This window comes from Limanda limanda, chromosome 17, assembly GCF_963576545.1.
Source record: "Limanda limanda chromosome 17, fLimLim1.1, whole genome shotgun sequence".
In the NCBI taxonomy this organism is placed as follows: domain Eukaryota; kingdom Metazoa; phylum Chordata; class Actinopteri; order Pleuronectiformes; family Pleuronectidae; genus Limanda; species Limanda limanda.
In genome coordinates this window covers 9,007,002-9,132,240 of record NC_083652.1, presented here as the reverse complement: position 1 = coordinate 9,132,240, position 125,239 = coordinate 9,007,002, and the positions used below count along the sequence as shown (strand labels likewise).

Here is a 125,239-nt window from a genome sequence, read left to right as displayed (position 1 = left end):
AACTAACTTTAAAAATGTTATACTGTGTATTTTGTGGTATTTAACTGTAAAAATACAGCAAAAGCACACAACCAGTGCACAGATTAAAACAGATTATTACTATGTGTATAATGACAGTTATTAATAGTAAATAAAAACATTAAAGGAATTAAAATAGAATTTAATGGTAAATCGCCAGCTAACCATCGCCGGTAGTGATGGGGAGGGGAAGTTGGGTGGAAAAGAATGGAGAGAAGAAAGTAGGGGTGGGGGGGAAACAATAAAAAGACAGTTGAGTTGAGTCAGACTTTGTCAGATTGGTTTTTATAACGAAAATGATAGTAGTGATACTTGCAGATGTGATATTGTTTTTAATGTGGCACCAGGTAATAGCTATAATAATACCAATTGTCAAATTATTCAGAGACCCATCTCATCATCTTCATCTAGAGAATTCGCCAAAAATTGAATGTATAGTACTGTGGATTACATTTCTAAATAATGAATCCTCCTGGATTGTGGTGCTCACTCTTACATCAACAACATGTATTCTGACATGATGCAGTGTTTTGTGTCGTCCTGCACCCCCCCACCCCCCCACCCCCACCCCCCCCTGAGACGACTCCAGTCCAGTGCAACCTCGGTGCTTTAATCTATCACACCAGGTGAGCATGTACTCAGAGCTCGGTTTGCTGTGTATACGAACGCGATTTAATTTTCATTTGAAGTCGACCACTTGGGTGTTTTTCTTCAGCTCCTCAGGCCTCTGCGTCAGCTCGTCCATTGTGGAAACGGGAGATAAGCACAGCACCGAGTCCAGCGCCTCCCGTGGTGCCAGTCAAGGGGGAGCAGTCGGATCCACAGCACTTATAGAAGCCAGTGATACAACACAAGGACGTGATGACCTTGCTGAGCGGTGACACCAGTGTGTATCCTCTGTACTGCTCCATTATCTTATCTGATCGCTCTCCATGGAGAAGGTGACACCCTTATCTCCTGCTGCAGAGGTCAGCCCCCCCCCAACTCATTCACTCAAGAGTCACCCCCTATAGACATAGCTTCTGTGTGGTGTGTGTGTGTGTGTGTGTGTGTGTGTGTGTGTGTGTGTGTGTGTGTGTGTGTGTGTGTGTGTGTGTGTGTGTGTGTGTGTGTGTGTGTGTGTGTGTGTGTGTGTGTGTGTGTGTGTGTGTGTGTACAATGATTCTAATGATTTGAAAGCAAGTGGGCGACTATAGCTGATTTGTAAGATTTAAAACTTTTTTTTATCATTATTATTCAAAGGTAAAGCAAGTGGCCAGTTTTGTTCTTTACCTACATGTTAATTGTCAAGACTAATAATATAACATACTGTAGTTCCTGCAAGGGAAAAAAATTACTATAATATTTGATAAATATTCTGTTATCATTAATAGAGCACAAGCATTTTCAGTATATACCAAATATTTACCAATTTTTCATACATAAGTCTTTTTGTGTACTCTCTTTTTATTAAAAACAGTAGTTAATTTATTTATAGTCTTGTATTAAAAATACCCAGTAATTAAAAACCTAAAAAATTTAATTCAAATTTATAATAAATTAAAAAAATGTATTATACATAGTTTAAATAATATGTTGTGTGTTTATTTATGATAAGAATTCATTGGAAATGCAGAAACTGGGTAGTGTGTGTATTTATATTCCTTATAAAATGTGAAAGGTTATCACATTTTTATACATTTTTTTGTAATCACCACAGGTATTTATCTTTTGTATTAAGGCAGAATTGTCAAGCAAAAACTTGTTTACAGCTACTTATTACGAATTCCATTATGTTCATCATAAGGACAATGCTTGGTAACTTTGCCTATTGTAAAATAAAGAGAAATAATTATGGCTGCACTGATGCTGCAAAGAGACTTCAAGGCAAAAAAAAAAAAGTGAGGAGACAGAGGGTTGTAATCAGGAAAACACGTCCACTCTCTTTAATTGTCTTCCTGTTGACTGGTGGGAGACAACGTGTCAACATGTGCCGCTGGATAATGTCAAAGATGTCAAACTCATTCATCATAACCCCTGAATCCACACACACACACGCACACACGCACACACGCACACACGCACAGTGGTTCAGCAACAAACCATAAGCATTAGCTATAGGGTCCCGGTTTTGCATGGTTCAGGGTGCCTTAAGCACGACTTATCCCAGATGGAATCACCCAGTGCAAATGATCTGTCTCAGATGCTCATGGGCAACCAAAATAACATTTGACATAACTGACGGCCTGAGGGCAGCTGATATTTCCATCCCACGGGAGGAAAGAAGGCCTGATAGCACCGAGCATGAAGGTGACGCTGCCATTAACACTGTGCTCACAGCTGTGTGGAATTGTTTTTGATGTTCTGCCGCTTCATGATGGGAACTGTGAAAAGAGGGTCAGAGCAGCAGCTTCTAGGGTCGAAGTCTATTTTCTCTTCACGATGAAAAAAAAGAAGAAGAGAAAAAACAAGGGGGGAATCAAATGTTATCTGTTTTATGGGCCCTCTGGGGGAGCTGAACGCTCCGCTGCGTTCATGAGACACACTGTCATGCAACAGTAAAATAGTATTACTGGTTGCAGCACAAGGACATTGCCTTGTTGCCCTGTGACTGTGACAAGTGGAGAGTTTTCTTATGTGGTCAGTATGGTTTAACCGAACTAAGATTCATAAATCACACAGGGAAGTGACAAATCGACCGTGCACTCGTGTTTCACATTTTGTATTGTGAATCCCCTTTTTCAGTTTTTTTTTCTGTAGGTCAATACAGACACGGGCCTATTACACAGACCGGCTCCGACATGGGAAAGTATTGACGACTAACGGGAGTCTCTTTGTCACCGTTTCATAATGGGGAAATAACATTAACACCACAGTGTACTGCCTTAGTCAAAAATGTAACATCAGTGCATTGGGTCACTTCTAGTCATTAAAAAGAACATGATTGAAATTAGATTGTACATGATGGCGCCCTCTGGGAAAACCAAGGTGAGCAAATAATATCATTTCATAAACGTTCCACTTGAGGTTTTCTCATTATCTTGCATTAACCTCTCCAGTAGGCACGCCGGTGTGACACCATCATATCAGTTCCTCCGCTGTAACATCTCTCATCTCATCTGACTGGTTGATTTCACCGACTCCTGCACGACAATTTCTTCATGTCTCTTTTCAACAGAAATAAAATGCAGAGCTTATTAATTTTTTCAGGAACTTGAATTTCCACCAATTTTCTGGATTTGCAGAAATCATTAATGGCACACTCTGTAGAGTAGCATTACCCAGATTACCATGGATACCTGACGGTTGCATGTGTGTGTGTGTATTTGGTGTCATTTTAGGGGTTGAGAGTGAGTAGGAATTAGTAGTCATCACAAACCACATCCCAGCCTTACCATTAATTGCAGAATCAGTGGCACAGTGGGTGATCAATTCTCCTGAACATGTTTGTCACGAATATTTCAGTTTGCATTTTGATTGCGTAAAACATCCTTGCATACACTGATGGAGGTTCATTGCATGACACTTGACAATTTGGTCTGCTTCCACATGATTGTTCTATTTGTTTAAAACTAGTGCGAATCAATTACAATTTAGTAGTTAACGTTTTTTAAAGTGGGTTAGGGAATAGTTTTGAGCCTAAATGGAACATTAGAACACATCCCTCCACCAAGGCCTGGCATTCAATCAGGCTGCAGCAAATCACACACACTCATAGACATCAGTTCCCTAAACGTGGCTACCATCAACTTCTATGAATTAATAGGAAAACAGTGAAAATGTTGAAAAATTAAATTGTTAACAAAGTCAAAAGATTGATTCCTTGATTCTTCCCCTTATCCTGATCTTTACCTACATTTAATGGGTTTCTCCTTGAACCATGCAGCCTCCTTCCACCAATTTTGTTTAGAAATCTGTTCAGTTGTTTTTGAGTAAGCTTGATTACAAAGTATTCAGCTAATAAACAGACTGGGGTGAAAACATAACCTCCTATTCAGAGGTAGGAGAAAAGAACTAAAGCAACTGGCATGTGCTCAGATTACATGTTTAAATGGTATTGAATATAATAGATTATTTTGGTAAAGGCTTTTGTCCAAAGTCCTTTGCACCAAGTGAATTTAAACTCCAATGGAACAAGTGGTGAATGACATCAACCGTTGTTACTCTCTTTGACCACTGGAGGGGAGTGAAAGCTCATGATTTGAAATATGGACAGTTTGAAACTCAACTACAATATCATTCTTCTGATAATGAATATATACAACTCATTATTTGCGTTATTACTACAAATATTAGCAGTAAAGATCTATGTACTTGTTAGTCTGGTTGATGTACAGCTTCGTATAGCAACAGTTTTTCAAATACTACTAATACTCTGGCTATACCAAAACTGAATCAAGTTTTATATGAAACTGAATCATCAAATGAATACACTTCTTTACCAGCGATTAGTTATGGTCTAATGCAGTGAACCCAACGGTACTGAATTTGATGCACATTTGTTTTTAAATGAAACTGTCAGATTTCTATTTTATAAGTTTCACTGGAAGATCAGAGACATCTACTGGCCATGAAACAAACTACAAGTGACATAAAACACACATAAAACAGTTTTAATTGGGCCCAGGAAAAAAATATTTTAATTTGTTTGAATGGAAACAAATATCACGGTGACCACTCAACTTGAATGTTCCATGTTCACAAAAAACAACACATTTGGTTGACAGTATCTGGTACATGAATATTAAAGACAGCAGCAGCAGATTTGCCCTTTTCAATAAAACAAATAATAAAAGCTGCACATATTTGACCTCGTGTTGTATCCTGAATGAACAGGTCAGTAAATGTGTTCTAATGGGTTTTATTCTACCTCTCAGTACAAACACACCAGCTTTAACTTCAGCACTGACTGTAACTGATAATGAGTCACAGTGTTACAGATGACATTTTACGATACATACTATACTATATATTTGTGGCACCTGTTTTAAATTTGTGGTCAAGAAGGAAAAGTTGCCCCTGAGCCTGCAGAAACTGCCCTTCATCTGAACATCTTTTAACTTATATTCAAACTTCTAACGCTTGTACACAAGGCCATATGTGGTAAGGAATGTCAATCATTACATCATCCAACACTGAATCTCTGCATACATATACAGTATACTGTGTATATGGTAACAAATCTCCAGAGCAAAAGAAACAGCACACTGTTCATTATAAATAATGCCCCAATAAATCTTTTCACTTGTTAAAACACCCGAGATACATCATTTGTGTGAAGGAATAATAAAGTAACATTTCAAAGTGATGCGGGTTAAGATTCAGTCTGTGTGTACACATACATAAAATAATAGTCAGTGTACATTTCCTAATTTATCTCTACAGTGAGCACAAAGGATCTGGACTGTTTAGAGTGACAAGTCAGATCAAATGCTGATTAAAAGTACTTCAAGAAGCACATTATTTTAACAGCTATAGTGGTAACAAGACTGTGGATGAACAGCCTGATCATACTCCAGCACGATAAAATAGAAGTGAAAAATAAAACAACATTATATTCATTGATATTTTGTTGCTGATATGGCACAATAAAATAAAGAGATCACCATTTTCACTCATACATGATTAAATTAGAATTTCACCCAAAAATCTAAAAATGGATCCTATAGTAATACCTACAGAGCTCACTGTACATAACTATCCATACATTCATTATGCCTTTCCTCTGGTAACTTCTCCACATTCTCAAACTTCTACAACCTCAGTCCTTCATGACATCAAAGGTGATCCTCGAGTAAAACATGGCTCTGTTAAAAAAAAACTTTTCTCCCTTTCACAAAACTCAGCTGCCAGGCTTTAAACAGGAACCAATAGACGTGATCCCACCTCTCTTCTTTACGCCTCTTTGCACAGTATGTTTTAGAATTTATCCTAAGATTTTAGTGAACTAAACTGAAGGTGACAGAACCTTTGCAGTCATGGCCCCGGGGCTCTGGAATGATCTGTCTGAGGAAATCTGGTCCGTTAACTCAGGTGTTTCTTTTAAGTCCATACTTTTATCACTGAACTTTCCTGCTTCTATTTGAATTAAACATTTCTTTAAACTGTTGTTTAAATTGTTGCCCTGAGAAGGAGTTTATAATCAGAATTTTGAAAGTGCTCTATAAATAAAGATCATTGATATTCCCCCCTCTGAAACAGGAAAACAGTGTTTGGTCATTTAACTATCTGTAGAACCACTTCCCCTGTTCTTGTTGCGGCTGAGAGGGAAGGTGGACTTGCTCTGAGGCTGGGTCATTTTGCTGGCCAGGTAGACGAAGGGCTCGATAAGCGTGCGTCTGTCCACCACCGACACCTCCCACAGCCGGACCTTCTCATTCTTTGCCCAGTTCTGAGCCATGCTGGAGTCGACTCTTCTTTCCTCCTGCTTGTCCAGCTTGTTACCCAGCACAACAATGGTCACCTGTGGATCAGTATAATCAGGTTAATTTGTAATGTGTGGCACTGCCAACATCAAAGCACCTCACTCCATCTGCTGTATTTCTAGTTGTAGCTATGGTTTACAAATATTTCACGTTCATCATTTATAGATATCATTCCACAGCATATCAATTAATTTCTAACATAAAATGTAGCATTTAAATGCAAGAAATCCTCAACATTTGTAGAGTAACAACTTTATTAAATCTAAGTGTCCCTCTTGAACCACACACTATTTACACCCAAACTCAAAAGCAGGATAACAGCAGTGGCTGACGAGCTGATTACTGGTGTTGGATAAACACAATTTGGTGAAGTAAATTGTAAATACAAGGACAAATAACCTACCAAATTGGTTTAGGGTCTCTGAATTGGTCTCTTCTAAATTCATACAGCATTTTTAGGAAGCCGGTACCCACACAAAGCTTAAAGAGCATAAATATTTGTTCGGTCCTCACCTCTTTCTTGTCTCTGTGGCGGTCTATGTCCTTTTTGAGAGCCTCCATTCGCTTGAAGGACTCTTTACTGTCGATGCTGTACACAAGCACAAATCCATCTGCAAAACTGTAGTAATGTCGAGGGAACTCCATCCCCTCCCGGAGTCCGCGGGTGTCATAGAAGCGCACCTGCTCCCGTGTACCACGGTCCGTCTCTACGGAGCCGATGTAGATGTCCTCCAGAGTCTCCATGGGCTCCGAACCTGAAAATGAATAAATGAAGGAGGTGGTCATGTGGTGTGATGTTCTGTGCAAGGCCCAAGAAATACAGCATTTAGACTGGCTGTCGTATTTTTTTTGTGTTTGTGAAGCTCAATGATGATTCAGTTGAATAAAAACCAAACTGCATGATAACAAATTTCCAAGTGTTTGCAGCTCTCTGATTTCCACCTTCATTAGCAGGTTGATAGGTACAGTTTGCATGCTCGATTGCTTCTGCAAAATAATTACTGGGATCGCAATTATCTAACAGCTAATGGGACATTCCATTCTATCAGGAAGAGTTCATGGCAATCACTCTGTAGATCTAAATATGGAATGCTACTAATTACAACCCTTGACAATTTTCTAATAGCAAGACACACAACAAGGTTATGCTCGCCCAGCAGACTGCATGCCATGTAGAAACTACTGGTCTCTTTGCAGAAGAGCAGACAACATATAACACAGTAATGTTAAAATAGTGTACCTGCAACATGGTTGGCATACAGCAGTTGCTCCAGAACAGCCGTTTTTCCCACTGCACCCTGTCCACAAACCACCACCTTGCAGCTTTTACCCATAACTCTTTCTCAGGTCAGGAAATCTGAAGAGATGGAAAACTCTGATTAAGACTTTGCATTGTATTAACGAAGCAACGATGCTATTGTGCATTATGCTAGACACATTCAATGATCACAGAGGCGATAAATAGCTTGCTAGCTGACATATAAAGTAAGTATGATAATGTTGTGTGAAACGTTAGGTAACGAGGACTGCTAAAGTGACAGTTTAAAGTGTATGACATTAAAGATAGCTTAGCATTAGCTTACGGGGAGACGCACGGCACGACACAACACACACACGGTCCTGGTGTGAACCTCTCTAACTCGACAACCCAGTTTCCCACTGACTCGTTTTATCGAACACAAACATTGTTATTCGAGAGCTGTGGGGACACTCGCAGCAGCTTATGATGCAAATTCTTCTCTACGAGCTAAGCTAGCTGGCTCTTACCTCGCGCACGACTTCCTGTTTACACTTTACGTAAGCGACTGCAGTAATGTGGCCCCGCCCCCTCTCCGTCCACGGGCAAAATGGCGACGGAGACCTGTGATGCTGCGAACATGGAGCCCGACATTGACCTGCTCAGCGACGAGGAACTAGAGAGGTGCGAGCCGTCGGGACCGGGTTGTCCGCGGCGGGGACACGTCTGCTACAAGCGGGCGGTCGAGTTCCGCGGTGACACGTCCCCGTCATGTCCGTTTCCCCCGTCGCTAACCACCGCGCCGCCGCCGAGCTAAATGTGGCCCTGGGTACTGGTAACACTGGGAGCTGCTGCGCTGGGTTTCTGGGCTGTAACATAACTAAAACTCGGTCATTTGTAAAAGTTGATGTGTGTGTGTGTTCTGCTGTCACGGTACTGTGTTATTCGATGAATGTCAATGGCCGGCTGACGAGTTAATGACAGCGTTCAGTTCCCTCTCTGTGTGGTCGTGATTCCAAAATAAGTAACGGTCCCTCTGCGCGGTGTCACCTGTTCCTGGCTGAATACCCGGGTTTGATCGGTGCTGACACTCGTGTCCTGCTGCTGCTGCTTGGGCTCTTTCTATGTTTAGCCAACTCGGGCCAGAGGAGTGATTCACAATATCCGGTGCATGCTCCCGTTTCACAGCTGATCGTGAAAGTGAGAGTCGTGCTCGGTGGGCTTCGCAATGTAAAGAATTAAGTGTGAAGCAAATTCCCGAAGTGTTTGTGGTTTGTTTTCAATGTCCCCCCTTTCTGTGCTCTGCCCACTTTGACACAGGGAGGCCGAGGGCTTCAAGGAGCAAGGCAACGCCTTCTACATCAAAAAGGATTATGCTGAAGCCTACAGTTATTACACCAAGGCAATAGGTAATATTCCCTTTAATAATACTGAGTAATCATCCTTTTGTTTGGATATAATGTTGTTCTCTTTTACTGGAGAGGCAGCAACAGTTTGAATTCTGTCTGATGCTCAGTGTGCAATAACTTGTTCTGGATTCATACTTTATTTTTCTTTCATATCTTTTGACCTTGATTATTGCTTTTTTTTTTTAAAAAACATATATTTATTGGTTTTATACATTTAAATCAATTTACATTCATACAAGAACCTTCCCAAACCTGAACAAATGGCAGTATAAAATAACAGTAAATAATACAAATATCACATAACTGGCTAAGTTATGATTAAAACATAAATTCAAGAAGGACAAAAAATTACAATGAAACTACAAATTTAGTTTAAACAATTCAATAAAAAAATATATATAAATATATATATATATATATAATATATATATTAATCTCTAGTAAAATAAAATACAGTCACAAACATGGAGCAGAGTACAGCACACATTCCTCACAACAGATTAGTCACTTCACATTTCCAATGCCTGTTCAATGTCACCATTCTGAACAAAGTCCCAAAACATCTCCCAGATACTGTAAAATTTAGAATCTCTTGTTGCTTTTTAATTATATTGCTTGAAAACTGTTTTACACTCAGCTGTATGATTTCAAATTGATTTATTTTCATTTAGTCTCTGATTTGTTTTGAATGTCCCTGTGCAGCACCTTGAATCTTCCTCTGTGTATGAAATGTGCTTTACGAGTAAAACTGCCTTCCCTTGTGTTTTATCCAGACATGTGTCCAAAGAATGCAAGTTACTACGGAAACCGGGCTGCCACATTAATGATGTTGTGCCGGTATAGAGAGGCTTTAGAGGACTCCCAGCAAGCAGTGCGACTAGATAACTCCTTCATGAAGGTACTTGGTGGAGAAGAAGATGCCAAATTCTGCTAAATGGGAAATCTACTCTTGATTTGTCTTAATATATATTCAGCTAGCGATAGCTTTACAACAGCACCTACATGGGAACTTGTAACTTGAGCCTTGGACATGTTTTACACAAATTAGAATGTAGTTGTTTACAACGTTGCAGAGCTTCGGAATGCTCTTGTTCAATTCGATAATCGTGTGTCAGTCATGGTCTTCTGTGATGTGATTCATAGGCATGCATCATAGTCCGTTTATTACTCCGCCTTAAGATTGATCACTAGTGATGCTAATGGGACTCATCATTGCTCTCAATATGGAGCTGTGATTCTCACTGGTATTTTCTTTATTTATAAACTTACTTTACTTAATGTCCCACAAGTTCGGTCTGAACTTGGAAACTTTGCCTTTTCTGCTAGTGCACCAGACTCGTGGAACAAATACAGCACATCCTTATATTAAGTGCATTCATACCCTTTGGACATTTTAGAAATTTTATCCTAAACCTTCCAACGTCCAGTTTCAGCAGTTTTATATAACTTTAATTTTATTTAACATTTTGGGCCTAGTTATTTTAACTTTAATGTCTCACATAACTGTAATTTCTTTGGCATTTACGGTTGTAGAGGATTTTACTTAACATTTTTGATCATCTTGATTCCTCTAATTGTTCTAATGCAACGTTTTAAAATGGCTGTTATTCAGATTAATTTTAGATTTGTTTATTAGTGTCTTTGCCCCTTTGTTTATGTTGCCCTTTTCTCCTCTCTTTCTGTCCCTGTGATTTAACTTGATATCAATGCAAATGAGTTCAACTGTCAAGTATAAATTAAGGTTTCATAACTAATAGGAATTTTGCCTATAATAGCAATATGTGGCTCTTCACTACATAAGCTATAGCACATCAATTTAATAACAGTATCAAACTTAATTTCTATCTGTGTGTAACATTTGTGTCACTTAAAAAAGAATTAAGTTAAAGAGAGCAATGGTTTAGTTTCAGTAATTCATGTCCAGCTAGTTTTGAGATGGGTGGGAATTGATGAACGTTGTTTAGTTTGTGAACTTGAGTCCTTTGCCCACAGGGCCATCTGCGAGAGGGCAAGTGCCACCTGTCTCTTGGCAATGCTATGGCTGCCAGCCGCTGTTTCCAGAAGGTTCTGGAGCTGGAGCCTGATAACAGTCAGTGCCAGCAGGAGGTGAGTCTGCCTTTTTGTCAGAGAGCATGATTTGACAACTTTGGATATGCACATCCACTAACAGATAAGCTTTCGCCAAGCCAGTGTTAATACAGTGCAAAACTGAGCAGTTTAATAGGACATCAGCCAGTTAACATCAATGCAAGTTTAAGGTTATTCATACAACTACTACTACTTACAATGACCTGAAGATTATCTAGTGATTAGCAATAGCTGCAGAGCATTGAAGTCAACTGAGGTATTTTTCATTGTCACTGAATAGCACAAATTCCTTTGGCAGGTGAAGATTGCAGAATCCATCCTTGAATATGAGAGAATGGCAGAGATTGGATTTGACAAGCGGGACTTCAGGATGGTGAGCTGCTCAGCGCTTACAGAGTTATTTAATTTTCTCATTTGAATGTCCAGAGTCACTTTTCCATCAAGCAACACAGACTGCAAATATGCCTGGATTGTTTTCAGGTTGTCTTTTGCATGGACCGTGCCTTGGAGTCTGCCTCAGCCTGTCACAGGTTCAAGATACTGAAGGCAGAGTGCTTAGCCCTGCTCGGCCGCTACCCAGAGGCTCAGTCTGTAGCCAGGTAAGAGTTCCTCTTTGACACTTGGCAATTCACTTATTTATTCATTATTAATGGAATTTGTCACCGAGTGAAAGTAACATAAGACTGACCATGCCATACGTACTGCCTTAATTTGCTTTGAAAATATTCTCTAAAGCTGAACTCCGGAAAATATCAGAAAATTGTGTCTGGACATTTTTCGGAGTTTGTCGTTCACATACGAAGAATGCAGCAGGAGATTGTCCGGGTCAGACGTGTTCCAAACGTCAGGAACTTTTCCAGAACATTGAGAAGAAGGGGTAGAGCATGCAGGAGGCAGGCCATGACGTATAAATTCCACTGTGGTTAGTGTTTTTGTTTACAGCATTTCGACACAGGTGTTGGTCCTTACCGCCAAAAGCTCTCGAATCTCATCTTTTCAAATTTACATCTTGGTCTGCGTCTTCTATGTGTTTTACACCTCTTTCTCATCCTGAGATATTTGTATTCTTCCAGTTTCGCGCCCGTCTTGTTTTAGAAACGTCATCAATGCCCTCGCTGGGCATTTTCTGTACTTCTGTCCTTCTGTAATCTTACATGGGCTCCCTCTGACATTCTCTAGATGCTTTTTCTAGGGACCTAACTGGAAAAGTTTCAGAAAATAAGACAGAAATTGAATCAGAAATTATCATTCTCCTTAAGATAATATCTGAACTGCAGTGCATGTCTGATAGCATCACCCGATTCTCTGGGGAACTGTGGGGAAGCCACTCTAACAGAAAAAAGCTAGTGCTGCCCGTGCCCTCTTCAATTAAGGGCGTGTATATTACCACATTCACGTTTCAGTTTCTACACTGCATCCTTTAACACGGCCTTGTCACTGCTTGGATGAAGGCATTCCACAGTAAATCATGTTTTGAGTAGAACTATATTAAATATTATAACATAAAAGGCTATATTCTTGGTGAGAAGTCTCTTAAATATGTTTTTAAACATTCATATTGACACACAAGGTTTTCATGAAAAAGTTGAGAGCACCTTGGGCCCAATTAATAGTTACCTTAACTTTCTGGATACCCATTCTGGCTCTTTCTTGCCATATGCTTTATTTTCACTGAATGATGGATTTGTATTTGCTGTAACGCTGTAGTTTACAATCTGGCTTTTTCTTTTTTGTCTTCTGTGATTATTGACTTTTATGCTTTTGTTTGTATTTTGTAAGGGTGATGTTTTGTTTTGGTCTGTGTGAGGAAAGTTAAAATATAATAAAAAAAAAACAACCATTAATATTGATTATTTGTTTACGTTTAGTGACATTCTGCGAATGGACTCCACTAACGCGGATGCCCTATACGTGCGTGGTCTCTGTCTCTACTATGAAGACTGCATTGAGAAGGCTGTCCAGTTCTTCGTACAGGCTCTGCGTATGGCTCCTGACCACGATAAGGCCCGGCTCGCATGCAGAGTGAGTAATTCAGTACATGAGAGTTCTATTAACCAGTTAAACCACTTTTTATAAACATAGCCCAAAAAAGTCTTATAACAAAACAGCTTAAGAAGATATGACAGTGTGGTTTTTCTTTGATCCATTTTAAGTCTGATTGGCTTCTACTTTCTTACGTGTTGTTTACCCAGGATGCCAAAGCACTAAAAGCCAAGAAGGAGGAAGGGAACAAGGCGTTCAAGGAAGGGAGCTTTGAGGCGGCCTATGAGCTGTACTCTGCCGCACTAACGATAGACCCCAACAACATCAAGACTAATGCCAAGTTGTACTGTAATAGGGCAACTGTTGGATCTAAGGTGAGGAACACGCACAGGAGAAAAGATACCGCTGGTTGGATCAGTGTGAACACATGAACAGCTTTGACAAAACAAAACAAGTAGCCAATAAGGACAGAGTGAGATGTGTTTATTTGGTAAAGGATGGGTCACTCCTGAACAAGCTTAACCTCCATGGATAAATACTAGGTTTGTCACAGACTTGCAGTGATGTAATTACATGTAATAGAGCAACACACACACACACACGTCTTTCAGTCAGTCAAATTCAAAGTTTAGCAGAGACACAGGGGTGAGGGTTTTTGTTTTGAACCTTTAACTCTGCTTTGCATGAATTTTCTTTTTCTTTTTCTTTGAAAGCTGAAGAAACTAGATCAGGCCATCGAAGATTGCACAAAGGCCATTAAACTGGATGAGACCTACATCAAGGCCTATTTACGGAGAGCACAGTGGTATGTCAAAGAACTCTGTAGTTAATAGAGATCATGAGTTATATTTGATTTGTTTTATCGATTCAATAACTGACTTTGTTGCAGCTACATGGACACAGAACAGTATGAAGAAGCTGTGCGAGACTATGAGAAAGTTTACCAGACAGAGAAAACAAAAGGTAAGAATCAAGACTTATGCATTCAGCACAGATACTGTATTTTCTCTTCTTTTTCTTAACTCATGGAGCTTAAACCTTCTTCACTGGCTTTCTGTGCTTCCTTCTGCCTTTAAATAAACCCTTACCCTCCTACTTTAGTTTATTGACCTCTTCTTTCTTCCTTTCTTTATTCCACAGAACACAAGCACCTCCTGAAACATGCGCAGCTGGAGTTGAAGAAAAGCAAGCGAAAAGATTACTACAAAGTGCTCGCGGTGGATAAGAACGCCACAGAAGAAGAGATCAAGAAAGCTTACCGCAAACGGGCCCTATTACATCACCCAGGTGCGTTATCCCCTTAACCACTGTGATTCTTATACAGGAAAAAAAACACCTAGTGTGTCCTTCATGTTTTTTTTACCTTTTCATTTGACTTAGACCGCCATAGCAGCGCAAGTGCTGAGGTGCAGAAAGAAGAAGAAAAGAAGTTCAAGGAGGTGGGCGAGGCTTTCAGCGTGCTTTCAGACCCAAAGAAGAAATCTCGCTACGACAGCGGTCAGGATCTGGAGGACGACGGCATGAACATGGGAGGTCAGAACCCGGGAAAGCCTTGGGGCGGGAGGTCTCAAGGGTGAACACATTAAATTACAAGTCATGCTTGAGCCAGTAATCCACCTTCTTATTTTAAAGCAAATCTTTTATTTATAATTAGAAAATCGAACGTGGAAAGGTTCTGTTTCGATGAGGATTCTTACGTGTATTCTTTCTCTCTCAGATTTTGATGCTAACAACATTTTCAAGGCTTTTTTTGGAGGTCCAGGCGGTTTTAGTTTTGAAGGTATTTATCTTACTATTTGTTTAGAAAACCCTGTGACAAGTATACCTTTTTACGAGTACAGTGAATGTTTTTCAGTTATTGAAATATATGTTTCTCTTTTCAGCGTCTGGACCAGGAAATTTCTTCTTCCAGTTTGGTTAATTGGAGAATTCGTTCACACGAACAAAGACTACAACATGACTTTTCGACAATGTCAACCCCCAGACCCACCATCCGTATTTAATGACTGACTGATTGCAAGGCAGATTCTTTTCTACGTCACTGACTGAAAGAATGCAGCCCAATGACCACACGCAGCGAATGATTTAATGCCTGTATAGCAAGGGGCCATGATGGCTCAGACTGTGTGGATAGTGTTACTGGTTTTGGATTTGGTTTTCTTCCTTGCAGAATGAAACAAACTTGAAATCAGTAATGGCTAAGAACACCGGTGCAAATTAATTCACAATGTTTTGGATTGTGCAGTTATTGTATCAGTGCTTTTAGGTATCCATGCAGGATGTGACATCCTGGGGAAACTCCTGAGATTCAACAGAGCATTGAACACGCTATTATCCAGCTCATCTGAACTAAATGCTGAGGGGCTTTGCTCTGCATGAAATTTATTTGCCGGGCAAGCAGCACCTTCCCACTTTTGAAGAATGTCAGTCAGACAGTCGGCTGCCACGAGTCCACACTGAAAACTGCCTTGTTTTCATAAGCCAAAAGCATCACTTGAGCATTTTTTAATAATACAAAGCAGCTGGATCCTAGACCCACACGCAGAGTACAGCCGAAGCACACTTAAGAAAGATGGCAGTGGAGACAGCCGCGCCGGCTTTGTTGCCGGCAAAGTCCCTCCCTCTAGTTGTCAAAGGTTTTGTGTTTGATGTTGACATTCACAGATTGCTGCATTGTACATTTTACTGGAATGTAAAGTGTTGATTTGTGATGATATTTGATTCTTTTTTTTCCTTTTTTAAATTTTGCTATGTATATTTATTGTAAATTTGCTGTCTGATTGAACCGTTGGTGAAAGATGAGGCCATTATTTCTGTTACGTAAAAGTTTGCACCTATCGCGAGCATCACTTCGACGCAAATTCAGGAAGATGGTCTGCATGAAATGCACAGAAAAACATTACGCTCTTTGTGTTCCTTGACAGCAATCCAAGCTGTTCATCCGTTTTTATAATACTATATATTAATATTACTCAAAGCAGCACCTTAAGCATAGGAATAGAATAATGGCGTGATTTGCAGAAAGTCGGGCACGGTATGATGATGAAAGCTAGGGATGTTCAGTTGCTTCCTGATAAGTGTGTTGTTCTTTTAGTGCACTTACTAAAGAAAAAGAAAAGCCTCATCTTTGCTCTCATTGTTTTTGCCCTTATGGTGAAACCATCCTCTCTTTACCCTTAAAACGTTACAGCCATTTCAATAAAGTTGGCCTCTGGATTTACCCAAAACAACTGTGTCCTTTTGTGTAGGTTGAGTAGTATCAGTACATATCATTACCTCCAAGGTTTTGTTTTCATCTGCCATTATCTATGAGTGGATTAGCAGGAATACGTGACACCTACTGGACACATTACCATTAAACATGGTGGGTGGATGCAGTATGGGTCAGGGAAGAACCTGTTACATGTTGGTACTGATCCAAGGTATTTTTTCACTATCTTAAACATTGAAAATTAAACCTTTTCATTGATTTCACACAATAAAGAATGAATCTTGATGGAAAAAAAGCATGCATTTTTAATCGTCTGACATTTTCAAGTGTGTCAATTGTTGGTGCAGAATTTAGAAGTAGTTACGTAGAGAGTGATGCATTAATTGGTCAGCAGAGGACGCTGTCTCTCCTGCTTCTGGTTTGTTGGTGGTTGCTAGGATACCGAAGAAGTTGGAAGTCTTTACATACCTCCTAAAGTTAAACTGTGTGTTAGTGCTGCTCTGAAACTTTAAAGGTTGAAGTGACTGAAAATGTCAGAGACCGATGGAGACGCCAAAGCCCCAAAATCCAGGGGTGTGTTTTGTGATTTAATGGATTTAGGGAATGTGCTGTGCCGCAGAGGAGACTGGGAAAAGGCTGCAGAGAGCTTCACAACGGTGAGTCACTCTTTACCTCATGAAAACCACCATGTTGTGGTGATAACTGCACAGCTCTTTTCCATGAATCTTTTTAACTCTTGTATTTTATAGAATCATTTTAGTTTTTAGACCGAAAAAGACAAAGAAAATACCAGTACAGGTCAAATGCTCTATGTCATTCACAAACCTCCATCTAAGTTACACATACACCGTGGATCTGGTTATGTTTAAACAGCAATGCTCCGTTTGTAACCATCGCTACACAAAATGTAGGGAATTATCCGCAAGGAAGGTAACTTACATTTTAATAGACACCTTTAGCAGTGTCTACCTTATCACTCTGTGAAATACTATAAATTTGTAATGCAAGAGTCTTTCCATCTCATGATTGTTTTGGATGAAGTCACATAGGTGGGTAAGTCTGTATGGAATCCCATTTCCACCACTGAAGAAAATCCCATAAGTCATCAAAATTGGTACTGATTATCAGAAAATAATAACATACCGGATCTAAATAATTTCCTCTTTTTAATCTCAAAAGTTTTTCAGGAGGTATCTGTCATTTCCTGTTATTCTTTGTGGTTGATCACCCAGATAAAGTGACTTGCTTTTCAAATGGATCTGCTTTCCAATAATATGCTGCATTGAAAAGATGTGTCTTTGTTCAGGCGCTGACTCTAAAGCCTGATGAGAGGAACGGCCTTGTTTGTCGGTCCAGATGTTACCTGCACATGGGGCAGTTTGAAAACGCTCTCAGAGATTCAGAAGCTTCACTCAACGACGACAAGACATTTTGCGAGGTAAACAGCAGATCTAGGAAAAAAAACTTAATGTATGAGAGGAGCCTTGGTATTTACTTTGGCATATCTTTATTTTATCCTATATTATAGGGACTGTACCAGAAGGCAGAGGCTTTGTACCACATGGGAGAACTTGAATTTGCGCTGGTGTTTTACCACCGAGGACAAAAGTTGCGTCCTCAGATGCAGGAGTTCAGACTGGGTATCCAAAAAGCACAGGACGACATAGTTACCTGTATTAACAGTAAGTAAGAGTTGAGTTTTAAAGGCAGCCTTTAAATATCCTCTTCACAACTCATGCTTGAAATTTAAAACTTTCTGTCTTCTCTGCCGTCTCACAGACAACACCTGTGTTAATCTGAAAATGAATGAAGACGCATCATTTCTTCAAAAAGATGAGGTGTGTTTTACAGTTGCTTCCACCTTCAGTAACCCACTGTTTAAGAAGCATGCACGCATACAGCCACCAAGTAATTATACTGTGTCTCACCCAGGATCACTTCTCTAACTCTTGGATTTAGACAGACTAAACATTTCAGTGTGTGGAATTTAATGACATATAGTGGTGAAGTTGTAAGTTGCAGCGGAACACCCCTCGCATCAGCCTCACCTTCCAAACGTGAGAGAATCTGTGCTAGCCTTCAGATGTCATAAAAACTCAAAATGTGTTTAGTTTGTGCACTGTAAAAAAAAAAACGGCCTGCCTCTGTAGAGAGGACTCGCTCCAGATGTAAATTTAAAGTATTTAAAATGATAAAGGTCTCATTCTAGAATAAATAAAACAACAATTTGTACAATTCAGATGAGACACACTAGTGAATATATCACTAGGATTATTCTATATTCAGTTTCTGCCAATAGATTCCTTTCACATAAATCTTAAACACTGGACCTTTAAGAGTTTTCTATATGTAATGTTCAACACAACCTCCCTTCTGAAGCACAATATTATGTTTCTGAATGACTAACCTGTACAGAAGGCACAGCCAAGCACTTCTATTCAGCCCTTGACCGAGGAGAATAAATACCAGACCCAGAAAACTCCTGTGAGTGAGAAGGTGACCAGGCAGCTGTTCGGAGAGTTTTACAGTGACAAGAAATATCTTGAAAACCTGCTGAAAGATGACGGTGCGTGATTCATATTGCCTAATAATATGATAATTTTTGGTCTCTACATCTTAAATTTGAAACTATCAGATGAAATAAAGACTACATCGGCTGTCACTGTGTGTTCAAATCAGGCTTGGTAAAGAGCAAGACGAAGGGTGGGGAGAACCTGCAGGACATCATTCGGACCCACCTGAAATATCTTGACACTTGCACCGACCACTTTAACCAGAAGAAACCTGGGAAACGGGAAAAGCAGAGTAAACCAAAAGGTAGCAAGCAGCGTCCTCGAGCTCCCCGTGAACCTGCTCTGTTTCTGCTGAAGAGCCTGGATGACATTGATGCAGGTAAATCGTGCTTCTGGCTGGTCTTTTTCCTCGGCATAAAAATGTTAAATGTATGTTTGTTGTCTCAGAGTTGACCTCTGGAAATGCGGAGGGTAGTCTCAAGAAGGCAAAAGAAGTCATGGAGGAGGTGCAGAGATGGTCTGAGAAAGTGGTACCCGACAAGAAAGAGGTTTTGGGCAGCCTGCACAGTTGCATTGGGAACGCCTTGATCGAGCTCGGAGATATGGACAACGCCTTAGAACATCATCAAAAAGACTTGGAGTTGGCTGTGAAGTGGTAAGAATCAGAAGAAACACAAGACACAAGAGGAGCGAAGGTAAAGAACAGAAAACGCTCAGCTTTATTCTCTTCCACAGCAACCACCCGGAGTCAATGTCCCGGGCACTGGACAACATTGGCAGAGTCTATGCCCAAATTGGAGACTTCAAAAAAGCCATTGAGTTGTAAGTAAATGATAAAAAAAGACATGCAAAAATATACGTAGTCACACCTTTATCGCTATTAAAAGTATTGCTTTGCATTGAGGAAAGGTGAAAAATATATTTGTTTGTCAGTGATATTTATATTCACCAAATTTTCTTCTATGTGTGTTCATTATTCAGCTGGGAAAAGAAGATCCCCCTGCTCCGCCGTGGTGTAGAGAAGACCTGGTTATTCCACGAGGTTGGTCGGTGTTACCTGGAGCTTGGTCTCCACAAAGAAGCCAGAGACTACGGTGTCCGTTCTCTTGCTGCAGCCGATGAGATCGCTGATGACAAATGGCATATTAATGCCAATGTGTTGGTGGCGCAATCAGAAAGTAATTCTTAATCTGGATTGAATACTTCCTGTGATAAACAGTCATATTTTTTGCGTTTGGAAGCTTTTGTCACTGAACAACCTACTGTTCTGATCTTTAATGGTTATTTCTCAACAGTGAAACTTGGAAATATTGAATCCTGTGTCGCTAGCTTCGAGAGAGCCTTGACCCATGCCAAACTGCAACAAGACGACTTCCTCACGAATGCTATTCAGAAGGTTCCCGCTCTGCTGTTGTCTGCTTCCCTTTCCAAATCATCTGAGTCACATTTTAAGTAACATTTTGTTAGATAACATTTGTCATTCTACTTTCTAGGCTCTTGATGAAGCAAAAACACAACTACCACGATGAGGATGTATCCAGGTTCCAGTTGACAAAAAAAAAATCAGAAGAGGACGGTCGGAGATGTTTCATTGTACTGTAGTCTATCTATCTATCAACATGTACAGTATATATCTGCTTATACAAAAATACACCCTCATCACATATGCAAAAAAACTAATAGAATTAATAAAGACAATGTAAACAACGACGCTTCAGTCTTCAAACGTGTCTTCAGTCTGACCATATAAGGGCGTGATGTCCCATATGAATTAGGGTTACATTAGGGACATTTCTAGGCATTTTGCTTTAATGTAAAGTGTTGGGTCAGATGCTTATACATGATAATGCTTAATATTTCTTTCATTGTTGGATAGGCAGTCAAAAAGATATTGTAGCCTACATGATTACTGTTTCATACTCATGGACTACCCTGTTCTTTTGAAAACTGTCCTGGCTGATAACTAATGATGTGGTACAGGTTATTATACCATTAATGTATAGGGAGGTTTATAGTGACAGACTAGTCTCTCTGCTTCCTCTTCTCTCCAAAGCACTTGAGCATCTTATCTTTAAAAACCTTCTTGATCTCTCCCCACTGGGGTTCCTCGAGATTCCGTCCTGGGTCCCCCGCTTTTCTCTCTGAACACCAACTTTCAGCTCCATTATATGCTCACATGGCTTTTTCCTACTAAAGCTATGAAGATTGCACTGACGGATGAATATAGGAAAAGAGTTGATTAAAGATAGCCTGTTCGAGTGCTTTGGAAAGAGAGGGAAGAAGAAAGACACGTCTGTAGTTGTTTAGATCTACTGGATCTGCTTCTGCCTACACTGATCAAAGCTATCAGATAAAATCCTATGGATAAAACACAAAGATCAAAGACACAGGCCTTAATAATGTAAGAGCAGGTCAAAGAATAAACGCAATAAAGACTAAAAGGACATATATCCGTGCAGTACCTCCAGGAGCCCTGCGCCAACACATATCGGCTTTTAGAACTAAACAAGATGTCTGCTGATGCAGGATGCGAAGGCCAAAGGTTTGGTGATCTATTGGCTACAGGGAATCAACTGTACCGTAAAAGAGAGGTTGAAAAGGCTGCAGAGACCTTCACAGCGGTAAGTAACTGGTAATCTATCGTCAGCCACGACACTCTGTCCTAACGGAAACCCATCAATTTATTTTGATAACTACAGGAAGGTCTTTCAATGCTACTTTTGAACGCTTACATTTGATTTAATATTTTTGGTTTCAGACAGAAAATACCAGTTCAGAACTGCAGCAAAAACAGTTGCTAAGCACTATGTCATACATAAACATCAATCTAACTGACAAATACACTGGGAATCTGGTGATATATTTATCAATTTGTACCCACCTCTACATTTGTCCATCCTGCAATATACTAGTCATTCTGTCCATCTCATGAATTTCAAGCCAATCAGTATAGGTGGGTTGGTTTGTATGGAAGTCAATTCCCATCACTTTGTTAAAAAATTCTGTAAATCATTCAAAGGGGGAATTGTCCAAGAACAATGACATACAAACTCATGTTAAAATCTCCAAGTAAGGACGTACCATCTCCAAATAATGAATTAATAACTCAAAACATGTGGCATACTTTCTCAAATATCACTCTAATATCTTAAAATAATGATTGAATGTCTGTGAATGAGAAATGACTTCCATCACACTATTATGATTTAATATCTAGTAATTTCAAGATTTTTAGTCAAATTTGGGGGATTAAGCATTCTTTTTACTTTCACTGGTGGAAATAGGCCTCCATAGAAGTGATATTTTTTGCTGCTACAGGTTGTTCACAAGCTATCTGTCATTTCCTGTTATTCTTTGTGGTTGATCACCTAGATAAATTGACTGGCATTTCAAATAGATCTGCTTTCCAAGAATATTCTGCATGAAATTGTCAGTACAACTTTGAAATGTGCATTAAACTTTGTTTTTGGTCTTTGTTCAGGCGCTGTGTCTGAAGGCTAATGAGAAGAACGGCCTTGTTTGTCGGTCCAAGTGTTACCTGCTCATGGGAAAATTTGAAAAAGCTCTAAGTGATGCAGAAGCTTCTCTCAAATGCGACAAGACATTTTCTGAGGTAAACAGCAGGTCTAGAAAAAAAAACCTTCATGTATGAGAGGAGCCCTGTTATTTACTTTATCATATTTTTTTAGGGACTGTACCAGAAGGCAGAGGCTTTGTACCATATGGGAGAACTTGAATTTGCCCTGGTGTTTTACCACCGAGGACAAAAGCTGCGTCCTCAGTTGCAGGAGTTCAGAATGGGTATCCAAAAAGCACAGAACGACATAGTTACCTGTATTAAAAGTAAGTAATTTAACACACTTTGTATGGGTTAAGTTGTCATGTCAGCATATGAATATCCTCTTCACAACTCATGCTTGAAATCTAAGTCATTCATTCTTGCCGTCTCACACACCAGAAAACTGAAAATTAATGAAGATGTATAAATTCTTCCAAAAGATCAGGAGATGAGTCTTATAGATTATTTTTCCTCCGGTAACCCACTTTTTAAGAAGCATGCACTCATACAGCCACCAAGTAATTCTACTCTGTCTCACCCAGGATCACTTCTCTAACTCCTGGGTTTGCACAGACTTTTTTATATGTAATGTTCAAGCTGACTTCCCTTCTGAAGCACAATATTATGTTTTTGAATGACTAACTTGTACACGAAAAGACTTGGAGTTGGCTATACAGTGGAGATAAATATACATACGCAAAAATATATACATGCAACCTATAGTCACACCTGTCTTTCACAAGCATTGCTTTGCATTGAGGAATGGTGACAATTGCACATTTGTTTATCGATAGCATTTTTATATCCCTAATTTTCTTCTCTCTGTGTTTATATTCAGCTGGGAAAGGAAGAGGCCCCTGCTCCGCAGTGGTGTAGAGAAGACCTGGTTATTTCACGAGATTGAGTTGCACTCCACAAAGAATCCAGAGACTACGGCGTCCGTCCTCATTTAACTTTCCAGGTTCTTGATGAAGCAAAACAACAACTATCCCAATGAAGATGTATCCAGTTACGACTGAGTGGACGAAAACAGTCAGAAGAGGACGAGTGTTTTCGCGTACATATCACTGCGTGCTCCTAATTATTGTCTGCTATATATGAGTGCACCTTTTGTTTGCTTCTAATTTCATTGTACTCTAATCATCTATCTATCTATCTATCCATCTATCTATCTATCTATCTATCTATCTATCTATCTATCTATCTATCTATCTATCTATCTATCTATCTATCTATCTATCTATCTATCTATCTATCTATCTATCTATCTATCTATCTATCTATCTATCTATCTATCTATCTATCTATCTATCTATCTATCTATCTATCTATCTATCTATCTATCTATCTATCTATCTATCTATCTATCTATCTATCTATCTATCTATCTATCTATCTATCTATCTATCTATCTATCTATCTATCTATCTATCTATCTATCTATCTATCTATCTATCTATCTATCTATCTATCTATCTATCTATCTATCTATCTATCTATCTATCTATCTATCTATCTATCTATCTATCTATCTATCTATCTATCTATCTATCTATCTATCTATCTATCTATCTATCTATCTATCTATCTATCTATCTATCTATCTATCTATCTATCTATCTATCTATCTATCTATCTATCTATCTATCTATCTATCTATCTATCTATCTATCTATCTGGCTATAGTATATAAAAAACTACATCCTCAGTGTATATGCAACCAAACAAATACAATAATTAAAGTATTTAAAAGAAATGTTTCGAATAGTTGTTTCTGCCTTTTAATCAGAAGACACCCTCTTTTAAGGTGGCCCCGAACAGGTTGATCAGACCTGGGTGCATGTCCCTATCATCTTGGGGGTCCATTTGAAATATTTTTTCCTGATTCAGAGTCAATGGCTGCAGCGTTCTGTAGTGTGTGATGTCTCTCTTATGTTCTGGCGCAGGGTTTGCCCATGGATGAATCTTTGTTCAACCACTGCTGTAGGTTTTTGGGTGAGGTAAGGACAGGAAGCTTATCCTGCTTGCTTCCTGTCAAACTCCTTAAGTTTGCGGACGACACCCATAGATATATATAAAGACTAGATGTCTCGTTCGACGGAGCCGGACGTCACAACATGGCGGCCATCTTGCCAGAGGTTGCTGGCCGCCATGTGGTGACGTCCGGCTCCGTTGGCCGGCAACGCAGACGAGACATCTAGTCTTTATATATAAATCTATGACGACACCACCCTCATTGGGCTCATCTCTGGTGGGGATGAGTCCGCCTACAGGTGGGAGATTGACCATCTTGTGACCTGGTGTGATCAGAACAACCTGGAGCTCAATGCTTGGAAAACAGTGGAGATGGTTGTTGTCTTTAGAAGGAACCCAGCCCCACCCACCCCCATCACCCTGAGAGACTCCCCAGTCGTCACTGCGGAGTCCTTCCGCTTCCTGGGCACCATCATCTCCCAGGACCTCAAGTGGGAGCTGAACATCAACTCCCTCACCAAAAAGGCTCAACAGAGGATGTACTTCCTGCGGCAGCTGAAGAAGTTCAACCTGCCAAAGACAATGATGGTGCACTTCTACACCTGCATCATTGAGTCCATCCTCAATTCCTCCATCTCCATCTGGTTCGCTGCTGCCACTGCCAACGACAAAGGCAGGCTGCAGCGTATCATCCGTTCTGCTGAAAAGGTGATCTTCTTCTCGGCTGAAGTTGGCCTTATCAACAAGGCCCGGAACCCCCCCCTAACTTGGACTTTTATTCCGCCCCAACACCTCAAGGATGTGTTAAATTAACACATATTATATTATATTATATTATATTATGCTGCATTACATTGCATATTGCAATTTGACACTGTTCACTGTATAGCATGTAGCATTTTGCATTTCACTTTTTACTTCACTGTTTATATCTTTTATCTTTTATATATTTTTATTTAGATATGCTTATGTCTAAATAAATTTTACTTTGTACAAATATTAGAAAAAGTGAGTAAATAAGAAGTAAATAGTGAGTAAATATATATTGTTTTTTATTGTTTTTCTTATGTGTGGTGTATTTATTGTGTTTCTATGTTCATTGTATGCACCAATAACCAGAGCAAATTCCAGGTAGGTGTAAACCTACTTGGCAATAAATAACTTCTGATGCTGATTCTGATTCCTTCCAGCTAATTTTCCTTTTCTTCATGTCCTCCCATTTCATCCGCTGCCCTGTCTTGCTTAAGTGAAAGCCTTAGCAGATCTTTCTGCCTCTTCCTGACGCCGGACTTCTAGAACTACCCATTTTCACCGCTCTGTAGGAGTTGCCTTGGTCCACAGGGGTCTACTAAAATAATAAATTCATATAAATACAAATTTTGTAAAATCAAATATTTATATTGCATTACATAGTAATAGACACTGTAGCTGTAAGGTAAATTATGACATTTATATAATATTTAAAGGAAAAACATTACAACACATCCTTAGTATGAGTGAACACACTCTAAGGTTGCTAACAGTAGAGCTTGGGGCTGTAAACAATCCAAGGTGACTATCTGGTCAGACAGTGTTTTTACTACAACACTTAAGTAGCCAAAGGTCAAGGTCACATGGCCTTGCGTTGTTTTGAACTCAATATATCAGGAATGCCAAAAAGGAACTTCATCACTTAGACTCAAGGATGACCTGAATAGAACTCGGTGGCCAAAGGTCAATGTGACCTCACAAAACCCATTTTGGCCTTGTGGATGAATGCAATGTGTCCGAAGCACGTTGAGGAAATTATTTCACATTTGGAAGAAACATTCACTTGAGCTTGGATTTCATCTTGGTAGCCAAATGTCAAAAAAAAGATTTAATGTCAGTTAAGTCAAAAGAATAAATTAATATATAGAGAATCTATGAAGAAAATTTATTCAAACATAACACAATATCAAAAAAATGATCAAACAAATTAAGCACATTATTTAAAATGATACAATTGTATTGTATTTTATGACAATAGACACTGTAAGGTGAATAATGACATGATCCTTAATATGAGTGAACGCAAACATTTTGTTTGTGTTTTTTTTATTTTTAATCTCCATATCATTTCCTGTTTCAAAAATATGTCCAAATAAAGTTTTAAAATTTCAAAAAAAATAAATTTTTAACTTGGAGAAACTTTGCGGCGGTATAACACAGCCAAAACCAGTCTTTAATAAAAATATTTAAAAAATAATATTTCTCCAGTTCTTTCCTTCCGCTGCTCAGGGGCGTGTCCTTGACCACGCCCAGTTGCGCGTTCCCGGGAATATCCTTTTTTTTTCTCTTTTTTCTTGTGAAGAGCGGAGCGCGTGCGTGTGAGAGCCCAGGACTTTGCCTTGTCATCGCACCGGAGAGAGACGCGTGGTCAGCGGCGGCACGGATACACACAGCCCCGGTAAGATGGCACCGTCAACCCCCCCCCCCTCCATTGTTGCTTCTGTCTCGTTCGTTACTGTCTGAGCGAGTCGCTCCACGCGGCGGAGACATGGCGGCTGCTCACGTTTGATCCACGGTGTCATTGTGCAGCCTTGTTTTTGTGGGGCGAGTCCCCCCCCTCGAACTCGCCACGTTTCAGCAGACTCTTTATTCTTTATTCAGTACCCGCGCTGTACAGTGAGTCGAAACGTCAACAGGAAACAGGATGAAGTTTGATCGGACGTGCTCGTGTCGCCTGTGAAACTCTGCAGGTTTTGTTTTGTGTTTATTTGAGTTGCTTCCCCTTTCTGGGGCTCGGGACAGGATGAGGTCGCTCACATCTGCTAACACCCCCCCCGTTTGTTCACGACTAGAAATGAAATCTGGTAAAAAAAAAAAAAAAATGAGATCATGCCCCATGGAGGAGGAGAAGGATGAAGAGGAGGAGGAAGAGGAGGTCGCTGTAGTCTGATCTAACCCCACTTTTCTGCACTGCCCCATTTTTTCCTAACTGCCCTTTGTCTGTGTTTGCAGGGAGGATGAGACTCTGTTAATTTCTTTCTTCCATGCGAGCTTTCAATACATCTTTGCATGTGTCTCTCTCTTATTGGATACATATTTCTTCAAAACCAACATTAAAATTAATATTTAATTTGATTGCACCAGCATTTCGTCCCCACCCACCATATGTGCATCATGACACGACAACACCACTGAACAAAACATTGCAGTGCTGTCGGACTATTAAGTTATCATGCATATCCTATACAAAGAAAGATTACCCCCCCCCCCCCCCCACACTATACCACTCGTATTGTAAATGTGTGTAAATCGTGGATGTTGAGTGTATGAGACATTATGGTAAATGGACTGCATTTAAAAAGCGCCGTCATTGGCAGTTTGTGGTTCAGTGTCTAACCGAGCACACTTTGAAATGCTGACTGTGCAAAGCTGGGAATCCAACCACCGGCCTTCTGATCCGTGGACAACCCACACTTCCGCCAGAGCCTCTAAAAGGGCCTGGGTCCAAAAACAAAATGCAGTCACAAGTGGGAGTGTTTTGCTGTTGTAGTTTTATTTTTATTTTTTTTAATGAGAAATCTGACACTTGTTTTATTGATTTCACTTCCTTAGTTTTCTGGCATACATTTAAATATTGTGCCGGCTGAGAAAATATCGTCAAGTTTCTGATCACTTATCATCAGTAATGGGACAATCTGCCAAACCCACAATGTAACTGTATCCATCTAAATCCATTTCAGAGATATATCCGAAATGGATTTTGATGGATCCTTAATAAAAGATATGTGATGCTTTGCCACAGAAGTCATACAACCTTCAGGCCTTAATTTGTTGAGCAATGCCGAAACTCAGTAGAAAGCATCATGTGCTATTTAAAGTGCAGTCGCTGGGAAGATTTTATGCTTCTGTCATCACTGGGTTGGTTAAACTGTTTCTCTTTCATTTAAGGTACATGGTGGTGTAGAAAAGGAAACTGAGCTAGACATGGATACTGAAGGGAGCTGTGAGGTTTTGGATGCATCTCCACAGCAAGAGGAGGTTGTAATGGAAAAAGAGGCTGTGTCAAAACTAGAGGCACCAGAAGAAGCCACAGAGCCTGAGAAGCCGCCAGCTGCTGCGGAAGAGACCGAGCAGCTGGCAGTGAATGGTCACGGTACAGAAGTCGTAAAACAAACAGAGGAGCCGATTGTGACAGAACCTGTGAAGCTGTCCGAGCAGGAAGCAAATGGTGACAGCTCACCCAAAGACGCATCGGACTCGGAGTCAGAACCAGACGAGTCATCTGGAAAGATCTCTGACCCGGTTGCAGCTTTCGACGCAGAACCAGAAAACCTAGAGCCTGAACAGGAGCCTGTGCCAGAGAGTGACCCAGAGCTGGTGGTGCCTGTGCAAGCAACTCTGGCAGAGAGTGTCCCTGTGCCAGAGCCAGCGGAATTGACCGAATACGAACCAGAAGCTGAGCTAGAAGAGCAAACATTACCTGAACCAGTCGCACAGCAAGAGCCAGTAGATGCACCACCAGCTGCCGAAGAACAGAACCTGCCGGAGCAAGTTGAGACCAAAGCAGAACTGAAGGCAATGGATGCAGAGGCACAAATGGCCAAAGAGGGGAAAGCAGAAAACAATGCTGTGGCTGAGCCTCTACATGATGTGCAAGAAGACAAGCCAGCGGTCACAGAAAAGGCAGTGGAGATAGTTTCAGTGACAGAAGTTGCCTCAGAAAAGCCAACGTTGAAGGAGGAAGATTCAGCTGTAGTTGCTGAGGACAAGAAGGAAACTGAACCTGAAAAATCTGCAGAGGACAAGAAGGAAACTGAACCTGAAAAATCTGCAGAGGACAAGAAGGAAGCTGAACCTGAAAAATCTGCAGAGGACAAGAAGGAAGCTGAACCTGAAAAATCTGCAGAGGACAAGAAGGAAGCTGAACCTGACAAATCTGCAGAGGACAAGAAGGAAGCTGAACCTGAAAAATCAGAGTCTGCACCTCTGAAGGAAGTTCCAGTAGTAGTAGCAGCAGCAGCAGCAGTTGTTGAGTCTGAGCAGAATATTGCCGAGCTTGTAAAGGAAGAAGATCCTGTCCCTGCATCTGGCTCCCTGACCTTTGCCCTGCTGGAACAAGAGCAGACCAAAGACGCCCTCCGCACCTCTCGCACCTTAATCGTCCTCCGGGGACTGCCAGGGAGTGGGAAGAGCTTCTTGGCACGTGCCATAGCTGATGCCTACAAAGGCCACTGCTCCGTCATCTGTGCCGACGACCACGGTGTAAAGCCAGAGAATCCAGAATCGTACGCAGGGGGATACAAGGCTCTGGACGAGGCCGTGGTGAGCTGCTGCAGTGCAGGAACAAGCTCCTCTGTGCTCATAGTGGTGGACGACACCAACCACAGCCAGGACCGGCTGGCCCGCATGGTGGAGATTGCCGAGGAACATCATCTTGTGGCCATCTTCTTGGAACCGCAAACGGCATGGAGCTGCGATCTAGCCCAGTTGACGACTAAGAGCAGCCGAGGACTGGAGGAGGCCCAGCTGGATGCCATGAAGGGTCCACTTGAGAAAATGCGTATCCCTCTTTTCTTTGGCTTCTTTCTTCTCTCGTCCATCCAGGACAAAATTCGATGCACATCCATGGACTTCCTTAAGACACTGGACACCTTGGAGCCCTTCAAGACGCACATGACAGACTGTGAGTGTTTTTTAAATATCCACTTATTACAAAGTCAAATGCATCATTGAAAAAACTGTATCCAAGCCGATAAATCTCTCATCTTTGCATAACCAAGTTGACGCTGAACGCCTGTTTGTGTTTATAGTCACTGGTAAACCTGATAAAGAGGTGGATCTGGAGCAGTACTTTAAAGCCACGGGAACCCTCCACTGCACGACCAAGTACTGCGACTATGGGAAAGCTGAGGGCGCCAAAGAGTATGCAAAGAAGCCAGTAAGACCTTTGTTTGTTTATGAAAACTCAAAGCCACATATTCAAATTATTAGTTGGCAATTTTCATCCTGCACTGTTATTTAAACATTTCTCAGTAACAATTTAGCAGTTTAATTCATGTTTATGATTGAATTTAGTTAATCTTGTGATAATTCCCTTTTCTCCTGCTCCCTAGGCTGTTAAAGATTTGTATGGTTCCACATTCGAGCTGGCACTGAGCGCTCTCTTTGTCACTCCTCGCACCGTCGGTGCTAGAGTGTCCCTCACCGAGGAGCAGCTCCTGCTGTGGCCGGAGGATGCAGAGTCCTCTGTCCCGGCAGCTGCCTCCCTGCCCCTGGGAAGCCGCGCCCATATCACTCTGGGGTGCGCCGAGGGTGTTGAGCCGGTTCAAACGGGCCTGGATCTGCTAGACATCCTGGCCCTACAGCAGGAGGGCCAGAAGGCGGAGCTGGTCGTGGAGATGGAGCTCGGCTCGCTGACCTACTACGGTGAGGGAAGGTGGCTGCTCCTCCTCAGGGAGCCCATCTGCGCCCTGGCCTGCTTCTCCAGCTACTACAAGCGCAAGGAGCTGGAGTCACCCAAAAAAGAAGCAGAGAAGAAAAAGAAGCAGAAGTGCACCATACTGTAAATGGCAAAACACGAGCGTGTGTGGCTGGGATGACTGGTGTGCAAGCTTTGTGTGTTTGTGCAGGGTATAGGGATTCAGTAATAGCCACCCTAAAATCCACGAGCTGTGTGCCTTTACTGTTGATTTGCACCACAACCCGAGATGCCTTCAGTTTGGTTAGGCTTGTTGTTGTCTGTGATCAGTGTCTTGTTTCACACATCCGTGTCAGAGCTGCAGGACCTGGCGATTTTTGCTGAGATGTCATTAGCTGCAGTTTTAGCTAGTATAGCGTCCTCACTCAGATCCACAGTAACCTGAAACTTTAGATTTCCTCTTCTCTACATGTTGGTGTTTCTCAGTATTCAGATGTTAAAGTTAATTAGGTACTTTGCATGCATCCTGGTAACCATAGCATCATATTTACACATTTCCGAAAAGAAGTAGCTCTGCCTCTCCAACAGGAGTGTCTGGTGTTTCCTTTGGCTTAGTTGAAAGTTTTTCAAATAAGCAGTTTATAATTTAATGCAAGTGTGCATGTGTGCGCCGCCTAGGAAGTAATTGTTCTGCATTAGATTGAATGTAACTTATAGAGGATCTTCCATGTAAAATCTTTGCACTGTCTATAGTTTGAAAGGGAGTATGATGATGGGTTTGGCATCTGTCTCAGCAGCTTGTTCTTAGCACTTATCTAATGCTGTGAAATCAAATCCATGGTTTGCAATCTTTTCTACTGCGCAAGACTGTACCATTGATCCCTGTTTATCCCCTTTGAACTCTATCATGTATTGCATTTCAACGTGTGTCCCCCTGTGAAGGTAATTTTTGAAGGGCACCGCCTACTCTGTAGCTCTTATGAATCACTATTTTTGCACTTGTTTTGTAAACTTAATAAAAAAAGAACTTGCTTTGCTCCGACCAGTTTCACTGTGTGGTCAGTTCTGTTGCTTCAGGTTTATGACATGCAGCATGCAGGCTGATATCGGGACAGTTTATCTGCACATGGCAGTTTTCTCGTGGCATGTAGATGTGGCAATTGACCACCAGAGGGCGCTCACCATTTGCACTGTTTGCTGTTGGGCTTTGTGGTAAAGTATGGTACACACAACACCAGTTACTGTATATTTACATTGAACCGCAGACTGGATTGCATCATTTGACTGTTTCCCTTTAGCTATGCACAAGAGTCTGGTACAGGATAACTTGACAACCACCCAGAGGGCTGCCTGTGAGCCAGTGTTCAGCTGAAATCTCTTGTCAAACCTTTTACATTAACAAATTTTAACTTACTCTTAACCCGGAATCTGTATTTCTTACTTTATCATGCTTATAAATGTTGTAAGGTTAGTATCTTATTAAATACCTGTTGTTAAATCACTGTCGATACATTTGCATCGAACATTATGAAATATACACTACCCATAATAACATTATTCCTTAAAGCAGAGGAGGAGGGGTCCCAGCAATCTTCAAATCTGACTTATCAATCAACCCTTGACCAAAGGAAGTTATAGCTCATATGAAATCCTCAGTATCATAAGCAGGAAATCAGGAAAGCTAGCTCTTATCTTGTCCACCTGCCACTTACTTAGAATTTATATCTTAATTAGTTCTTAGTAATCATAAAGTATTATAGTAGGGGATTTTAACTGTAGACGTTGCTAATGACAGGTGTTTTTTTCAACATTCAAACAAACTGCTGTTTCAATGACACACTTGATTTTGTTCTGACACATGCCATAGAAATGGAAAATGTTATGTTTCCCCAAAACCTCTTTTCTGTCTGACTAATTTAATTTACAATAATCAACTATGCTGATTTTTGCACAGGAATTATATTATAGTCAGTGGTAAGCAGATAATAAACTAAAAGTGATGGAAATTTTACTTTGATATTTACTCTACAGCCGCGTGTCAGAACAATACAGGAAAGTCATCAGAACTTCTCTCCCACTAGATTTGATGATTATTTTGTACAACAACCTCATAGCGTACCACTGCTGACACTGACGCCACTCTGAAAGACAAGGTAATAAATTAGAGGAGATGAGCTCCTTGGTATAATTCACAATAACGTGCAACAGACATACGAGAAGTTGTAAATGGAGACAACCAGTCTGTAAAACCTTAAGTGTGATGGTTACACAACTGTTCCTGGTCTCTCTCTCTCTTCTCCTGTCTTGTTCACCCACCTCGCCTCATCCCTCATTTTTTTCCACCCGCCCAAACCGGTCGTGGCACATTGACTGGTTCTGCTGAAGGTTTTAAGACACCAACCATCCTATTCTGACAACAGGCTATCAGTCATCTGCATTTCTGTTTCTATTCATGAGTAATTGTTTTTCTTGGGCGCTACAGCTCCTGTCATTACCCGATATTCTATCTGATAGATCACAGAAAATAATAATATTTTGAGACAGGCCCCATAAAAAGTAAGCGTCTCATTAGGCAGACACAACAATCTGCCACAAGTAATCCTCAAAGCTCAAAGTTCTGCTGCCACAAGTAATCCTCAAAGCTCAAAGTTCTGCTTCTTACACTTTTACACTATTCTTTTGGGAATTTGTATTTCCAACAATAGAATAATAACACTTAAGTCAAGTGCTTTCATTGTGCACTGCACTCTCAGGGCCAGAAGTAGACCAATATCAGGTGAGGGAACCATGGACCCTACATGTCACACTGTCCACCACACCGCACTGGTGAGTGTGCAAGATCAACTCATTCTACCATTGGCTGCTGAGGAGATAAAGAACTACGTCAGCCAATCAGGAAAGGCGGGTAGATGCCCTGTTGTCTCCCTTAGTGGTGCGTGTGAGGGAGCTGCTGAAGAAACCTGTGGTGCCTTCAGGTGCTCCAGGAAACGTTTTTTTTTTTCGATTTGGACCACTTCTCTGACATGGAATTGTTGGGAAATTAGAGTGATTTTAAATCGGGGTGGGGAGAATAATACAATTCTGACATATTCTGTTTCAGTATTCACATTATGTAATTATGTAAAATAGTAACACCACAAAAAATGCAAAAATCGAATTCAATCTTAAGATTTCCTACCTAGACAGCATATGCATGTAGGCCACAACAAGACATTGCCAAAATGAGAGTGAGCTTGAAGTGGTCCACTTGTAAAATAGCAAATGTGGCCAAAATAACCCAAAAGGAATGTGAGCCCTTTATTTTTGCCAAAGAGGTGGTGCTCTTGAAAGTGGCCTAAAGTGGCCCATGTGGTAATTGGTAAATATGGTCCAACTTTGGGCCCTTTGGCTGACTTGCAGTATTGCTATGGCTTACTCTTGGCCCAGATATTGAGCAAACAGGAGCAGACCGCCCAAGTGCCATCATTCTATGTGTGGGCATGTGGGCCTGATGACAGTGCGAGCCCAATCTGGGACAAAACTATTGTGCAATGTGGTCTATGGTGCGACTACATAAAACAAATATCCACAGATTTATAGACTTCTAAAATCGTGTAAATCTGATGTCAAAACCCCAAACCAAAAGACAAACAAATGGTTTTCCAGCGCACAAGAGCTATTAATTCCCAGCAGTCCGTAAAGGCAGCAATACAGCATGGTGTGAAATGAGCCAATCGGAGGCCAGGAAACATCAGCCAACCTATCGTCTGATGGGCGATGGAGACAAAACTCCCAGGAAGCTGCAGCCTCCGGCAGCACCGGTCTCCTCCACAGTCAGGCGGCCACAGACACGCAGCTGCACCGCCGAGAGAACTCCCTCAACCGGCCTCAAAACACACACATCCACCGCTGTCAGAAGAGAGAATCCAAAGCAAGGTAAACAAATCACTGCTTCTGAATGAAGTGTCTGTTTTGTATTTGACTTCCTGTAACTCTTGTCTTTTCTCTTGACTCTAAAACGATCAGGAGATACCAAACAAGTTGAGCAGCTCAGACCACGTTGAACCTGAACTCTTGTTACATCATAGTTACCAGGAGGTGTGAATGCTAGTTGTCATTGAGTGGTTATTGTCTCACAATGAGACAGGAGGAGCACTGCTGTCTGACCAGTTTGTAAACGAATGAATGAAAAAGTACAGACTGAGTCCTTCTCTGCAGACTGCAGCAGGTATTGTTGTTTAAATAAATAAATCTGAGTCTTTTTTTTATATAGTTAGATGAAGAAAGTGTTCAAATGTAATTTTTTTGTTTTTCCAGAAAGGGACCGATCATTTTTCCTTTGACGATATCTGGACTTTGCGTGATGGCAGAGTATCGATCTGTGCATTTAGAAGAAAATTACAACTGAAATATGGTATTCAAAGGGCTGGGAATCATAGGGTACCTCGCAATACATGGCTCGAGACTGCACGATGCAACGGTTGTGGGATAATCGACATATTGTAAGACCCTCATATAACGATACATCACGATATCTAACCGAAGAAGAACACTTAATGCTCCTAAAGCGGTAAAGTAGAGACTCTGTGCATTTACTGACAGCAATTTGGTGTTGGTTTGGTTTCACAGACACAAACATAATTCCAATGTAAATTAACCAGAAAACTGGTAAAAGTCCAAACTATACATATGTTTATAAAATCAAAGTAAACATGGTAAACAAGTTATTTGGTGCAAGCATATTCATAATCGCATCTCATGAGTCAGGACAACGATACATTGCCGTATCTATATTTGGTCCTACTCCCAGTTTTTTAACACCTATGTGCTACTTACCCTGTATGGAAGTAATAATGACTTTCATTGTCAGATTAAACCCTTTGAAAAATATATGTGTAAAAATACTGAATGCCATATAACGTCCTGTATTATCCAATTATTACTGAAAAGGAACAAAAACAAAACACTTCAGAAATACACAACAACTACTTTCTTTTAAATAGCTTTTAGAGTGCAGCCACTGTTGGGAAATAAAATTATTTTGTTACTTCAAGCTACTAAAGACTAAATCAATCGAGGATTAAATAACAATTCATAAAAAAAACTGTCTGTTTATAATTGTGTCATGCTTCTTAAGTGCTTTATGAAATTGCCTATACTGTAATTGCCCACACTGGTGAGACACCTGGAAACTGAAGTCTTGCATGTATGCTACATGTCGCCGTTTTACTTATGGGATATTAGTAAGTCAAATATTGCCATATTGCTGACATTTAGTGAGCCCTGGCTGAAGCTGCTATAGGATATCACTTATTCCTCGCCGCTCTGAAACCGGTACTTACCAGTGACAGTACACCACAGCTGCTTTTTTAGAGCGTCAAGAAGAAAACTGCATTTTTACTTGCATAAAAATAATATACTAGATTTGCGTATCTATGTACCGACCCAGACCTATTTTTTTCTGCTGTGTCTGAGGTATTTTTCCGATGATGTACTGGAACATCCATAATCTCGCCGTCATCTCCTGTTGTATGTGTTTTCTTGAATGTGACTGTGCATCATCTGAACCGGTGTGATTATCGCTGTTTGTGGATATTTAACACCTGACAGCTAAGATTGTGCAGAGCAAGTGGTTGATACATGGGCCGAGGATGGGCTCTGGATGAACCACGTAGGCCTGGTCTGGAACTAGCGCTGTGATGACTCAGGGACAACGATGATCAATAGTGAGAAAGGTCCATGACACTCCCATTAATCCATTTAAGCAATTGGCTGCCAGGGGTGCAGCGTAGAGAGGAGGGAGGGGAGTGCAGTTAGAGGCGACACCAGGGCTCTCAGCCTAATGAAAGGAACAGTCAGAGCAGGTGCTTCATCCCTGCAAGGTTACACACTGCTCCGTGGTTGTCAGGTTTTGAGAGGCGGTAATTAGGGAAGGCCTTGGTGTATAAAAGCCTTAATGGGCCATGTTTCTCTACTGGTCTCCATTTGATTAGAGATGGTAACATAGAGACGACATGTTGGAGAAGTATTAACCAACATACTCTTTGGGCATCCTGTCCTACAGTCTCTCCAATTATTCTATGTGCTTGGTCGAGTGTGTGCAATAGTGAGTGACGCATTAAATCGTTCATATTTGTGAGTATTGAGAAATGCCCAGATTCACTTTGATTGCTTTTTTATTCCAAAAACATAAAGATATTCACTGAACTAACACGCTAGGCAACAAATCCTCCCAAATGAAAACAGGAGATTAGGTCATGTTTGGCATTTTTGCTTGGAAAAATTATTGTAACCATTAATTGACCATCAACAGGCTTGATTTAGTCAATCAACTGAACATTAAGGTTTTAAAAAAGACATTTAATGATTCTTTTTTTAATTAGCACGTAAAAAAAAAGGGGTTGAGTTAAAATGTTTACCAATCATGGCAAAGGATAGCAACATGAGCATGTATAAATGATGAGACAGTTGGAAATAGAATTTGTAGAAAACAAAAAAGGCAACCACAGATAAAGTAAAAAAATAATTGCCATGAACAGAATCATTAGACAGACTCAAGATGAAGTTAAGGAAATATTAAAAAGGTCTCACTTTAAATAAGATTGAAAATGGCGAGACATCATGTGACCCCACACACCAGTGACAGGTCCGTGTGTCCTGTGTTGATCCGTGTGTGTTGAGCATGACATCACCAGGTAAACCAAAGAATAAAGGTCATAGCCCCGCCCTGTAGCAGTAAAATAAACAGATGCCGTGACAGGTTATTGAGTTTATTGCTTTCTCTCACGTTCTGCCACTCAAATAAAAGAAATCCATGCACCAAACATAAACAATTTCTTATCACCTGATGTGTCTAGATCCAGTCTATGGCCTGGGCTGATTTCCAGCTCTGATGATGTAATGATAGTCGGTTACGTCAGATAAAGCTGAGGCTGAAGTCCAGCTGTGCACAGACTGTGATGCAGCTCCAGCAAGAGTCTGATTGTTTCAGGGTGCAACAAGAGCCCATTACCACATAAAAATAAAAACCTGAGGCCAATCATGTTGGATTTAGCTTCACAGGCTTTCTGGTCTATCACTGCAGGTGTGACAGAAGCCTGAAAATGCAGTTTGTATGTGATCTGGTTTTCTAGCCTCTATCTCTCAATTCTGTGCAGTAACATTTCATCATGTTACCGTTCCTTTTCTCCAGTTTTTTTTTTTATATCTCATGGGAATACAAATTGCAGAGCTGTCTCTCAAGCACGAAGTTACTCGACCATTACTTGACATTTCTGACAGAAGTCATGTTTTTGCCCCGGCCTGTTTTTTGGATTGTTTGTTTATCAGCAGGTTGCGCAAAAACTACTGAATGGATTTCCAGATGGGGAATGGGCAAAGAAACAGCCTGTCAAATTTTGTGTGTGTCTTTTGGACACCTTCATCAATTTCCCAGGGAATAATTAACAGATCTTGATGAAAGAATCTGATATATTTAGGGGAGTGATATCTACGAATGTGTGAAATGAATGCTTGTCGTTTTAAACTCCTGTGCATATGGCCCATCCATCCACACTGATCTCTACAGTATATTAATCCATCTCATCTTTCTCTCTGCCTCTCTTTCCTCCTCCCGGACCAGTCTAGACAAATTAATCATGTCAGCCAAAGCCATCTCCGAGCAGACAGGGAAAGAGTTCCTGTACAAGCACATCTGCACATCGGCGACTGTCCAGAACAGATTCCGCTACGCCCAAGTGACGCCCGAGACCGACTTTGCCCGACTGGTGCTTGACCACCCATGGCTGCTCACAGAGGTAAGACCATAGAATCAGTCGTGATGGTGGAAAAGTGTGTTCACGACTAAATAAAATGTTCTTTACCTGCGCGGGCAGTTAGTGGGCTGTAACAAAATTACATCCCACTAAGGCCACTAAGGCACAGTCTCCTTGTGGATAATGATCCACTCTCATAGAGACATTTACTTAGGCTGGCAGCAGAGCGGTCTCTTGATGCTTGTTAGCCGAGCACACAGACAGCAACGTGACCCAGCAGGAATAACTTGCAAGAGAACAAAGAGGAAAATTTGGAGAAATTCTCACTTTAGTAAAATTCACTCATGGAAATCAGCAGAGGTAGGGATTTTAATGCAAACACTAGAGGCATAGGGTGGTGTTCTGGTTCTTGGTCTCAACCTTGTGCTGCTCTTCATAGCGAAGTTGTAGCAGATAGGCGGGGGTGTAATAGAAGCTAATTGAATCACTCTGTGACTCATCTTTCAAGGTACAATGCTATTTTCCCCCTCCGTCTCTAGAAGGTTTTTTTTTTATCTGGAAGGTCCGGGAGGATGCGGCGGGCAGATACACGGAGATATGCGCTCCCATTGAATTGATTGGGAAATTGCATTAACTTTCACCCTCGGCCCTCTGTTCCATCGCTCACTGGCGAGCACCCAGATACTAATGGCTCCGCTGTCATAAGTCATTCTGTTTATCTGGCTTGCAAGTGAGGGGATGCAGGGCTTCGCTGGTGGTGGTTGGATGAGTCCATTTTGCATTTGTGTCGGATGGAGGAATGACGTGTGTGAGAGATTCCTCCTTCAATAAATGCGCAGCTCAGCTTTCAGGTGATAGATATTATTTGACAGCCTGGGATTTTAATGATGAGACCAGATATTTGAGTGGTAACATGACTAATGAGAAAATATCCTGCAGTGAATCAAGATGACAAGAATGAACATGCATCGACACGCAAGCTTTATGTTTCAGTGCAATTTTTCAAGTGCAGTTAATGGAACACATGAATAATTCCTGATCAGTGACTGAATTTGAAGCATTTGCCTTAATCTAAAATCCATTAATTCATGTTTATTCAATCTTGGGCTGCAACTGATGCCTATTAAATTATTGTTAAATCTGCCAGTTATTTTTTAGATTAATTTCTGAATTGGCTGCTTCAATATGTTTTTTACAAATATTGGAAAATGGCTAATCCCAACAAGAACAAGTAAAAGAAACCAAACCCCCGAAATTAGCATAGATAGTTTTCAAAAAGCATCTTTCCGGGACTACTTAAATCTAGAGTCAACTAACTAAGAGCAATGGATGGTCTATTTGAAATGTCTTCAGAATGATTCCTTGGCGTTAGTGAGAGGTCTGTTAAGCAACTGACACAATCTTCAGACCCACAACTTTTTCAACAGCTCAGATCTTTGCTGCAACGAAACAAATGTTGTGCTTTTACTTTGTAGACACTAGATTAGGGGGTAGATATAACCCCCCCAAAAAAACTTAAACAGCCGGTGACAATTTAATGAATTATTGTTTGACTGCCATGTACTGTGCCATGATTATTTCTTTCATCAAATTAATATTCTGTCGTGATGTAAATTTCGCAGAGAAGCCTCAGAAATCATCTGCTAAAATCCTGTCCTTTTTTATATATTTATTTCAGTCAACAAATCCTTTTGATGCTTTTAGGCATAACTGGTGATATCTGTTGGTCTTGTTGACATGCAGCATGTGTTTTTGTCTTTTTTGTCCACCAGAGGTTGGTGGTGAAGCCGGACCAGCTGATCAAGAGACGAGGAAAGCTGGGTCTGGTCGGCGTCAACCTGGACCTGGATGGCGTCAGAGAGTGGCTGAAGTCCCGCCTAATGAGGGAGACAACCGTACGTCACCCACCCACCCCCTCCTCTCTCTGCTGTTTCTCAGCCTATTACCCCCACCGACCCCTCTATTCGAGGGTGTGCACTTTGCTGAGCAGTCCTCCGATCAATATTTTCCAGTCCTTTATTCAGACCCTCCTCCCGTTGCCCTCTCCTTCACCCTCCCTCTCACATTTTACATTGTTGCGTTCCTGTGTGTGTTTGTTTTGCCCCATACCTAGATTGCTTAAGGGTTTAGTGGTAGTCTGCTGGTTGTAAATCAGTCCGGTCAGCTGAAGCAAGTGCTACAAGTGAATAAACAGTCGCTCCGTCTCTGCAGTCAGCATAACCACCACACACAAGATTCATCGCTGAGCCACAGAGACGCCGCCTCGCCTCATAAACCAAGACATAAGTTCTGGAGTAACAGGGACGGTTCATACTGTGTTTGGGTGTGTGTGTTGCGCCACTGTGATGGCAGGGATGCATCTCCTCCCAGATGAAACTGTCAGCAGCGGCTGGTGGCAGTAAATAAGAATAAATGAAGTCAGAGCTCTGTTGCAGACGGTGTCTCAGCTCAACTGGTTATCTTATCTTTGTTGTCCTCCAGAGAAAAATAGGCATTTAGTAGAGTTGAAGAATCTACACAGGTAAATTATCATTAAAATTGAAACACAGTTTTACACATTGATATGCTCCACCTGATCAATTATAACCTTTAATCAGCCAGCATAGTTAGTTCAAAACGTTGATTGCTAATTAGCAAACGTTAGTATGCTTACATGCTCAGATGTTAAAAATGGTAAATGTCATACTTACTGAATATCAACATGTTTGATTGTTATATTTGAGCACATTAAGATGGCGTTAGTATTCGGATTTAGCTTGAAGCACGACTAGCTGGACCTAAGAGCAGCCTTACAGGGTTGCTAGCATTGCTCCTAAATCTCTTTCGCTATCCCTTAGGGCTGCGTTAAAGAAAACTTCCTTTCGGCTAATATGTGTACAAAAAATGTATCCTAATAAAAGAGCAGCAATTTTTTACTTTAAACCCATCCTTTCACTTATATTATCATTTTTGGTTGCTGCAGTTAGCCACATTGCTTCAGTTCATAATTTGTGTAATCATGTTAACACAAGGTTAAACTGAATCTTATGCACACAAATTGTTTTCACGATTCTGTTTCTCTGAGAGAGGCAGTAACAGAGCTGTCTGTTCATTTATGTAAGTAGGTCTGAGGGTCCCCTGTGCCCTTTTCAATCAGATGGCCTTTCTGTTGTGTCCATCCATCATCAACCTGCTTTCTATTTCCACTCTTCAAAATGGCAACTCCTTCTCGCACCCTATTATAATTTTTTTTCTGTTTTCCCCGGCTGGCTGCACTCAGCCAGTCCCTGGTTACTGTTTGCTTCTTGGCCTTTTAACAAAGAATCAGTGACAGCTTTGCCAAATGAGCTGTGCCTCCGTTAGTGAGACTTTGATTCATGAGTACCCACATTTTCTTTTCTTTTCCATCCTAACGTGTATGTAATGTATTCACTGGTGCCAAGGGCTGGCCGTGTGTTTGGTAACAGTCCAGCAACAGAATTATGTCTGAAAATAAGGAATGAATTTGTAAATATGGAATCGTCCACTATTTACAGACCCCAGAGCAGCTGTAGTGTCCTAATCTAAAAGTGTTTTAAAATGCCCTTTTTTCCTTATTAAAGAAATGATTTTGCTTATGATCCTCAGGTTGGAAAAGCCAAAGGAATTCTCAAGAACTTCCTCATCGAGCCATTTGTCGCCCACAAGCAGGTAAAGCATTCATTAAACGTGTTATATTTGATTTATTCATACAACTAATTAATACGAGTAGTTGTGATTAATTAAATTACTAATTGACAATCTTGGCTAAATGTCCATTGTTCAGGAGGAAGAGTTCTACGTGTGCATCTACGCCACCCGAGAGGGCGACTACGTGCTGTTTCACCACGAGGGAGGGGTGGACGTAGGAGACGTTGACGCCAAGGCAAGGAAGCTGCTAATTGGTGTGGACGAAAAGATCAGCGAAGACTCTGTGACGAAGGGGCTTCTGACCCACGTACCCAACGACAAGAGAAAGTGAGTTGGACACTAGAAGGAATGGAATGGGGAATTCTGTCAATTATGGAAACTAGTGAAATACAAGATTCTGCCTGAGATTCGTTTATTCTCAACTGGCAATTTTGTTGCATCCATGATGTGATATCGTAGGGATAGACCATATCAAAATAAAGACAAAGAGCCTTATACCAACCAAGAGCTTTGTGATAACCTGCCCAGCTTATATACAACAATATATATTTGTCTTATGTTGCCAAAATCAGCATTTTATTTTCAAATTAGATGAGAATACATGATTTGCTTCAAACTGATTTTCAAAGAACATAATAAACGTATTTATTTTGAAGGAGTAACTGAGTAAAAGCTAAACAATGTATGCTTAGGAAAAAAAAGGGAATTTCCGGTTCCACTACAGCCTTTCTGCAGCACAGATGTGGGTTTAAATCTAAACTAAAAATATATTTGCTTTCCTACTCGCAACCTATTGCTCAGCATTAATAACCTACTTAAAAAGGCAAAAATAAAACTCTGCACGATCCATGACGTTGTTAAACTCTTGACCAAAGATAGAAAACTAAGGGCGTGACTCAACTGACGTAAGGGAGAGAGCACTTTGATATTGGCAGTAAACGTGGGGGGGGGGGCTGTGAGAGATGGGTGGAGGGGTTTCCATTACACAAATGACAAATTCCCTCCTCTGCGTCGCCTGTCTTCGATCAGCCTCCACCCCCATCCTTTTTTTACACTACAGCTGCATTCAGAGCAGTACGATACAGTGGTTCCCCCACTGGAACCCCCCCCTGCCCCTCCTACCCCACTCCTATCAATCTCTCCTGTGACGGCCGACTCTGGCCGGACTCGCTGTCTTGGCTGACATTGAAGAATCCGCCCCAGGACTCGCTCTGCCAACCACCATCTCACCCCCTCACCTCACCCCCTTACACTCTCTCTCCTCATCCTCCCCTCAGACTGAAAACAAGAGCATCACTCTGCGTTCCCCCCGCCCCCCCGCTGTCCCGTCAGAATCAGACAGGGGAAGCTGAGTCACTCTGGGTCTGGGTCACAGCTTTCTCCCAGGGGCAAGTCTGAGTCCTGACAACCGGCCGACGTGCTTACAAAAGGCTCCCGGCTGCCTCAATAATTGACAGAGGAGAGCAAAAATTCTGCCGCCCTCCTCCACCTCCACCACCACCTCCCCCTCCTCTTGCAGTAACCCCCCCCACACACACACACACACACACACTCCTCACAGCTCTGTTTTGACAGTTGAAGGAGGAAACAAATTAGATTTCCCCTCCTCTTACATCAGCTAATCTACAGGTACACTGTTTCCTGTCCAGCCCAGCTTCAACAATCCCTCAATGATATTGCCTGTTATTTGTCATGGTTTGAATAATGTGGAAAATACAATGGCCACAATGTACAGGTGCCCGCTCAGCAGCACAGGGACATTCTATTGCATAAGCCATTCACAAAACAGCACATCTGACATGTTCTGTCACATATATATATAATATTCAATACAAATATATTAGAAATAGTGTGACATTTAAATACATATGACTTGAACTTTGTTTTTAGATTAAATATATGTTAAACATTTAAAACATGAATTTCAAATGTTGAAATATATCAATACATTTTTGGGGGGAATTAAGTCCAAACCAAACATAAAAAACGATGCAAATATCAAAAATACTGGTTCTTATTCTTAGGATAATTAAAAGGGTTATTGTTAATTAATTTTTCCTTTTGTATGCTCTTTGACTTATTCTGATTAGATATACGACTTAGGGCTGAAACAATTTTCATTTATATAATCTTCAATAATTTAAAGTCAGATAATTGTGAAAAATACAAGAATCTCCGTTTTGATGTCTTCAAATTGCTTGTTTTGTCTGATGAACAGTTCAATTACCATAAATATCAAAATTACAATCATATTAAAAGAGAAAGATGCAGAAGATACTCACATTTAAGATGGTTGTACAAGTTCATGCTTCTGTTTTGTTTGAGAAGTTCCTCATTAGACGATTATCAATGTTTAAGTTTGGTTTTCTGTTGATTGAATCATTTTTGTTGCGCAAATGAGATTATAACATTTGAAAACTCAATACAAGTAGCCAGACATCCTCAAAAAACACTAATGCTGCAGCAGAAGATCCTAAAAATCATGTTTCATGCGCTGAATGTGGTCTCCCTGCAGGGTCCTGGCCAGTTTCATCGTTGGACTCTTCAACCTGTATGAAGACCTGTTCTTCACGTACCTGGAGATCAACCCATTGGGTAAGTGTTTTATTATTTTTTACTAAAATCCCCAGTAACATGAAAAGCCATGTCTTCAGAAGCAATTGGGATTTATTCCAACACAGATTCATAAATGTCTCATCTGATTATGGAATTGAAAGGGATCATAATAAGAAAACATCATTGCAATATAAAAAAAAACATCATCTTGATGTTGATTCTGCAACATTTGAACACTGAGGGAGGATATGAGTGAATAATTCATGCACTTGCTGTTTGATGAAGGCAGCGTATGTTTATAATGGAGTAATTGGGCACCAGTACATGCCCCCTGGCAGCTGGTGCTGAGGATGTGTTTGGGGACGCTGAGACTAGCTCGCCATGCTTTGATGTCGCACCACCTCCGCCCCATCTTCACTTCCTTTCCACCTCCTGCATAGACAGCAGGAAGGTTGTGGGTCACTTGTACCAGATCACAGTCCTCTCCTGTCGTGCCTTGTCCTATTTAAAGCTCAGACCCTGTGCTGACATCAGCTGCTTTTCAGACACGCACTGAACTCTGGATATTCTCCTGAAATTATCCAGAGAGGCTGTATATGAGAAGGCAAACCTCAGAGGCAGAGTTTTTCCTGCAAGCCCCCTGGTAAACACTCAGAGAAAAACCCAGTGAGCCCAAATGGGAAAACAACAGGATATTGTCTGGAGAATTCACAACGAGCGAGAGGGGGCAATGACATTTGTAACATGTGACAGACACAAAACTGAAAAAAAGAAAACAACATAAATCAGGTTGAAAAAAATTTCAGAAGACACTGAAAAAGATGTCAACTTGGGGAGAAGAGATTTAAAAGCTGATCACTCCAGAGGTTTTCCCTGTTGTAGGTAACTCATGGGACTTGGACAATCTCCTGCTGTATTCTTCATATGGGAAAGGCAAAGTCTTGATAATACCCGGACCAACGTATTCAGAGTTTGTGTCTGAAAATGGCGATAGTGAATCTCATTATGAGAGTGTTTTTTTATTACTTTGCGCAGCTATAGACGCTAACATGTCTTCTCCTCCTCAGTGGTCACAAAAGATGGTGTGTACGTGCTGGACATGGCGGCCAAGATTGATGCCACAGCCGACTACATCTGCAAGGCCAAGTGGGGCAATGTGGAGTTCCCTCCACCTTTCGGCAGGGAGGCCTATCCTGAGGTGAGGGACGACTGGAGACAAACCTCCAGCAGTGCATCAAATTTCAATCTATCAGCATCAAAGAGCTGGTGTGGATGCAAAATGACCAATATTAGAAGTAACTTAAAATTATTTTCATCATTTAGAATTTGATTCTTATGAGATTCACAGTAAAAGAATGTTGATTTTTGTAATTTAACCTCCCTTAGATAAAAGAGATAAGCTATGACCAAGGCTCTCTGTTCAGCTCCTCACTGAGATTTAAATTGAGATAATTCAGTTGAGTTCATGCATGTGTCATTCTGTAAAGTGGATTTCATAAAAATTCCCATCCACTCCTGCTCAGTAGCAGCCTGCTCTGTCCTCGCTGCCACATGTTGACTTAGTGAGGAAAGGCTGTGTGAAAACACAGGTGCTGTTATGACTCATAGACGTGTGTTAGAGACTTGTACATATTAATGCCGCCTCTTATATTTTTACAGTTCTGTGGTTATTTAGAAACAAAGGTACCTATAGAGTAAATTAAATTAAAAACCCTTGCTATTTAATGTTGAATCACCTGCATCACAATAACGGGTCAATAATGTGGATGCAAATAAAGAGGTGTGTAAAATGTTGTGTATACAGGAAATCCTTTTCAATTCCTGCCTGACGTGTAGGAGCTTGGTTGAGAGACGGTGTGTCTGTGCAGCAGACGGGCTGCTCTAATTGGTTCGCTGTGAGTCGACAGTGGAGATGGGGAACTGCGAGTGTCTTTGATTGGGAGCTTTTTTTTTTTTTACCATCAGCCACCAGCTGTGGCCCTGGCTGTCACAAACAGCCACTGATGTACAACAACACATCCTCCATCGCTGTTAATATCTATTCAGTATTTCCAGTCACTGGCTCTGTAACGTTGGCACGAGCACAGGCGATGAATTGAAGTGGTGCTCATGAAGGCCCTGCTCTGATTGACCTCCCAGCTTCTCAGACGTCATGTAACCCTTCTCTCTCCTCTCCACTGACCTTTTCTCTTTGACTTTTGCAGGAGGCCTACATCGCCGACCTGGATGCCAAGAGCGGTGCCAGCCTCAAACTCACCCTGCTCAACCCCCGGGGCAGGATCTGGACCATGGTGGCAGGAGGAGGTGCCTCAGTGGTGTACAGGTACTCCTTTCCCATTTCCCCCGATTCTGTCCCCAGTGCATCACATCTGTTGCCACGAATGTGCTGAAAACTGAGGGACTCTCATTTGCCGACGTACACCCGAACACATGACCTAAAGCCACACGTCTCTGTTTCCTTATGTCTTTGATCAAATGTGACCCAGCCGCTTTTAGGCATAGTGCCATTAGTGTTTACATTTGGTCGCAGCCACTTTCAGAGCGTTTGTTTTTCACCCAAAAGGGGGTGTGGTCCTTCTGGCAATATGAAAGTGGCGCATGCCTGCTGCTCCCATCTATCCTGAATAAATAAGACACCGGTAATCATGTATCAGTAATTTCAATGTGGTTGTTTTTGTTTCTTAAGTCGTCCCCTGACTTTATCCTCATTATATTGATTACACTACGCATAATTGGGTTTTGCATTAGGGGATGATACCAGCAGTGCTGTTGTGAGACTGATGGTACAGCAGCTCAGACTCTGCCCGTTCAGCTGAAAGCTCAAATGGATTCAGAGATGCTGCTGAGAGTCTGGAGGGTTGAGCTCAGCCGTCTGTTGTGTGTGTAGAGCGTGACATGCAGACACATCAGCCACGACTAATTATTCCCTCCGTGCAATTCAAGTTGTTGTGTCAGTTTACAGTGCAGTTATAAATCAAAATAAATGGAAAAAGTGCACTCTAAGTTTGATCTTTTTTCAGTCTATCGTTGGTGCTGGAAAGACTGTCCCAGCCGAGCAGATAGAACAGCGTGGTATTGGCTTATTCTTCTGTATGTGTGACCAATGTAAACTTCTCTGTAGTGACACAATCTGTGACCTGGGTGGCGTCGACGAGCTGGCCAATTACGGAGAGTATTCAGGAGCACCCAGCGAACAGCAGACCTACGACTACGCCAAAACCATCCTGTCGCTGATGACCAGAGAGAAGCACCCTGATGGTGGGGAAACTGCTGTGTCAGATTTTATTCTGTATAATGAAAGTAGAAAGGTTTTTTACACCCTTTTAATAACATTACAATGCATTGATATTTTCCAGGAAAGGTTTTAATCATTGGAGGAAGCATTGCAAACTTCACAAATGTTGCAGCAACATTTAAGGTACAGTATTGTATGATTGTTCTTGCTTTATTTTACTGTGTCCATGTCAAGTTAATAACAGTGTATGTCCTTGGCTGTTCCAGGGGATTGTTAGAGCCATCAGGGACTATCAGGTGCCTCTAAAGGAGCATGAGGTCACCATTTTTGTCCGTCGTGGAGGCCCCAACTACCAGGAAGGTCTCAGAGTGATGGGAGAAGTTGGTATGTTATGCACTAGATTCTTCAAATCTCAATGCAGTATGTCTTAAAGAGTTTTAAACCTAATTCTCTGCTGCCCCCTCTCCTCAGGCAAGACCACTGGGATCCCCATTCATGTCTTTGGCACAGAAACCCACATGACAGCCATTGTTGGCATGGCACTGGGCCACAGGCCAATCCCCAACCAGCCTCCTGTTGCGGTCCACACCGCAAACTTCCTGCTCAACTCCAGCGGCAGCACATCGGTATGGCACTCACTGGCTCCGCGTTCAAAAACAGGCCTTAGTGTTGTCCTGTAGGCTCACTGTGCAGGGATAGTGTGGAGCATTGTGGAGGCAGTGCGCAGAAGACTTGCATGCCTCTCTCTCAGGCATCACTGTCCTTTTAGTGAACCAGATTATCAGAAGCCCAATGGCTCCTGTTGTGTAGGAGCATTGCAGTGCTTTAGTGGTGAGACACAGTTACACACTGCGACAGCCTCTAGGCATCCATTAAGAAAGTGCAATGCGTGGGCTTTCAGCCAGGAGTGCGTGTGCCCTCACATGTGTGCACACCATTGGCTTCAAACCCAGAATTAGAAGCATAGAAGACGAGCTAATGGAATATCATACATGTATAATACAGATGACTGCACAGTATCATAAAATAACATGATCGTCATTGTTTTTGTTCTTTCTTGTCATGTCCAGACTCCAGCATCCAGCAGGACTGCATCTTTCTCAGGAAACAAAAACGGGGTAGAGAGCTCGCCGGCCAAGAAGGCCAAAAGCGGAACTCCTATTGGTTAGAACACACACACACACACACACACACACACACACACACACACACACACACACACACACATAGACACACACATAGACACACACAAACCAAACACTACTGCATTGGGAAATATTTGCACTCTACCCTGAGACTTAGTTTTCTGACATGGGCAGTTTAATCGGTAGAAGCCATGTGATCGTGCTTGGTTGAATTGAGGTATTATAGCTCCCTCTCTGGACAGTAGGAGGACACTGCAATCCATATTTAATAATACTGATATTGATAGTTTTTGACCGCATTCCCACACATACACATCTAATCTCATACATCTTTTAAAGGATAACATGTTTTCCTATTTTGTGGTTGTATTAATTCATAGTAGCAGTATAAAACCAGCTGGAAGCAATGCTATTTATTATTATTTATTATACTCGACCCATACAGAGTCCTGAGCTTTGTGGTGATGACAATTCCTGTCTTCCTCTTGTCGTCAGTATCCGACTGTAACAACTTTCCTTTCCCTGTAGCCAAGGCAGCGACCCTCTTCAGCAAAGAAACCAAGTCCATAGTGTGGGGTATGCAGACCCGGGCAGTGCAAGGCATGCTGGACTTTGACTACGTCTGCTCCAGAAGTGAACCGTCTGTCGCAGCTATGGTCTACCCGTTCACGTAAGCATCTTCTGTCTGTTTCCTTAACCGTAGTGCGCTGGCGATGTAATGGCTTCTGATTGTACCTTCACTCTGCGACTAATCACTTTCTACCTGGCTGTTCTTCCAGTGGAGACCACAAGCAGAAGTTCTATTGGGGCCATAAAGAGATCCTCATCCCTGTGTATAAGAACATGAGTGACGCCATGAAGAAGCAGCCAGATGTGGACGTGCTCATCAGCTTTGCGTCTCTGCGTTCGGCCTTTGACAGCACCATGGAGACCCTGCAGTACCCACAGGTAAATAACATTCTTTACAATCTGGAAGCTAAAAATATTCACACTGGCTTCAAACGATAACCATTTCTTTCCAATTACTTCCAGATTCACACCATTGCCATCATCGCTGAGGGCATCCCCGAAGCCCATACCAGGAAGATCATCAAGGCAGCAGATGAGAAGGGTGTCACAATCATCGGACCAGCAACTGTAAGTCTCGCCTCAGTTTTCACAAGAGTGCTCAAGATTTCTCCTCTGTTTTCTCTCCTCTTAGCAAATCCCTGTTTATTTTTATATTTTTCAGGTTGGTGGAATCAAGCCTGGCTGTTTCAAAATCGGGAACACCGGGGGCATGCTGGATAACATCCTTGCCTCCAAACTCTATCGTCCAGGCAGCGTGGCCTATGTGTCCCGCTCGGGCGGCATGTCCAACGAACTCAACAACATCATCTCCCGTACCACTGATGGCGTTTTTGAAGGCGTGGCGATCGGCGGCGACAGGTACGTGACTTTTCCCTCCAGCAAGTAGGAGCCTGTGAATTTGAATCGGTGTGTAACTCTGGACTCTTCCGCAGATACCCAGGATCTGTGTTTACTGACCATGTGCTTCGCTACCAAGACTCTCCTGGAGTAAAAATGATTGTTGTCCTGGGGGAGGTGAGGAAAGAATCCACAAATGCTGCGGGCTAACGCTTTATACAGTTATTGATTTTTTTCTTTTTTGCTACATCAAGTATCTGATGCTTCCTTCCACAGATCGGAGGCACAGAGGAGTACAAGATCGGCCAGGCTATTCAAGAGGGCAGGATCACAAAGCCAGTAGTCTGCTGGTGTATTGGCACCTGTGCTACCATGTTCACCTCAGAGGTGAGAGGACATAATGAGATTTTAAGGAATACGTGTTGTTTGATGACATATCTGACCCACGCTGCACCTTTCGCTCCCCCACAGGTTCAGTTCGGCCATGCAGGAGCATGTGCAAACCAGGCCTCTGAGACGGCAGTGGCTAAGAACACCGCTCTCAAAGAAGCTGGTGCCTTCGTCCCGAAGAGCTTTGATGAGCTGGGCGAGATAATCAAGTCCGTGCACAGTCATGTTGATTACTTGAGTTCATCATTCTAAGATTAAAATTCCCTAGGACATAATTTTCACATTGTTAAATACCTTTTTTCTTTCATCCATACAGATCTGTTTATGACGACCTTGTTGCCAGAGGAGTTATCCAGCCAGCCGAAGAGATGCCTCCTCCCACTGTGCCAATGGATTACTCCTGGGCACGAGTGAGTATATCAAATAGCACACGTTGTTTTTTGGCTTACTAGCTGACTTTTTTATTGTCAACATTCTTGAAATGCAGAAACACTTGACCAAATCATAGGTGCATTGTCAAATTTGGACACACGTGCTGTGTTCAATATTCATAAACTTTGAATCAACCTTTAGCTCTTTAGAAGCAGCGGCTTGTCAATTATGACAACAGCGCATTCACGACAATGACAACTGATTCTCCAAGTCTGCATATTGAGTCAAGCTTCACTGAACTTTGAGTAAACAGGTGAACAGCTCTTTGTGTAGCAGAGGTTTGCAGGGCCTCTTGGTTCTGTGGACTGATTCTAGTAGCAGGTCTTTACTACAGTTTAATTTTACGGGTTCAGCAAGAGAAGCTGCAACCAGCATCATCCGCCTGGCAGGTTTTCCAAAGGCCACTGCACTAGTCGTTTCAATTCAAAACCTTTGACCAAATTATATTTCTTTGAAAATGCAACACAGCATTAACTATGACTGCATGTAGTAATTTCTTTTTCTTTTCCTCTTCGTGTCTTTTTGCCTTGCAGGAGCTCGGGCTGATCCGTAAGCCCGCCTCCTTCATGACCAGCATCTGTGATGAGAGGGGTCAGGAGCTCATCTACGCGGGCATGCCCATCACTGAGGTCTTCAAGTCAGAAATAGGCCTGGGAGGAACTCTGGGTCTGCTGTGGTTCCAGAGGAGGTCGGCCTCTTAACCTTGCTGTAAACAAATGCTTTAAAAATTCTTGAACCACAAAATCATGTGTTGTTTCCTTCACTTTGTTTGCAGGTTGCCGAGGTACGCCTGCCAGTTCATCGAGATGTGCCTGATGGTGACTGCTGATCACGGCCCCGCTGTCTCTGGTGCTCACAACACTATTGTCTGCGCACGAGCTGGAAAAGATCTGATCTCCAGCCTCACCTCCGGGCTCCTCACCATTGTAAGATCCTGCTCTCGGTGATGCATTTACTGCAAAAATCAAAATTGAATATACATTTATCTTATCCCTTGTTGTCCATTCAGGGTGATCGCTTCGGAGGCGCTCTGGACGCTGCAGCAAAGCAGTTCAGCAAGGCTTTCGACAGCGGCATGCTGCCGATGGAGTTCGTAAACAAGATGAAAAAGGATGGAAAGCTGATCATGGGAATTGGACACAGAGTCAAGTCGGTGAGTGTCACAGCTCCCAAGAATGTGCACATCCTTTGTGGACAGCAGCAGAATTATATATTAACTTTAAGAATTTCTCATTAATTCTCTATCAATCAAGAAGCTTTTAGGCCAGAACCAAGTCAAGCATGAGAACTAGAGAAATAAAGTAATTTAAGTGTTATTTAAAAATGCAGGTTATATTTCTTAACAATCAAAAGGGATTGTGCGTTTCCTCAGATTAACAATCCAGACATGAGAGTCCAGATCTTGAAGGACTTTGTGAAGTTGAACTTCCCCTCCACCCAGCTGCTGGACTACGCTCTAGATGTAGAGAAGATCACCACATCCAAGGTAAGGTTCATTATTTCATCATCTCGCTAGAATAATTATTTATACGCCGTCTTTTAAATAACATGATGCTCATTTGTCTGCTTTGGGGAATTAGAAACCCAACCTGATCTTGAATGTGGACGGCTTCATCGGTGTGGCCTTTGTGGACCTGCTCAGGACATGTGGTGGTTTTACAAGGTGAGCTAATATATACTGGAAGGAGTATTTGTACAATTGCAGAATTAACGGTTTAGAAGGAATTCTCAGATTAATAGGAGTCATTGGAAAGAAGTAATCAGTCAGTCATCGAACCACTTCACCAATATGGATAAAATAACGATGAAATAAATAATGAGTTACGCAGTCGTCTTTTAAAGATATAATATGCAGCAATTCTTCCATCACAATTTCTACAAAAAACTAGACCTATTTTTTTTATATTCTGTTGACTTTTGTACTTGCATTATCCAAAATGTTTCCAACAATGTTTGAAACCAGAGGAAACCACCAATTTCATTCAATGTAACAGGATATTTCATTTTTGTTTGTGTCAATCACTTGTAATGGAACACGATTATTCATTGCTGTTTACTGCCAAACGTGATTAGAACTTTAATACATACACTTTAGTTGCGTCAATGGCATGATCTCTGCTTCATAACATAATCAAATTAGTTATGTTGGTATTTGATTGAGAGACCCCTAATGGCTGAAGTTACTTATTGTTAGTTTAAATGTAACCCTTTTCCTTGTTGTCCTTTCTGTCTCCACAGAGATGAAGCTGATGAGTTTGTGGAGATTGGCGCCCTGAACGGCATCTTTGTCCTGGGACGCAGCATGGGATTCATTGGTGAGTCATTCCTCTGTACAGACATACTATTCTGCTCATTTTTACTTTATATTGGTCAAACATTCCTTCTGTTTTCTGTCTCCTCAGGACACTACCTGGACCAGAAGAGGCTGAAGCAGGGTCTGTACCGCCATCCCTGGGATGACATCTCCTATGTGCTGCCTGAACACATGTCCATGTAACTGGAGGGACAAATCCAGCCCCCTGTCCGCAGTGTCCCCTAACCCCAGCTTATTAATCCTTCTTCCCATACTGTGATCCATCATCAGTGGCGTAACATAGGGAACACTTTCCTATTAATGTAGTTGCATAAAAACAAGTACTGAAAATAAGAAATTTTATGTTTTTAGTTTTGTAATCCAGTTTGTGCTGCAGTTCTGTGAAAAAACGTAAAAAGCCGCTGAACTGTGAAGCTCCAGTGAAGCAGAGTCGGGGTCTCTGATTTTGTGTTTGGGAGAATTGATTGAATGAATCAGGTCAGAGAGTTACAGTGGATTATTTAAGTGTTGACCACCACCACTTGCTCTCATGGCTACAACACTAAAGTACTGATGTTTACCCCCCGAATATTATATCGTTGTATTAACCCAGCATGTGTGTCTCCATCTCTGTGCAGCTCTATTGATTGTGCCATTTAAAAACCACGAGCTCGCTTAAGAGGATGAACATGTAGTAGTGCAATAATGCCTTTTAAAAAAGAGAACACACTGTAGATCAGAGCTTTATTTATATATAGATTTATCTATATCTAACAGGTACAGGAATGTTTCAGTTTTGATGATCTTGTTTATTGAGCAGTCTGCTTATTGTGGCGAATGGGACAATTTTAGGAGTCTGGCAGGTGCTGCCCCCAGGAAATATAGTCTGTATCTCAGCTGGTGTGAAATGTTGGAGTATTTTCTACAAGGTCTTAATGGAAGTCAAGAGGTGTTAATCATAAGAGCGAAAAAATAAATATGTAATTTTTTTTTTTTTTCATTTTCACAGCGAGTCTAATAGTTAAGGCATTTTGCAAGATCCCACAATCTGGTAATGATCTCATTATTCAGGTTATTTTTGTTATTTGTTAAAAATGTACTTGTTCCATTACAAAGTTAATGTCATTATTATATATTTGTGCCAGCACTATTCGACAGCAGTTGATTCTAGTTAAATACCAATATATATTTTCACGATTCATTCAGTAGATTTTCTTTTTTCAGTTAATTTAATTAATCCATCCTGTTGTTTATTTTTGTGATAGAGAAAGATTTCATGCCCAGTGTTAAGCATTGCCCAATCTATTATCTTTGCTTGACACAGACAACATACGGTACAATTGTCCAATTTGTCTCTCTTTCCACATCACTGTGCCTGTTTCCAGTTTTTTTTTAACAATCTGCTCATAATCATCGGAATAAACGTGCAGGACAGAACTCTCTCCTGCAGTCACCTTTTGAAATGAAAGAATATTCTACATTTCCGCCGTGTTTTCTGTAGCTAAAAAGCAAATATGTGGCAGCCATCACCAGTGTCATCTTTTATGTGAATGTTACAAAATTGTAGAAAGGTTCTGCGGACAACCAGAAACCTCAGCTGTGTTGTCAATGTTTTATTGTTTCATTGTGAACTCTGTGTGCCTCGGTACTTATCTGTCGTATGTGGACAACTGTGTAATTGAGTAAAATAAAATGTAACTGATGTAATGTAATAAAACAGGATAATTTAATTCTCGTGTTGTGTCTGTACAGTGTTGTCTTTTGGTAACCTTTTTTTTTTTGATGCAATTTGGAACAGTACATTTGAAAACTGACAAGTGCATGAGCAAATCGTGATGATTTTATAACAAAAAATGCACGTTAGTTTAACATCTGTATACTGAATCATGGGTGTAACTAATACCGGGATAGTTAAAGGTGTGTGCATAACAAGAACAAGCTATTGTGCGTTTTGTCTAGAGTAGACGACACATTTTCAGGTAAAATGAAAATTCAATAGCTGAGTTTTCTCCATGCCGTTGTACAAATCTGGTGGCTGTGTGCATCTGAGTGATTAAAAAAATAACATCTTAAGATAATAATATTAATATATTTATCTTGGGTGGACAATATAGTAACTTGTACCCACAAGATACAACTTGCGCACCAAAGATAAAAAAAAGCATAATCTGTTGGGATCTCAGGGCCTCCGTACATGTAAATGTGTAGCATGTGTACTCATTATTCTTTGTCTTTTTTTCATTTTAACACAAAATAAACAGGGGTCATGATGTTTCAGATCAATTAAATCAATTTTATTTATATACGTAAGAATTTGAAAGAGGTCGATAAAACCCAAACACCATTTAAGGTTGAATGTTTTTTTACTCAAGATCACAAGGAGTTAAAATACCCCCCACAGTAAATAAACACAGCCTCCATATATCTAGGTGTCCGGGCTGTGTGGTGCCTCTGTGACCTCTGGGCCTCCTCACCTGACCCCTGGGCCTCCTCACCCAACACATGAAGCCATGAGGTTCCTCTCTGAGCAAAGAGCAGCTCTGGATCTGCAAACGTCAACATCTCCTGTCACCCACTGCGCATGTCCCTCAGTCTGTCTGTTTACCGAGTTGAAGTTAGGTTCCTATTCGTTGATCCCTAAGGCTTCCGTTACCGACTCCCTCCCGCCCATTTGTAGTGTGTACGAGTTGTTGCCTGATTATAAATTTAAAAAAGACCCCATTTTTCATAATTATAACAAACGCGCAGGTATTAAAGTGCTGATGAATGTGTTGTAACGCTGACATCATGTATGTTCCCCTTTAAGTCGCTCGACGTGAAACGCCGAAGAAGAAACGCGCTTCCGGGTCCGTGTCTGTTTTGACGCCATGTATGTGTGGCTGCGTACGTCGCCTGCTCTCCGCCTCTAGGCCGCTTCTCTCCCCAGCACTGCTCTCCTCCAGCGCCGGCAGCGCCATGGCAGCGGCGGCCCCCAACCCGGAGGACTCCACCCGGGGCGGCGGCTCCAGCGGCAGCGGCAGCAGCAGCAGCGGCTGCGGCAGCAGCGGCAGCGGCAGCGGCAGCGGCACACCCAGCGCCCTGGCGGGGGACGGGGACGCGGAGGAGGCCGAGGACTTCAGCTCGTCCTCGCACTGCTCCGAGCTGTCCCGGCGGCAGAACGAGCAGCGGAAGCAGGGCTTGTTCTGCGACGTGACGCTGGCCTTCAGCAGCGGCGCGGCCAGCGGCAGCGTGCAGAGCTGCGAGTTCTCCGCCCACAGGTCCGTGCTGGCCGCGGCCACCGACTACTTCACCCCGCTGCTGTCAGGCCAGTTCTCCGAGTCGCTGACCGGACGCGTGGAGATGAAGGAGTGGAGCTCCGAGCTGGGGCCGGACGCCGAGACCGTGGAGAGCGTCATCCAGTACATGTACACCGGGGAGATCCGAGTGAGCACCTGCAACGTGCATGAGGTGCTGGAGCTGGCTGACAGGTATTAGCTGTTTACTGTGTGTGTGTGTGTGTGTGTGCGTGTGTGTGTGTGTCTGTCTGTGCGTGTCTCTCTGTGTGTGCGTGTGTTTGTGTGTTTTGTGTTTGTCTGTGTGTGTGTGTGTGTGTGCGTGCGTGTGTGTGCGTGTCTATGTGTGTCTTGTTCTATGTGTGAGTGTGTGTGTGTGTGTGTGCGTGTGTGTGTGTGTTATGTGCATGCGTGTGGGTGTGTGTGTGTTGTGTGCATGCGTGTGTGTCTGTCTCTGCGTGTGCGTGTGTGTGCATGAGTGTGTGTGTCTGTCTGTCTCTGTGTGTGTGTGTGTCTCTCTCTCTGTGTGTGTCTGTGCATGTGTCTGTCTGTCTCTCTGTCTGTCTGTCTGTCTGTGTGTGTGTCTACGTCTGTGTGTTTTTTTTGTGTCTTTTGTGTCTGTCTTTGTGGGTGTGTGTTTTTTGTGTCTCTGTGTGTGTGTGTGTATGTGTCTGTCTGTGTGTGTGTGTGTTTTGTGTGTGTGTGTCTGTCTGTGTGTGTCTGTCTGTGTGTGTGTGTGTGTGTGTCCCCTAACCATGCAAATCAGACTAGTTGTATCTCCTCATCAGGGTCTGTTCATGGTCTCTCCTGTGTTTCTCTCTGCTGGTTCCATGTTAGGTTCCTGCTGCTGCAACTGAAGGATTTCTGCGGTGAGTTCCTGAAGAAGAAGCTGAGCTTGACCAACTGCGTGGCCGTGCACAGCCTGGCCCACATGTACACCCTGGACCAGCTGGCTCTGCGGGCCGCCGACATGATCCGTCGCAACTTCCACAAGGTGATCCAGGACGAGGAGTTCTACACGCTGCCCTTCCACCTGGTCCGCGACTGGCTGTCGGACGCCGAGATCACGGTGGACTCGGAGGAGGTGCTGTTTGAGGCGGTGGTGAAGTGGGTGCAGAAGAACACAGATGACCGGAGCCGCTACTTTGAGGAGCTGTTCCGCCTCCTGAGGCTGCCACAAATCAAGCCCACCTACCTGACCCGGGTGGTGAAGACCGAGCGCCTGGTGGCCGCCAACGAGGCCTGCCTCCGGCTGGTGTCCGAGGCGGTGGAGGGCCACGCCATTCGTTTTGAGAACCTCAAGTCAGCCGACATGGAGCTCTGGACCTCCCACATGGCCTCCTTCCAGCCTCGCTTTGGCCAGAACATGGACGTCATCATGGTTGTGGGCGGCGTGTCAGAAGGGGGGGACTACCTGAGCGAGTGCGTGGGCTACTTCATTTACGAGGACCGTTGGGTCAACCTGCCGCACATCCACAACCACCTGGACGGCCACGCCATCGCCGCCACAGAGTCCCACGTCTACGTAGCCGGTTCTATGGAGCCGGGCTTTGCCAAGACGGTGGAGCGGTACAATCCCAATCGCAACACCTGGGAGCAGGTGAGCAACTTGACCACACGCAAGCATTCCTTTGGCCTCACCTGCATCAAGGATATCCTGTACAGCATTGGTGGCCACGGCAACTTCAGTCCAGGTTTTAAAGATGTCAGTGTGTACGAGCCCGAGCAGGACAAGTGGCACAATCTGGAGGCTGCCCCCAAAATCCTGCGGGATGTGAAGGCGGTGAGCGTGGAGGACCGCTATGTGTACGTCACGGCACGCACACCTGTCGATACCGATAATGACGATGGACTGAAGACGGTGACCACGCGTTACGACACAGAGAGCCGCCAGTGGCAGGATGTCGACTCGCTGCCTCTTATTGACAACTACTGCATCTTCCAGATGGCCGTGGCCCCCACCAACTTCTACCACACGGCCTCCTGCTGCCCCAAGAGCTACACGGTGCGGGACGAGGTCGCCAAGCAGAAGATCAGCTTGCGCATCTCCGATGAGATCCTGGAGAGCCTGCCGCCCGAGGTCACCAGCATCGAGGGGGCGGCCATCTGCCACTTCGACGAGGACGTCTTCATCATCGGAGGCTGGAAGAACAGCGACGACGTGGACAAGCAGTACCGCAAAGAGGCGTACCGCTACTGCGCCGAGAGGAAGCGCTGGATGCTGCTGCCGCCCATGCCTCAGCCGCGCTGCCGAGCCACCGCGTGCCACGTCCGCATCCCCTACCGCTTCCTGTACGGCTGCCAGCGCTACCCCATGCCCCAGAACTTGGCCCGGCAGCGAGATCGGATGCAGCAGATGCAGCAGCTTCACCGGCGCACCCTCACCCTGCGCCGGCAGCTCCAGTCACAGATCGAATGTTGAGCCTGGTCCGCGTCTGATGCTCCATTCGAGAACGTCGCGGTTTCTGTCTGAAGATTTACTGCAAACCAGCCACCGGACCAAGCTCTCGCAACCATCACCATCGACCCTCTATTTGTACATAACACGCCACAGTGGGTCTTGTGTCGCTCCCGTGCTGCATTTCCTCATTCTCAACTCTGTCCATCTGCTCTCATACTGTGTTGTGTAAATGGCTGATTTATAGAAAGCCATGGAAGAGGTGGGCAGGCATGTGCTGACCAGCTGGGGGTCTGTGAGGAGGGACACGGCGGATGTAAACATGTGAATAAGAGTGTTATTTAACAGCCAACAACTAAATATCCTTTTGTCAAGTATGTTGGTATAGATGCTGTTTAATAGTATAAAGCTGTATATGTAAACATTTATATGGATATTTTACATCCCTGTACTTGGAAGGCTATGTGACCTAACCAATTCCTGCGTTCCTGCATTCAGTCCCAAGTCGCTTAATGAAGTCTCATTCCACTGTAACACTGTGACAATCTCCTCATCAGTCTTACGTTTATCATAGTTGCTCTGCTAGAATGGCTCCGCTTGTTACTGTGCAGCCAGGACAACTAAACAAAATATGATTCCCAGAGGCTGTTGATCTTTAAGTCCTGTAGACTAGTTTGCCGTTAGATTGCAGTTTCTCTTCGACTGTTGTACAGTGTATATTTCTGTCCTTTTTGTTGCTCGTCTAGCACTTGAACACGACAAGTGTCTCTCCAGGTTTCGAAAGACGATGAAACGATGAGAGAACTGTCATGAAAAGATGTGATGAAATCGTTCCTTTGAGTTACTGCGAAACTGAAACGTAATGTTTGGCCTCTGCATTAAGCACCAGTCATTAGAAATGGCTTAATCATTCCTTTTGTTTGCACTTTGGAAGTTTGATAATTGGTGTGTTCTCATTCGTTCAAGAAAGGTCCATTGAAAACGTGTATGTGTGTGAGTGCAGGGGGTGTGTATTGTGTATGATAAGTGGGGGTGTTGCGTTGTCGCCCTGCAGAGAACGGCAAAAAGCTTCTCTCGAACTGCACTTTTCGACATGTAATTGTTTAAAGTCTTACAGAAGCGTAGGGATTTAAGTTGCCACCGCACTTTGAATTTGCTTGTTTTATTTGTTTCATATCGGACAAGGTGATTGTATTCTGGAAATGTCTCAGCCAGCTTTCAGCCAGTGAGGTTTGATTTTGTTTTTGCAAGAAGAAAGAGAACATGTTATGATTTGCAGATTTGTTTCCCTACATTAAATGTCTTGCAAAACCTTGTGTTCTTGTACTTCAATACCAGCTGAGTGTATACCACAGATCCGCTCTGTTCTGTTCTGTTCTGTTCTGTCCTGTGGTTTCCCTTTACCCGCCAAAGAAAAGAGACTTTAAAAACAAAAATCTGATTTACAGGCGTAAAAAAAAAGGGGGTTGCTATAGAAATGTGTTGTGACTGACATTCAGAAGTTTCCACTGTCCGTGTCCATGAGGTAACAGAGTGCAGAAATGATATTCATTTCCACATCATGACCAACACAAATAGCACTGCAACTATTGAGTGGTATAGGCTGTTTCATTTACTTTGCATGTGATAAGTCTGACATTGTGTAATTAATATTGGATGTAAGAACTGCTAATGTCATCACTTGCAATAAAAGTTGTTTTGTAAGACAGATGGCTGCGCATATAGTGTATTCCTGCATTCTTAGAAATACTTCATGTGAATTATACGTGCCGAAACACAGTTATATGATTTAAGTCCCACAGTGTTAGCTATGACAATAGAAGCTACCAACCAATCTGTGGTATTTTTAATGGTTGATCAATTTATACTCTATACATGAACTTGTTTTGGTTCATGTATGAGCCTGTTTTGGTTCCCTTACCAGTATTAGTTCATGGTCCCGCAGAGAAAGGCGCAAGTAGGAACCTTGTATCCGTGGCTTTGCCTCAGGGGGAAGAGTTCACACCGTCCCACCCTCAAGTTACACAAGTGGTAGTGCTGCCTTTAAGTGCTCCGCTTTCCCTCGGAAATAACAAACATCACAAAACGAAGTCAATACTTTCAATGTTTTTGCCCGTGCTGGAACAAGTAACACCTTCATATTTTTTTAGTTTTTCATAGCACATAATTGAAATGTAAAGACCATTTCCTGACTGAGTCACGTGGTACAGCCATAGACTGTATGTAGCATGGTATGTAGGGTACGGCCGGCTCGCGGGGCTTTGAACGTCACCACAAACGTCATCAACACAACCCCTCTCTTCACACAAACCTTCCTGCATAGCCCGACACACGCTTCGAAGACTCGACCCTGAAGGATACGTTACTAGATAACAAATCAACAAAATGGTAAAGTCTCCAGTAAAGTTTCTGTGTCCCCGTGAATCCCTCACACCGGGAGGACAACCCGCTGCTTCACGTTCATGTCTCCCAGCTAGCTGAGCTGGGTGTCCTCACTGTAAGGAGGTTAGCTGGCTGGCTTCTCTTTGTGTGCTAGCTGCACGCAAGATAATTATAACACGCTGAAATATTGATGACATTTTTAGTTCTGTGACGAGTGTGTGTGTTTTGGCGCTTGGAAGTTTATCGTACGCAGGAAGTAAGACAGCTAAAATGGTGCGTTATTCAATCTGATGCTAGCGCCTGACTGATCAGCCAGCTTGACGCAAAAATAAACAATTCCAAGGTGTCACATTTGTGTAATGACGTTGTCCCTCTTTCTCCTGGACCCACTTTCCCTCACTAAGATCCCGGAGTTGTCCAACCCCTCGGTGTGCATGAAGGACCCGGAGAGGGTGCAGGCGATCCTGGAGTCCATGGTGAAGGCTGGCTCCAACACCGTGCAGGTACACACCCTGTTCTCTGCAACACCAACTGTCCAATAGAGGAAACACTCACTGGCATTTGTATAATAAACTCTTTCCTCTATACATCACAGGTGATCTCAGATTTTGACATGACCCTAACACGGTTTGCACACAACGGCAAAAGGTGCCCGACGTGTCACAGTAAGTCCAGCTGTGGGCGTTGTTTGGGGTGGGGAGGTTGTCTTGCTTACAAAAGTTGGTTTGTGGCTGAACGTTGTTTCATTTGTTTGCAGATATTCTCGACAACAGCATGCTTATCACTGAGGACTGCAAAGTAAAGGTAAGATGGAAGCAGGATTGTCATTGGTTGGGCTGGTGCCATTAACTAAACTTGCACGAAACATGTAATTTATGTTGTTTATGTTTAACTGTGTATTGATCCATGCTTGTGTTGTAATACTGAGCAATGTTTTACACAAGACGATGTTGCTATAGCTTGCAATTTACTACATTAAGTACACACCCTGTAGAACCACTTAAGAGTATAGTTATTTTCCTATTTAAAACTGGAACAGATCATGCTTCATTGCGTAATGGCATGGAAATGAAACACTCCCCATCTCAGGACTTTTGCAAAACTATGATGTTTTGGAAATTTCCTCAAAACTAATGCCAAAAGGTTCAGTGTGTAGAATTTAGTGACATCTAATGGTGAAGTTGCATATTGCAGCTGACTACCCCTCACCTCAAGGCAGCCTTCAGTTGTCATAAATACTCAAATGAATTTAGTTTTTCCAGTCCGGGTTACTTTAAAAAACATGGTAAAGTATTTGAAAATGAATTAACAAATTAATTGTCATACAAAAGTATAAGTGAGATATTTTAATGATTGCATCAGTGACATATTACTTAATTCTCTACAAACTGAAAAGTTAAACGTATTATAGGGCCCATTCTAGAGTAAAGTAAACAACAATTTGTAAAAATGTTGATGATCACACATTTGTGAAAACATCACAAGGATTATTTATATTCAATTTCTGCCAATAGATCCCTTTAACCCAAATATTACCTACTGGACCATTACATATAAGTTATTAATAATGATGCATGTATTCAACTTTGTATACATCATTTGCATTTCTAGATATTAAGCAAATACTGCCCTCTAGGGGATGGTACAAGGAATTGCAACCTGTGCCCTTATAATAGTCTTCTTGCTCTTGAATCTTTCTTCCTCATTATTTCGTCACTGCATCTGGCATATTTTTCAGTAAGCCCAGAAATCTTTTAAGCATTAAAATGGTTAAAATTTAAGTATACAAAATATTGTCTTGAACAGGGTTTGTGTGTTTCTGTCGGAATATGTGATATAAATGACAAGACATCTTCAACTGAAAATTATTTCTCTTTTTGAGTGATATCTTTCCATCCTGTCTGAATGTGGTTTCCTGAATATGTCCCTGTCTCCTGTAGCTGAAGAACCTGCTCGACAAATACTACCCCATAGAGATAGATTCTACACGGTCAATAGCCGAGAAGTTGCCCCTCATGGTGGAGTGGTGAGTATCTCAAAACCCCTTTTTAATGTAAATATACTCTTCTGCAATTTCTTGCCTTCATAAAACTGTTCTGCGTTTGTCTCTGACAGGTGGACTCAAGCTCATGAACTCCTCGTACAGCAGGAGATCAGGAAAGACAAGTTGGCCATTGTGGTGCAGCAGTCTGAGGCCATGCTGAGGTCAGTGAACCTGCCTCCTCTTAGTCCATTTTGTAGTTTTTAGGTAAAAAATATATATATAAAGACTTTTTGAACTGTGATGGTAACTTGATGTTTTCACAGGGAGGACTTCCAGCTCTTCTTCGATCACCTGCATGAGCACAGCATCCCTCTGCTCATCTTCTCTGCTGGAATAGGAGACGTCCTGGAGGAGGTGATTCGCCAGGCCGGGGTCTTCCACCCCAACGTCAAAGTTTTCTCCAACTACATGGACTTCGATGAATGTGTGAGTAGCGACACCACATACAAACTATTCAACACCCAGGCGGCAACGATGAGGCTTAAGATGATGGAGACTCTGTCTTTGTGTGCTTCCACAGGGAGTACTGAAAGCCTTCAAGGGAGTGCTGATCCACATCTACAATAAAAGGGAAGGCGCTCTGCTCAACACCGGCCACTTCGAGGAGCTGCGGGCGCGGCCTAATGTGGTGCTGATGGGGGACTCACTGGGAGATCTGACCATGGCTGACGGGGTGCAGGACATGGAGAACATCCTCAAGATCGGGTTCCTCAACGACAAGGTAAATAAAAAACACATGTTCATCGAATTGTCTGGAAAACAATATTTTGCACCTGTCAGCCTGAGATGAAGTGCATTGGAATATGTTCACAGCTACCCTCAAATAGCTGACACAAACATTTGACTATGGTAAAGCCATATACCTCTTTTACACCGAAATTTGCGGTATATGCTAATTACAATAACCAGCAAAACTCACCCAAGGGTTGCGGTTCCATCATTGCTGACTGGAGCCAATTAAATAACCCATGTGATTGAGTCCTGATTGTATCCATTCCCATTAAAGACAAAGGCCAGATGTTACTGGGTTTTAGAAGCTTTGACCAGTGGAAAAAGCTCATTTTGATCCACACTTGTTTGTTTGTTTTCCAGGTGGACGAGAGGAAGCAGTCATACTTGGACTCATATGACATTGTGCTGATAAAAGATGAAACCCTGGTGGTTCCTAATGCTCTCCTGCTCTACCTCACTGGCAAAGTGAACTAAGCATTTGTTGTCCTCTGGCCAGCGGGGGGGGGCTCTCTGGTGCCATAAGATGAAGAAGCCCATCTCCAGATGTTATCGACAAACCAGCTAAGAATGGTTATAGTGTTTTTTACTTTAAAGGTGACACACTTTTGTGAACGAGTCTGAGATACCACATATCGCTGTACAAGTCCAGTTGACTTCCACAGCTCACAAACACCACGTCCCTCCTTATATTCTTGTCCTTCCTCTCGTGTTTGTGGTTGTACTCCTTGTCTACCATAATGTTTGTATATGGTGGAAGCCAGGATTGCACTGTCTACGCACGTTTAGTGTGGGGTTTGGTGATGGGTGCTGTTTTCTACTTGTTTGAGTAACGATTGGTTATCAGACTGTTCTGGTTTTCATATAGGAAATAAGGGAAAGAAAAACATACACAACAGTGTTAAACTTCTGGCTTGAAATCGGTTTACAGCTTCCTGCAATAAAACTATTTTCAGCTCATTTTAACCTGAAACTTGATGCTTTTTATAGGAGATATTCCATGTGTTGTCTCAGCCACGTCTTCTTGTAGTCAAACGTACTACTAGGTTGTAATTTTCAATAAATCCTTGTATCTTTTAGGGCTGCAGCTAACGACTATTCTGATAGTTGTTTAATTATCGATTATTGAAACGATTATGAATGACACACTCAAAATTTAATATCTGAGTTCAGTTATTATTTGTGAGAACTAACTGCTACCTCCAGAAGAGCGTGAAACATTTTATGGGGATTCACATGATTTCACCTTTTATACTGTAAAACAAAAAGTCAAATTTTTGCAGTCCAACAAAAACTTTCTTTAAACCGTTTAACATTTTACAGTTGAGAACACAACACTGAACAAACACAGACTTTGTTTTCTGTCATTTGTGCCATGAGTCTTGGGTTCTTTTGTCCAAACTCATTTCCTTGGCAGATGTTGCAACTTGAAATAAAATGTTATTTCATCTGTTTCGGTTTCATGTTTTTATTTTAAAAAGGAGACCACTACATTGAAGTGATCCACAGATGCATGAACAGAGTGACTAGACAAAAGAAAGATGTCCCTTTTTTAAATTTTTTATAAAACAGTTTATTTTATGTCGCACAAGGTATTCTGTAATATAAAAGTTTATTGTACAATTTGTATTACTATACAAACTAGCAACAAGTTTTCATCAACAACAACAACCTGTACAAGCAGTGGTTTTAATCATTTGTATATCAAGTGAATGTCAGGCACAATATTGGCTACAAATTTATATAACATGGTGTCTTGTGGAAGATCAGCCACGCCCAAATGTTTGTTGAGTAGTTTTGAAAGTAAAATAGGCCTCTTGGAGTTGAACATATTTCCATTACAGATATTTCTTTCACATTTTGAAATACATCTTTGATGTAGGCGACCCGGTGAATTCTAATATTTTCCCGTGTTGTAAATATGGATCTGATGCTGCAGCTGTGGGATGTCGTTCAGATGTTTTAATAGAATCTAGAAAAGCAAACTTTGATGCCTTAAGGACAAAAAGTCCATTATCTGAAACATCCTCAAAAGTGACTGCACAACAGTTGCTAAGACAACAGTGGGACCCCAGGCCCGTTTCTTACCACCACTCAAAATACTGACAGTCCTTTTAAAGCTCATCTCGTCTCACTGGTTCCTCCACCTGCTCTTTCAGCTCGTCTTCTACGATCTTCCCATCTGAATTTCGGTCCTGGTTGTTGAATATGTCCTTAATGATGCTGTCTGTGTCGACCCCTGGCCGGAGTCGGCCTTTGCCTTCTTTCACTTGTATCATAATGAAGGAGGAGAACTGGAGAAAATGAGAGTTAGAATTATTTAGCTGTTTGTTGAAATAACTTTGGTTGTCTGCTGATACCCATTGAGCGTCTGCGTACCTCCTCTAGAGGGACCTCTTTGTCACCGTTGAGGTCCATAGCAGGAAAGAGGGGGTCGGGTCCGTTTCCCAGCCACACGAACATGTAGCCCTCGGGCACGCCCTTCTGCAGCTCCACCAGCTCCAGCTCAAAGAAGAGCACAGCGCTCTTGGGGACTCCTCCGGCTGGAGAGAACCACAAGACAGAGGGTTAAACTGTGACTCAGGGTAAAAAGCAAAAAATGTGTGCAGGATGTAGTCTACACAGATCCAATGACTGACCTCCATCTTCACCATGCCCCCAGTGGGGAGGAACGATCGCCTCCCTCCTTTCCCCCACGCACATGCCACGCAAACCTTCCTCCAGACCATGAATCACCTTGTTTGCTCCGAGAGTCGTGGTGGAAGGTGACTCGTAATGGTCCCTGTAAAGTGACGTGTAACATGTTACTACTCATTTCCACATTAAAACCAAAACTAAATATAAAAACTTTTCCACTTATATCAAAAGCCTACGTGGTGTTGACATTGATACGTATGATAATTGCAGTTCTAGGGCCACTGTTATCTGTCAGACAAGGGAGCCAGTGATGATTACATGCATGAACTGGGAGGAGGAGGATGCAGTGTAGCAGAGTGAACAGCAGAGGGGTCTCACGAGGAGTACAGCAGGGTGCCGTCCATCATGGAGCAGTTGTAACGATACTGGATCAGGTCGTCGGCTTCACTCATCAAATTGCAGTCCTGAGGCTTGTGGGTAACTTTAATCTTCACCGGGTCTTTGGGGTTGTGGAAATCGATGACGTGAATTTCAAAGACGAGAACGGCAGAGCCAGGGATGATGTCTCCTACAGGCAGAAGAATAAATACAGAGCAGTGTGACAAACCTAAATAAGACTTAGTGGTTTGTTGTTCCAGTCTGATAGTCTGCATCAAACTCACCAACTCCGTCTTCGCCGTACGCCATGTGAGGAGGAACTGTAATCCTCCTCTTCTCTCCCATGCACAGCCCCTGCAGTGCCTTGTCCATCCCTTGGATCACATATCCCTTCCCAACGTACGTGTTGTAGGTGCTGTTACGCTGGTAGCTGCAGAGAGGAGAGTGACAGTCAGCTTTCATTTTTACTCACGCCTCCATCGCTTTCTGACAGCGGAGAAATCCCGGGTTTACCTGGAGTCGAAAGCCGTGCCGTCCTGGAAGGTGCCGTTGTAGTGGTAGCGGATGTAATCACCCGTCATGGTCCTGCGGGTGCAGCGCCCCGGCCTCTCTTTCACCTCCACTATCAGGTCGTCCTTGGGGTTGAACAAGTCCACCAGCAGCACCTCGAACACCAGTGTGGCCTGAGGAGGCACCGCAGTTCCTGTTTTGGGGAGGAGAAAAGCCAAGAGCTGCAGGTCTGTTCTAGTCAAATATGCTTAAAATAGCTGTACAGAGATGAAGTGAAACCAGTGGCTGCCTTCTTTGAAAGTAGGTAGGGGTCTTTCAATGAAAACAGAAGACCTAGTCTGAGGATGTAGTGAAGCAGTGTGGGATCATGGGAGTTGTTTTGTTCACCCCCATTGCAGATGAAAGTCTACCTGACACGAATTTAGGCACACATTTTGTTCAGGGATGAGTTTATGTGTTAAAGTTTCATTCACACCAAATGTCAATCAGTAATCCTGATCCATTATGAGTAACCAATACAAACAGCTGACTGCCTAACAGGCTAACTGTGTTTTTTTGCCCTGGAGGTTATAGCAGAGGCAGTAGAGCCACAAGTAAAGCCGATATGAAGGGATTAAAAAGGGACATAATGAAACGTCCCTCATTCTTGAATAACATTTAAGATTTCTGTGGGTTTGTAAGAAATATTTTGGATGATGAAAGTACACAATTAGACAAAATACTGTATAAAATAGATCTAGTTGTTTTGGGATATTTTAATGAAGCATTGTTTTATATTACTCATGATTAAAGCAACACTATGCAACTTTTACTGAGCAGCAGCGCCCTCTATAGCCGCACATGGGGATTAATTCTGTAGAGCTCCGTGTCAGTTTGATGACCTCTGACTACGTGGTTTTACTCACTGAGCTGACTGAGGATATTCCTTATGATCCCCGACAACTTGAACCAGAAGAGGTGCTGCTTTAAAAAATATATACCACGCTCCTCCTGCAGGAGATCTTACCTGATAACCAAAGTAACAACACACTAATTTTGAAGCTGCTATATTCAGGTTAAAAAGTTGCATAGTGTTGCTTTAACAAAGCTTTGAATCCACCATTAAAACTCAACAAATGCAAAAGCTAAATCCTTGTCAAAGACTGTTGAAACATGAATTAATTCACTATTGTAGTTATTGTGTGTAAGAAAAATTACATTTAAACATCTAAAAACAACATTTTAACAGTTTAATATGGCCTCTGAAATTATTGTTTGGTCAAATAAAAATGTTCAGACCCAAGCCACAGCCTTATCAATAAAATGATTTCGTACCAGAGCCGTTCTCTCCATACGCCAGGAAGGGTGGGACGATGACGATCCGTCTCTCAGCAACACACATGCCCAGGAGACCCTCGTCCATACCTTTGATGAGGTCGCCCTGTCCCAAGTAGGTGTCATAGGTTCTATTCCTCGAGTAACTGAATCAAACACAGGTCAAAGTTGATGAGAAAAGCAGAGACAGCGACAGGACGTCATTGTAAGTGCAGGACGTGTTTGGTCTCACCTGGAGTCAAAGGCCTCACCGGAGAGCAGGGTGCCGTTATAGTGGTAACGGACAAAGTCTGATGCCCCGGTGGTGCGGTTGCAGCTGGCGGGTTTGTGGAGGGTGCGGATCAGGACCTTGTCCTCGTTGTTCCAGATGTCCAGCAGAAGAACGTCATACACCAACACGGCATCAGCAGGGATTACACCACCTGTCAAGACAAGCACAGATCCTCATTAGCACAGGTAAAGGTCAACAGGAAAGTGCAGTGACGGCATCTGCGGTCGTCTTTGTCCCACCAGTTCCTATGCTCCCGAAGGCCAAGTGGGGGGGGATTGTGATCTTCCTGCGTTCGTTGACGCACATGCCCTGAAGACCACGGTCCATCCCTGTGATGAGTCTGCCCAGGCCCACCTGGCTGATGAAGGCTTTGCCTCGGTCATGACTGTAGATGGTAAAGGGAGAAGTCAGTGAGAAACAATGTGAAGTGGAAATATCAAAATAGTATGAATCCTGGTAAAGAAAGACTTAAAGTGTTGTTCTGCAGGCTCAATACGTGATGCCAAGAACTTTTGATGTAACCAGGAAGTCATCATCCAATGTTCCATCCACACCAACCACATCTCTCAACTCGAGAGGATTTAATGTCTACAGATCACTACTGAAAATCCTTTACTCATATTTTATTGAGAAGGAACAGTATCAGTATGGACTTGAATAACCCCAGCTATGTTTATGCTGTTTCTGCCACTCAGACGGCAAAGGCCACTCAAGGGGTCGTCCTCTATCAGGAAGGTCGACGTTCGATGCCGACCTTCCTGATAGGTCTGCCCCTTTCTGCATGACAAAGTGTACGTGGGCAAAACACAGGACCCCAAGATGCACTGCATGAATGACTGTGAATGGGTGAATGTAGAACTGGTGCTTTGAGTAGTCATCAGGACTAGAAAAGCACTTTATAAATACAGACCACTTACCTTTTATATTTCTTTGTGATTACAAAGCATTCTAACATATTTTTGTTCTGTATTTTACTGATATTGTATTATTTATTTTCTGTAATGTAACCCTAACAATGATAAAGTGATAAAGATAAATCCATCCATCCATGGCATTATTATGATTCACCAGTTATATGAGAGCCAACATGAGTATGTCAAAGACATGAAAACTTGTATTCTCATGAAAAAAATTGTGGTCACATTTTACTGAAAAAAATAAATTTCTGTTTATTTGGCTGTATCAGTTTTTTCTTTATATGTCTTCATGATAACAATGTATCATTACACTGTAAAATATTAAGCATAAATTGCATTTCTTTGTCACAAGGGTTTGATAACTACATCTTAGGAATCACTGCAATTCTTTTATCATCAGTTCATAACTTCATATACCGACATTGGAATTTGACAATCAGCCAAAAACTCCACATGTACGGGCTTGTTGGTCGCGAGGTGACACATTTCTACAAGCTGAACAAAACGACCCACAATTAATTTGTGGATACAAACCAAAATCCAGCATTTTGATGTTAATCTGAGGTGACATCGATTTGGACTGATCTCTGGATGATTGAACCTCCACAGATAAATGCATCCATGTTACTGACACGTCTGCAGCTCTTATCTCAGCTGCAGTGAATCGTGTCTGAATTTACATCCATCGCAGTCGCAAGGTTGAGAACGCCTCTGTGTTCCGCAGCTTGTGCATCCATGACGCTTAACTGTGAATTTTAATTTGCACTGAAAACATGAACATTTCTGAGGGACAGTTCATATCAATACATAAAACTGAAGCGGGACTTTCGCGTTATTGTGTTGCTTTGATGTTCCTTTGAAGCGTCGCAGTTACTGCTCCTTCCTGAGTTTAAACATTCTTCGTAAAAACAAACAAACACGCAGAGTAAGTTTTGCAGACAGTGTTCATGAAAGCAGTCTGGACTGAGTTGTGTTAAATGTCGCCTTCTCACCTGGAGTCAAACTTCTTCCCGTCCGCATATAAAGTCCCGTTAAAGTGATAACGGACGAAATCCTCTGTCTGAACCTCCCGGGAACAAACCTTGGGGATGTGGTACCGATCCACGTCCACGTCCACTAAGGGCTCCGGGATGCACTGCACGGAGAGGACGTGGAGGAGGAACAACACCGAGGGTCCGAGCAGATCCATCCGGAAAATGTGACGGGGACTGCGGAAGCTCGCTCGGCTCAGGGACGGTCTGCAGCGAGGGGGCTGCGGCTGGAGTGCAGAGAGAGGAACCGCAGCCAGTTCTGGGACTTAGAGTGAAGTGTGCTGGAAAAAAGATGAAGTACTTCTGGTTACCGGTTACAAAATAAAAGCCATCAGAGAGCTGAGGAACTAAATCTAGATATTATTTTAGTGTAAAATTAGAGAAATTGTTGAAATAATCATTTATTTTCTGTGAACTCTACTAAAAATAGCTGCGATGCTGGTTAAAGTTTCCGATAATGAATGTGATGCAAACATTTGTATAAGGGTCAGCAGCCTAAAGCTAAGTTTGTGAACCATAACCTTCAGGATAAGATTAAGTCTTTTGATCTCATGCAGGGAAATTGAACTACCACAAAAGTAAAACTGAAGAGAGAATACCAAGTACTATATGTGTTATATAGAATTTAAGCTTAAAATAAAATAAAAAAAATGAGAATAGCATAAGAAATTCAATGCATCAACAATAAAAAATAAAGCAAGAATACATGGATGTTGCAATAAGTTATTGATAACACAAAAGTTGCAATAAAGGGTTAGTTTACATGCCTTTGAAAAATGTACAAGGACTTATATATACAGTACATATACTTGTAAAGAATAAACATCCCACTTTGGTTTTAAATTTGTATCCTCTATTATATTCGTTTTTTATAGTACTACTACTACTACTAATGATAACCATAAATAAAATAAATAAATATATTAACTTTATTTGCATAGCACTTATCTAAATAAAGTAACAAAGTGCTTCACAAAAACCATGCCAAAAAAAATGAATGTATAAAAATCGTATTCAATTCAGTTTAAATATAGAGAAACCAAACAGTTCATAAAATTTTTCTACATTGAACTTTATTGAAGTTTTCTTCAATTTCTGACTGTACATTCTCTGTGACTTTGCTCTTATTGCAAAGTTGGGCTGGCATGCTCCTCTCGTCCAACACTTTTTATTGAGCCTGTGCTAACTTACAACTTGAAACTTGATTTGTTGACACATAGTGCTTTTATTTTGAACAAGAAGGACAAAACTTCCTGCCTTGTTCCGCCTCTCTTGGATCTTGTAGTCCACAGAGCTGCAGCAGGAGCAGGAGGAGGAGCAGGAGGAAGATGATGATAAGGAGGAGTGGCCCCTGGGCCCCCACCCACTTTCTAATGGAATTCTGCAAACGTGTAAAGCCTGGCCCAAAGGCCTGGAACCATGAGTTCACTCACGTATGAGAATCATATCGTGTCTAACCATCATCTGAAGTTATCCTTTTGGTGTACTGACCACAGACTGTATATACAAGGGTCCTGACGCTCTCATTCTGGAATCCTTGTTTTATATTCCTCATGTAAAACTGTGATTTCCTATAAAACAACTCATAAGAAGAGGCCTCCATCAGTCATGCAACATGGGTATGAAACATGCAGAGTCAGGGATTAGATATTAGCCCAGAGGTGATGTGACCTCTGCAGCATGAAAAACCCAAGTCTCAGCTTGTAAGATTGTCTTGGAATGTCGGTGCAGATTCCAATCAGGTGGAAAATACAGGAGCTCTTCACACATCCAGTGAATTGTATGAATGTTTAATCTCCAGTCTGAGAACGGGAGTCAAATAATCATAGATAAAAATAATGAAAACAAAAAGATGAGATCCATAATAATGACGATGGAAAACACTGAGGAGAAACTGGACTCACTGTCTCACTCACTGACGTCTCTGTCCCTCAGTGAACCCCATTCATACCGGAAGTACAGACTTGTGACTTCAAAGTAATAGTCAGATGGCGCGGAATTTGACAGCTGCAGAGCTGCAGATACCAGATAACTTGCACTTTTCCATAACTTGCACCTTTCTATAACTTTCTATACAGGAACAACAAACAAAACAAGCATAATTATAATAAACAAGAAAAGCAACAAGATCTTCAACCCTTGAATGTGCAAATTATTGTTTTTAAGGCCATTAAGTCGAGGCTACTATATGTAAAAATACATTGGTTCACAATTAGTATTTAGCCCAAATGTAAGTATTTATTTTGGTCAATCATATCCCTGGAAATGCATTAAACTGATGTGAGAAAAATAAATGTTCCAATGAAAAGATGTTCCCCCTGATTAATAACATTTATAAATAATAATAATAATAATAATAATAGTTTCGGATACCTTACAACAAATACCAAACAGATAATGTAAAAATAATTAAAGTAGAAGATGCAAATACATTAACATGCCACAAAAATTACACTAGACTAGTAAGACAATTAAATCGTATTTTGACAAGATGAAAGCAATCTAATGCGTAAACGACTGTATTTTATTTTGACAGTCGTGCCCAGAAGCTGCTGTTCTGTGCGTCCAGCTCACCGCAGCTATCCCAGCCTACGTGCAGACAGACATGAGCAGATCCCGGTGAAGACAGAGGAAGCGTCCTGATCCACTCAGACCAGCACCCAGTCTCCTGTGTGCCGGAGCCGGCGGAGGTGACGATGCTCCTGAGCAGCTTGTGCCTGGCCCTTCTCCTCCCGGCGCTGGCGGAGGCTCAGTATGAGAAGTACAGCTTCAGAAGTTTCCCCCAGAAGGACATCATGCCGCTGGACTCCGCGTACGGCTACGCGATGGAGCAGTACGGGCAGCAGAAGTGGGGGGAGAGCATCAAGTTCCTGGAGCTCAGCCTGCGGCTCCACCGGCTGCTGCGGGACAGCGAGGCGTTCTGCAGCCGCAACTGCAGCTCGGTGAGCCGGGACCCCCGGGACCACGACCCCCTGTTCGCCGACAGCAGCCTGCGCGTCGTGCGCCACATCCTCCTGAGGGCTGCGTGCCTGAAGCAGTGCAAGGCGGGGTTCCCAGTGTTTAACCTCGCGTATCCACGAAGGGATTTATTGGAAACGTTCGACCAGAGGGTGCCGTATCGGTACATACAGTACTCGTACTACCAGGTGAGAGGGTTGTGCCCAAAACTGGAGCGCCAAGTAAACGGAGGCCCAGACACCGTATTCACTCAAAGCTATAGCTGTACTAGAATAAAGTTATTGTTGTACATACAAGTGGGATTTTCCCGTTATAAACTTATTTCAGTGTGATGACGCATTGGAACAAAGTGTTAATGCGCATTTAGCGTCAGCGCCTCTGTGCGTAAAGGGCACGAACTCCCAGCTAAAGCTGTTCCATCCATGAACATCCACTTTGTCTGAACCACCGAGAGGAAAGTTTCCAGTGGGCGACCTGTGGAGTCTCCACGGCAGCTTTGTTGCTCCCCCCTGCTGACCGAGCGGTAGTTGAGTATGTGCCACGTCTCTGTCAGTGTTCCCCTGAAACAAGACCCTTATTCTTCTCCATCAGACGCACAGAGACGAGGACCAGCTGTGCTTACGAGGCTAATGCGCAGATTTTGTTTGGTCGTAAAGTAGGTTTGGGGCCAATCCCGGTAAAGGGAGGTACGAACTCCAGGTTATTATGGCTTCAAGAAGAGTCCTCCTATTGATGTATTAAAAGGGAACTGCCCACCTGAGAAACCCCTTAACTCTGACTGTTGTGATCCTTTTACGTGGCTGTGTTACTGACTCTCATCACAAAATACGTTGTCTGAAACCTTTAAATTAGAGATGTCGTCTAGTTTATACGATCTGGTAAATTAAAAGCTGAATCAAAGCTCTGCAGCTGCTGCTCCCTTTCATATGATACGATTTGAAGCAGCCAAACAGGAATTGCATGACGTGTATTTGTATTATGACCACGAAGATCCGCAATTATCAGCACCAAGTTTTTGATGAGAGAGTTGGCTGGATTTAACTGAGTTCATCCTTTTGGCCAAACCTCTTATTTGAATGTGAAAGAACCCTGACATCTGCATGTGTTAGTAATTGTGGGAGTTTGTGGGTCAGAGGTCATGTTATCCTGTGAGCAGTCAAAATAACAGGAGCCATTGAGAGAGAGTGTGTTCCATATTTCTATAAACCCTCCTTAAAAAACTGCCATATCCATTTTAACACTATCTCCTCCTACACAGCTCAATAACATGAAGAAGGCTGTGGCGGCCGCCCACACCTTCCTGAAGAAGAACCCCAATGACCCCTACCTTGTCAAGAACATGAACTACTACAAAACGCTGATGGACGTGGACGAATATCTCATCGACCACGAGGAGCAGCCGTACGAGGTTGGAAGCTCGAAGCAGACGCTCCTTCTCCTTCTCTGGTTTGCCTCTTAAAGACATCGTCACTTTTCTTTTTAATCGCATCTATGTGTTTTCCAGAGCGTTTTCCTGAAGAGCGTGGAGCTCTACAACAGCGGAGATTTCAGCAGCAGCGCCCAAAACATGGAGCTGGCCATCAAGCAGTACTTTGAAGTATACAGCCTCTGCTTAGCGGGCTGCGAGGGCTCGTATGAGATCTTGGAGTTCAAGGACTTCTACCCAACTCTGGCAGGTGAGTAGAGCAGCAGGTAAAAGAATAGCTGCACTTCGGCATCTTTTATATGAGAAAATAATCCAGTTCATCTTACTTTCTCCTCCATGCGTCAGATCTCTACACTGATGTGCTGAAGTGTAAGGTGAAATGTGAGGCGCACCTGATGCCCTACGTCGGAGGATTCCTTGTGGAGAAGTTTGTGGCCACAATGTATCACTACCTCCAGTTTTCTTATTATAAATGTAAGGACCAAGACTCAGATTCAGGCTTTTTGAGAGTTAGCTGTCAGTGTGATACGTTGATGTGACCTGGATCGTTTTGTGTTCCTCCACAGTGAACGACGCAAAGAACGCGGCTCCGTGTGCAGCCAGTTACATCCTGTTTGACCCCAACGACCAGGTGATGCAGCAGAATGTGGAGTATTATCACTTCTACCAGGAGCAGTGGGGCCTCAAGGATCAGGACTTCCAGCCTCGGCCTGTGAGTCCGGACCTCTATATACTGTTTGGGGGGGGCAATATTATTTGTGTGTGTGTGTGGAGAGTTGTGTAACTGTAGCTCAATCCGTTTGTTTCATCAGATTTGTAAAAGTATAAATCTATAAACGTGTATTTGATAAGATATTAATTGATGAAAATTACAGTTCAGACAGACTTTGCAGTTAGCTTATCTGATTTTGACTGCACCTCTGCTGTGCACAATCTGCAAATGCGTGCTACAATATTGGCTCCATATCTTTACTGTTTATCCATTTTGCACATTTCTGTCCTCTGTGTTTAAACCAGGCCTGACTGACGTAATCAGGATTGTTGAGAGGCAACAGAGGGTTCACGCAGGCAACACTAAACCAGACCAGAGCAGAGCAGAGCAGCTATAGCATAAAGCGGTCTTGCCGTGAATATAAACACAACCTCAGGGTACTAATTAGAAACTCATATACTCACATAAAGACAGACTTGTTTTATCGTCTCTTATTGCTTTGTGGAGAGTAGGCAGCAGCTGCAGTGCACCAGCTTTGCTTGTAGCTAAACTGACTCATAAATGTCTTTACCCACTGAAGCAGCTCCAATTTCAAATAAATGTTTTCCCACGGTAAGAGGGACTTTACACCCTCCAGACACAGGAACGGAAACAGGCCAAACTGTTGTTTTTGTTGTTGCTCAGTCGGTGTCATTAAACGTCGACAAGCTGCTCCCGCTGCTCAGGTCACAACACGAGCTGATGACATGTTTGTTTTTCAGGAGGCCCAGAGGTATTTTAACCAGACGACCAAACAGAAGGAGATGCTGGAGTTTGCACTGAACTACCTCCAAACAGACGACGAGGTGCGTGTCTACTGCTGCACATGCAAACCAGTGTTGCAACCATGAAGCTGGAATCCAGTTCATTTTGTGATTAGACACAATGTCAAATTGTTTATTTTAGAGGGAAGTGTCTGTGTTGGGGGAGGACTAACGGTTTTCTTGCAAATTAATGCAAAAATAGGGGTCGCAATCCTGAAACAACTTCTGTTTGGTTTCCGTGGAAGTTATGTTCTCATCTGCATTTGTTTGATTATTATCAGTATTATGCAAACTTGGTGTTAGGGCCTGGTCACACGTTTTGCAAAAAACATCAGTGATGAACTTTTGTCCTATGGCGTGGAAAAACACAGCATGTTCAACTTGTTGAACTTTGACCCAGCATATTTGCTTCGGATGGGGTTCGTGCGACCGGGTTCTGAGGAGGGGGTACGGATCAGGAAAGAATCCATTATATTTTTGTGTCTCAGTGTTGATATGTAATACTATTAAAACATAGCAATAGAAGAGACCAATATATTTGAAGTCTGCTAATGTTGCAGGCATTAGCTACGGGTTAGCTACGGGTCACAACCAAAATCTCATTGTTAATTCAACTTTATTTATGTTAAAGGTTCATTGTTTAGAATTTAGTGACATCTAGTGGTGCAGTTGCTCGTTGCAGGTCAACACCCTCCCCTTCCTAACATGAAAGAGAATCTGTGGCAGCCTTCAATTGTCATAAAAACTCAAAAGGTGTTTAGTTTGCCAGTTTGGACGACTGTAACAAACATGGCGGCCTCCGTTGAGGGGACCCTCTCAAGATGTAAATATAAAGTATTTTAATATAAAGGGCCCATTCTAGGGTAAAGAAAACAACAATGTGTCCAATTACACACTTGTGAAAACATCACAAGGATTATTTTATATTCAGTTTCGGCCAATAGATCCCTTTCACCTAAATCTTACACATTGAACCTTTAAGGAAGAATGTTTTTATTATTGCTATAAATTACTGGTTAGAACTAGTACGTCAGTGGAGAAAATATAATCCAATTGGTGTAAGTAAAAATGACACATTCTAGATGGACTATGATGAGGTGTATCATATCTTTTTTACTTCCTCCATGTGGTATCTCGCTGTTTTAAATTTATCTGATGAGGTTTCCAGATTTCCATCCCTGAGTTTTTTCTTTTAACTGCACAAACAATCTCCATTGTGACGTTCAGAGACGTCTCAAAACCTCAGGAGATAAAATCCAAACTGTCTGTATGACTAGACGACCCAACAGGTACATAAATATGAAAAGTGTTTTTGTGATCCGACACTTTAACGAGTGAACTGGCTTATCAAGCTGGAGAAGATATAAGTTTAAAAAATGGGGGATTTACTGTAGACTTTAACTTTGAAGGAGCAGACTAAATGAGATCTGCTGTATGAGGTTATGTGACGCAGAAAAGAAAAGGAAAAAAGTCTCTAAGGATGAAAGGGGGAGGCAGAGTGGGGAAGGAAGAGAAAGCAGGAGGGGGGCTGTGTGTTTTCCGCCAGCAGCGTGTGGTATGTGGTCGGGAGGTGTTGGCCACTGAGGCTTTGCCACATCTATTTAACTCAGGTCAGCTCCTCCCAGCTCGGCCTGGACCAGAGAGGGGGGGGAGGACTCTGAGACTGTGTAGCCTGAATCAGGCGGCTGCATAAGTGAGAGATTTATAGGCAGAGGAAGGAAAAACTATTACTTTGGCCAGTCGGAGTGGAGGTTACAGAATGTAATACTTGCTTGACTGAGTGTTGTGTTTAACTTCCAGGACGTGGTGAGTCCAGAAGAAACGGGCGCCGCCCACTCGGAGAACCCCGATGCTGAGTTTGACGGGATGGGAGACTATGAGGAGTCCTTCCTGGCCGAATGGTGGCAGGAGCCCAAAACAAAGTCGGACGCGGGAGAGGTCGTGGACTGACATCTGACCTCGTGCGGCAGAGCAGCGGCTCCCTCGTCCAGCTCTGTCCCACCTGTCCTGACAACATACCAAAGAACGTCGACCCCCCCCCCAGACGGGTCGACACTCCTGTCAGTGTTTTAGCAGAAAAACCTCAACTCTCTCTCTCTCTCTCTCTCTCTCTCTCTCTCTCTCTCTCTCTCACAAACACACTCAGCTGTTCTCTCTGAGGACGGATTTATCCATCATGTTGATCAAGTTCAGAGATTGACATATTCTGTCGTGGCTGTCATCAGCCTTTTTTTAAAGACTGTTATTTTTCACAAGGAGTCACTGTCCTGTGTGTCAGCGACCTTTCTACAGTTTTTATTTAATGAAAGCTGAATGCCTCAGTGTTCTGGTATAAGGAATCTGATGTGTAGTTTTTCTTATACCAAAAGGTTTCTTCAACAACCAACTGGGGCGTTGATATAATAGTAATTTGAAATTAAAATAATATTTTAATATACCTATCGTGTTTTTGTCAGTTAATGTCAATAAGCTGAAAAATCACAAGTTGATCAAGAAACAGAGTTTAAGACTGATGGTGAGAAAAAAACTATGAATTTTGAACAGTCAATTTAGCGGCTGGGAAATGGATTTTTCCTTGTTATTTCACTAGTAAAACAAAAATAACATACAATTGAAATTAAAAAAATAGCCAGTTGCAGGCCTAGAATGTGATGGCTCTGTTAGTAATTAATTGACAAAATATCGTCTTTGATTAGTTTTTTCGTCACACCTACTTTAATAAAACCCCTAAGCTATGGGCATTAAAAGTAAACAACACAAAAACAGTGACTAGTGAGAATAAGAGTTGTGATTCAATGTTTTAGTATTTTATTTCCCCTTGATTTCCATCCATCTACAATCCTTCGTTCTTTTCCTTACTCTCGTCTCAATTCCAAAAGATTATGTCTAAAAATACGGGGTGAGATGCATCTCATTTCCCCTTTTTTTTTTCTCAACTTCAAATGGATCAAAACACAGACTGTATTTGTTACCACCTCTGTACATATTGTAATACAACAATAGTGCATCTGCCATAGTGCAAAGCTCAAACAAACCAAGTTGAGCTCATAACACGCACACGTGTCAGACAAAGCTGCTCCGGTCTAGATCTCTTATATTAATCTCATTTACAGCGGTGGGAATCGTTACAAAGTCTCCGGGCGTGTGGCGTCCGCCCGTGGGGCTCGGGGGCTATCAACAAATGTACAAAAGATTCACGACATTTCAGTGACAGCTGGAATGATACAAGAGAGGGTGAGACGGCGGCCTAGGCTGTAAACGCTGCCGTTACAAATAAACAGACGGCGCCTGACTAAAGGAGAGATCTGGCATCGTGTCGAGAGGCCGATAGCTATACGCTTGCTGAAACTAAATTTAAACATAGCTTTGAATAAATCTTCATACAGTGCAATGACATTCAGTAAATCTTGCACATATATACAAAGTGGTGTGCATACAGTTGGCTAGTGCTCATTCTCTGTAGATACATGACATTAAAAATGGTTGAATTCCTACAGTTTGTAGAAACGAATGCTCTGATAAAGGGTAAAAACCTGCCTCTCTACCTGTGACAGGGGTGTTAAAGATGTACATGGACACACAACTGCCCCTAACACTAATGTAAACACACATACATTCTTCCTTGTTCTTTAAAAATAACTTGCACCTGCACATTCACTCGTGCAACAAACACACACAGTAACACCTCCGTAGGTGTACAAAGTGCGGGCTGGAAACTGGTGAGCACACACACACAGACGAGATATCTGTGGAATGTATGTCGTTTTGTCTGTGATAGGAAAACACTAGGTTGCGGTCTCTGCTGCTTCAAAGTTCAGCGATTTGAAAATGATCCCAAAACCATAAAACACCAAACTTCCTTTTTTTTTGTACCTGAAAACTTGAGGAGGGAGGAGAGGGGGAGGGATGCCTCAACTTAAAGCACAAGTAACAGTGAAACATATACACATTCTCTCTTTGGAAAACATGCAAACAACAGTCAAGTGTGGAATGTCGTTTCCATGTTACCAGAAACCTTCCAGATTCAAACCGAACATCGTCCACTTCGAGATGAATCGAGAAGTCGAGGCCTGGCCTTGGAGGAACTGAGCCTCAGGTCCTTTAGGAATAAAGGAAACTGTTCACCTCCTTTTACATGAATTCCATCTGTTGGATGCCCAGTCTGTGCGCTGGTCCAGTGCCTAAGAGTGTGGGTAGGCAGGCATTGGAAAGTCAAGTCTTAAATTGGTCCAACGTTGATTAGTTCTTCATCAGACTGTCTGAGATGTGAAGAGGAGGTGCACAGACACTGTTGCACATTCTTAGAGTCCTCACACTGGAGGAAGACTCCTGCAGAGAGAGCCACCTGCTCGTCTCAGGCCGAGGGGACGCCACCGGGTGAGATTTGGCTGGTGAGAGGAGCTCCACAGGGCCCACCTGGGGAGGATTGACAACAGGAGCAGACGGGGGGGAGTGTGGAGGAAACGATAATCGGAAGAGGTTTGGAGAGATTCTGGGGAAGGAGTGGAAGACTTTTTCTGTTTTTTTTGTTCCCCTCTTCTCCAATGTGGAAATGACACAGTGCGACGAGGAAGACAGGAGTAGACAGGACAATAGAGACGGACACAGAGACAGACGTCTTATCCGCCACCAGATCTGAAAGAAGTGGAAAAAACAGGGAAGTTATTAGGAGGAGGAAACACAGCAGATTGGTGCATGAGTGACAGAAGATGAAGATACAGGGAAAATGGAAGAAGTCGTTTTGCTTTGCAATGATGAAGTGGATTTGATGGGATTAGGGATGAGGATAGGGATTATTTAAAAGCAAGATTTCATGTAGGATGAGGCTGAGAAGCAGTTGTTGGGATTAAGCAAGGGATGAACAGATGGTGGATGAACGAGTAGCCAAGGCAAGGAAAGGAGGGATTGGATGGGATGTTTCCCTCGATGGACATGACACCTCACAGTAAGGGTCCTACAAGGTTATACCTTCCTCTCCGAATGTTTCTGCATTCCAGGAGCGCATGGTGAGAGAGAAAAGACAAAATGTTAATACAGGAAATATTTTTTGCATTCCAATAATTTAGAGGCAATTTAATACTTTTATATTTGAGTTTGGATAATATTTAAAACCCATCAACACTACAGCTGCACAAGAAAAGGATAATTCTACAGATTTAATATTAATGTGGACATAAAACAATTAGTGGTTATGTCATTATTTTCTGGCTTTAGATTTTAGAGCAAATCAGTATTTAATTTCCAAAACTTTTTAATGCAGGGGTTTAAGTGTTGATGTCACATGCAGCAGATCAGCAGCAGCTACAGCACCGAACCTCTCAGCCCCATTGGGTCTGACAGGGCGCTGCACCTGATGCTAGTTCCACCTCCCTCTACACCAGAGGTCTGACTACAGGAAGAGAAACATACACAGACACCTACCTCTGATCTTAAAAGGACTGACTGCATTTTTAGTTTTTAAGTATAATTAAGCGTATTTAGTTAAACACAGCTTTCTAATAAACTTCTAGGCCCCATTAAGACCTGGTATTAACATCACTCCTGAGAGAGCCATTCACAAAGGGTCAGTGTTAACTCGTCTGTTCACACCGGGTGTTAGAGAGCATCCTGAATGTGTCTCATGTGACCACTTGGGGGCAGTCCTTTCAGGTCAGAGTTTAAGGAGTTAACAACAGCCAGCATGCACAGGAGGAGCCGAGCAGAAGATGCAAAGCAGCGAGGGCATGTGGGGGACGCTGCCGACAGGGGCAGAACAGGATCAAGCAGGCAAAAATAGCACCATAGGTAAAACATTTAAAAAAGCCCAAGTTTATCCACGGTAGTAACCATGACGCCCTTCAATTCTACACATAGACTCAGGTAGGGGTGTAACTTCCAGATGTGGCACCAGTGGAGTAGTAGCAGTCACATCAGCTCTAGCGGTTCTTAAGAAAAGTTTAGCAAAGGTTCCAGGCAGGAAAGAAACCAAACAACCGTCTCGGACGTGCCCTGTCACTACTAGAAAAAGGCCGGGCTAGTGGGGGGGGGGGGGGGGGGGGGTGAGAAGGTGCAGGATGGAGCTCGGAGTTTATTACAGATTCGATCAAAGTGCAACTATTCATATGGAGCGAAAAAGCCAAAAGCAGTTCAAGCATTAGCACGTCTCTGATTTGACTGCCCATTTCCCCTCTCCGCAGGTTCGGGTGTCTACTTCAGAGGGGGTGAGAGTGGGAGGGGCAGTGTATGTGTGTGTGTGTGTGTGTGTGTGTGGGTGGGGGGGGGGGTCCACCAGGTAGAAGCAGACAGGTAAACAAAGGCATGCCAGAACTCTTACTTAAATCCCCATCCTGTTCCCCCTAGGACTATAGCTGCCAGGAGAATAGCACCTGCGATGGACCCTATTATGATATTGGTGCCACTGGGACCTGCGCAGAGGAAGGAGGGGAAGGAGGAAGGGTGCGGAGGAGGAGGAGGAGGAGGAGGAGGAGGAGGAGGAGGAGGAGGAGGAGGAGGAGGAGGAGGAGGAGGAGGAGGAGGAGGAGGGGCAGAAACAAAACAACACCACTCAAATAAAACACACGTCAGAGGACAGCATCAACACGTTACATCAACGACATGAACTGGAGAGAGAGAGAGAGAGAGAGAGAGAGAGAGAGAGAGAGAGAGAGAGAGAGAGAGAGAGAGAGAGAGAGAGAGAGAGAGAGTGATCGAGAGAGAGAGGGAAGATGGGAGGATACCTGCAGACGGAAAAAAAAGAGAGATGAGGGGGGGGAAGAGGAGGAGACCAGCACGTGGGTGGGGTGGAGGTGGGAGAACAGGCGGGTGAGCGCGGGAGGTCAGGGAGACAACGGTTACAGGAAAACCAAAAAGTGAAGGAGAGAGAGTTTTATTACTTTGTTCTCATTCCCCCTCTCCTGCTCTCTCAGCTGGACACACCCCCCGGGCTCAGGGTGGCTTTGGCTTTTTTTTGTACCTATGAGAGCAGCTGCTCTTTTTTTCTCTGTGTCATGGGCGGACTGCAAGAAAGTAAGGGAGACACTTGAAGATGGCAGCGCCTGCAAGACATACATCGCTAACACACACACACACACACAACCAAACACTAACATACTGTACATGCACTTATGCTCTTATGAATGAACGTGTCTCAACACACACCCACTCTCCCAACATTTAAACCAACACGCAGCAGGAAGAGAAACACTGTGAGATATCGATGTTTACTTTCTCACAAAAGGTGGACTACTCTCCGTGCCTGTGCTCTGCTCCGGTACAAGAAGCTACGGTGATGGATGGGTAGAGACTATGAGGGGGGGATATGAGGGGCAGACAGAGAAGAGAGACACAGGCAGATTTGAGGAGCTGCCATATGGACCTTTCTTCTCCGGGCCAGTGGGGACCGTCGGCTCGGGGATGGGGTCAAAGACGCTGCAGTCCTTCCCCGTGTAGTCCCGGTCACAGATGCACTTCACCTCGTTGCTGCAGGTCTGTGAGGAGAAGCAGCAGAGACGGGAATCAAGCACAACGCCTGAACACACACACATTCAAGTTGAGCACAGAAATTTTAAAACCTGCTGTATAGCCAGATTACAGGGACGTCAAACTAACAAACATCTGAGGCAGAGACAAAAAGGTTTAGGTGACATGCAACCATTGTTTCAACAGCCCTTCATTGTCAATTCAACGACACGTTGTTTCCTCCGACAAGGAGGACATGTCTTCAGCTGTTTGTTTGTTGGTTGGTTTGTTTGTAAACAAGACTACACAAAAACAACTCGACGGATTAACACAAAACTTGGTGGAAGGATGTGGTACGGATCATAGAAGAACCCATTCAATTTTGGTGTGGATCCAAGATCATTTTTTTTAGATATTGCCGTTGTTTTCAACATTTCCATCATTTTCCCAGGAAATAATTCACAGATCTTGATAAAAAAGAAACAAAAACAGGCGTGTTAAGGGAACTGATATCTATCTATGAGTGTGTGAAATTTGGTGCAGCTTGATTGAATTTAATTGTCTCTACAGAGGGCTGTTCTAGTTTGTTTGTTTCTCTGCAGGATAACCCAAAAACTACTGAATGGATTCTAGCTTGTTGGAAGGATGGAACATTTTGGTACAGATCCATTCAAAGGGGCGAATCCAGGAATTTATTATTGTGAGATACCGCATTTTATTATATGTTCACCAATTTCCGAGGGAATAATTCCTTGATTTTGATGAAAAAGGGGTTTAAAGACATGTTTAAAATCACTATTGAGCCTTAGTGGGGGTCTGCACTTTACTGAGTGCCATTCACAGTGATATATAGTCACTTAAATGCTATTAAAGCAACAGTTGTATGTAACCTAGATTCCCTTCGCTTAGAAAATGCTTGGGCAGATAATAAGAAAGAATATAAACAGTGGCTTTATTTCAACAACAGTAATATGGTTTAGCCGGAATGACTAGGATCATTCTTCTGTGCTGGGAAGGTACAGGTTCAAATATGATTTTCTTTTTACCCCGTGGTCAGAACAGATGCGGCCAAAGTTGGATCGCGCACAGGTGCTGTGGTTGAACGCTGCCACAGGGAGGCAGCGCCGCTCCAAACACATCATGTTGGGACCACAGGGAGTGCCGTCCTCCACATAGCCCAGATCAGAGCCGTCCTCCAGCAGAGCATGGCCGCCTCTGAGTGATACATCCAAATAGGTCAGACAGGTGCTAGAGGAGGTGCTCGATTTCCTCGTAGCAAACTAAATGGCTGTGAGACATTTACCTGCAGTCCAGGTACTTGTTCTGGTGGTAGAGGGTGAAGCTGGTCACCTCCCCCTGCAGGTCTCCGAACTTTGGCTTCATCGTCATGTTGGCACAGAACAAGAAGCCGCATAACACGTCCCTGAAACAAACCAACAAAATAGGTGAATGACAGAGGACACATGAAACTGAGGAAGTGTTTACAATACTTGAAAAAGCTTAAACTTTTGAAACAACACTCTATGACGGGATTTTTTAGTCGTGTAAATATAATAAGGCTTTCAAATTACTACAACATAACGGCCATTTAGTCTTTTTTGTCCGTTTTTAATTATTATAATGGTTGGTGCTTTGACTTATTGGATTTAGTTAAAATGATAAGGTAACGCCGGTCGTATCCTTCCAGGACACTGGGACACTAAGCAGCAAGTCTGACTCAAAATAAGCTGATGGACATTTTTCTTTGCACAAATAAAGCCCAATAGAGAGGGCCCCAGTAAAAGGAATCAGGGACGCATCACTCACGGCTTGTTGCACTGCAGCCAGCCCCGGCCTTCAGGACCTGGACCACAGTTGCCTTTTTCTGTCCCCTCAGCGTTCAGCTTCTCGTAACAAAATCTGTCGGCTGAATCTGGGAGGGCAAACGTAGAAAGAAGAAGGTGACGACAAAATAGAAGTTCTAAATAAGACTATGCAACGTGCATTTTCCTGGAGAAAGACATGGCTGAGCTGTACATGTGGTTTATACTTACTATAACCCCACAGTCCTTTACACTGTCCGTCACGAGTCCTGCATCGTCCACCGTAACAGCGGCCCTGAGGACACGAGACAACAATCATCATGTGTCAGAGTCAGAGTGACCTGCAGAGAAAAATGTCTCCAACCAGCTCTTACCTGACTGTTATCGCACAAGTAGCCGTCCAGCTTGTTGACATTATGAGGACACTGCAAAAGAAGAAAAGTAAATTATGCACCTGATGCTCTTTGTTGATCTTACTGTTCTTATTGACTCGCAGTCCACTCTACCTGGCTGGAGTCGCCGGTGCAGGTCTCTAGGATATCACAGTCATTCACAGCGTCTCGACACACCACGCCCCTCTGCTCGTACTGAGGCACAGCATCCAACGGCGTCAGGTTAAATCAGGTTGAAAAGTCTTTAGCAGTTAATCATGCAGATGTTTACTCAAGCATGACAGTGCAGATTTCAGGCTTGAAAATAAAAGCAAGAGCTGCCTGCAATTGCATTCTTGAAGTTGATAAAATATGTTCAGAGGAGCTGATGCCAAATATGTTGTTTTGCACCAAAAGACAATGTTCAAATATACTAACATTAGTAATAATAATAATAATAATAATTAATTATTATTATTATAATTAATAATAATTATACAATTTTGGGATTCACAATGGAACAGTTGTTTTAGCTCAGCAGTCTTTTAATGAACCTCATCTTTCTATGTGTCCATTTTTTGACTTGCTGTAACAAAGTTATAACTCTTTTATGACTATACACAGTTGTTGATTAACCCTCAAAAAAGGTGATTAACTTCCTTCCCATTGCCAGTAGAAAATTAGCTTTTCTGTGTTTTTTCCCCTTGGTGCTTGATGTTGATCGTCATGAATACACCAGCAACCGAGGCGCTCTCTCATCTCGCAGTCCTGCCAAATTAGCATATTTCCATCACTGCCGATCAATGGCGATTAAAACCTGTGTCTACTGCAGTGTCGTTTGACCTGGGAGTGAATGCTGATTGAATCTAATCCCATTGGAGACAAAAGTGTGAGTGGGTTTTGGACTCACCTTGCAGCCACTGCAGCAGAGTCCATTACTACACATGGCATCATGGGTGAGCGTGCACTTTTTACAGCAGGTTCCTCCGCTCCGGGCACACTCCTGCAGCCACAGTCGAGAAAGTAAGCCATGAACTCTGGGTTTTCAGACAACACCAGAGCCTCCGGTGCTCATACAGAGACACAAGGCTGAGGTGCAGCTAGTTTGCAGCGGGTTAAAGAGCTAGATTCTACTCACCACCTGGGATCCACAGTCACACTCCTCCCCTGGCTCCACGAAGCCGTTCCCACAGTCTGGAGGATCCAACAGCTGAGAGACACACAGGGTAACAGATATGAGCATGAACTGTGGGACTCAAAAGTCTGGAACCACACTGAAATCGTTTATATTTGAATGCAAACATGGAAATAATCAGAAAGTCTAAGAAGGTAGAAAGATATGATTCAACATTATTTCGTGGTTGCATTTCAATTTAAGCTAAAGTCTCTATACGGAGGGATAGTGCATGAAACTTGACAAATGCGAAAGCACGATCAAGCAGACCAAGAGTGACTGCACTGTTAAAAGATCAATACTTCAAGCCAAATTCCCTGAGACAAAATAAAGACAATTTCATCAAAGAGCTTTGTTGCAGTGATCTCAGAGGATGAGTGGCAGTTTCTAAAACCACCACAAACAAGGCAAAACAAGGCCAAACGCTTGACTTTGAAAAACGTCTATTGGTACTGATGAATCCAAGACTGAGATTTATGTCAGTAACAGAGGAGAGTGTGTAAGACAACTAACAGGTGTGACGCTGATACTGCAGTGTGTCAAACCAACAGTAAAACATGGTGTCATTCAAATCTGCAAATCTCAAATCCCATTTTTCACAGACATGCTGTGAGCTTTGTTTTGCATCTGATAAAAAAATTTATAAAAAGGAAGATTTGAAAAATAAAAAGATTTGAAAATGCAAGACTGTTTATGAACAAAATATGAAATACTTTGGTCCATAAATAAGTATTGTCTGACAACAGCCGATAAATAAAAACAATTGTCAGAGGAGGCTCCCGTCACCACTCCCCACCTCCCCACATGGCCCTCACCTTGCTGGGCTTGTTGAAGAGACAGCTCCCGCCCCCCTGGACCAGGAACTGGATGTACTCATCAACACTGCAGCGAGAAAACTTTCTGGGCAGATAGTATCTGTCACACACACACACACACACACACACACACACACACACACACACACACACACACACACACACACACACACACACACACACACACACACACACGATAAAGAGCATGACATGACAAAGAAGAATGAAATTAAAAAAGCAGCAGAGTGCGTTTCAGCCGGTGAGCATTGCCAGATCTACTGTGGGTGTCTGTGCAATCACTTTGCAACCCGACAGAAATGTTACCATCTGTAGTAAGATATTAGTCAAATGAATCATTTAAATCTTTATTGTTCCATCTGGTAAGGACAGCTAGATCCAACTCAGTCATACAGTAAATACTTATAATTCCCCATTTGTGATCATTTCATATAGATCTACACACTGATATCAGATGTTTAATAGAAACTGTGATCATCGCACTGTGTAAAAGTCAAAGCCTCCGTCTGTTACAGGTGTTTAATCGTCAACTTGATTGAAAGGAATGGAACAAATCACAGCTAGCCTGGAGCGCAACAAGAAAACAACCCCGCTGTTGTGTCATTAAAGAGAGAGGAGAAATGTTTCGACAGGTGAGTTTTGTTTCGTGTGGTGGATCTGTACCCTGTGTCTTCCATGATGCAACCCAGCCAGGCATCCGGACACCTGCAGTCTCCTGTGAAGAAGAGCAGAGGGAACATAGATCACAGGAGGGTTAAAAAAAGAAGAAGAAAGCATAATGCCAGCTGTGTCTTGAGAAGCAGATTCATGATGAACTAGAAATATCAATCTGTGGTTGTCTGCCTCCGCCAACCAGTGAGGCCACTCTGACCTTTGACCTCTGAAATATACTCACTCTGTCTTTGAGTGAGTGACAGCTTTTTAAAATTTGAAGAAATTCCCTAAAGGCAGATATGAGATATGTTCAACAGGGTAAAATCATGAGGCTACTGTAAACCTTGACCTTTGACCCTTGATCACCAAATTCTACTCAGCAACATGGACTTCATGGCAACAAAACTTTCCGGAGTTTTCCTTTCATATACAAACAACGGAGAGATCTGTGGGGTGTTCAGGTGAGGGGTGGTGCAGCAGGTAGAGGCATGAGTTAACATAAATTAAAAAAAAAAAAAATTCTGCTGCTGAGATGGAATGTTGTTGTTTATAGCACATCGACAGTGCTCTGTCAGCCCTCATCATCACACTCATCTTCGTCTATGTCTTTGCAGACGGGGCTCCTCTTTTTCATCCTGTTTTAGTTCTATTCTTTTTTTCCAGTTTTGGGTCTGTTGCGTGTTGGAATAATCATCAACACGCTCATGGTGAATCATTGGACATTATCCAGACTTGTTCATCCAGGGCTTGCAGAAGAAACTTTGGAGAAAGTCCAGAACCTTCACTCAGACATTAAGGCTCTCACATAATCAGGTGATTATCCGGAGCTCAGAGAATGTCTGAAAGCTGCTTAAGTGAACATTTGTTCCAATTTCCCTGCAGGTCATCCGGAGATATGGCGTTCACAAGGCAGAAAATATGTTTTTGACCTCTGACTACTAAAATCAAATTGGTTCATCCTTGAGTCTAACTGAATGTTTGTACCAAGTGTGAAGAAATCCCCTTAATGCTCTGTTGAGATATCGTGTTCACAGACATGGGACGGACAGACAATCAGAAAACATAACGCCTCAAGACACATAACAAAGAAGAAAGATTTTCCTTAGATCTGTTCACTTCCTGTTGGACAGCGGTGTGGGACTCACAGCGTGTGCACTGAGCTCCTGTCCTGTCATTGATTAATGGACCTGATGGCTCTCCAACATTAATCACACCATCCATTGCTCAGTGGCAGCGATGCTCTAACCACCGGCACCTCCTTCTGGAGCGCAGGTGACTAATCACCTAATGGAGAGATCTAATTACAGAAGACAACCGCTGGACGTGGATACTGACGCACCGCCAACACTGTCCACCTTAACCCCCGCCCCACACCCTGCTATCAAACCCCTCCCTTGCTATTGTGCTCGGCTTCGATCTTTCCGGATCTGCCTCTCCCTGCTGCTCTGATTTATTCATCTGGTTTTATAGATCTTTGTGTCCCTCTAATCATACATCAGAAAGCTCTCAGTTACCTGCAGAGCTGCGGGCGTTGTTCCACTTCATCCCGATGTTCTGGCCAAGAGTCTGGCACAAAGTAATGGCCATCGCACCGACATTCCCATACTGAAACAAATACAGATAGAATCCACACATGAGAGCTTTGTACTGAGTATGGAAATACTGTAAAAACTCTGCCAGTTATCGAGGGGAAACAGCAAACCAGACTCCATCCAAACAACAGACATGTCATTTGTTTATCTGTACACAAACAAAACTTTTAAATATGACAACTTCCTTTTCTACTGATGTTTATGTGCAGTTAACTCCTTTTAGGTGGATTCTATTATTTGGACCAATTCAGGAGAGCTGCTTCCCCGTGATTCCAGGCTTTATTCAAAGCTAAGCTCAAGCTTAATACTTAATACTTACATAAAAGAGTGGTCTATTGCAACAAAATGTGAATTTAACATTTGAAATAATTAATAATTCAAACAATCTATGAGTCCCCTCAAAATAATAGATTACAATTGTCTCTGTTACCCAAAACTTAAAAAAATGCAACTTTACCTCTAGTCTTAACTTTAAAATGACAAGATATTCATCTTTGGTTTAAGACATTAAACTTGAATAGAGTTCACATTAAAGCATGTTCAGCTAGACCATGGTTATATTTTTGTTTAAATTCCTCTTTGATGATGCAACAGCAAATTATACCATTTCATGTTGTCCTCACCTCGTTGATTCCTCCGCCTCTCGTCTGAGAGCACACTCCTCCTGTGTAGGCCATCCCACTGCGGCTGCTGTGAAATGTGCGTCCTCTGAGGTGCACGGGAAAAAGATATGATTGAAATTAAAATCATCATTCAAAATATCAAACAACGACTCTGGAAATTTGATTTCCTCTCACGAGAAAAGATGGACCGCGTCGCTCTGCTCCTTGACGGTGTCCTTCCTGTACTTCATGAAGTTCTGCAGCGTTATCAATGGGTCCTCAACGACTGGCATCTTATTATTAGAGGTCCAGGTTTCCATGGCAACCAGAACGATCCTTGTGTTCAGCTGTTCCTTGTAGATCTGGGGACCACAAAAAATGCCCATCAGTCACCTGGAGTGTACATGGAGAACTGATTTATATCTGGGATCAATTATTTACACATACTTTTCTGACCGGTGTGTGTGTGTGTGTGTGTGTGTGTGTGTGTGTGTGTGTGTGTGTGTGTGTGCGTGTGTGTGTGTGTGTGTGTGTGCAGAGTTTCTGAGGATTATGATCCGACAAACAAAGCTCTTACCTGGTCGGCCATGTTGACCACTGCTTTGGCAAAGTTCCTCGTTTGGCTGCTTGAGTTACGCAACTGTACAAACTGTGGAGAGACAAAGATACACAGATGGCTCAAGAGATGGATCACATTGTCAAACACACACACAGAGATTCGGTTGATTATAATTCCACTTATTATCAGCAGCATTCAACAGTAATGGCCAGAGTTCCATTACAGGAATCTATGGAGTGCAGGCACTGCAGTCTTTCTGTGCTGACTGCATTTCGGATAAATCATACATCTCCTACCTTCCGTACGGAGTAAAACAAGTAGAACCACATAAAATAAAGTTATTGATCCAAAAGCATTCAACTCTATAAAGATCTGCAAGGTCAGGAAACTGTTTCTTCGTCCTTATGATTCAACACAATGACACAAGTAAAAACTTGTTTAGTTCAATCACACATTTAAAGTCTTGATCTCAATGGTTCTTCAGATCATTCTTGATCATTGAAATCCTTATTCACTCAGCATCCTTCAGCGTCTTAAAATTCAGCAGTGGAGTTTATTTTGTTTTTATAGAGAATATTTGCATTTCTTTTTAAGGGTGAAAATCCATAATTTGCCAATTCATTTGCCTCTAAAGCTTTTAGAATTTCAGAGTTTATATTTAACCTTACATATATATTTTTAACTCACCATTTCATTGTCGTTGATCACCATCAACTCAATGTATTTGGTCTCGGTCTGGACAGAGGGCTTGCGAACAAATCTCTTGGCTCGCCTCAGGCCCCCGGACACCTGCTGCTCCCTGGCTTGGTCCGGTCTGTCGTCACCACCGTCACCTCCTCTGCGATCCCACTCACTGTCCTCTGTACAGTCTGGACACACAGAGAGGCAGGAAGGGCGACTTGAATTAGTTCAACAAGCGATTTACAGCACATTACTGTCTCATTTTCAGCCGAAAAGTTCGAGTCTCCAGTCAAAAAAAGCTGCGACTGTAATTAACCCTGTTTGAATTGACTAAAAACAACATCCCCTTAAATAATCACGTTTGTTTTGTCCGAACTGTCCCTTCTCAATTTCTGTCTTTTTGATTGTTTTGTAAAATTCAATAAGAAAATTGTTATTCTCCATTCTGAGCATGAGAGAGAGTTCAGCTGCCTGTATTTGGGGGTTATTTGCCAGTAAGATAAGTTTAAAATGTGATTAAGGTAAAAAGAGACTTGAAAGTTATAATATTCCGATGTGATGTCCGTGTCAGTCGTAACTAGTAGTTACTAGTAGTTACTTGCGTCGTACGTACCTGTGCAGTGGGGGGAAAGTCTGATATCAGGCATCCTGCGGATTATGTGAGCTCCACCATCCTAATAACAGAAAACATCCAGATAACATTCAACACAAAAGCTTCCCGACTGAATTAAATTCATGCTGGTCGGAAATAATCACTACAGTTTAATAGAAGGACTGGTCACCTGACTGGTCCCATTGTTAAGGGGCTCGATCCCGTAAGAGAAGAAGCCGTCAGAGAACATGCCACTGAAAAACCAATCAGACGAAATGCAGAGCACAATGGGCAGAATTATTTAAAAAAGAAAACAGAGCTGTGATGAGAAATTAAAGACATAATTATCTCCGCCAAGGGGTAAGGTCCCCTGTTTGTTTGTTTGTTTGTTTGTTTGTTTGTAAACATGATTACACAAAATCTACAACACAGATTTCCACAAAACTTAGTGGATCTATGAGTGTGTGAAATTTGGTGCAACTTGATTGAATTTAAGGCGACTGTTGGGCCTTGGCGGAGGGATGCATTGTACTTAGAGCCATTCTAGTTATGGACATATGAAAAAAGATAAGCAGTTCAACTTTAAATCACCTGATCAGCATGCACAGGTAACTAATATTTGATGTTACAAATAAAGGTTAGTAATCAGGCTCACCACAGGCCGTGGCAGGTGGAGACAGCAGCCCAGGACTCTGGTAAACCTCTTAACCTTCCCTGGTAGTAGCAGTGCTCTCCTCCCTGTGGACACAACGCAGAGCTCTTTCATCCAACAGCCACTAGTGATGCTCTTATATACCTTCACCGGACATAGTGATAGGTCAACTCTGAGGAGAAAACCTCTGCCTATGTGACTCCCCTCTCAGCCCCACTGTGGCGTTTATGGACCGGTGTATGACCTACTTGTGCACTGGGCTCCACTCCGATCTGCTCTGCTCCACTGACAACAGAGGTGGAGGTGGACCGAGCGCAGGGATCTCTTTAATAAATCAACACTCGTGTCACCCACGCAGTACGATCTGAGGATTTAACATGGGGCAGGGGCCTGACTGTGCAGCTGAAAGGCACAAGATAAAAGCGACAAAGCATTTCTGCTCTGCTCCCTTTTTTTGTCCTTTTAACAACCTTGACTACCACAGCAGAGCCCCTGCCAGCATTCCCCCCCCCCCAAAACGGGACACGGAGATCACAGTGGCGAAGATGAACCTCCAGGAAAGGTGAGACAAGTGAGACACACCGGTTCACCTGGATCAAATCAGGTTGGGCTGGGAGTCTCACTCGCAATAACACCTCAGGCACACAACACCTCGAGGGAGAATAGAAGTGTGTTGAGGACAGGGACGAGACATGTGACGCGCTGCCCTGAATGCATCACGCCTGCCCTGTGTCCAGAGGCATAGTGTGAGGCCTCCATCAAGCTGAGCCACAATCTGGCCTGACTGCAGGGTCTCCATCCCCTCCTCTCTCCCTCACCAGCCGCTCTGGGAACCAGCACACACACATCCGCAAATGTACTCCTCCCTGTTTCCAAAGCCTTTTGTGTTAACTGTCATCCTCCTCCTGCTCCTGCTCCTCCTCCTCCTCCCTCACTGCTACCCTCCCTCTTGGTCTTCTTTCATTCTCTTCGCTGCCAAGAACTTAATGACACTTCTGAGATAACTGGTTGCTATGGAAACAGGCTCCCGATTGGTCAGGAGGACCGAGGGAGAGTTTGGACGGATCGTGTGTGGGAGACTTGAAGTGTTGGGTGTGTGGGCGGGGGGGGGGGGGGGTGTAGGGGAGCGGGTCAGTGAGTGGCCCATTTGTTCAGAAAACAAAGAAAAAAAAACTAAAACATTATCCATCCCCTCCTGGCGAGCAGAATGCAGCGACATTCCTCCGGTTGGTCCCGATGAGCTCGCGTCGCATTCGATGTCAAGGCTTTCATCCATTTCCACATTATCTCTTCATGGCTCTCTCTCCGACCGCGTGTTTTTTTTACACCACAGGCATCCACTGCCTTTTTCTCTTGGCTCGTCTGATAAAGGCCACGGCGGAGAGGCACGTAGGCGCACGCCGCTGACAGGCAAACCCACACATGTGCAGGAGAGTAACATACATGATGTGAACGGTTACACGGCAGCCTAGTTTCGTAGCAGAGTGCACACACAGGGTTTCCATAAATAGATGAATGCATCAAACGGTATAAAGTATTCAGTATCACAAATACATGAAGGAATGTGCCGTAAAAAGATGAAAGCTAAACAAAAGCATGTCGTTTGTCTGTACCATGAGATAACATGCCTTAAAATGTACAGAAGCATTATGTTACATAATGAGCTATAAACAATGTGAGGGACGGCATCTGACAGAGCAAAACTTTTAATTCTAATGCTACATCCACGCCACTACGTTTTCCTTTAATATAGCGTTTACTTTGCTCTGGACAAACGTGACGTCCACAAGACTCCAGAGTTTTAGAGCTGCTAAAACCGAGAAGTTTGGAAATGCTGCTATCTCCGTTTAAGTTTGAAAACTGTAGCGCTGTGTTTTTGTCTGGACGTGCAGAAACAGAGATGTGTGGAAACTATGACATGAACACTGACAACAGCTTGATGATTGGGTCTGTTCGATCACGACATACGACCGTGATTACGTGATACGATAGCATTAGCCTCAGCTACCAGTGTTGAACGCAACATTGATAATCAATTACACAAGTTGCTGACCCTGTTGGCTTTGCTAACAGCTAAGATCTGCATTTTAGAATAATGCAAGTGCTTACATGCGTTGGAGACGAGCTGTTATTCGAGCAATCTGCAAAAATTCTTCTACTAACACGCACATGTCCTGTGTATGTGATATGTGTTATCACAAGCCATTCATGGATGTGCTGTTTGAATGGCTGACGCAAGTATAGGAAGATATACTGGGAGGCTGTGGGAGACATCTTCAGATTTGGGTGTGACAGTTGCTCATGTTACTCTGTTTGCGTTTGTATATTGTTCCACCTTCTGGTCTCCTTGATTCATCAAGTCTACATTTAACTCTTCATCATAAGACACCAGTTGCCTGAGTTCTCCTTTCACCAGATTCCAGAAAACTTCCGTAACACTTTGTAGGAGCCATAAGAGAACTTTGCACTAAAATCCCCATCACACACAAAAAAAAAGGATCTTACCACAGACTCCGCGGGTCTGCCATCCTGGTTAAAGTGCCGTTCCACGTACTCTGAAGACAGGAGGTGACTGCAAATGGAGGAGAGACAGCGTGATACTTCTGACAGCGTCTTTTCTATCACCATTCAAATCAAAAGGATCATTTCTAACACTTGCTCTCCACTTAAATGCATTTCACAAAGAACAGGCAAAACAAGTTAACATGTGGCGTTAATGAAAATCAGTGGAAAACCCATGAACCTCCAGCTGTGTGCGTTTGAGTGCTGGTATTCCCCCATCTTGTCACATAACACAATGGAGGTGCTACGTTCATTTGCTTAAGTGTGTGGGAACGCTAATGAGAACAGTTGAAATAAATGGAGAGCACCCGCTGATACGAGTGTGCAGAAAAAAAACACATCTCAGTGTTTTTTTGAAGGGGAAATACGAACTGGTTTAGCTCCAGGTCCAGAGTGAAGGTGTGTCCAAAGGCTTCCACTCGGAAAGAGGTCTGGGCCAAGTGAAGTGGCTGTAAATGAAAAAAAACAGAAGAGACAGGTTGGCAGTTGATATATTAAAAAACAGTTGTGGTTAAGTGTGTTGCTCTGTCAAAACCGCGGAGTGATTTCGAAAAAAGTATCATGAATAATTCAACGGAATCAATAGTGTGTACACTCCGAAAGCATCTCAGCTGCCGTAACCCTGTGATTGATAAAGTCCTCATTGATCGATATTGGCTGCCAGCGTTCAGGCGGGCGTGAGCGGTGGCTGTTAAGAGCTAAAGCTGGAGTTTTTTGCGATGGAGATGGATGGAGAAGGGTTGACAGAAGGAGGAGGAGGAGGAGGAGGAGAAACCTTCGTGGTAGGGTGTATATTTGGCCGAGCTGTGCCAACGTCCCTTCTGGACAGCTGCCAGAGCTGAGGAGGTGAGGAGACAGCAGGGCCAGGAGAGGGAGAGATTTCCTGCAGACTAAACAGTGTGTCTCATCGGCAGCTCTGACTGTGCCAGCGAGGATTGATCTCAGTCTGGAGGAACCCGGCTGCAGTGAATCACTGGGCTTTTACAATAAAATGCATCACTATCCAGGAATTATTCCCTTCGTTGAGTAAGGACAACAGATTTTTTACTACTGTCTTGGCGAGGCTGGAGAATGGCGTCCACAAGGACTGACGATGTTTAGGGTTGCACAATCTTCCTGAGAAGGTGAATTTGCCCTGTTGATATCAGAGATGCTCCAATACAAATACCAGCATCGGAAAATGCCTCAGATTCTGCAGAAAATGCAGAGTTGGGCATCGGTGGGTAAACAAATCTATGTTCCTGATCCACCACCTCTTTAGTACCACCCAGGTAAAACTGCAATTTTCTTTGCATGCTCCAAAACAGCAGTTGTGCTGTGCTGCCAGTGGCAAGTACTGCTTTTAGAGCGGCAGCGAATAAGTGATTTATGGTAGTGTAGTCAGAAAGTCCAACAGGTAAAACGTGTATCGCATGCAAGAGTATCGAAGGGGGCCAAACAACAATTACAGCAATCGCACAGAGTTATTAGCATATAGCTGTTAAAATATGTTGACGTATTTGAAATGCCCAAGTATTAGATCAGTACTCTGCATCGGCCGATTTGCAAAGTCGGGATCTTGAAGGGAAAAATGGTATCAGAGCATCTCATCGCTTTTATACATTTTTAACTTAAATGCTTGTATATTTAACTCACTATGCTCTTCACTCATTTTCACATTCTTGCTTCTTTTTATCTATCTATCTATCTATCTATCTATCTATCTATCTATCTATCTATCTATCTATCTATCTATCTATCTATCTATCTATCTATCGATCTATCTATCTATCTATCTATCTATCTATCTATCTATCTATCTATCTATCTATCTATCTATCTATCTATCTATCTATCTATCTATCTATCTATCTATCTATCTATCTATCTAAAAATAGTAATAATATTAATAATAATACATTTTCAATGTAATGTGAATCAGATTTAACTGCCGATTTGAGTGGGAACTGGTCTAACTTCTATTCTTTATTGATTTATCCCAATATCTCCACTACTCACTAAACTCTCAGTTATATTAACTAGTATCATCGATATCAGACAGTAGATATATTTTCAGCTATCAACTATTAAAAAAATTATGTAGAAATCTTCACCGCAGCTTGAGGACAAATCAATTAAAACTTATCTTTGTGCAAAAATATCACTGTCAATTTATGGGGAATCCAAAGTAAACACAACAGGTGATGAAAACCTAAAATGCTGCCTCATCTATTTTAAACGCAGAATGATGTGACTCATCTCCTGCTGCTTCTAAATTTATCTCATCCGTCATTTCAAGCATCCTGAATATTAAAAAAAATGCAAAATGCAGCAGGTTGCGTCGAGTATGGCGGCTGAAACATTCTAGACCTGAGAAGGGAAATTATCAGATTTACCGGTACTGTTATCATTTACTTTATGCTGTTGTTTTGTGATATAGAATTCCTCTCGACAGCTGTTAGTCCTGACACACGCGACTCTATAGTGTGTGTAAGGAGTCTAATGTATTCCATCATATCAGTTATATGTACTACATCAGTTTAGCATGACGGAGAGAGAGAGATGATGGGTTGAGGGGGGGGTGTTCAAGCCTCTTGGACCATGTAGCACTTCTCACACAGGCCTGTTTCATGATTAATGGGGCCATTATTATACTTCGACACACCACTACTTCAACACACCACTGAATAATGAAGACGTCGGGGGCTCGGCACGGCAGCAGGATGATCGGACGTGACGGCTGAATGCTTCAGGAGCGGATACGCGTTGTCACGTGGAGACGAGGGCCACAACAAACGTGCACACACACATTTACTCCGCCCGTTGATTGACTGTGCATTTACTAGCAGTGTTGGCCAGATGTTTCTAATCGAACTATCAGAGTTTAACTGTGAATGAATGTAAAACAACAACTTGGTTTCATCCAGATGACTTTACTTTAGAGGGATTCTCAGGGACTAAAAGTAGGTCAAAATTACAGGGAGCGAACACTGGTGCAAGACACCACCCTGCACCGTCATCCCTGTGTAGCAGGAGCTGCATGAGCAGTGGAGAGCTGAGAGCCACTCTGTTATTACAGACACTGGAAAAATGAGGTTTCTTTCAGCAGGATGACAGTCTATCTTAGAACGGACACACCCCTTTATGTCCATACTTGCTTTTAGTCCCAAACACAGAAAATCTTCTCTAGCACCCTATGGATGCATGCTGAGCACTGGACTTCCACGGTTTTCTCTGGGGTTGATTTCATTTGGTCGAATATTCCTCAAATATTACAATTTTATATGATTTTGGTACATGAAAATATGCATCTACATTTATTTGTCTGTTACATATGAGGTAATACCTAATGTATCCTCACACACTGTCCAACTAGGAGACTTCCATCTTTATCAAATTATAATGTGATTCATCCTAATTAGGGACCCCTGGGTTTCCCTGGCATCTAAATCAGGGTCACTGGGTTCAGAGTGGTTCAAACTGGTTCATTACCCAGACTCACAACTTACCTCCCGTGTGTCTCCCGTGCTGTTCTTCACCCTGGTATCGAAGTAGTCTTGAGCCACTTCCTCCTCCGACTCAATCTGCTGCACCAGCCACTTCGGGTGGGTGATCTCGGCCGCCTTGTCCCCGCTGTCCGGTCGTCCTGCCGGGGTGAACCAGCCCCACATGCCTCCATCCTGCGCCGGGCTCCTGTCCACACCTGTTTGTACAGTGCAACAACAGGGACAGTCAACAGGGACAGTCAACAGGGACAGTCAACAGGGACAGTCAACAGGGACAGTCAACAGGGACAGTCAACAGGGACAGTCAACACATGCAGGCCTGTGGTGCGGTAGTGGGCTCAGTGAGGCAGGGACGCACCTGAGCCCGTCTGAAGTTCACCTGGTGGTGTTTTTGTGAGGAAAGCAAATGACAGAAATTGGCAGGAAGAGACATGTCAGTGTTTTACTTTTCTTTAAGATGATGGCATGGTGACCTAATTTCTTGAAACAGATTTTGCAATTTGCTGCTGTATTTTAAGAAAGTAGGTGAGGATATTTTTAGTTTTAATGAAAAATAACACATGCACTCCCTTGTCATGTGGGCTATATAGAAGAATGACACCCATTCAGACATATGAACAGCTCCTATACAATAACATAAATCATCAATCAGGCTGCACTACAGTGTCTAGTGGACATCACAGAGCTTTTAGATGAAACCCAGTTGTAAATGGTGATTGGTGTGTTGTATAAAAGGCAATGGGGCTGCAGAGGAAATGTGTTGATGCAGCAAATCAACGCATCGGAGAGGGATGGTCTCGGGCAGCAGGAGGCTGGAATTGGCACCGACATCCCGCCACAATAAAACCCCAGTTTAAAAAAAGTGCTGGTGCAAGTGGGGGAAAAAAAAAAATGTGGATGCAAAGGAAATGAAAAAGGGTGTTCCCCCTCTTCCCTCCCCCCGCCTCTCCCTCTCTCCTCTCTCTCTTACCTGAGACCGCAAGCCTCTCGCCCACTGCAGCGAAGACCATGAAGCACCACACCGCCCGCATGATCTTCACATGTTCCCCCCGATCACAGCATCGAGAGACCCGCAGAGTGTGACGAGCCCGGCCGAGGGATGGGGAGGAGAGGGAGCGAGGATCCGACGTGAATGTGTTACACGCCTGATGATGCGCGTCCACTCATCTCTCCCTCCCTCTCTCTCTCTCTCTCTCTCTCTCTCTCTCTCTCTCTCTCTCTCTCTCTCTCTCTCTCTCTCCCCCCTCTCTCTCTCTCTCAGCCACGGAGAATCTGCATTGGCAAATCAGACTGAGGAGAAATGAAGTGTTGACTGCAGCCTCGTGGCGGAGATGATCGATGCAGGCATGTGGATTGATCGGTGGGGGGGGAGGAAACGGTACAGGCTTGCGCGGGTGCGTTGCGTGTATGAGCTTGTGCGCGTATAGCCTGTATCCGAATCTGCTGTATGCGGAAACAGGGGGGAAAGGGAGAAGAGAAACGCGTTGGGTCTGAGATGGAGAGGACACGTGGGACCGTGGTACCCTCCCTCATCCAGAGCAGCCTCCTCCTCCCGTTGCCAGGCAGCGCAGCGAGGGGAGAGGATGCCACAGCCCGGAGGATGCTGCTGCTGCTTCTGGTGGTGGTGGTGGTCGTGGTGGTGGTGAGGGGCATGGCCGAAGAAAAGCCATTCAGAATGTTATAGAGATTAACAGTTAGTCCATTGTCCCAGTGTAGTGGTATGAATGGTGGAATAAAAGTGCTGTTACATTACAGGTCTGCAGAGATGAGACAAATACAAATAGATGCTTCACTGTCACTGAACATCGGCTACTGACACCTTTGATCTCATGAGCTCAGCTTGTCAACACTGCCCTCTAGTGGTGTTTTTCTGCAGCTCAGGAAACTTGAAACTTTCAAGGATCATCAGCCTGTTTCCATTCAGAAGAAATGTAAAGATCTTCATTCATGCCGCCTGCAAAGTGAATCATCCTGGTGTAAACCAAATGGAAGAACAAAACTTTGTGGACATGGATAAGATAATTAAAAATTAATTCTGAAATACTAGAGTAACATTGCTCATAGGATTTTTCAGAATTTAGCCAAAATTACTAAAGTAATTTCATTATCACACATTTGTTATAAAAATACTTTTAATATTTCTATAAGAATGTTAGGAATAACCTTTTAGAGGTTAAAAACCCCAGAAAGACGGTCACAAGGTGATTTTCAGAAATCAAATACAATTTTAAAACATTTTTACGCCATTAATGTTACAAAACAAATGTTTTAAAAAAAACATGAGTAAAGCCATGCAAATAATCAACAGCCTTCCAATTTTGTTTGTGTCCATGTGGCTGTGGCAGAATCATTTCAGCATCAGTTGCAGCAGGTTCATTTACAGCACCAAAGGAAACATTGTCACATGTGCAGGTATAGGTACATTTCTTGTGCACTGGCTCAAATCAATACTTGGGCGGTGGGGGGTGTCAAGTCTCTGGCATGGTTATTTTGGGGGTCATGAGCTGGAAAGTTTGGGAACCCATGATTTATATTTCTATATTACTTATAGATCAACAGGGGCTATATACGCTAACAGTGGTTTAAAGATAAAGATGGCAGGTTGAGTTATGAGTTTAATTATGTATCTCTAAAAGTGTCCCATCACATAATCCATGGGCTTGTCATTGATAAATTCTGTCAAACTGTGAAAGTGAAGACGTGCAGTGCTCTGTGACCTGCAGGCTTTGCTTCCTGGATGCAGTCGAGTCTTGAAGCATCCATCCAGCACATCCCCCTTATGGAGGCGCATTGTTCACTGACAGCCCCCTCTGAATATTTCATTTACACAGAGACAGTGGGGAGCATGCAGCAGAAAAGAGTAGACAGCATCTAGGGCCAAATATCCCTGCACCTCCTCCGGAAATACAAAGAGTGTCTGCCTCAAACTCAAAAACCGACATCAGATCAGCCCTTCTCCTGTGTGACATCGAATAACGTCATCAGCAACGTCTCCTCTGGCCCCTCCAGTGGTTTTCAGCTGATAAACGTAGAAATGGCTCCACGTCATCACACAGTGGTGACGGAGGCAAAGCATTAAGTATTCAGCAGTGGTACAGCTGAGCAACTGCAATGAGCGCCGAGAGGAGTCAGGGCTGCAGAGACGTCGCTGACTGTGCTTCCAATGAACACTTATTAGGATCACATGGGATTTCTACAGAGACGTAAATGATCCGAGGTCAAACAGAAGAACAAGTCGTGAATCATTACTTTTGTCCAGGGAAGAGAAAATTTAGTTTCACACAAAGTTTCATGAAAATCCGTCCAGTGATGTTTGCAATATCCTGCTAACTAACACAGAAACAAACATAAACATCAACCTGTACCTGTGTCCCTAAAACCCACTATGTTTCTCCACCTGAGCAGTAGATAATCAAAACCCATCAAATGACTGAGAGAGAAACATGTTATATTTTCTATATTTTCTGCAGAGTGAAGAGACTCAATCATTTCATTATATCCATTATAAAACAAATGTGAAAAGCTGAAGAGTCAGTGATGTGTGAAGCTCAGAGTCTGAGCCCAGTGAGACAGACACACGCTGCCCTCTGCTGTGCAAACACGACAGAAATAGAGTTATTTTCATTATTTCCATCACGTCAGCCAAAGTCAGTAAAGATTCACACTAGGGTACAGTTTTTTTCCCAGCAGCCATTTTGACATGAAAAAATGGATGAAGCAAAATCCAGATTTTGTTAAGAGAACTGATATTGACCAGTGCAATTTGGTGCAGATCCATTTTAAATGTGGTTTCATAAGGGGACTGTGGGGCCTTGGTCATTGCTCATTTAGAAAGATAGAACTATAATATATATATATAATAATAATTTTTGATGGTTTGTATAATATGTCTTATTGCATTAAAGGAGTGGGTCAAGTTTGGATTTATTTAAAGTCGATAATATCAGATTGGCTGTGGCTCAGTAGGTAGAGCGGGATGTCCACTAACAAGGAGTTCAGTCTCCCTCCCTCTGTGTACTGAAGTGTCTTTGAGCAAGATACTGAACCCCAGGTTGTATGAGTGATATGAAAAACTAGATTACACATTTCATCAGGTGCTAGTGGCCTGAATCTGATTGTTTCATGACCGTGTGAACAGCACAAGTCACGTGGAATCTGATCTTTTCAAATCAGATACAGATGAGATTTTTTGAAATCTGATCTGTATCTGACCTCAGTTCCCTATAACTTTCCAAACATGGAAGACAGCTTTAAGAGGTAGTCAGTGGAGGGACAGTGAGGTTTTAGCCCTCAGGTACTTGGGTTGACACATCTTTACAAGCAAAACTTCAGGGGTCATATAGTCTGTGTTTGAAAGCATAACAAGAGAAATATCAAACCATAAACGCTCACATCTGTGGCCCTCATGTTTATTACCCACTTCTTCTCCTTGTTTACTACCGTACACACCATGCTGCGTGTGATGTCCTCTTGTTCTTCTACACATGTTGGTCACTTCAGGGCCATGACCAGGTCACAGGTCAGGTCTGATGCTGGACACATTTTAAAAGACAATGTGAACAGCTACATAAAAAATAAAATCTAGCTTGAGCACTGAGGCTTGAAGTGTGAACGTAGTCATATAGTGTAGAGAACGTGCTGCATTATGTGTGTGTGTGTGTGCACAACTTTCAGACCATTTATGCCTATAGAGAATATTAAAAACAACTGAAGTTGAAGGAAATACGCTTTGAAACCATTGCAAAAGAAAACCACCCAAGATGAGATGCAGTTAAGATCTTCATCATTGACCAACAGGTGTCCACATGCTTCACTTGAGTGGTTCACCTTTGTCTGCACACGGCCCAGTGATTGAGGTTAATTGCTTTCCTCCTGGTTCCCTGACGGTGGCTCCGGGTTGAACCTGCCATCCGGACGCTGCCAATTACACTAATGAGGCGCTCCGGAAACAGGCTATAAGAGAGGCGGGCTAAAGCGGCCGCTCCTCCGTTAGAGACAAACATTACGAAGAAGAGAGAAGTGTTGAGATATCGGATGAAGATGGAGACTGTGCGGAGCGAGAAACCTGCGGCTGCACCGAGGCCGCAGCTGAAGTGCAGCCACGTCGACTGCGCAGCCGCGTTCACCAGGCAGTGGAAACTGAAGGAGCATGAGACGGTGCACACCGGAGAGGTACAAGGACAAGGCTGACCGTGTAGACAGCAGGAAGCTAGGAAGTACTATATTTTACTCAAGTTTAACGTACAAATGAGCAGAAGTACTCCAGTAAAAGTGGGCTTCAAATGTAACTTTTCCACTTGAGTAAAATAAACTTTAAGGTATTAAAGGTAAGAGTACGAAAACGGAAAGAAATGCAATCAAGTAAAAATACAAAAATAACTTACTTGATTAAAAGTACTTGCAAAGTGTAGCAAATTCCATAATGCAATTGTCTGTGCATTCAGTTTAATACAATAATAATATTAATATACTGCAGATGATGCTAATGAAAATACTAGTATTGTCATATTAATGAATGTCTGAGTCTTCATCCATTAAACCATTTTAGGTGTTTTTTTTGCTGCTGCAGGAGGAGGCGGGGTCTAAGGTCACCTGCTCAATCTGATTGGATCAGTGGAGCGATTCCCCTCTAATTATTGGTTACCCTTAAACACAGAACGGTGTTAAACAATACAAAGTAAAAATGTAATGAAGTAGAAATATTTGCTGATATATGTAGTGGAGTAAAAGTTAAAAGCACAGAAAATATAACTACCCAAGTAGAGAAATAAAAGTATTGCTTGAATATATAGGCCTGCCAAATCTGGTGTGGTGCAATTTTTTTTTTGAATTTGAAAGTTTGAAATGTGTCCTAACTTTACTCATAATGTCCCCAGCGGCCGGTCCAGTGCACAGTTGCAGGCTGCGGTCGACGTTTCACAAGGAAATCTCACCTGAGCCGCCACCTGCTGCAGCACACAGGAGACAAACAGTTCAAGTGAGTCACACGATGATGCATTCTTGTCAAAGGTCACTGCTGCTGTTCCTGTCACTCTTTAACTCTACGTCCCTCAGGTGCATATTTGCGACCTGCACCAAGACTTTCCTCACCTCCAGCAAACTGAAAAGACACGTGGGTTGCGCCCACGCAGGGAGAAACAAGTTCTTCACGGTTAGTCTGAATTGAGCCGCAAGATGGCGCCAACACGACGCGTTTTTATCCAGCAGCTCTCCTGCCCTTGATGTTGAATCACTTGTTTTTAAGTGTCGTTTTAACCACTTGATGTTTTTCTCCTCCCACAGTGTAACCAGCCCAACTGCTCCTTGACCTTCAAGAAGCGCAGGCTGCTGAAGCTGCACTTAAAGGAGCACGATGTGTCTGCGGAGTTCAAGTACGTCTCTAATACACTGTTTATTTCTTTCCTGCCGAGAAAACCCAGCCTATGGCTTTGTCCTATGACTTAATGCAATATCTGATATCCCTCCTGTCTGTTAAAGACACGCAGCTGCAATGTTTTTAATGAATAAACTGTTTAATTCCCTGCAGTGCAGACTACAGCAGGAGATAAATGAGTGGTTTAGTGGGTGTGGCCCCACTGACTTGATTAAATTTATTTTTACCTGTCATTTCCCTGCTGGGTTAAGGTGCACCGAGGACGGCTGCCACGCCACGTTCGTCTCCCACATCGCCCGCAATGCTCATCAGAAGAAGCACGCAGGTGGGTCTATTTCTATCCTGGCAGGGGTTCTTTCATCTCCCACCCCTGTCAGATTCCTTCATTAAAGAGGGCGTGCATTTCAATTGAAGATGATTTCTCCCAGGCAAGATGATATACGTGATGCACTCACTGACCTTGGTGTCCGGTTTCCCCCCCCTTCAGGTTACCGCTGCCCTCATGCCAACTGCAAGGTGCTGGAACACACCTGGGGGAAGCTCCAGAAGCACATGGCCAAACACCCAGGTGAGCAGGTTGTGGTCATCCAGCAAATTCCATCTTGAATGTTTCTTTAAGTAAAGCCTTAATTGATTGAGTGTTTTTAACCCAGCGTCCGGTGAAAATGTTTGTTGATACTTCGCTCTTTTTTAAGCAGCCACCTTCGTGTGCACAGTGTGTAAGAAGGTGTTTAAGAAGGCCGAAACACTGCGCAGGCACAAGTGGATCCATGCTTCCCACAAGCCTGTCCTGGTCTGTCCTAGGAAGGACTGCCAGGCCTACTTCTCCACCACCTTTAACCTGCAGCACCACATCCGCAAGGTTCACCTCGAGCTCCTCAAGTACAAGTGCTCCTTCCCTGACTGCCCACGCAAGTTTGCTATGCGGGTACATAACATGTTTGCTGGTCCTTGTGAGATCATTTGATCACTACTTGTATTCAAAAACCACTTTCTATTTAACTTTTGATCAGCATTATGCAGATCTGCCTTTTTTAATAGTAATATTAGAACTGGGACACTGATCAGCAGATTTCTGTGAAAATGCAAAGATCCAAATTTGAATCAGATGAAACTGGGTGTAAACATGGATGAGAGACGATTTCTGCATATTCCACAGCTTTTTCTTTTTGTACAAAGCCTCAGTAAGTTGTATATTATGACTTTTCTTCCACAGGAGAGTATGAATAGACACCTGCTTCTCCATGACCCAAGTTCCGTCACTCTGAAGGTGAGACTGGCGTCAGTATTTCACAAGTCCGTTGCGGGCTAAATCAACCTGGTCAAATTATTGATTTCAGATTTGTGGCTATACACAACCAGAGCAATGGCAAAAACAATATTATGCAAAAACTAACCCCTTAAATATGTTTTTTTTATTTTTTTATATCCCAACAGAAACGTCAAAGGGCCAAGAAATCGTGGCAGAAGCGTCTGAATGGAAACCATCACCCCCTCGTGGAGCAAAACCTGCATCGCCTCTTCGCCCTGCGCATGCGCATCTCCAGACGGGCGAAACTGGAAACCAACCTCTCAGGCCTCTTCAATGAACGCAAGATCCCTCATTACGTTGACCCGGAGGTCAACCTGCGCAACCTGTTCGGCATCAAACAGTCCCGTCCTTTTGAGGAGAAACCGGAGGAGGCTCCACTGGAAGAGGAAAAGGCTCCGGCAGTTTGACTGTTAAGTCTCTGAAAGCCGTGGACTGTTAATTTAATTTGAGAATTTGAAAATTTGGGTCTCTTCGGTTTAAGTTTTCTAATGTAGCTGACATACATTAATATTTTAATTTAAACAGAGTGTTTGTTACTTGAAACATTGATAAGCATGTGAAGCGTCTGAGAATTTGAGATTGAATTCTTTGAAGACAACAGGTCTTCAGTGAAATGCTTGTTGACCCAATAAAATGAGTTACATTTTTGATCAAAGTGTTTTTTCGTGCTGTCATCTTCTGATGTGAGTGTTTACATGACCCCTGGCAGACGTCCTTCAGCAGCAGCTGCTGGAGAGGTATCGTCTCCCGGGCCAAGAGTTTTGTTCAGACTCAATTTAATTGCAATTAAAAGCATCACATTGTTGACACACTCGAGCAGCTGTTCTCCTCCAGCGACTCTTGAGCTTTTTTTGGTGGCACAGATCAGTTGACATTTGCAGACCATGTTGGAGCTCATTAAATATGAACAAAGGGCTCAACATGAGTAAGAGCTGAGTCACAGGAAGCAGCGCTTTGAGGGCGGATTGAGACTTTGAACATGAAGTAGTCGAGACTCAACTGTCAGATCTGCTCAACTGAGTTTAAGCTGTTGGAGATAAGATTTTGCCTTCATGGACCTTTAGGGAATAACAGTGCAGTTTATCTGATAAAACTATTCTTTTAATACCAGGCTTTATAGAGTTGAGTTATAAAGCTGCGACTGTTTTTATCAATTAATCCACACTTTCAGATAATTCTGACAAATTTCCCTTGGGATAATTTAATGGGGTTCATATTAAACATTAACATGGTTTGCAAAAATCCTATAAATGTACTTGCAGGTGATTTATATAAAACCTGTCGCTGCAGCCTCTTGACAAATGAAAGCTATTAAAGCTAGCTTCACTGGAACAACCAAAGATCTATACATTGCACTGACTTCTAACTGCAGGAGACAAAGGGTCAAATGGAAAAGTGAAGGCCATATTAGAAGAAATTAAGTTTAAAGCCTAAAATAATGAAAACAATGCTATGAAATGATTTTAACTTGATAGAAACTGCATTTAAAAGAAAAAAACCTGTGCTGTGACCCCACTTTGCCTTTAAAACAGCTCCATCTCTTTGCGCTGTTTAGTTTGTTACATGTGTCACATTTTGCTTAACTTGAATTTAGGGATGAATTTAAGACAACTTTATAAGAAATTGTCTTGGTAAAAATGAAATACAACTGCCCTATAATATAAAACTTTTAAAGGTTTCAGAATCTGAAAGGTTCCTTTTTCTTTCAAGCGTTTCTTTTTTAGTGTTAAACAATTCATTTTCTTGTGGCTCAGTGGAGCAAAGCACAGTTCATTTCAAAGCTTCAGCTTAGATCTCTAACAGCCTGTCAGTTTGAGCTCAGATGGCGTCTCCACTGTTTTTCTTTGCCCTGCCGAAGGTCATTCTCCTGGCTCTGTGGCCCCAGGCTTCCTCCCTCCCCTCACTGGTGGCCACGCTTCTTCTTTAGTTCCCATACATTAACCAATCCTACACCAGCTGACCTCCACACTCAGCCAAGCTGCAGGGACTGTGCACGGCTCCACACATAACACAGCAGCTAACGGTGTCTGCTACTGTTCCAAGCCAGCATCTTTTGTATATCTCATTTCTTTATAAATTGTCATACGCAAAGATAGAAAAGTCAGGGACACTCTGAATGCCTGAGCACCATGGTCACTTTTTCCTGCAATCTCAAGAGTGCATCTTGAGACTGCAGGAAAACGAGTGGACATGGTGTTCAGGACAGCTTTTCTCAGTTCACCATGGACACGGTAAAACAGTACATGAAGGATGAGGCAGTAAGACAGCAGCACCTGAGCTCTCTGTTCCCTTCTTCTCCAGAAGTCCACTTCATGAGTAAAAGGGAACTGAGCTGCCCTGGAGCACCAGAGGATCAGGCCGAGGGACAAGGAAGAGATCAAATGCCACCAATCAGGAGGAAGCAGAGGTTCATGAAGACATACAGCTACAGTGCAATGTTTGGGTTCTGAGCTTAACCATCACAAGACCCCGTTCAGACCTGATATTAACATCTATTCTGAGTGATCTGATCTCATGTGGACAATGTGGACACAGATCTGAATGCAACCTGAATGCGTCTTGAGAATCCGATCACTCAAACAACCAGGTGGTGTAGGACTCGTGACCACGTTTGTTTCGCTGTGTTAACATCCTGGGTCACATGAGACCACCTAGTCAGCTGACTTCCTCTGACCTGCTACAGTGGCCTCACCTGGTCCCAGGAGACGAATCCAGGACAACTTAATGCATGTGTGAGCATATGAACTGTCCACTTGAAAATCTGAACATCTTTCCCAGTCCCACCATCACGACACTGTTAAAGGCTGTTGACCAGGATGCAACAGATAGGACCACGCTCCGTGTTTCCAGTGATGTCATTGATATCAAGGTTTTTTTCGTGAAATATAAAAACCTCGAACCAACCAATCATCTAAATCATTTTAAAGTTAATAAAACCAGTCTACCGATGGTGAAATGGTATTTGACCACGAAATAACTACGGTTTCAGGGCACATCAATGTTAACCACTGAAAAAGCAATTCTCACAACAATTTTCTTCCGAAGTGCAGCAGAACACAGCTTACTGAAAGAAGATGACAAAATAATGAAAAGGCCAAAACCTCCATGAACATCGTGAGCCATTTCACCGGCAGTTGCCTCTGGACTTGGCTGCAGGTTGTTGCTGCTGATTCTGGTCGTTGAGCATGTAGTTTGTGAGAATACAGACGATTTATTGTGTCAGCAGATTAAGTTAATGTCTGATTAAAGATTAAGATTAAGATACATTTATTTGTCCCAAACACATGCACAGACATGCACAAGCACACTCATGCAATTGTAGGGAAATTTAACCTCTGCTTTTAACCCATCTGGTGCAGGACACACAGAGCAGTGAGTAGCCATGTACGGTGCCCGGGGAGCAGATGTTGGGGGAGTAAGGTGCCTTGCTCAGGGGCACTAGACAGGGTAAGGAGAATCCTCTTGGATTTTTGGACAGTCGAACAAGAGACAAACCAGAGACCTTTTCTGCCCATAGTCCAAGTTTCTGCCACTAGTCCACCGTCTGTGGGGGGATAATCTCAATTTCAGTGGATGCACCTTGGTGATCCATGTGCATGAATGTGGCGGGTGGAGCCTCTGAAGGAGCGGTGAGAAGGATGGTTGTGTTTGTTTTTAAAATAGTCGTTCCCGAGAATCGCCGACTCCACCTTTAAGATTGGCACACGGCTTTGGACATTTAGCGAGGCTTTTCAAAGTCAACACACTTCTCCGCCCGAGTGGTTTCTATGGTGACGTGGTCGACGGAGTAAACACCTTTGTCCCGCTTTGCGCCTCGTCAGCAGGGTTTGCAGGTGTTCAGCAGGTGTGGAAAGTACGGGAGTGATTAGATGTTCCGTGTGGACTGCAGGGTTGATAATTGTTTTTGTATTTCCACCGGTGTCCCATGGGAGTGATGACGCCGCCTGGTGTCACCCGGGCCCGAGCTCATAGGCTGATACCAGCCACACCAAGAAAACACTGAGTCTGTTTAATCACAGCCTCACCATCAACCTCTGGCTCCCTGGAAAGGCCACGCCAATTATCGACACAGTGAGCCTCACCTATCACGCAGAGCTTGTTCTTCTTTTTCTCTTTTTTCTAGCATCATGTGCATCACAGAGCGCCACAAAGGAAAAGCCACCATAATAACACACTAACACTACATTAATGAGTCCCAGCTCTAAGGAAACATTCATTAGGTGATGGATGAATTTTAAAATGTCTTAATCCGTTTGATGTAAATGGAATTTAGTCTTCATGGACCCATGAAACTGAGTCTTAAATCTGTTGCTAGGCAGGGAGTTTTTATTTCCCTGGACAAAAACGAGGTCATGTCTTCACTCCTGTCTGTTTGTTTGTTGGTTTGTTGGCTTGTAAAAAGGATTACACAAACGCTACACGACAGTTTAGTAAGAAACTTGGTAGAAGGATGCAGTATGGTGCAGGACAGAAGCTGTTACATTTTGGTGCAGGAAATTTAATCACCTTCAGCATTTTCATTGATTTCTTAGAGAAAAATTTGGTCCCGATGAAAAAGTCAGGGATATTTAGGTGACTGAGGTCTGTGTTATTTGCTGCAGCCTTTCTAGTTTTGACTTTGTTTCAGCTAAATTCATTTTAAATGCCTGTAATTTGTTAATAATTTAATCATTAGTTTATAACAGATTATTCAGCCCCTGCAATAAAGACTATCTTTATAAATTCAAGGAAGATTGAAAAGGCAGACGGGTCTTCAATCTAAATCTTAATTTACGTTGCAAATCAAAAGCTGGGAAACCAAACATTTTGGGTTTTAACCACTGGTTCTTTCCTTTTTTTTTAATGTTTTATTTTTAACGGTGGCTTTAGAGAGGGTCGTCCACTAACCAGAAGCTTAGAGGTTTGATCCCCGGCTTCTTGTGTTATTCTGAAGTGTCCTTGGACAAGATACTGAACATCCATTGCCCCTGATGGTTGTTTTGGATGGTGTGTAATAGAAAATGCATTAAGAAGCGCTGTATGATTTGGCGGCTTGTACTGTAGAGAGCTTTGAGTGGCTGATAATACTAGAGAAGCACTCTATAAATGCAGTCCACTCCATATAAAACAGGAATGTATAGTATAGTATAAAACCAACAAGGTACAGACCGTGCACACCGTGTCAATTTGTCTTAATCTCCTGATGCCTCCAAAGAGAAGTGAAAATGATTCATCTTGACGGTTTAGATGAATCTTTGGAGACCGGACACTTACTTATCTCTGCTGCATCCACACTTTGTGATTCTGGAAATAGAACAATTTACATAAATCATTGTAGGTTTAATTACAGGTGCTGTACAACTCCCTGACACTGCGTTGCCCACTCAAGGGCAAAAATACGCCAGTAAAACACTTTAATACCGGTGTGAATCATTTTGTCTGTGATGACAGCGTCTGGGTGAGATTTGCAGTGACCTACAGGAGCGAGTATCTGCAGCGTGGCTCAGAGAGCAACAAAATGATTCGACTAGTGTCTCAACTACATTGAACCTCGTACAACAAGTAGCTATAAAGACGCTCAGTATTTAACACTGAGCTGCCAGGAGACAGTGTAGATGTTTGGTGCCTTGTAGTGGTCCAAGAAAGATTAAAAATCATATTGCGTCACATTACATTACATAAATAAAAACTAAAAGCACATTAGTCGAATTGCAGGACAGCAGATACGATATGATTTATTACAGTAGCACTATAAGAAAAACTATGGTACCGAATGTTTTTTTGGTGATGATACAACTTTATTCTGAGTGAGGTAATTTGCAGTGTTGCTGGTTGTTTTTTAATCCTTCTTTATAAACAAAATATTTTTCCCTTTGATGATTTTCTCATTTAAGTATTAATCACATTTCTATTACGCAGTCTCATCCACGGAACACGCAGGAGACAAGCCAGACCAAGAAAAATTGCTTCAGTAAAACCCATGAAACAAGGAAATAAATTGAAGTAGGTTAACTATACAGTCGTCATGCCCTGATTTAGCCAGCCTCCTCCAGAATAGATGACCCAAAACCTGCTCTCCCCTCCCCTTCCTCCCTTTTCCCATGGCCCTGTTTGAAGACGGTGATTCATAGCTGCAACTACATGTCTGCTGAACCGATAGGATTAACAAAATAACCATGAGGTAGAGAGTCGTCTGCACGAGAGTAAACACGCTCAGCTCTTCCACCCGCATGTGACACTGCAGCTTTATGGAAATGTGTCCTCTGTGTGAGGAGATTAGAACAACTCTTGAGACTGTGTTACACCGAGTTGGGTGCATTTAAAGAAATAGAAATTTTAAAAGTGTTTTAATGTTTTCGTGCATTACAGTTGAGTTGGTCTGGATGCTCGTAAGGCCACTGCCACAAGAAAGGCAGCAGAAAGACGTCCAGACAGACACAGAGAAGAACACATTTTATTTGTCCACACCAACTCATTTAGTCTCAGTTCCTACTAAAGTGCAGCAGGCGTCCGAAAATGTGTAGATTGATGGCATTTAAAAAAAAACCTCCTTCAACGTAATGTTGGGAGCTCTCTTTCCTGGATCATTAAATCCCGTCACACCATACATCAAAGCTCCCCTTCTTCTTCTCTGCTGTCTGCCTTCATTGGTCATTTTCATGGCAATTTTTCTGCGTTTTGCAATTTGTAATCCTCGCCGGTTCCCTTTCTGTCCTCGTGAGTCCATGAGGAGGGCACAACAAGGTAACCATTTTGTCTCTGTTGCAGGCACAGACGGAAACTGTGGTTATTTATCTCTCGGGCGTAACAAATCTCTCTGTGTCTCGGTTCGGTACAGACCGTAGAGCAGTGTTCTGCAGATAGCACGGCAGCACCAGATTAAAGCTTTGAGTCACATGCCCACAGGAGGACAATAGATGGATGCTGCAGGTTGAGAAAGACCATATTGTTCCCGCACCGTGACAAGGATTTGCATAATACAGTCATGAACGCAGAGTGAGTCTCTCAATATGATCTACTGACATGATTTATTCTGGCAGACTTTCAGAGTCGTTTTGTTTAGATTAGATGGGATTTTTTTTCTTCCGTCGCTGATCTGTGTCGCCTGAGATGAGACCTGATTACTGCAAGAGACAATTTAGGCTTGATTACACTTCCTTTTGTTGACATCCACCTCACAACATCAATCCTTGTCCTTATTTCCTCATATTTATCGCATTTGCCGCCTCATAAATCAAAGCCCGGCTCCCCGCAAGTGCCCTGCGCTCCTGTCAAGCTCCGGCAGTAATTAAAACTATCGTGTCACAACATCTTCAAAAGAGCGACCAAAGGTTCTGTCCTTTCTAATCATTCATCAAAGCTCTCAATTAGCAAGAACCTGATGAAACTCCTCTCTGAATTTCGCATTTCTCTATCGTGGATTTAAATGTGTCATTGGCTGCAGATTGAGTATATGAGTGTTTCTACGTTTCGCATCTGCGTGACACGTGCAAGGTGTCACCGATTGATTTGAGCGTGCTGTTTCATCGTTGTAAAGAAGAATTCACAGAGCAGCGGGTAGTGTTCAATTAACAGCCATGAAATCCAGAGTGATTAGTTTAGATTAGCTCAATATGAGGGGGGATGAAGGGGTTACATGAACCAGCAGTCAGAGCGAAGCCTGTTTCATTGGCATGAAGAAAACTCAATTGATTCCATGGGAGGAAATTGAGTGATTGGAGGTAGCAGAGGTTATTGAGCAGGGATGAAATCAAGTGGACGCTACAGAACATGAATATAAAAAAACACAAAAACACAAAACACAGGATAGTAATTGTAGGGAAGCAGTATGATGCAAAAACACCTCATCTTAGTTTTAGACTGTCCAATTTGCAGCAAAGAGAATTGTTGACCGTCATTTAAAACTGGGCATGAAATTGTTTCATAAGATAAGATAAGAAGTCCTTTATTAGTCCCACAATTGGGAAATGTCCTTATTTTTGATGAGGCACAGATGGGAAGTTTAATCATTGTCAGAGCAGAACTTTTCTTCCAGGATTTAATGTCACCTATTAGGATTTAAGATCATTTTTTGTTTAGATTAGTTCTTGTTATATGTTTTTGTCACAAATAAATGTGTTTATTTATGTCTTGAAATCTTGGGACCATCTTGATCGCCCCTTGATGGCTGGCTGCAGTATAGGCCATAAACCACGCCTCTTACATGTTGGGACATGGACCGAACAAATATGGTGACAGATGATTGATTGACAGTTGAGACTCACGATTGGTTTAGGTCCTCAATACCAGTGTGTACTCCCTGCTACTGTGCAAACATAATTGGTGCAAGATGGCAGCGTCCATATGCAGAATATTTTTGCTTTGATTAAAGACAGTGGGTGAAAGTGGAGACACATCGTCCATCTTGACATTCAGTTTATGTTTTGATTTGTTATTTCAACTGTTTTCTGCTATTAATGCTAATCTTAGCTCACGCAACATCTTCATACTGTATCTATTGGACAGACATGAGAGATTGAGGCTGATGATTTCCTAATCTAACTTGTGACAACCTGGATATCACCACAGGATGCTCTGCTGGTTACGCACAGTAAACATCCCTGCTGTCGCCACACAACACGTCACTAACTGGCTTTAGGGAAGCAATTAAACATATTTTCCACTGTCGCAGTTTTCCTTTGCTGCTGTTGTAATTTTGGCTTATGGGTCCCGAGCTTCTTCCTTGGCTTGAAAACAAAATGTTTTGGCAAATTGGTTCGGAATTTTTTTTAATAGTTGGCAATGGAGACCTATCCCAATTACTATTGAAGTGGAGAACATAGAGATCAGTCGGCCCACTGACATTTAAATGAAATTACTGATCAGGGACCTGTGCTGCAGATCTGATGCTCTTGATCTGAATGATACAAAGGCCTCTCAGCAGTGTGTGTGTGTGGGAAATAATCATTAGACCGACACTGAGGCTCTGAGTGTTTCTTTCTCTATAGCAGGCTCTCACAGTTTCATTTCATCTGTTGACCAAAGTAAAGGTCAGATGTGTAGAGAGGAGGGTGTGAGTTGTTCGCAATAACAGCTCGTCTGTTTGTGTGTGTGTGTGTGTGTGTGTGTGTGTGTGTGTGTACTGCATCAGCTCCGGCTCATAAACCAGCGCTACACCACTAGCGACGCCTTTGGCTGCAAGCTCTTGCAGAGACAGAGAAGAGCAACAAGTACGTGAGATGGAAGGGTGCATGGGGCGAGTGAAGCTCATGTTTCATTAATAGAGCGTATCATGCAGTCTGACTGTGGGGGATGTGTGTGTGTTGGTGGAGGGTGCAGGGTCACAGTTGACTTTAATTAGCGCCAGAATGTGTTAAACAAATGTAGAGCAATCACTGATACACAGATGAGTTCATCACCGACCTGCGTGATCAGGCGCAGAGCACACCGGGGGGGTGCAGAGCCCGGCTAATGGTATAAAGAATAGACTGATGAGTCAGTCAGTGGCCAGTTCGAAGCATCAGTCATCATCACTGACTGAGTGCTGAATCACAGTCAGACCAACATCTCCCGGCATTATTTTTCTGCCAGGGGGATGTCGAAGCTATCGGGCCCCCTGCCAGTCCCCCCCCCCCCCGCGCCTGTCAGTCTCGTCCAATCATCATATCAGCACTAACCTCTGAATCCTGTCTGCTCATGGACTCACTGACCTCTCAGAGCACCCGTCTGTCTGTCTGTCTGTCTTTCTGTCTGTCGGTCTGTGGGATTTACTTTCAAATAAAGAAAAGGTCAGAAACAATCACAGACAAACTCCAGAGTTGATAGCAGCCTTGTGGGCCCGAACAATTAATTGATTAGAAAATAAAAATTGGCCGATATGACCCTTTCACAGACATATTGGTATCTATATTTGCTGTCATAAAAAGCATTCCTTTTTACAGAATAAACAAATTTGGATGAGATGTTTATTTATGTTTACATTTTGCATATAAATTCTGTCCGTTTTAAATTCAAGTTCTACTAGCCTTTTTGTCAAAGTTTTACGTGAACCTATTTTCTTAAATAATTGTCATATTTTACAAATAACTTTTGCCTGGATTTGAACCGAGACCCTTTCTGCTGTGAGGCAAAAGTGCCAACCACTGCCTTGAGTAGTGGAAACAAATGATGAAATAACCAACACTGTCCTCCAGCTCCATGCGCAAACACACTGCCAAAAATATGTGTGCAAAATATTTTCCAAAAACACATGTGGAAGACGTTCTTATCCTTCAGTCGTTGAGCTGCTAAATGTATTTTTGATATAGCAGTATCTCAACATGTTCTCTGCTCAACTGTAAGCACTGTGAGCACCAGAGCAAACAATCTACCAGACACATGAGTGATGGTGTTTATTCTTTTTCTCTCCTAAAAGCAAAGTTGACCAGTGGTCCAGTCTCCCTCCCCCAAAACATCAGATGTATCTGTCTGATGGTTCTCTGGTGCTTTGTCACACAGCCTTCCTTAATCCCCGATTTACACGCCACGTAGCTGCGAAAGAAATCCAGTATCATGTCGTCTACAAGCTTTGTTTTTAAAGTGGTGAGGGAAGAAAAAGAAGATCATGATATGTAGTCGTGGTTAAGACGGCTTGGATTTTGTTTACTTTCCAAATGTGTTCATTTTCTGGACTGGGTGCCCCTTGGCCCCCGAGGTTGTCGTCGTGTTTGTTTTATTAAACAAGTATTTCCACTGTGGGCATTTGTCTCCGCTTGATGACATTTGGTTTTTCCCCTTCTGTCATGTGCGATACAGCGAGAGGAGAGGAGAACAGAGGAGGAAGAGTCGGGATGTAAAGCAGCAGCGAGATAATAACTTCAAACCCCGCCTCTGTGCCATCTGGAATCCACATACATGTGACAGCATTGTAAATTGCTTTCTATCTCTATTTCTCTTTCTGCCCATACTGTATGTTTATTAATGTGTGTGTGTGTGTGTGTGTGTGTGTGTGTGTGTGTGTGTGTGTGTGTGTGTGTGTGTGTCAGTGTGTGCGTGTGTGAAAGATTACTGTGTTGCATTTGTTCCTGTGTGGGTGAAAAAGGTAATGGTATGTTGTATTCGCAGCACTGAATTCTTTATGTTTCTGTCAGCTGGTATCGGTGACAAGCCCGTGTGTTTGTGTGTGTGTGTGTGTGTGTGTGTGTGTTTGTGTGTTAGTTTTGCCAACCTGTGATTACCTGCTATTCTTAGAGGGACTATTCATTTAATCAGCTCTATTTTTGCGTTTGGAATTCCCCCGACAGCTGGTTTTGTTTGCTTTGCTTCGATAATCGCTCGCTTCCCTTCAGAAAGTGTGAAAATTGCATATACTTATGAAAAGAAAGACCAGGGAGCGGACAGCCTCGGTGTCTGAGTGTGTGTGAGTTTGTGTTTGTGTGTGTTTTGGTGGGTGGTGAGAAGAGTTGAATGAAGTGCATATTGCTCAGGATGTTAAGGGGAAACGTGACCTACTTTATGTGGTTTATTTTCTGCTGTTTTTGCGAATTTACTTGCAAAACACGTTTACCAGTTCTGTTTCTAAAAACAATAATCATTTCAGCTGTCCTCAAGTGCTATTAGAGTGATAAGATATTGAGCTATTCAAGTATTGGAGTAATAAAAAACAGTTTTTTCTCGTAAAATTGAGGATTTTCTGTGAAAAATAAATGTAAGTATGAAAAAACAGAACTAGTTAATTCTGGGAAGTTATGGCACCGAATGGGAGCCATTATAGTTGCAGTAGCTATGCCTTCTCCTGATTTTCCTCCAAGAATATCTAATAGTATAAATCATTTATTTAGGATGCTGACCAGGCATGAGCTCCCCCCACAGTCCTACCCATAAATATGGACGACGCATCTCCACTTCCTCTCACTGAACAAAAATATATCCAAAATATCCTGGAGGACATTTTATGGTGCAAATAGCTGACGGTGACAGCTGCCACTCGTGATGTTTCAAATCATTGTTATAGCATACCAAATCTGCAGTGAAGATGAACACTTGGACATCCATCAGTGGGATAAGAACTACCTATAATGACAGATACCATCTTCTGGCCCAAGTCTATGGCATTTATTAAGTCTCAAAAATTCTCACACGTAACAAAAAAACATCCGTGCGCAAGCAAAACCAAAAGAGCCTTTTTATGGCACAAGCATACAGAACAGTATCCGTGAGCAGAGAAGCAAGAGTGGGACAGTGGCTGATGCTCCCCTTCTTCGAACGGTCATAGCCTACGTCTGATCTTCTGATCTCCTTCCCCCGAGCCTCTAAACTTTGTTGATCATATAAATCACTGCTGTCGACACAGAAATCCTATGTTACCTGATGTTTAGTTTGGACAGTAGTCAGGGATTTGCTCACGGATACTGTTCGGTGCACTCGCACCATAGAAATGCTTCCTCTCAATCATGGTTTTGCACATGCAAGTTTTGAGACTAAATAACTGCAATGCATGTCCCATTTGCTAACATGGTGCAGGCAGGGTTTAGGATCTATACTGCAGGCAACCATTAGGGAGTGATCCAGATGTTTTGGCTTCACTTTCCGGAGCTGGCTAATGTCGTCCATCTTTATATAAGGTCATTGAGGTCACATTCATTCATCCAGTTGTGGGGTCACTGGCACAGACACTGCAAAAACTGGTGCTCAGGAATTTTTTTTTTTTTTAATAAGTTAATGCAACATATATCGTCAATAAAAGTCTGTGACTCATCACCTGCTCTGTAATAACTCAGCGTTTACCCTGACACCATTAGATTTCCACCAAGAATCATTAAGAGACTGAACCTTTAACCAAGCTGCTCACAGCAGGAAGATATTGAGCCGCTCTTTCTCACAGATGTCAGGGAAAACTAAGTTTAGGTTGTTCGTGCTTCTCGTGTAGAGATTTTCGTCCATAACCCAGACCACACTGGAAGCTGCTGCCAAACCCGGCACAAACAGTTTGACGTTAAACAGAAAGAACCGCACGGATGAGAGATAAAGGACGAGGAACACAATGTTCAGTGCAGCAGATGATGCTCTCTCTGCATCTCTCTCTCTCTCTCTCTCTCTCTCTCTCTCTCTCTTTCTCGCTCTCTCTTTTTCTCTCTCTCTGACTCTATTGATGCCGCGGCCCTGTGTTCACCTGCACAGAAAGCACGGAGGCAGTTAGTCGTGACTCTTTGCTCGGAGGCACCTCGAAAGGTCATGAGACGCAATAATAACTGCTGGGGACGTTCTGAATAATGGCGGCGGACATTTATCATAGAGGATACAAGCGTAGACCTTCAGGGTGTGTGGATCTGACGCAGGGCCAGATTTTAGAAATAACCACATTTACACCATCAGGCCTTCAGTGCCCGCCCCCCCCTCCCTCATCCTGTTGCTCTACTCCCTTAGAAATTCAACATCATGGCCAAGCGGATTCCAGGCAGCCAGCAGAAATGAGACGTTACTAATAGGCCATTTCACTTTCAGCAGCTTCTCCATCTTTTTTCTTAGAAATCCAATCAGGTGAGGGGAGTGCAAACAGAGCCTCCTTATCGTAACTTTAATTATAAGTCATGTCAAAACTGTAGAAGAAGAGGAGAGAAAATAGACAGCCATTCCCTCACTCACATCCCAACAGTGCTACCCAGAGTCAGACTGATGCAGGGAAGAGAGACGTCGGCATGAAGGTGACGACGGGAACTCCCAGGGAGAGAGGGTACAGGGAGGAGAGCAGGAAGATTAAGAGAGACGGCGGAGAGACAGAGGAGAGCGCCAGGGTCTGTGTCAACTTCTGTGGAGTGAGAGTCAGAAGGAGGCTGCGGGAGAGAGGCCAGCCCGAGCCAGAGAAATGAAATGAGAGGATTAGAGGAGAGAGAGAGAGAGAGAGAGAGAGAGAGATGGGACCGTTCGACAGTGCTCTCACACTCTGGCAAGGCTTCATCGGCTTGAGAGGACTGGCCGTGCTCTGAGTCACAGCAGATGGGCAGCGCTGTCAAGTGTTAATAGAGGTATGGAGCGGCGAATGTCCACGCCGAAACTCCACCAAGCTCCACCGCTTCATCAGTCAGCTGGTGCTCAAGATGCCTGTTATTGTTTTTGGTACGTTGGGGAAATCTGCTCCAAGAAATCAAAAGTGTGCAGCAGAGAAAAAGTGTGATGAAGAAAATTCTTCATCCACTTTGACAGAATATCAACTTATAGATTTATCATATTTTTACGCCTTTGATCCGCACTACTCCAGAGTTATCAAGCACTTAAGATTCACCCTTTGATCCGGATCTACACTAAAATCTCCAGGAATGTTTCCCCCCCACTCTCTTTCACATTGCGTGATAGTTCAATCAATCAATCAAGTTTGCAACATTTTCATCGATTTCTTGGAGAATCAGGCATATTTAAAGACGACTGATATTTATGAGCGTGTGCAATTTTCTGCAGATCTAAATAAGGATGCGGATGATTAGTGAATTTAACTGGTTGAGAGAATTCCCCGCTGTTGGGCCTTGGGCAAAGTTTATTCTCTAATGAGGGTTATTTTTATGTGAATTGTTCTCTGAGTCACAAGTGACCAAAAGCAGAGAAGACAACCTGCCGGGGTGTCGGTAGACTAAGATCTTGTCTGGAAGGATATTGTGCTTTAAAGTGAAAATGTATGGACATGACCACTTACCACTGAACTCACTGTTAAAACATATATCCAGCCGTAAAAAGCCCTGAATTACTCTCCCTCCAGCGGGGCCATTACGTGTAATTCATACCGAGCCTGTGATTTGATATCATTTTTGCCCTCCCCCCAATGCACAGCTGTGTATGTGGTGTGTAGATGGAGGACGGTGCACGAATGCCACTGATTCTTGCCGGAAAAGGGAGCTATTTTTGTCTCCCTGCTTCCTCTGGGCTTAGCTGCACGCGTCCTGTCGTACGGACCCAGGTGATCAGCTGCGTGTTGTGTCACAGACATTAAAAGGACAGAGAGAGTTTTGTAAAGATCTTTTATTGACTCTGGGCTTGGGAAAAAACATCCTAACACATACTTGAAATGTTGAAATCTCATGTGACAAAATGCAGGATGACAAAGTGATTATACAGCTAACAGATGCTAATCCAGTTCTGCTCGGTTACAATTCTTTTTTCCACTAATGTTTTTGCTGCCATGTGTAAAACATCCAACAATTTGCCATTTCGACTGAAGAGTGAAGTTGCTTTAAAGGAAATGACACAAAATAAAGTGTCATTGTCCTTATTACAAGAAGAGACATTTATTTGTAGCAGCCTCTTAGTGTCTTATATTGAATTGTAAATGAAAGGATGATCATATCAGCTGGATTCAATTATTCATAACTTGCGGTACCATCGTTTTACTCGTACGCCCGGTGCATGTAATCTAGTGCAGCTCCTCTCTCTGGAGAGAAATGCATCACACTTACTAATGAATTCATGAACCGCTAAAGAGAAGTCTACAAACCAACATCGAACATGCATGGGGAAAAAAATGCCTCCGCTTTCTGTCAGAGCTGATCAGTCGCATCACGATCGGGAGGACGGGAGAGACGGAGACTACGGGCTGACATTTGATCAATGATGACTCGTGAACCCATGGGTGCAACACTACCTGCGTGCACACACACTGACTCATAACACACTCACGAAGCTCCCCATCCTGCCGAATCTCCTCCTGTCTCTGTTTTCCTGCGTCCTCCTTCAAGCCGTCAGCGAAACGTGTCCTCCTTGTCACGGCCAGAAAGCTCTCTGTTGTTTTTGTATTTTTTATATCTTTCTGGCAGACTTATATTTGCTGCCGTTTGAGCTCCAGTGAACATGTTAAGATGCTGTGCAACACTCACTGCCGGTCTTCAGCAGGTCTCTGCAGGAGCTGACCCCCCCCCCCCCCTTTTTTAAAAACCCGTCGAACTCCTTTTGTGTGAAAACCAGGGAAACGGCTCCTGTCACATGTAACCTCAACAGAAGAAGACCACCCTCACAGTTTCGCCTCCCCTCCTTTTGACTTCTACTGCATCCTCTTTGACAAGACAACAATATTAAAACCCTTCGACAAACACTGCTGTGCTAGACTCACTGCTTATTCCTCTATGGTTGAGTCATTAACCAAAAAGAAAAAACTACTGAACATCTACAAGGGAAAAAAGTTTCAGTTCCTGTCACCGAGTGTTGAAAAGGGCAAAATGAGTTTTTTGAAAAACTTTATTTTCTTGCATTCTTTTCCCCTCTGGAACATGGGGTCCCCATACTGATCTATGTTTAAAGGTGTCAATGCATTTTTCACACCATGTTCTCGTTGTAATTTCATACTGAAAAAGTTGGGGGTAAAAAAAAAAAAAAGTTTTGAATTCCTTGTGAAAAGATCATCACAGTGTCCAATTCTCCTTTGAGAATCTTCTCATTTCTGCACTCTCGAGTTGGCGCGTGCTTTTCACACACAGGCTGACACGACTGATAATTTTTTTTTTGCATTGTGTGTCCTCCTGGCAAAAATAACTTTCTCTGGCTGGCAGTGGTCGTCCTTGGCCGGTGGCTCACGTTACATGTGGACCAGTTTGCACGAAGCTGATCTCAATCCCCGGGGCCACAGCTCCTGACGCGAACGCGCAGGGATGAGACACACGGAGTGGGTAGAAAGAAGAAAAGGACACTGACAGTAGCATCATGTTCCAATGACAGAACGCCACCTCCTCCCACGTTGGTTGACGTCCTTGTTGATTAGGAAAAACTAAATCGGAACCAGCATCCAAGCAAAGAGATGATAAGCAATTTTGACTTGTGCACGCTGCGTCTGACTAAACATTGATTTATTTTTCGTGTTAAACCGGCAGCAGGAGAAGAGCTGAGAAACAGTCCCTTTGTAAAAGCAGGACTATAATGCATAACTGTACACTTCCTTTTTAAAGACTAATAGCAAACCACCTCAACTGGAAACCATGTGTCCGTCGGGAGCTGTGTTTCCAGGTCGTTGCAGACGTGTGTGTGTTCTGTCCAGGTTGGTTTCAGTCAGGACTGGCCAAAGAGGCCGCAGCTGTTGTGTGTGTTTTTTTGCAGAGGGAGGTTGTGGAAGAAGTGGTGTTGGTGATAGTTTGAAGATGTGATAGTGGGTAAAGTAGAAGTGGAAGGATGAAGATCAGATCTCCTCTATGGAGTCAGCTGGGACCAGGCCTCTCTTCTTCCCACTGCTCAGCTTTAGAAAC

At 42.8% G+C, this 125,239-nt stretch overlaps 12 protein-coding genes across 16 annotated transcripts in view; 8 read left to right on the top strand and 4 right to left on the bottom strand.

Annotated features, from left to right (window-relative positions):
* Nucleotides 1-4,608: 4,608 nt before the first annotated feature.
* Nucleotides 4,609-8,228, bottom strand: nkiras2 (NFKB inhibitor interacting Ras-like 2). Of its 2 annotated transcripts, none has more exons than XM_061089461.1 (4): nt 8,190-8,228; nt 7,663-7,779; nt 6,936-7,177; nt 4,609-6,460 (listed from the first exon to the last, which is right to left on the bottom strand). In XM_061089461.1, exons 2-4 carry the CDS (start codon nt 7,754-7,756, stop codon nt 6,218-6,220), a joined length of 579 nt encoding a protein of 192 aa, XP_060945444.1. In that variant the 5' UTR covers nt 7,757-7,779; nt 8,190-8,228; the 3' UTR covers nt 4,609-6,217. The 2 variants fall into 2 exon arrangements, with proteins under 2 accessions (XP_060945444.1, XP_060945446.1); XM_061089463.1 differs by lacking the exon at nt 8,190-8,228 and adding an exon at nt 8,006-8,165.
* A 41-nt stretch (nt 8,229-8,269) lies between these two features.
* Nucleotides 8,270-16,595, top strand: dnajc7 (DnaJ (Hsp40) homolog, subfamily C, member 7). The gene is made up of 14 exons (XM_061090254.1): nt 8,270-8,343; nt 8,980-9,068; nt 9,842-9,966; nt 11,061-11,174; nt 11,455-11,529; nt 11,637-11,755; nt 13,025-13,178; nt 13,349-13,513; nt 13,853-13,944; nt 14,029-14,102; nt 14,280-14,426; nt 14,520-14,672; nt 14,857-14,919; nt 15,023-16,595. The coding sequence occupies exons 1-14, from the start codon at nt 8,270-8,272 to the stop codon at nt 15,058-15,060; spliced, it is 1,482 nt and encodes a 493-aa protein (XP_060946237.1). The 3' UTR covers nt 15,061-16,595.
* Nucleotides 16,596-16,880: 285 nt separating this feature from the next.
* On the top strand, nt 16,881-20,405 carry odad4 (outer dynein arm docking complex subunit 4). Its single transcript, XM_061090851.1, has 11 exons — nt 16,881-17,006; nt 17,657-17,788; nt 17,879-18,032; nt 18,130-18,188; nt 18,766-18,916; nt 19,030-19,242; nt 19,311-19,518; nt 19,599-19,685; nt 19,845-20,041; nt 20,159-20,259; nt 20,357-20,405. Exons 1-11 carry the CDS (start codon nt 16,881-16,883, stop codon nt 20,390-20,392), a joined length of 1,464 nt encoding a protein of 487 aa, XP_060946834.1. The 3' UTR covers nt 20,393-20,405.
* Nucleotides 20,406-26,725: 6,320 nt separating this feature from the next.
* On the top strand, nt 26,726-31,826 carry cnp (2',3'-cyclic nucleotide 3' phosphodiesterase). Its single transcript, XM_061089313.1, has 4 exons — nt 26,726-26,824; nt 28,315-30,049; nt 30,177-30,304; nt 30,480-31,826. The coding sequence occupies exons 2-4, from the start codon at nt 28,351-28,353 to the stop codon at nt 30,930-30,932; spliced, it is 2,280 nt and encodes a 759-aa protein (XP_060945296.1). The 5' UTR covers nt 26,726-26,824; nt 28,315-28,350; the 3' UTR covers nt 30,933-31,826.
* Nucleotides 31,827-34,564: 2,738 nt separating this feature from the next.
* aclya (ATP citrate lyase a) lies at nt 34,565-55,353 on the top strand. Its single transcript, XM_061090494.1, has 28 exons — nt 34,565-34,699; nt 38,385-38,559; nt 40,290-40,412; nt 42,124-42,186; nt 42,302-42,492; nt 44,681-44,760; nt 45,789-45,919; nt 46,926-47,044; nt 47,843-47,979; nt 48,078-48,139; nt 48,223-48,340; nt 48,428-48,582; nt 49,027-49,120; nt 49,630-49,771; nt 49,881-50,049; nt 50,134-50,238; nt 50,333-50,529; nt 50,604-50,685; nt 50,785-50,895; nt 50,980-51,107; nt 51,215-51,308; nt 51,864-52,018; nt 52,106-52,256; nt 52,340-52,483; nt 52,703-52,816; nt 52,911-52,993; nt 53,569-53,645; nt 53,733-55,353. The coding sequence occupies exons 2-28, from the start codon at nt 38,401-38,403 to the stop codon at nt 53,825-53,827; spliced, it is 3,279 nt and encodes a 1,092-aa protein (XP_060946477.1). The 5' UTR covers nt 34,565-34,699; nt 38,385-38,400; the 3' UTR covers nt 53,828-55,353.
* Nucleotides 55,354-56,367: 1,014 nt separating this feature from the next.
* Nucleotides 56,368-61,003, top strand: LOC133022625 (kelch-like protein 11). Its single transcript, XM_061089473.1, has 2 exons — nt 56,368-57,090; nt 57,733-61,003. The coding sequence occupies exons 1-2, from the start codon at nt 56,495-56,497 to the stop codon at nt 59,315-59,317; spliced, it is 2,181 nt and encodes a 726-aa protein (XP_060945456.1). The 5' UTR covers nt 56,368-56,494; the 3' UTR covers nt 59,318-61,003.
* Nucleotides 61,004-61,591: 588 nt separating this feature from the next.
* LOC133023067 (cytosolic 5'-nucleotidase 3-like) lies at nt 61,592-65,900 on the top strand. 4 transcript variants are annotated; one of them, XM_061090001.1, is made up of 9 exons: nt 61,592-61,681; nt 62,080-62,178; nt 62,271-62,340; nt 62,433-62,479; nt 63,616-63,701; nt 63,791-63,880; nt 63,983-64,145; nt 64,240-64,440; nt 64,812-65,900. In XM_061090001.1, exons 1-9 carry the CDS (start codon nt 61,679-61,681, stop codon nt 64,923-64,925), a joined length of 873 nt encoding a protein of 290 aa, XP_060945984.1. In that variant the 5' UTR covers nt 61,592-61,678; the 3' UTR covers nt 64,926-65,900. The 4 variants fall into 4 exon arrangements, with proteins under 4 accessions (XP_060945984.1, XP_060945986.1, XP_060945985.1 ...); XM_061090003.1 differs by having other exon boundaries at nt 61,592-61,798; XM_061090002.1 differs by having other exon boundaries at nt 61,592-61,948.
* A 138-nt stretch (nt 65,901-66,038) lies between these two features.
* On the bottom strand, nt 66,039-71,672 carry fkbp10a (FKBP prolyl isomerase 10a). The gene is made up of 10 exons (XM_061090127.1): nt 71,468-71,672; nt 69,798-69,943; nt 69,520-69,709; nt 69,288-69,433; nt 67,977-68,166; nt 67,748-67,893; nt 67,464-67,653; nt 67,088-67,230; nt 66,828-66,991; nt 66,039-66,742 (listed from the first exon to the last, which is right to left on the bottom strand). The coding sequence occupies exons 1-10, from the start codon at nt 71,662-71,664 to the stop codon at nt 66,563-66,565; spliced, it is 1,692 nt and encodes a 563-aa protein (XP_060946110.1). The 5' UTR covers nt 71,665-71,672; the 3' UTR covers nt 66,039-66,562.
* A 2,458-nt stretch (nt 71,673-74,130) lies between these two features.
* Nucleotides 74,131-79,842, top strand: p3h4 (prolyl 3-hydroxylase family member 4 (inactive)). Its single transcript, XM_061090232.1, has 7 exons — nt 74,131-74,652; nt 75,723-75,872; nt 75,969-76,140; nt 76,236-76,364; nt 76,457-76,602; nt 77,364-77,447; nt 79,206-79,842. The coding sequence occupies exons 1-7, from the start codon at nt 74,203-74,205 to the stop codon at nt 79,353-79,355; spliced, it is 1,281 nt and encodes a 426-aa protein (XP_060946215.1). The 5' UTR covers nt 74,131-74,202; the 3' UTR covers nt 79,356-79,842.
* A 626-nt stretch (nt 79,843-80,468) lies between these two features.
* On the bottom strand, nt 80,469-101,450 carry LOC133022943 (disintegrin and metalloproteinase domain-containing protein 11-like). The gene is made up of 27 exons (XM_061089848.1): nt 101,372-101,450; nt 100,405-100,598; nt 97,289-97,365; nt 96,860-96,926; nt 94,358-94,440; nt 93,893-93,956; nt 93,724-93,784; nt 93,117-93,298; nt 92,448-92,519; nt 92,066-92,232; nt 91,892-91,976; nt 91,191-91,281; nt 89,686-89,737; nt 89,005-89,104; nt 88,154-88,225; nt 87,926-88,018; nt 87,151-87,231; nt 87,019-87,069; nt 86,876-86,939; nt 86,649-86,754; nt 86,146-86,265; nt 85,889-86,057; nt 84,760-84,871; nt 83,719-83,809; nt 82,364-82,391; nt 81,720-81,821; nt 80,469-80,576 (listed from the first exon to the last, which is right to left on the bottom strand). The coding sequence occupies exons 1-27, from the start codon at nt 101,430-101,432 to the stop codon at nt 80,469-80,471; spliced, it is 2,553 nt and encodes an 850-aa protein (XP_060945831.1). The 5' UTR covers nt 101,433-101,450.
* A 3,991-nt stretch (nt 101,451-105,441) lies between these two features.
* 42sp43 (P43 5S RNA-binding protein) lies at nt 105,442-108,493 on the top strand. The gene is made up of 9 exons (XM_061089846.1): nt 105,442-105,573; nt 106,278-106,378; nt 106,456-106,552; nt 106,684-106,772; nt 107,026-107,099; nt 107,262-107,342; nt 107,473-107,702; nt 107,991-108,044; nt 108,212-108,493. The coding sequence occupies exons 1-9, from the start codon at nt 105,442-105,444 to the stop codon at nt 108,491-108,493; spliced, it is 1,140 nt and encodes a 379-aa protein (XP_060945829.1).
* Nucleotides 108,494-124,934: 16,441 nt separating this feature from the next.
* LOC133023626 (SH3 and cysteine-rich domain-containing protein 2-like) overlaps nt 124,935-125,239 on the bottom strand; it is a 25,566-nt gene continuing 25,261 nt past the window's right edge. Inside the window, exon 11 of the mRNA XM_061090698.1 lies at nt 124,935-125,239. This exon is cut by the window's right edge and continues 32 nt beyond it. Coding sequence (XP_060946681.1) covers nt 125,173-125,239 — 67 coding nt within the window. The 3' untranslated portion in view covers nt 124,935-125,172.

Excerpts from the sequence above, each read along its gene's own strand:
- dnajc7 (XM_061090254.1), top strand. The coding sequence starts at position 8,270 with ATGGCGACGGAGACCTGTGATGCTGCGAACATGGAGCCCGACATTGAC. Across the intron at positions 13,179-13,348 it reads AGGCCCGGCTCGCATGCAGA|GATGCCAAAGCACTAAAAGC; the intron begins GTGAGTAATTCA and ends TTGTTTACCCAG. Across the intron at positions 13,514-13,852 it reads GGGCAACTGTTGGATCTAAG|CTGAAGAAACTAGATCAGGC; the intron begins GTGAGGAACACG and ends TTTCTTTGAAAG.
- nkiras2 (XM_061089461.1), bottom strand. The coding sequence starts at position 7,756 with ATGGGTAAAAGCTGCAAGGTGGTGGTTTGTGGACAGGGTGCAGTGGGA. Across the intron at positions 7,178-7,662 it reads GTATGCCAACCATGTTGCAG|GTTCGGAGCCCATGGAGACT; the intron begins GTACACTATTTT and ends ATTCATTTTCAG. Across the intron at positions 6,461-6,935 it reads GCCACAGAGACAAGAAAGAG|GTGACCATTGTTGTGCTGGG; the intron begins GTGAGGACCGAA and ends ACTGATCCACAG.
- odad4 (XM_061090851.1), top strand. The coding sequence starts at position 16,881 with ATGTCAGAGACCGATGGAGACGCCAAAGCCCCAAAATCCAGGGGTGTG. Across the intron at positions 18,189-18,765 it reads CATTTCTTCAAAAAGATGAG|AAGGCACAGCCAAGCACTTC; the intron begins GTGTGTTTTACA and ends TAACCTGTACAG. Across the intron at positions 19,686-19,844 it reads TTCAAAAAAGCCATTGAGTT|CTGGGAAAAGAAGATCCCCC; the intron begins GTAAGTAAATGA and ends TTCATTATTCAG.
- LOC133022943 (XM_061089848.1), bottom strand. The coding sequence starts at position 101,432 with ATGCGGGCGGTGTGGTGCTTCATGGTCTTCGCTGCAGTGGGCGAGAGG. Across the intron at positions 86,755-86,875 it reads TAAAGGACTGTGGGGTTATA|ATTCAGCCGACAGATTTTGT; the intron begins GTAAGTATAAAC and ends TTGCCCTCCCAG. Across the intron at positions 84,872-85,888 it reads GCATCTGTTCTGACCACGGG|ACCTGCAGCAACGAGGTGAA; the intron begins GTAAAAAGAAAA and ends TTCTCCTCACAG.
- fkbp10a (XM_061090127.1), bottom strand. The coding sequence starts at position 71,664 with ATGGATCTGCTCGGACCCTCGGTGTTGTTCCTCCTCCACGTCCTCTCC. Across the intron at positions 69,434-69,519 it reads GGTGAGGCCTTTGACTCCAG|TTACTCGAGGAATAGAACCT; the intron begins GTGAGACCAAAC and ends TGTTTGATTCAG. Across the intron at positions 67,654-67,747 it reads GTACGGCGAAGACGGAGTTG|GAGACATCATCCCTGGCTCT; the intron begins GTGAGTTTGATG and ends TTCTGCCTGTAG.
- aclya (XM_061090494.1), top strand. The coding sequence starts at position 38,401 with ATGTCAGCCAAAGCCATCTCCGAGCAGACAGGGAAAGAGTTCCTGTAC. Across the intron at positions 49,772-49,880 it reads GCTATGGTCTACCCGTTCAC|TGGAGACCACAAGCAGAAGT; the intron begins GTAAGCATCTTC and ends CTGTTCTTCCAG. Across the intron at positions 50,239-50,332 it reads CAATCATCGGACCAGCAACT|GTTGGTGGAATCAAGCCTGG; the intron begins GTAAGTCTCGCC and ends TATATTTTTCAG.
- LOC133023067 (XM_061090000.1), top strand. The coding sequence starts at position 62,035 with ATGACGTTGTCCCTCTTTCTCCTGGACCCACTTTCCCTCACTAAGATC. Across the intron at positions 62,179-62,270 it reads CTGGCTCCAACACCGTGCAG|GTGATCTCAGATTTTGACAT; the intron begins GTACACACCCTG and ends TATACATCACAG. Across the intron at positions 64,146-64,239 it reads ACATGGACTTCGATGAATGT|GGAGTACTGAAAGCCTTCAA; the intron begins GTGAGTAGCGAC and ends GTGCTTCCACAG.
- cnp (XM_061089313.1), top strand. The coding sequence starts at position 28,351 with ATGGATACTGAAGGGAGCTGTGAGGTTTTGGATGCATCTCCACAGCAA. Across the intron at positions 30,050-30,176 it reads CAAGACGCACATGACAGACT|TCACTGGTAAACCTGATAAA; the intron begins GTGAGTGTTTTT and ends TTGTGTTTATAG. Across the intron at positions 30,305-30,479 it reads AAGAGTATGCAAAGAAGCCA|GCTGTTAAAGATTTGTATGG; the intron begins GTAAGACCTTTG and ends CCTGCTCCCTAG.
- p3h4 (XM_061090232.1), top strand. The coding sequence starts at position 74,203 with ATGCTCCTGAGCAGCTTGTGCCTGGCCCTTCTCCTCCCGGCGCTGGCG. Across the intron at positions 74,653-75,722 it reads TACAGTACTCGTACTACCAG|CTCAATAACATGAAGAAGGC; the intron begins GTGAGAGGGTTG and ends CCTCCTACACAG. Across the intron at positions 76,603-77,363 it reads AGGACTTCCAGCCTCGGCCT|GAGGCCCAGAGGTATTTTAA; the intron begins GTGAGTCCGGAC and ends TTTGTTTTTCAG.
- 42sp43 (XM_061089846.1), top strand. The coding sequence starts at position 105,442 with ATGGAGACTGTGCGGAGCGAGAAACCTGCGGCTGCACCGAGGCCGCAG. Across the intron at positions 106,379-106,455 it reads ACAGGAGACAAACAGTTCAA|GTGCATATTTGCGACCTGCA; the intron begins GTGAGTCACACG and ends TACGTCCCTCAG. Across the intron at positions 107,703-107,990 it reads CACGCAAGTTTGCTATGCGG|GAGAGTATGAATAGACACCT; the intron begins GTACATAACATG and ends TTTCTTCCACAG.
- LOC133022625 (XM_061089473.1), top strand. The coding sequence starts at position 56,495 with ATGTGTGGCTGCGTACGTCGCCTGCTCTCCGCCTCTAGGCCGCTTCTC. Across the intron at positions 57,091-57,732 it reads GTGCTGGAGCTGGCTGACAG|GTTCCTGCTGCTGCAACTGA; the intron begins GTATTAGCTGTT and ends GTTCCATGTTAG.